Raw genomic sequence first — 144,179 nt, 5'->3', positions numbered from 1 at the left:
AGGGAGATGTGAATGAGAACTAGAGATCAGAGGAGAGGGTAGTTGTTGAATGGACAGAGAGTCTGTCAGGAAGGATACACAGTTGATAGGACAAAGGGATGGGTTAAAGTGTGTCTGTTTCAATGCGAGGAGTGTCAGGAATAAGAGTGATGAACTTAGAGCATGGATCAGTACTTGGAACTACAATGTTGAAGCCCTAACAGAGACATGGATTTCACAGAGACATGGATTTCACAGGGACAGGAATGGTTGCTGGGTATTCCAGGGTTCAGATCTTTGAAAAAGAACAGGGACGGGGTAAAAGAGGAGGGGGAGTAGCACTGTTAATTAGAAAGGGCATTACAACTGCAGAAAAGGAGGTTGTTGAGGAGGGTTTGTTTACTGAGTCAGTGTGGGTGGGAGTCATAACAGGAAAGGAGCAGTCACTTTATTGGGTGCTTTCTATAGATGCCCCAATAGCAGCAGAGAGATGGAAGAACAGATTGGAAGATTGGACAGCAGATCTTGGAAAGGTGCAGATGTCACAGAGTTGTTGTTATGGGTGACTTCAACTTCCCCAATATTGATTGGAACCTCCTCAGTGCAGATGGTCTGGATGGAGGTGATTTTGGCAGGTGTGTCCAGGAGGGATTCCTGACTCAATATGTAGACAGGCTGACGAGGGGGGAGGCCATATTGGATTTGGTGCTAGGCAACCAGCCAGGCCACATGTCAGATCTCTCTTTGGGAGAGCAGTTGGTGACAGTGACTACAACTGCCTCACCTTTACCATAGCCAATGGGAAGGTCAGGAACAGACAGTATTGGAAGGTATTTAATTGGGAAAGGAGGAATTATACTGCTATTAGACAGGAGCTGTGGAGTATAAATTCGGAACAATTATTCTACAGGAAATACACAACAGAAATATGAAGGCTGTTTAAGGAGCACTTGTTGCAAGTGTTGGATAACTTTGTCCCACTGAGACAGGCAAGGAATGGTAAGGTGAAGGAGCCTTGGATGACAAGAGAAGAGGAGCTTCTTGTCAAGAGGAAGAAGGAAGCTTATTTAAGGTTGAGGAAGCAAGGAGCAGGCAGTGTTAGAGGATTACAGGGTAGCTAGGAAAAACTCAAAAATGAACTGAGGAGAGCTAGGATGCTGCATGACAAACACTTGGCAGGAAAGATTAGGGAAAACCCAAAGGCGTCCTACACTTATGTGAGGAATAAGAGAATGATCAGACAGAGGGTAGGGCCGATCAGGGATAGTGCCTGGAGTCTGAAGAGGTAGGGGAAGCCCTAAGTGAGTTTTTTGCTTCAGTATTCATTAGAGAGAGATACCTTGTTGATAGTGAGAACACTGTGGACCAGGTTAACAGGCTTGAACAGATTGATATTAAGGAAGTGGATGTGCTGGATATTCTGTGAAGCATCAAGATAGATAAGTCCCCAGGGCTGGACCAGATACATCCATGGTTACTATTGGAAGCGTGGAATGAGATGACTTGCCACTGGCAATGATCTTGCATCCTCACTCTTTGGGGGAGTAGTACCGGATGATTGGAGGGAGGTGGATATTGTTCCTTTACCCAAGAAAGGGAATAGGGAAATCTCTGGGAATTACAGACCAGTCAGTCTTATGTCTGTGGTAAGCAAGATACTGGAAAGAATTCTGATAGGATTTATGACTATTTGAATAAACATAGTTTGACTAAAGGTAGTCAGCATGGCTTGGCGAGAGGCAGGTCATGCCTCACGAGCCTTATTGAGTTCTTTGAGGGCGTGATGAGACAGGTTGATGAAGGTCGAACAGTGGATGTGATCTATATGGATTTCAGTAAGGCGTTTGATAAGGTTCCTCACAATAGGCTCATTCAGAATATTAGAAGGTATGGGATACAGGGAAATTTGGCTCTCTTGATACAGAATTGGCTAGCCAAAAGAAGATAGCGAGTGATAATGGATGGAAAGTATTCCAGCTAGAGGTCAGTGATCAATGGTGTCCTGCAGGGATCTGTTCTTGAGCCTCTGCTCTTTTATAAATGACTTTGATGAAGAAGTGGAAGGGTGGGTCAGTAAGTTTGCCAATGACACAAAGGTCGGTGGTATTGTAGATAGTACCAAGGGCTGTTGCAGACTACAATAAGATATTGACAGGATGCAGAGCTGGGCTGAGAAGTGGCAGATGGAGTTCAACCTGGATAAATGTGAAGTGATTCATTTTGGAAGGTCGAATTTGAGTGCTGAATACAGGGTTAAAGACAGATTCCTGGCACTGTGGAGGAACAGCGGGATCTTGGGGTCAACGTCCATAGATCCTTCAAAGTTTCCACCAAGTTGATAGGGTTGTTAAGAAGGCATTTGGTGTTTTGGCTTTCATTAATAGGGGAATTGAGTATAAGAGCCATGAGGTTTTGCCGCAGCTCTATAAAACCCTGGTTAGACTACACTTGGAATATTGTGTCCAGTTCTGATTGCCTCATTATAGGAAGGATGTAAATGCTTTACAGAGGGTGCAAAGGAGATTTACCAGGATGCTGTCTGGATTGGAGGACATGTCTTATGAAGAGAGACCAAAGAGAAAATGCTGGAAAATCTCAGCAGGTCTGGCAGCATCTGTAAGGAGAGAAAAGAACTAACGTTTCGAGTCTAACGGACCCTTTGTCAAAGCTGCAGCATCCGCAGTAATTTGCTTTTCTCCAGCATCCGCAGTAATTTGCTTTTATCTTATGAAGAGAGGTTGAGTAAGCTTGGGCTTTTCATACTGGAGAGAGGAAGGTGATTTGATAGAGGTGTATAAGGATATGAGAGGCATAGATAGATAGCCAGAGACTTTTCCCCTGGGCAGAAATGGTTGTTATGAGGGGTCATAATTTTAAGGTGATTGGAGGAAGGTATAGAAGAGATGTCAGAGATAGGTTCTTTACTCAGAGAGTGATGGGTGTGTGGAATGTACTGCCAACGGTGGTAGTAGAGTCAGAGACATTGGGACATTTAAGCGACTGCTGGACAAGCAAATGGACGTCAGTAAATTGAGGGGTGTGTAAGTTAGTTTGATCTTAGATTAAGATAAATGCTCAGCACAACATTGTGGGCCGAAGGGCCTGTACTGTACTATGTTATATGTTCTAATATACTTTTAATTCCAGATATTTGTTGAATTCCAATTCCACCATCTATCACGGCAAGATTAAACCGAGGTCCGCAGAACATTACCTGGTCTCCAGATTAATATTCTCGTGCTATTATTACTAAGCCATCACCTCCCGTGTCTAACTAATCACGTTTGACAAATGCGAATGAGTTTTTTTTAATGAAGTAGAGAAGGTTGATGAAGTGTATAAGGACTTCCATAAGACATTTGATGAAGTGTCACATAACAGGCTTGCCAGTAAAGTTAGAGTGGAATGTGACACTGGTTTCATGGTCATGATTAGACTCTAAATTCCAAAGTTTGAACTGAATCCAAAGCCATCTACCATCGAGGGATCCGAACCTGGATCCCCCCCATCACGGGCCTCTGGATTGCTAATCTAGCAATAATATCATTAGGCCTGGCCCAAAATTAACTCAGGATGTGACATGGTTCAGTCTCACCTCTTGCAATTATCCTTGTTATCTCAAAGAATCCAGACTTCCTACTTCCAGTAATCTCTGCTGTCCCCTGAGCTGAAAGATTGCCAGGCCAGAACCCCTGCATGGAGATTTTTACAGCAATGCTGTGATCAGTGATGTCCATCATTAAGTTTCCTGCCTAGCACCCAGTCCCATTATTCAACACATCCTGCTGTCCTGAAGACAACATGTTTGATTAGATTAGATTAGATTCCCTACAGTATGGAAACAGGCTATTCGGCCCAACAAGTCCACACCGACCCTCCGAAGAGTAACCCACCCAGACCCATTCCCCTACGTTTACCCCTGACTAATGCACCTAACACTATGGGCAATTTAGCATGGCCAATTCACCTTAACCTGCACATCTTTGGACTGTGGGAAGAAATCAGAGCATCCGGAGGAAACCCATGCAGACACTGGGAGACTCCACACAGACAGTCGCCCGAGGTGGGAATTGAACCCAAGTCCCTGGTGCTGTGAGGCAGCAGTGCTAACTACTGAATCCTGGTGTCAATTCTGAAAGTCTAAACCTTTCCAGTGATTGGCCGAACACTAATGAAGGTGAAAATGGGAGACACCCATTACTAATTCTACTTCTCAATCCAGACAGATTAACTGCTGAATATGTTCAGCCAATCACTGGAGACATTTAGACTCCTCCTTTCAGAGTTGACACCATAATCATGCTACAATGGACTGCGATGATGGGACTGGGTTATAGGCAGGAAACTTTATGATGCTCATCACTGATCAAAGTATTGCTGTAAAAATCTGCATGCAGGGTTCTGACCTGGCAATCTTTCAGCTCAGGGGACAGCAGAGATTACTGGGTGAGCAGGAAGTCTGGATGTTTGAAGGTAACGCTGCAGCTAGTTTGCATAGATAAGCAGATATTTGAAAATTGAACCACTATGTTTCTAACCACATCCCCCACAGCGAAAAGGGGAAAAGATGGCAGAAAAGTCCCAGCCTGTTGATTTCAGCATATCCTGGTGTCCCACAGACATCCTGTTTGAAACTCCGATTGTGCAGGGTGGCTCTGCTAATCACTCACGGTTCGATGTGCTAAGAGACACGTCATTTGGACAGGCTGAGTGAGTGGGTAAATGCCTGGCAGGTGAAGTGCAATATGGATAAATGTGAGGTGATCCACTTTGTAGCAAAAGCAGGAGGCAGATTGTTATCAAAATGGTGATAGATTGGGAGAGGGGGAGGTAGAATGATATCTGCGTTTACTGAAGTAAGAATGTAGCTACACGAGGCAGATATCATGTTGACCTTCATAGTGAGAGGATTGGACTACAGGAGCAGGGATGTCTTGCTGCAATTCTACAGGGCCTTGTTGAGACCACACCTGTAGCACTGTATGCAGTTTTGGTCTCCTTTATCTGAAGAAGGATGTTGTCCCTAAGGAGGGAAGGCAGCGAAGGATTAGCAGACTGAAGCCTGGGATAACAGGACTGATGTATGTAGAGGAAATGAAACAATGAGGATTATATTCACTCGGGCTTAGAAGAGTGAGAGTTGATCCCATGGAAACTGAAAGAGTTCCAACAGGGCAAACTCATGAGGCTGTTTCCAGTGGTCGGGGAGTCCAGAACTAGGAATCACAGTTTAAGGATGTAGGGTAAGGCATCTAGGAGTGAGATGAGGAGAAGCATCTTCACCCAAAGAGTGAGGAACCTGTGGAATTTTCTACAGGCGATGGAAGCAAAAACTTACAGTCATAGAGTCACACAGACGTACAGCACGGAAATAGACCCTTTGGTCCAACTCATCCATGCTGACCAGACCATGCTAAATAAATCTACTCCCATTTGCCAGCATTTGGCCCATATCCCTCTAAATCCTTGCTATTCATATACCCATCCAGATGCCTTTTAAATGTTATAACTGTACCAGCCTCCACCACTTCCTCTGGCAGCTCATTCCATACACGCACCACCTGCTGTGTGAAAAAGGTGCCCCTCAGGTCCTTTTTATATCTTTCTCCTCTCACCTTAAACCTATGCCCCTCTAGTTTTGGACTCCCCCACCCTAGGGGAAAGACCTATTTATCCTATCCATGCCCCTCATGATTTTATAACCCTCTATAAGGTCACCCCTCAGCTCCAGTGAAAATTGTCCCATTTTATTCAACCTCACTGTAAAGCTCAAAGCCTCCAACCGTGGCACCGTCCTTGTAAATGTTTTCTGAACCGTTTCAAGCTTCACAACATTAAATGGTTTAAGGAAAGAGTTAAATATAGTTCGTAGGGCTAAATGGATTAAAGGTCATTGGGAGCAAGGGGAAACAGGGTACTGAGTTGGGTGACCAGCCATGAATGGCGGAGCAGATTCAAGGGGCCAAATGGCCTATTCAGTCTCCTATTTTCTTTGTTTCTATGAGGAATGCCTGAATCCTCAAAACAGTGGAAAGCAAAAGTCTAAGCAACTTGCAGCTGGGCTGCTATCCATTTCCCTTGACAATGGGATGAGTTTGGGAGTTTATTGTGGAGTGTCTTGGGAAGTGAGTTGACATGGAGTGTTCCTACATTCACACAAAGACACCAGTGGACTCAACTTCCTGATCACACAACAGGTGAGAGCAGTGCGGAGGGAGGGGAGGAGAGAGGCTGTGATGAGCAGAACCCAGAGAAGATGAAGAGGGGGGGGAACTCTGGAGCAGAACCTCCACACTGCAGGTTCTCAAGAAGCACTTCTCCTACCAATCTCTCAGCCTCAATGTTAGAGGCAAAGCAAATTCAATAGGAAGGGAACTCATTGGGGACAAGAAGCAAAACATCAAGACAGGCAAATTGGAGACTGACACTCTTGATATTCCACTGATAGCCTGACACTCATAGCTACATGGAAATTAGCTGCACCACCATTCAATACGATTATGCAATCTCAGTATCCCATTTCTGCCTTCTCCCCATACCCCTCGATCCCTTTAGCCGTAAGGACCATGTCCAGCTCCCTCTTGAATACATCTAATGAACTGGCTCCTGTGGGAGAGAATTCCACAGGTTCACAACACTCTGAGGTAATAAATTCTTCCGTATCTCAGTCCTGAATGGCTTATCCCTTGTTCTTCGGCTGTGACCCCCTTGGTCTGGACTTTTGCAACATCATCAACTCACCAACTTTAAGAGCATTTAAATAGTCATTGGATAGGCATATGGATAAGAATGGAATAGTGTAGGATAGATGGGCGTCAGATTGGTACCATAGGTCGGCGCAACATCTAGGGCCGAAGGGCTTGTACTGCACTGTAATGTTCTATCAGGAACATCGTATCCAGTCACATCAGGATTTTATGTGCTTCTATGAGATTCCCCTCATTCTTCTAAATCCTAGTGAGTACAAGCCCAGTCGATCCAGTCTTTCCTCATATGTCAGTCCTGCCATCCCGGGAATCAGTCTGGTGAACCTCATTGGACTCCCTCAATAGCAAGAATGTCCTTCCTCAGACTAGGAGACCAAACCTGCATACAATACTCAAGGTGAGGCCTCACCAATGCCCTGTATAACTGCAGAAAGACTTCTTTATTCTGATAGGCGAAAGTGAGGACTACAGATGCTGGAGATTAGAGTCAAGAGTGTGTTGCTGGAAAAGGACAGCAGGTCAGGCAGCATCTGAAGAGCAGGAAAATTGACGTTTTGGGCAAAAGCTTCCTATGAAGGGCTCTTGCCCGAAACGTCAATTTTCCTGCTCCTTGGATGCTGCCTAACCTGCTGTGTTTTTCCAGCACCACATTCTTGACTTCCTTATTCCGACGCTCAAATCCTCTTGCTATGAGGAAGAGCATGCCATTAGCTTTCCTCACTGCCTGTTGTACCTGCATGCCAACCTTCAGCAACTGTTCCACCACGCCACCAAGGTCTCGTTTGCACCTCGCCTTTTCCTAAACTGCCACCATTTAGATAATCATCTGCCTTACACTTGGGTGTTTCCTATCTTCCTGGTGGTGGAAATTTGAATAAAGATTCATGCACCTTGTGTCTTTCACTGTGTCTCACACCTGCACACACACACACCATGGGTGCTGGGGGGGAAAATAAGCACTACCGCAGTTAGACGGAAAAAGAAAAAAGAAAAAGAAAAAAAAGAAAAATAAGAGAAAATAATCTGCCTTCCTGTTTTTGCAACCAAAGTTGATAACCTCACATTAACTCACATTATTTTGCATTTGCCAAGCATTTGCCCACTCAGCCAGCCTGTCCAAGTCACCCTGCAGCCTTTTTAGCATCCCCCTCACAGCATACACTTCCACCCAGCTTAGAGTCGTCTGCAAATTTGGAGATATGGTATTCGATTCCTTCGTTCAAATCATTAATGTATATTGTGAACAGCTGAAGTCCCAGCACTGAACCCTGCGTCACCCCACTTGTCACTACCTCCCACTCTGAAAAGGACCAATTTATTCAACTCTCTGCTTCCTCTCTATCCATGTCAATACATTACCTCCAATAGCATGAGCTTTAATATTCCTTACTAATCTCTTGTGTGAATCTTGTCAAAAACCTTTTGGAAGTTCAGATACACAACATCTACTGATTCACTGTTGTCCACTTTGCTGGTCACATCCTCAATAAATTCCAGACGATTTGAATCCATGCTGACTCGGATTGATTCTGTCACTGCTTTCCAAATACTCAGTTATTATATCCGTAATTAAAAATCACACAACACCAAGTTATAGTCCGACTGGTCTATTTGGAAGCACTAGCTTTCGGAGTGCTGCTCCTTCATCAGGTGGTTGTAGGAGCGTCGCTCCGAAAGCTAGTGCTTCTAATTAAACCTATTGGACTATAACCTGATGTTGTGTGATTTTTAATTTTGTACACCCCAGTCCAACACCAGCACCTCCAAATCATAAATCCTTAACAAGCATTTTCCCCACACTGATGTCAAGCTAACAGGCCTATAATTTCCCATTTTCTCTCTCCCTCCTTTCTTAAAGAGTGGAGTTACATTAGCTACCATCTAGTCCTTTGAAACACTTCCAGAGTCTACAGAATGCTGGAAAATGCACCAGTGCATCTGCTATTTCTAGGACCATTTCCTTAAGTACTCTGGGATGCAGAGTATCGCAATATGCCTCAGGAATGTATTGGATTTTAATCCCAACAAATTCTTGAACATCACTTCCTGACTGATAAGGATGTCCATTCCTCCTTCATGTTTGACCCTCTGACCCCTTGTATTGTCTGAAGATTATTTGCTTCCTCTTTAACGAAGGCTCCTGACAGTCCAGGGAAAGCCTGACATTCCCAAAAGTCCAGGATAGCCCAACACCCATAACTGTCCAGGGATAGCCTGACACTCCTGACAGCAAGGAGAACTGCGGCTTGATTTGCAGTGCATTATCCCAGTGAGAGGTAAAATGATTGAGAGATGGTTGAGTATGGGGTTTGTTGAGCAGTGGGATGGTGCTGGGGGAGTAGATCAGAGATAACCCCATGAAACCCGCTGACGTTGATCACCCATGTGAAGCCACTGAATCTTCTTCTGGCGGTTCTTAAGGCCAGAGACCTTCCCGCTGGCAAAGTCACTCCATGTCGAGGGCATTCTTTGAGGACTCCTGGTTTCCCTGGACAATCATGTTGAACTGCACCTGTGAAGCTAGGAACCGTCTCCCGCCGCCCTGCTTTCTCAGTGCAACAGCTTTCACCTCCTGGTGAAGTTTACCTGGGACAGGGTAAGAGATGGGCTGGAAACATTTGGCTATGTACCACTGCTAATATTCAGACACATTTAATGGGTTGGTATATTTTAAGGAAGCACTGATCAGGAACTAAAAATGTCTTGACTTTTGGGATAACCTATTGCTATGAACAAGGAGACATAGTTCAGATAACGCTTCAGTGGAGGAAATTGAAAGCTGTTTATTTGTATGCCAACTTCAAGTTTCAAAAGTTGCCCTTTTTACTGGGATCAGTACTACACCTCATGTACAATTCTGCAGTCTCAATATCACATGTTCAGAATGGTCTCTTTGAACAGCAGCATGTTGACATTTGAAAGCGTGAGTGGGAATTTAATTTCCCAAATCAAATGGTGCTCCAGGCTGAAGGCAATTGCAATGGGGCACAAGGAGGCTATTTGGCCTATCAACACTCTCTGACCATTTTAACTTCGTAAACAAAGCAGCGAAAGATCACTGAATTGAAACAAAGAACTGCAGATGCTGGAGATCTGAAACAAACAAGAAACACAAATTGTTGGACAAACTCCGCAGGCCTGATAGAGAAAGCAGGGTTAACATTTCAGATCCAGTGATCCTTACTCCAAACATTAACTGTGCTTTTCCTCTCTCCACAGATCGACCAAACCTGCCAAGTTTCTCCAGCATTCTTTGCTTTTGCTTGTGGCAGATCACAGTCGTCAGTGAGTTTTACTCCTGAAAATGAGACTCGGAGGCAGACTGAGATTCAAACAAAGTGCTAAGCGCTTGCACTCGCCCTCTTGCTTTGAGCAAATTATAAAAGGTCACAGTTCCTTTTGTCACAATACCACCTGGAGATGAAGGCAAACGCCAGTAAGAAGCTATTTGACCATCAGGTTATATTAGATTACTTACAGTGTGGAAACAGGCCCTTCAGCCCAACAAGTCCACACCGACCCTCCGAAGAGCAACCCACCCAGACCCATTCCCCTACATTTACCCCTTCACTTAACACTACGGACAATTTAGCATGGCCAATTCACCTGACCTGCACATCTTTGGACTGTGGGAGGAAACCGGAGCATTTGGAGGAAACCCACACAGACACGGGGAGAATGTGCAAACTCCACACAGCCTGAGGCGGGAATTGAACCCAGCTCTCTGGGGCTGTGAGGCAGCAGTGCTAACCACTGTGCTGCCCATAGGTCATGTGAAGTAGCAGGAGGAGACTACTAAATCCATTACATGCTCTGCCATTCGATAAGATCATGGGTGATCTGGTCCCACTGCCACTTTACCATCTTCCAGCCATAACCCCAACCCTTTGCCAAAGCAGATGCTCACTTGAACTCATTCCTACATGCATTTTACAATACTTTTTGCAACGCAGAAAGATCGTAAGACATAGGAGCAGAAATTAGGCCATTCAGCCCATTGAGTCTGCTCCGCCATTCAATCACGGCTAATAAGTTTCTCAACCCCATTCTCCCCGTAACCCTTGATCCCCTTGACAATCAAGAACCTATCTATCTCTGAATTAAAAATTCTCAATGGCCTGGCCTCCATAGCCTTCTGTGACAGTGAATTCCATAGATTCACCACTCTCTGGCTGAAGACATTTCTCCTTATCTCCATTCTAAAAGGTCTTCCATTTAATCTAAGGCTGTGTCTCTCCTACCAATGGTAACGTTGTCCAACATCCACTCTGTCTCGGCTGTTCAGTATTCTGTAAGCTTGAAATAAATCCCCCCTCATCCTTCTGAAGAGGCATCAGGCCCAACCAGTCCACGTGTGTCCAATGGATATTTATGCTCGAGCATTCTAATCCTCGATCTCCTTCATCCTTGTGTTGTGTTATGAAGATGTGGGTGTACTGTACTTTTAAGAAAGTTAAAAGCTAGCAGAACTACTTAACAGCACCAAGAGTTCTCAACAAGATACAATGTAGCATATGATCCAGAAGTTAGTGTAGCTGGTTGCCTGGAGACAAAATCAGATTCGAATTAGGCTAATCAGTTTAAATTATACCCTGAAAAATACCAAATTCCAATTAAATTTGAATCGAGTATATTGACAATCTTAAAAGCCAGTGACACCATCCAATGCTTTGGTGGTATATGACCAGGGAAAATTGAACAGTTGGGAGGAGAACTGTCACACCACCAGCATGTAGACAGTGTCCGAAAATAGCTCTCTTAAAGGTTACTTTATCAATCCATGACCTATGAAGCATAATCCCTAAGAAGAAAAGACGACACAGGAAGATCCCAATAGAAGGTTCGACAGCTGGCTGGTTTTGAAAACTTGAATTTTTGTTAAGTCTTAATCGGGGGGAGTTTTATCAAACTAGTATGATAGACAAAAGATAGGTTAGAGGAAGGAGTTGTAAATAGTTGTTAGTTTATTATTCTCTGTTATACTTTAAGAAATAAAGTGGTTAATTTTTCTTTACCTAGTTCTTGGCCTCTCAAATTTTCACATATTACAGTATGGGATAAATCTTTTCTGTGCTGCTGGTTTAAATTAAGCAGGAGAGTTTAACCCGCATCGCAACAGTAGTTATCAACTTCCCCTGAAACACGGCAATACCATTCACTGCTGCATTGAGATTACCATCATGTCAGCATTTTGACATTGTGCCCATTGTGAACGAGATTGATGTAAAACTGGCCACTTCTAACCAGAATAATTGTTGTAATGTTGATCAGTGCTGTACATCTCTTTGTGTGGAAAATATCTGGCTATATTTACTACTTAAATAACTGCAATTATATTCAGTGACTATTTTATCCTTCTTTAAAAATTTCTCTGTAAACCTGCCCTGGGTCAATACATAAGTACATGCTTGTGCAGCAACTGAAGCACAAATCTAACCAATTTTTTTTTATTCATGGGATGTGAGCATTTCTGACAAGTTCAGGATTTGTTGTCCCTTCCTGAATTGCTCAGGCATTTCAGAAGACAATTAGGATTCAACCACATTGCTGTAGGTCTGGAATTAAATGTAGGCCAGACCATGTGAAAGTGGCAGATTTACTTTACTGAAGGAAGGGGTGTCTTTAAACAAGGTGAAGTGATGCACAGAGATGTAACGTTTAGGGCTCAGCAACTGAAGGCACAGAGAGGGCAGAGTGAATACAGAATGCGATCTGAGTAAGGCCGCAGTGTAGTGAAAGCGGGCAAGTACAATACAGAAGGTGCAATGAGGTGGGGTGAAGGGGCTGTGGGGACTGTGCAGTGAGATGGGACTGTGTTAATGGGTGATGAGAGGTGAGCGGGAAGAGCAGAGGATGCAAATAGGCAGAATGATGGTGCTGTGGGGACTGTGCAGAGAGAGATGGACTGGCATTCAGCAGTCTGAGGACACAGTGACAGTGGTGAAGGTCATTAGCGAAGGCAAAACGTAATGGAGACTGGACAGGCTAAGGAGAAGTTTGGATAGTAGAGTCAGCAGATTGAAGAACAATAGGGGATGGGTTGGATGGTGCAGAATGAAGATGGGTGAAGATGCTCACGATTTAAAAAGCTGTTGGCATAAAGCAGGGGCAGCAGCATGTTAGCAGAATGGGGAATAGACCGGGTAAAGATGAGAGGCAGGGGAGGTGGAATTGGGCAGGAACGGGTGGGGGAAGGGGGTGAACTAGGTAGGTGAACAGGGAATTGTTTGGGAATTGTGGAAGGTGGTGGATTATTGATGAACGCTGAAATATCCAACAAATTATCCTCAGTACAAAATAAACAGTGAAAGATGCAAAGCGCTATTAACTCGAAGATCAAAATAATTATTTACAGAATTATCTACTGAATGAAACTTTGGATGTTTCATTAGATTCTCAACTCAATTATCCACTTAACTATGTAATATTGAAACATCCAAAGAATCATCACTGAATTGTCCACAGAATTAATTGTTGAATTATTCAAATAATTAAGCACTCAATTGTCTCCTTAACTATCTGCTGAACTAAACACTTGGAGAGCCAAAAAATATATTCACTTGCTCTTTTCAGATGCCAGGAATTTTTGAGTTGTTATAGATTTGTATAAAAAGTTGCTTTAGCATGCACATATTGCAGCGATCGTATGAAAATGAACCATCCAATGGGTCAGCAATTCTGCAATTCTGCCAGTCTGGTCGTTTAGAAATTACATGCATTTCAGTGGCACCATTGCTTTCTGGGAATCTCTCAAAGTGAATATTCACTTTTAGAGAGTCAGTTATTGACAATTAAGAGCGATACAAATCAGCTGGCTGCAGTAGAGAATCTCAGAGAACACTGTCCCCTTCAGTGGGACCTGGTTTAGAACACAGAACAGTGCGGTACAGAAAAGGCCATTTGGCCCACGATGTTGAGCCAAACATAACGCCAAATTAAAATGATCCCTTTTGCCTGCCCTGGGTCCATATGCTGGTGGTGTGACAGTTCTCCTCCCAACTGTTCAATTTTCCCCGGTCATATATGTGCATATTCACATGCTTATTTAAAACCCCTTAAACAGTCTTATTGTTTAGATTAGATTAGATTCCCTACAGTGTGGAAGTAGGCCCTTCGGCCCAACCAGTCCACACCGACCCTCTGAAGAGTAACCCACCCAGACCCATTTCCCTCGGACTAAAGCATCTAACACTATGGGCAATTTAGCATGGCCAATTCACCTGACCGTTAGACTGTGGGAGGAAATTGGAGCACCCGGAAACCCGCACAGACACGGGGAGAATGTGCAAACTCCACACAGTTGCCCAAGGCTGGAATCGAACCTAGGACCCTGGTGCTGTGAGGCAGCAGTGCTAACCACTGAGCCACTGTGCCGCCACCTACTCCCTGGCAGAGCATTCCAGATTCTTACTATTCTCTGTGTAAAAAGAAACCCTGTCCCTCACATCTCCTCTGAACTCCCCCAAACCCCGAACCTTAAATGCATCCCCACTATTATGAGACATTTCAACTCCAGGAAAAAAAAGATTGTGAAAGGTTCTGTCAACCCTATCTATGCATCTCACAATTTTGTAGACTCCTATTAAATCTCCCCTCAGCCTCCACCACTCCAGAGAAAACAACCCGAGTTTTTTTTCTAGCCTCTCCTTCCAGCTCATACCCAGACAGCCTCCTGACAAACCTTTTCTACACCATTTCCAAACCTCCTCATCCTTCTCGTACTGTGACGGCCGGAATTGAATGCAGTATTCTAAGTGCAGGGTAACCAAAATCTTATAAAGCTGCAAAATGACATCCTGGCTCTTGCACTCAATGCCCTGACCAATAAACGTAAACATGCCATACACCTTCTTTACCACCTTATCTATTTATATGGCCATTTTCAGGGAGCTGTGGACTTGAACCCCAAGATCCCTCTGTACATCAATGCTGTTCAGGGTCCTGCCACTAACTGTATACTTTTCCTTCACATTTGATCTCACAAAGTGCAGCACTTCACACTTACCCAGATTAAGCTCCATTTATCATCTGCAACTGATCTATATCCCACTGTATCCTTTGACAACCTTCTACATTATCCACAACTCCACCAGTGTTTGTGTCGTCTGTAAATTTACTAACCCACCCATTTACATTTTCATCCAAGTCTTGTATGTATATTACAAACAGCAGAGGTGCCAGTTTCGGTCCCTGCAGAACACCACCAGTCACAAACCTCCACCCTGAAAAATACCCTTCCACCACTACTCTCTGGCCTTCTATTCCAAACCAATTCTGAATCCAAGTGACCAAGTCACTGTGGATCCCATGCACCTTAACCTTCTGAATAAGCCTACCATGAGGGACCTTGTTGAAAGCCTTACTAAAATCCATGTAGACAACATCCACTGCTCTACCTTCATTGATCACCTTTGTCACTTGATTTGAAAATTCAATCGAGTTTAAAAGATAAACTATGAATTATCATCACTGACACTGCAATACTGCTTAAATCAAACATTGGTCTGGTGTGACTTAGAACAATACAGCGCAGTACAGGCCCTTGGGCCCTCGATGTTGCGCCGATCCAAGCCCACCTAAACTACACTAACCCACTATCCTCCATATACCTATCCAATGCCCTCTTAAATGCCCATAAAGAGGGAGAGTCCACCACTGTTACTGGCAGGGCATTCCATGAACTAACGACTCGCTGAGTGAAGAACCTACCCCTAACATCAGTCCTATATCTACCCCCCCTTAATTTAAAGCTATGCCCCCTTGTAATACCCGACTCAATACGCGGGAAAAGGTTCATACTGTCGACCCTATCTAACCCCCTAATCATCTTGTACACCTCAATCAAGTCACCCCTAAACCTTCTTTTCTCTAGTGAAAACAGCCCCAAGTGCCTCAGTCTTTCCTCATACGATTTTCCTTCCATACCAGGCAACATCCTGGTAAACCTCCTCTGCACCCGTTCCAATGCCTCCACATCCTTCCTATAGTATGGCGACCAAAACTGCACACAATATTCCAGATGCGGCCGTACCAGAGTCTTATACAACTGCATCATGACCTCAGGACTCCGGAACTCAATTCCTCTACCAATAAAAGCCAGTACGCCATATGCCTTCCTCACCGCACTATTTACCTGGGTGGCAACTTTCAGAGATCTGTGTACATGGACACCAAGATCCCTCTGCTCATCCACACTACCAAGTATCCGACCATTAGCCCAGTACCCCATCTTTTTGTTATTCTTCCCAAAGTGAATCACCACGCACTTAGCTACATTGAATTCCATCTGCCACCTTTCTGCCCAGCTCTGCAGCTTCTCTATATCCTGCTGTAACCTGCCACATGCTTCCTCACTGTCAACAACTCCTCCGACTTGGACAGATTTGTTCCGGAATGAGATGGTGGAGCACTGGTTTGATAAGAAACCCAGTTGGAAACACTCACGCACAGAGGCTGTAGTCTGCATAATCCACTGCAAACTATTCACCAGCATTCTTCAGCAGCATGATGTAAGACAGCTTCCAAATGCAAGACCGCTACCACCTAGGACGACAACAAAGGGACTGGAGTAGGCTATTCAGCCCATCGAGCCTTTCCTGCCATTCTAGATCATGGCTGATCATCTTCTTAATGCCATTGTCCCACATTATCTCCATATCCTTTCATGTCATTAGTCTCCTGAAACTTAATGACCTTTCTCATGGATGTACTCAATGACTAAGCTTCCACAGTTTTCTGGGTAGACAATTCCAAAGATTCTCAATGAACAAATTCATAGAATCATTAAAAATCCAACGGTGCAGGAAGAGGTTATTTTGGCCCCTGGACCAACCCCCTGAAGAGCATCACATCCTATCCTATAACCCACATTTACCATGGCTAACCCTCCAAGCTTGCACATCCCTGGACACTATGGGCCAATTTACCATGGCCAATCAGCCTACCCACACATAGAGTCATAGAAATGCACAGCAAGGAGAGACACTACTGCCCAACTCGACCAGATATCCCAAAAGGAGAAAACAGGGACATCCGGAGGAAACCCACACTAACGCAGGGAGAACATGCAAAAGCCACACAGTCACCTGAGACTGGAAATGAACCTGGGTTCCTGGTGCTGACAGGCAGCAGTGCTGAGCACTGAACCAGCATACCAGTCTCAGTCTGAAATGGTTTGTCATTATGCCGAGATTATGCCCCTGGTTCCAGAATGACCAGCCAGAGGAAACATCTACTGTCTCATGCACTGTAAGAATTTTGTATGTTTTTAAACGAGATTACCATCATTCTTTGCAACCCTAAAGAATAAAGACCCAGTCTCCTCAGATTAAAAAAAACTAATTGGTGGAGAAACTCAGGAGGTCTGGCAGCATCTGTGAAGAGAGAAATTGAGCTAGCGTCTCAAGCTCCACGAACCTCCTTTGGAGGGTCACAGCTTGTCATCTCGAGATTGACCCATTCCTGATGAGGGGCTTTTGCCCAAAACGTTGATTATCCTGCTCCTCGGATGCTGCCTGACCCACTGTGCTTTTCCAGCACCACTCTGATCTAAACTCTGATATCCAACATCTGCAGTCCTCATTTTTGCCCATTTAAGCATACTCTGTCTACGACACAATCTCTACAGGCACCCTCAATGCCAATGCTCTCAATTTGTTCACTAAGCTCTTGTGTGGGGCATGAGCAAACAGCTTTTGAAAATCAAAACTACACTACATCCACTGGTTCTCCTTTATCTTTGCTTCAAATAATATCCTCTAAGAACGCCAACACGTTTGTCAACATACAATGGAGGCAGGGTGTTTAAAGGGCAAGTATCAGTAGTTTGGCGCACCGACCTCTACACCGCTGAGGCCAAACGCCAGTTCGCAGATACCTCCTCCTACCGTCCCCTTGACCATGACCCCACCCCCCACCACCAAACCATCATCTCCCAGACCATCCATAACCTCATCACCTCAGGGGACCTCCCATCCACCGCCTCCAACCTCATAGTACCACAACCCCGAACCGCCCGTTTCTACCTCCTGCCCAAAATCCACAAACCTGACTGCCCCGGACGACCCATTGTCTCAGCCTGCTCCTGCCCCACCGAACTCATCTCCTCCTACCTCGACACGGTCCTGTCCCCATTAGTCCAAGAACTCCCCACCTACGTCCGTGACACCACCCACGCCCTCCACCTCCTCCAGGATTTCCGCTTCCCCGGTCCCCAACGCCTCATCTTCACCATGGACATCCAGTCCCTTTACACCTCCATCCCCCATCACGAAGGACTCAAAGCACTCCGCTTCTTCCTTTCCCGCCGTACCACCCAGTACCCTTCCACCGACACCCTCCTTCGACTGACTGAACTGGTCCTCACCCTGAACAACTTTTCTTTCCAATCCTCCCACTTTCTCCAAACAAAAGGAGTAGCCATGGGCACCCGCATGGGCCCCAGCTATGCCTGCCTCTTCGTAGGGTATGTGGAACAATCCATCTTCCGCAACTACACTGGCCCCACCCCCCATCTTTTCCTCCCCTACATTGATGACTGTATCGGCGCTACCTCGTGCTCCCACGAGGAGGTTGAACAGTTCATCCACTACACTAACACCTTCCACCCCGACCTCAAATTCACCTGGACAGTCTCGGACTCCTCCCTCCCCTTCCTAGACCTTTCTGTTTCTATCTCAGACGACCGAATCAACACGGACATCTACTACAAACCGACCGACTCCCACAGCTACCTGGACTACACCTCCTCCCACCCCGCCCCCTGTAAAAACGCCATCCCATTCTCCCAATTCCTTCGTCTCCGCCGCATCTGCTCCCAGGAGGACCAGTTCAAAATACGCACAACACAGACGGCCTCCTTCTTCAAGGACCGCAATTTCCCCCCCGACGTGATCGACGATGCCCTCCACCGCATCTCCTCCACTTCCCGCTCCTCCGCCCTTGAGCCCCGCCCCTCCAACCGCCACCAGGACAGAACCCCACTGGTCCTCACCTACCACCCCACCAATCTCCATGTACAGCGCATCATCCGCCGTCACTTCCGCCACTTCCAAACGGACCCCACCACCAAGGATATATTTCCCTTCCCTCCTCTATCAGCTTTCCGTAGAGACCACTCCCTCCGCGACTCCCTTGTCAGATCCACACCCCCCACCGACCCAACCTCCACTCCCGGCACCTTCCCTTGCAACCGCAGGAGGTGCAACACTTGCGCCCACACCTCCCCCCTCACTTCTCTCCAAGGCCCCAAAGGAAACTTCCATATCCGCCACAGATTCACCTGCACCTCCACCCACATTATCTACTGCATCCGCTGCAGCCGGTGTGGCCTCCTCTATATTGGGGAGACAGGCCGCCTACTTGCGGAGGGATTCAGAGAGCACCTCTGGGCCACCCGGACGAACCAACCCAATCACCCTGTAGCACAGCATTTCAACTCCCCCTCCCACTCCACCGAGGATATGCAGGTCATTGGACTCATCCACCGCCAAACCACAACAACGCGACGGTCGGAGGAGGAGCGTCTTATCTTCCGACTGGGAACCCTCCAACCACAGGGGATGAACTTGGACTTCACCAGTTTCTTCATCCCCCCTCCCCCCACCTTGTCTCAGCCGAATCCCTCCAGCCCGGCACCGCCTTCCTGACCTGCAGTCTTCTTCTTGACCTCTCCGCCTCCACCCTACTCCGACCTATCACCCTCACCTTGACCTCTTTCCACCTATCACATTTCCAACGCCCCTCCTCCAAGTCCCTCCTCCCTACCTTTTATCTTCTCCTGCTGAACACTCTCTGCTCATTCCTGAGGAAGGGCATGTGCCCGAAACGTCGAATCTTCTGTTCCCTAGATGCTGCCTGACCTGCTGTGCTGTTCCAGCAATAAAGTTTCAGCTTTGATCTCCAGCGTCTGCAGACCTCACTTTCTCCTCGAAGTATCAGAGTGCGCTCACTCTAATACTTGCCCTTTAAATACCCTTCCTGCTTTGTAAGGTCCAGCTATTTTGTGACTTCAGTTGTGTTTTCAAACAATTGGCATTAACCATATTCTCCCTCTTTTCTCGGTAAAAACAATGACTGCAGATACTGGAAACCAGATTCTGGATTCTAGGTGCTTGAAAAGCACAGCAGTTCAGGCAGCATCCGAGGAGCAGTAAAATCGACATTTCAGGCAAAAGCCCTTCATCAGGAATACAGGCAGAGTGCCTGAAGGATAGAGAGATAAATGAGAGGAGGGTGGGGAGAAAGTAGCGTAGAGTACAATATGGGAGTGGGGGAGGGGATGAAGGTGATAGAGAAAATGAGGTCTGCAGATGCTGGAGATCAGAGATGGAAATGTGTTGCTGGAGAAGCGCAGCAGGTCAGGCAGCATCTAGGGAACAGGAGAATCGACGTTTCGGGCATTAGCCCTTCTTCAGGAAAGGAAGGAGATGTGGCTGTGGTAGCAAGTCTGTTTGAGAATGTGGCTGAAGAGCTTCTGAGCAGAGGAGATGACCTGGGGGGTGCAGTGAGAAAGGGACTCACTGAAACCTTTGTAGAGGGAGAAAGGGAGCTTCTTCAAGGAAGGCATCCTTGTAAGAGGATTCGCAGTGGGTTGAAATCTTTGAAGAGAAAATGAGGTCTACAGATGCTGGAGATCAGAGATGGAAATGTGTTGCTGGAGAAGCGCAGCAGGTCAGGCAGCATCGAGGGAACAGGTGAATCGACGTTTCGGGCATTAGCCCTTCTTCAGGAACCTGAAGAAGGGCTGATGAAGGTGATAGGTCAGGGAGGAGGGTGGACTGGATAGGTGGAAAAGGAGAATAGGCAGGTAGGACAAGTCATGGGACAGGACCTGGTTGAAGAGCTTCAGGGCAGAGGAAATGACCTGGGAGTTGCAGTGGGAGAGGGACTCCCTGAGATTCTTGTAGAGAGAGGAGAAAAACTTCTTCAAGGCAGGCATCCTTGCAAGAGGATTCGCAGTAGGGTTAAAATCAACGAGGTAAAAACAATGACTGCAGATGCTGGAAACCAGATTCTGGATTAGAGGTGCTGGAAAAGCACAGCAGTTCAGGTAGTATCCGAGGAGCAGTAAAATCGACATTTCGGGCAAAAGCTCTTCATCAGGAATACAGACAGAGAGCCTGAAGGGTGGAGGGATAAATGAGAGGAGGGTGGGGGTGGGGAGAATTTTGCCCGAAACGTTGATTTTCCTGCTCCTCGGATGCTGCCTGAACTGCTGTGCTTTTCCAGCACCACTAATCCAGAATCCCTCATGCTATGGTACCCACCCCAAAAAGTGAAAGGTATCAGTGTGACAGGACTCAGCAAGGAACAAATGTTGAGGCTGTACAGGATGTTTTTGAGGCTTCTTCTGGAGTAGTGTCCCCAATTCTGGTCGCCCTGTTTTAGGAAGGATATTATTAAAGCTGGACACGATTCAGAATGTTGCCAGGATTGGAAGGTTTGAGTTATGAGGAGAGGCTTTTTTTCATGAAAGTCATAGATAAGGTGAATGGCAGATGCAGTTTTCCTCTGGTGGGGAATTTTAAGGCTAGTGAGCATGTTTTAAAGATGAGAGGAGAAAGCTTTTTTAAAAAATCATTTCTTATTTAAAAGTGGCTCATGTGTGGAATGAGCTTCCAGAGGAACGGTGGAGGTGTGTAAGTTACAATGTTTAAAAGGCAGTTAGATAAGTACATGCATAAGAAATGTTTAAGAGGAATATAGGACAAACACAGACAGGTGGGATTAGTTTAGCTTGAGATTATGGTTGGTATAGACTGATTGGACCAAAGGGTTTGTTTCTGTGCTGTATGACTCTAATCCCACATCCATACTTCCATCTCTGAAAAAGTAATGGACATAAGCTGAACATCAATTATTTTTTAAAAAGCAGTTGGTGTTACAGGAAAAGTGCTTTTAAAATGTTTTCCTGAATTGTTTCTCGATGGGAGTATGTTTTACAAAGATACATTTAATCATTTTTCGAGGGCTGCATGTGGAAACTTATGTGATTTGGCCTCCAGTAAAAATACCCATCTCAGTAACATATTCCTGGTACCATGATTAATATTACTTGAATATTCTACTGGTACACAAACATTACAATACTGCTTTTCACTGATGCCAGTATTCCCCCGTTTTTCTAATGTTGATTGATGGGTATCAGCCCAGGACACTCTAGGGAGCTGCCCTGCTCTGTTTCACTGTAGTGCCAGGGTATTTTTACATACACTCAAGCAGGTAGATGGAACCCTGGGTTTATTATCTCAACTAAAAAGACAACATCCATGAAAAAGCTGCATCCTCTCAGTTACACATGGACCGTCAGCTTGGGTTTTGTGCGCAAGCCCTGGACGGAGTTGGGAACTTGTGACTTAGAGAACTGTGTGGCATTAAGTTAAACAAATCTCATTGTTATTTAGCATCTAAATGAGGCTTCAACACTGCCAATCTCCTCACCATATAGTTTCCTGGTCAGGAATTCACTTTCCCGGCTAAGATTATAATTAGCACAACAAATTCCACAGCAGTTTTATTTGTGATTGATTAGCAGATTCTAAAAGTACTGCATTCTCCATTGGTCAATAAACGAGCAAATCCAGGATAGGAGCAGCAATGGTCACTCAGCAACATGAACAGGTTCACAATCTGCTTTAACCTCACAACTACGTAAGTTGAATATAGTACAAGTGGGGGAAAAAGAAAGAGGGTTGGCAACACACAATAGAACAAAGAAAATTTACAGCCCAGGAACAGGCCCTTCAGCCCTCCAAGCCTGAGCCAATCCAAATCCACTGTCTAAACCTATCACCCAATTCCTAAGCCAATGTATCCCTCTGCTCCCCACCTACTCATGCATCTGTCCAGAGGCACCTTAAATGAATCTACTGTACCTGCCTCTACTACATCTGCTGGCAACGTGTTCCAGGCACCTTCCACCCTCTGTGTGAAATACTTGCTGTGTATATCACCCTTAAGCTTTTACCTCTCATCTTGAAAGTGTGACCTCTCGTTATTGAATCCCTCACTCTGGAAAAAAGGTTATCTCTATCTACCCTGTCTATACCCTTCATGATTTTGTAGACCTTAATCAATCTCCTTTTCTCTAATGACAACAATCCTAACCTACTCAACCTCTCTTCATAACTAGCACCTTCCATACCAGGCAACATCCATTGGTCTTGATTTTTATGTCCTCGTTGTCTACAGGAGTAGTGCCAGAAGATTGGAGGCTAGCAAATGTGGTTCCCTTGTTCAAGAAGGGGAGTAGGGATAACCCTAGTAACTATAGGCCGGTGAGTCTCACTTCTGTTGTGGGCAAAATCTTAGAGAGAATTGTAAGGGATAGGATTTATGAACATCTGGATAGGAATAATGTGATCAAGGATGGTCAGCATGGTTTTGTGAAGGGCAGGTCGTGCCTCACAAACCTTATTGAATTCTTATTGAAGCGGTGTATAGATGTGGTGTATATGGATTTTAGTAAGGCGTTTGATAAGGTTCCACATATACTGCAAAAAATACAGAGGTATGGCATTGAGGGTGAGTTGGAGGTTTGGATTAGGAGTTGGCTGGCTGGAAAAAGACAGAGAGTAGTAGTTGATGGCAAAGGTTCATCTTGGAGTGCCGTCACTAGCGGTGTTCCGCAAGGATCTGTTTTGGGACCATTGCTGTTTGTCATTTTTATAAATGACCTGGAGGAGGGGCTAGAAGGTTGGGTGAGCAAGTTTGCGGATGATACGAAAGTCGGAGGAGTTGTAGACAATGAGGTTACAGCGGGACATAGATAAGCTGCAGAGCTGGGCAGAAAGGGAGCAAATGGAGTTCAATGTAGCTAAGTGTGAAGTGATTCACTTTGGTAAGAGTAACAAAAAGATGGGGTACAGGGTTAATGGTCGGATACTTGGTAGTGTGGATGAGCAGAGGGATCTTGGTGTCCATGTACACAGATCTTTGAAAGTTGCCACCCAGGTAAATAGTGCGGTGAAGAAGGCATATGGCATACTGGCTTTTATTGGTAGAGGAATTGAGTTCCGGAGTCCTGAGGTCATGTTGCAGTTGTATAAGACTCTGGTGCGGCCACATCTGGAGTATTGTGTGCAGTTTTGGTCGCCATACTATAGGAAGGATGTGGAGGCACTGGAACGGGTGCAGAGGAGGTTTACCAGGATGTTGCCTGGTATGGTAGGAAGATCGTATGAGGAAAGGCTGAGGCACTTGGGGTTGTTTTCATTGGAGAAAAGAAGGTTTAGGGGTGACTTGATCGAGGTGTACAAGTTCATTAGGGGCTGAGATAGGGTCGACAGTGAGAATCTTTTTCCACGTATGGAGTCAGCTATTACAAGGGGGCATAGCTTTAAATTAAGGGTGGGTAGGTATAGGACAGATGTTAGGGGTAGGTTCTTTACTCAGCGAGTCGTGAGTTCATGGAATGCCCTACCAGTAGCAGTGGTGGACTCTCCCTCATTATGGGCATTTAAGCGGGCATTGGATAGGTATATGAAGGATAGTGGGCTAGTGTAGGTTAGGTGGGCTTGGATTGGCGCAACATCGAGGGCTGAAGGGCCTGTACTGCGCAGTATTCTTCTATGTTCTATAAACCTTCTCTGCACTCTCTCCAAAGTGTCCACATCCTTTTGGTAATGTGGCGTCCAGAACTGCACACAGTATTCTAAATGTGGCCGAACCAACGTCTTGTACAATTTTAACATGACCTGCCAGCTCTTATACTTGATACCCCGTCCGACAAAGGCAAGCATACCATATGCCTTCTTGACCATTCTATCCACCTGTGCAGCCACCTTCAGAGAGTACAATGGACCTGAACTCCTAGATATTTCTGCTCAACTTTTCCCAAGGCTCTTCTGTTTACAGCATAGTTTGCTCTAGAATTAGACTTCCCAAAATTCATCACCTCACATTTGCCTGGATTGAACTCCACCCAACACTCCAGTCTATCCATACTCTTCTGTATTCTTTGACAGAACAAAATGAGAACTAATGTTACATTTTTAGTTTGAGAATGAATTGCAGAAAGATTTATATGGTTTGCAGTGGAGCTGGTACAAATGGGATAAATACCTCACCTGCCAACACTAACCCTCACTGCTGACTCTCTCTCAGCTCTGAACCTACCACAGTGCACCACCTCCTTAGCTCTGGCCCTCCTGCAGTGTGCACTCCCTCAGCTCTGACCCGACAGTACAGCACTCCCTCACTGTTTAGAGGAACCTCAACTATCCGAACTTAGGATTATCCGAAGAATATCTCAAGGTCGCACAAAAATGTTACATCAAAGAGGTAAGTGCATTCGATTTACCTGTACTGAAGAACATGTGAAAATGCTGGCAAAAAAAACAAAGAAACATAAGCACCTCAAGCATTAGTGCCTGGATATCTTTTAGGTAAGAGTTGTTACACAGCCCTTTGCAAAAGTGTTTTTGCAAAGGGCTATCACTTTACCAGGCCATTCATGAAAAACATGGCTGAGAATGTAAGTGCATGTGTGAGCAGTACTTCTGTCTTTCCATCGCGACAGAGTTGCCAGAAACTGACAAATGCTCTTGCGATTGTAGAAACTGTTCGGGACCTTGTTTACAGGTAATGCTGTCTTCACCACTCCTTGCCAAATGCTAACTACTGCTGCATTTTAAAAAACGTTTTCTGTGTTATCATTGCTTTATTGTGTTCATCATGTGAAATCTGTGTCCTCTCGCGCTCAATACATTAAAATTATAGACTTAAACAAATTCTCCGGTAGAGCACAGCGATAGATCAGCATGGCTTCCCTTGTTTAAGGTAAAATCCATTATCTGAACGAAACAGTGCCTGCCCATCTTGTTCGGATAATCGAGGTTAATCTGTATTTGAATGCAACATTATCTTTTCAAGGTTCTCCCTGCGCTCAGCCTCTGACGAGATTATGGTTCAGGATCTTTATATTCACCGCTGTGAGAGGTCAGCTGAATCAGAGCCTGTGTCCTTGATAGGGCCTAACCATGGACAGCACACTACCGAAGCTTCCAAATGAATTTACAACACATTGCCTGCCTTTGCTGTCATATCTTTGCACTGGTTGTGTCCTTTTAAAAAGAGCAGCCGGTCAGGCAGCATCCGAGGAGCAGGAGAATCAACGTTTCGGGCAAGAGCCCTTCATCAGAACTGAAGGCAGGGAGCTTCCAGGGTGGAGAGATTAAAAAAAACTCCCTGAAGGTAGGGAGCCTCAGGGCAGGGTGTGATGTTAGGAATCACTCTAGCATTGAGCTGAAGGGGGGTGACCAGAGGAGAAAGTGGTGTCTTACTATGTTAAAGGCAAGCTGACAGTGAATAGCAACAGAAGGCAGATTGAACATTGGGTTTATTGGTGAGTCCAAACACTGTACAAAATAAAATCTCTGAAAAAAATACCATCAGTTGAAGAAACATCATCCTGGCATTGCTATCCCCCGAGTGCCCCAACCCTGACCAACGCCCATTCCTAACCCAATCATCTTGTCCTTTTCTTGACACGTGAGGGCTTAAAGCATGACTGGAGTGGAGTCCCAACCCTGAGTGATAGGTCCATAAAACAGCACTGAGCCTGGGCTCGCCCACCTTCTCCAGTTACTCCACAGTGGTGGTGGGCCAATGACTGTACTTCATTGCCACACGTCCAACAAGCAGCAATCTCCGTATCAGCACTGCAAACCCTCCCCAACTGCCCCAGAGTGGGCAGGCTTTGCATCCCCCACTTGGGGACAGAGTCTAATCCCGTCCTGCTGCAGGGTTGAAGATCTTGGCAAGCAGTGTAACATTCGACTGCGCTTGGCCATGGATCTCAGCTGCCTTGCCAAGCTCGCGGGCCTTTCTCTTGCGGCTGGCAGCCTTGCTGGCCTGAATCTCCATCTCGGTCTCCCGCTGCTTGAAATGCCAGCTCTTCTCTTGCCACTCCTGTCCCTTCTTCCTCTTCATCTCCTGCAGCTTGTGCAGGCCTTTGCTCTTCTCCACATTTTGAAGGAAGAAGTTGGTCTCACGCTTGGCCTGGGACACCTCTGCCCGCATCCTCTGTCGCCTGACCAGCTTTTCGTAAGCGAGGCGCTCACTCAAGTGAATCCACTTGAAACGGTGCAGATACTGTTGGGAACAGAAACACACCCAGGAATAGTGCGGCTGCTGTCAGGAATAGAAACACACACCTAGGAACAGAGCAGATACTGTTGGGAACAGAAACACACCCAGGAATAGTGCGGCTACTGTCAGGAATAGAAACACATACCTAGGAACAGAGCAGATACTGTTGGGAACAGAAACACACCCAGGAATAGTGCGGCTACTGTCAGGAATAGAAACACACACCCAGAAACAGTGCAGATACTGTCAGGAATAGGAAGACACACCCAGGAACCGTGCGGCTACTGTCAGGAACAGAAACACACACCCAGGAGCAGTGCAGATACTATCAGGAACAGAAACACATACCCAGAAACAGTGCAGATACTGTTGGGAACAGAAACACACACTCAGGAATAATGTGGCTACTGTCAGGAACAGAAACACTCACCTAGGAACAGTGCAGCTACTGTCGGGAACAGAGCAGATACTGTCAGGAACAGAAACACACACCCAGAAACAGAGCAGATACTGTCAGGAACAGAAACACACACCCAGGAGCAGTGCAGATACTATCAGGAACAGAAACACATACCCAGAAACAGTGCAGATACTGTTGGGAACAGAAACACACACTCAGGAATAATGTGGCTACTGTCAGGAACAGAAACACACACCCAGAAACAGAGCAGATACTGTCAGGAACAGAAACACACACCCAGGAACAGTGCAGATTCTGTTGGGAACAGAAACACATACCCAGGAACAGTGCAGATTCTGTTGGGAACAGAAACACATACCCAGGAACAGTGCAGATTCTGTTGGGAACAGAAACACACATTCAGGAACAGTGCAGATTCTGTCAGGAACAGAAACACACACCCAGGAACAGTGCAGATACTGTCGGGAACAGAAACACACACACACACATATACACACACATACTCAGGAACAGTGCAGATACTGTTGGGAACAGAAACACACATTCAGGAACAGTGCAGATTCTGTCAGGAACAGAAACACACACCCAGGAGCAGTGCAGATACTGTCGGGAAGAGAAACACACACTCGGAAACAGTGCAGATACTGTGGGAACAGAAACACACACACACACTCAGGAACAGTGCAGATACTGTCGGGAACAGAAACACACACACACACACACACTCGGGAACAGTGCAGATACTGGTCGGGAACAGAAACACACACTCAGGAACAGTGTTGATACTGTCAGGAACAGAAACACACACACACAGGAAAAGTGCAGATACTGTCGGGAACAGAAACACACACACACACACACTCGGGAACAGTGCAGATACTGTCAGGAACAGTGCAGATACTGGTCGGGAACAGTGCAGATACTGGTCGGGAACAGTGCAGATACTGGTCGGGAACAGAAACACACACTCAGGAACAGTGCTGATACTGTCAGGAACAGAAACACACACACACCCAGGAACAGTGCAGGTACTGTCGGGAACAGAAACACACACACACACACACTCAGGAACAGTGCAGATACTGTCAGGAACAGAAATACACATTCAGGAGCAGTGCAGATACTGTCGGGAAGAGAAACACACACTCGGAAACAGTGCAGATACTGTGGGAACAGAAACACACACACACACACACACACTCAGGAACAGTGCAGATACTGTCAGGAAAAGTGCAGATACTGTCGGGAACGGAAACATACACACACACTCGGGAACAGTGCAGATACTGGTCGGGAACAGTGCAGATACTGGTCGGGAACAGAAACACACACTCAGGAACAGTGCTGATACTGTCAGGAACAGAAACACACACACACACCCAGGAACAGTGAAGATACTGTCGGGAACAGAAACACACATTCAGGAGCAGTGCAGATACTGTCGGGAAGAGAAACACACACTCGGAAACAGTGCAGATACTGTGGGAACAGAAACACACACACACACACACACTCAGGAACAGTGCAGATACTGTCAGGAAAAGTGCAGATACTGTCGGGTACAGAAACACACACACATACACACACACACACACACTCGAGAACAGTGCAGATACTGGTCGGGAACAGAAACACACACTCAGGAACAGTGCTGATACTGTCAGGAACAGAAACACACACACACCCAGGAACAGTGCAGATATTGTCGGGAACAGAAACACACATTCAGGAGCAGTGCAGATACTGTCGGGAAGAGAAACACACACTCGAAAACAGTGCAGATACTGTGGGAACAGAAACACACACACACACAGGAACAGTGCAGATACTGTCAGGAAAAGTGCAGATACTGTCGGGAACAGAAACACACACACACACACACTCGGGAACAGTGCAGATACTGTCGGGAACAGTGCAGATACTGGTCGGGAACAGTGCAGATACTGGTCGGGAACAGAAACACACACTCAGGAACAGTGCAGATACTGTCAGGAACAGAAACACACACACACCCAGGAACAGTGCAGATACTGTCGGGAACAGAAACACAGACACACACGCTCAGGAACAATGCTGATACTGTCGGGAACAGAAACACACACACACACACACTCAGGAACAGTGCAGATACTGTCAGGAATAGAAACACACACTCAGCAACAGTGCAGATACTGTCAGGAACAGAAACACACACACAGGAACAGTGCTGATACTGTCGGGAACAGAAACACAGACACACACACTCAGGAACAGTGCAGATACTGTCAGGAACAGAAACACACACACAGGAACAGTGTAGATAGTGTCAGGAACAGAAACACACACACACACACACACACACAGAGGAACAGTGCAGATACTGTCGGGAACAGAAACACAGACACACACACTCAGGAACAGTGCTGATACTGTCAGGAACAGAAACACACACCCAGGAACAGTGCAGCTAATGTCGGGAACAGAAACACACACTCGGGAATAGTGCGGCTACTGTCGGGAACAGAAACACACACCCAGGAGGGATACAGGTAACAATGGATTTGGCCAATAGGAAATAACATTGCTGATGGAATATTATCTGGATAAATGTGACTTTTTCCACTTTAGTAGGAGGCTCTGTTGGAAAGACTATTTCTTAAATGCTTGGAAGTTAAAAAGTGCAGATGTATAAAAGGATTTGGGGTGTACTTGCTGATAACTTTTTGAAGATTAATATATACATCTAGCAACCTATTCGGAAGGTTAATGGAATATCAGCCGTTAACACAAGATGATTTGTGCATGGGTGCACTGAAGTCTTGTTACTGCTGTATAAGAACTTTGTTTATCGTCCCTTACAACTCCATTACAATTCAGTTCTTTGGAAAAACCCAATGGGTTCGTCTTTCCCATAATGGGCTTTGCTTGTAAAGTTAGGCCATTTTTGGAATATTGTGAGATTCTGGTTTCCCTCCTATGTTGTGAAACTTGAAAGGGTTCAGAAAAGATTTACAGGGATGTTGCCAGGGTTGGAGGGCTGCACAGGTGAATATTGGTGGGAGTCACATGAAAACAAAACAAAAACAAAACAAAACCTCACAGTGTTTCTGGTGGTTGGAAAGTCGCTCAGTTGTGCGTAATAGCACTTTGGGGTATAGATAAGGGCAACAAATGGAGCTTGCTTCAACCTACCAGTTTTGGTCTCCCTATCTCAAAGATATTATTGTCATACAGGGAGTGCAACACATGCTCACCAGACCTTTTCCTGGGATAGTGGGACCGTTCTACAGAGACAGATAGGTCAAACTGAGTCTCTACTCTCCAGAATTTCAAAGAACAAGAGATGATCTTACTGAAACTATAAAGTCCTTCAAGAAATAGACAAAGTAAATGCGACGAAAAGGTTTTCTTGGTTGGAGGAAACTAGAATCAGGGATATAATTTAAAAATAAGGGCGTGACATTTCAGACTGAGATGTGGGGAACTGAGTTTTTACTCAGGGGATTGACAAATCTTTAGAATTCTGCATCCCAGACAACCATGGAAGCTCATTTGTTGAGTACAGTTAAAGTAGAAGTTGATAATTTTTTCACAATCAATGGAGTAATGGGTTATAGAGATAATGTGGGGAAATGGCATTGAAAAGTTCAGTCAGTCATGATAATATTGAATGCTGGAGCAAGCTTGAAGGGCTGAATGGCCTCCTTCTGTTCCTATGATAAACGCACCAGAAAAGACAGCAATCCTACCAAGTGCTCCTTACTAATACCTGGGGACCTGTGCCAAAATTGGGAGAACAGTCTCACACATCAGTTAAGCAAAAGTCTTGATATTGTCTGTACAGGATAATTCTGAGAGAACGACTGCCATCTCAGACCCAATCATCTACAGCACTCGGGATAGTTTCTTGAAAGTGGAGTCTCAGGTAGATAGGGCAGTGAAAAAGGCGTTTAGTATGTTTTCCTTTATTGGTCAGAGTAGTAAATATATGAATTGGAAGGTCATGCTGTGGACATTGGTTAGGCTACTTTTGGAATATTGTATGCAGTTCTGGTCTCCCTCCTATAGGAAGGATGTTGTGAAACTTGAAAGGGTTCAGAGAAGACTTACAAGAATGTTACCAGGGTTAGAGGGTTTGAGCCATAGGGAGAGGCTGAAAATGTTGGGGCTGTTTTCCCTGGAGCATAGGAGGCTGAGGGGTGATATTATAAAGATTTATCAAATCATGAGGGGTATGGATACGGTCGGGGACTCCAGAACTAGAAGGCATGAGTTTAGTCTAACAGGGGAAAGGTTTAAAAGTGATCCAAGGGGCAACCCTTTCACACAAAGGGTGGTGCATGTATGGAATGAGCTGCCAGAGGAAGTGGTGGAGGTTGGCACAATTACAACATCTAAAAAGCATCTGGATGTGTACATAAATAGGAAGGGTTTAGAGGGCCATGTGCTGGCAAATGGGACTAAATTAAATTAGGATATCTGGTCAGCATGGACGAGTTTGACCAAAGAGTCTGTATATCTCAATGACTCCATGACCTACTGGTAGGACAGACTCATGAGATGGAGAGACAGAAGTTCAGTGGCCCTGAGAGTTCTCAGCTTTGGCTCCGTACGATCACTCCCAAGATCTGACTCCTGGATGGGATCTGGGCAGTGGTTAAATAATTTCAATCCTGCAATAAACAAAGGACAGTAAATGCTAGAAATCTGAAACAACAAAAGAAATGCAGCAGGTCTGGCAGCACCTGTGGAGAGAGCAAAACAAAGTTAACGTTTCAAGTTCCAGTGACAAAGGGTCACTGAAACTTGCAAAGTTAACTCCGCTTTCTTTCTCCACAGTCGCTGCAAGGCCTGCTGAGTCTCTGCATCGATTTCTGTTTTTGTTTCAGTTCCATTCAGTCCTGTTGGGATTCCAATCATTGAGACAGCAGCAACAGCCCAGTGACCTTTACTTCCTGTATCATGACTGACTTTTAGTGTGCTCTGAGACTGGATCTCTCAATCACTCTCCAAACATTCTGACACACGTGAGTTTTGCTGACTGGGCCATTATCGTCTATTCCTAAACGCCTGGCGAAGGTGGTGGTCAGAGCTACCTTTGTGAATAATCATGTAATTTGCTGTGTCATTTCAGCAGGCATTGCAAAAGACACCCAGATTGCTGTAGGTCTGGGGTCACATGTAGACTAGACCAAGTCCATTTCCAAAAGTTGTGAGTGTACTCAGGTAGGTTTCGGCAACAAACTGAGAATTGCACAGTCACTATCACTGAGGCTAGCTTTGAACTCAGATTTGCTCCAATGAACACAATTTAAATTTGTTCTGGCACAACATGAATTCATCTTTCAAGACATCTATAGGGAGAGGCTGAACAAGCTGGGGCTGTTTTCCCTGGAGCGTCGGAGGCTGAGGGGTGACCTTATAGAGGTTTACAAAATCTTGAGGGACATGGATAGGGTAAATAGACAAAGTCTTTTCCCTGGGGTCGGGGAGTCCGGAACTAGAGGGCATAGGTTTAGGTGAGAGGGGAAAGATATAAAAGAGACCTAAGGGGCAACGTTTTTACGCAGAGGGTGATATGTGTATGGAATGAGCTGCCAGAGGAAGTGGTGGAGGCTGGTGCAATTGCAACATTTAAAAGGCATCTGGATGGATATATGAATAGGAAGGGTTTGGAGGGATATGGGCCGGGTGCTGACAGGTGGGACTGGATTGGATTGGGATATCTAGTTGGCATGGGCAGGTTGGACCGAAGGGTCTGTTTCTGTGCTGTACATCTCCATGACTCCATGGTCTGTACTGGAGTCCAGGATCATAACCAATACTCCCTCTTGAAAGTGCTCACCTTTATATTCCACAAGGAATCACGGAAGCGGCTGCGCTTCCGGGTCCCGATTGGTGTATTATGGAGACTTCTGGCCACTCTCTTGGCGATAGCTTTGTTCTGGAACTCCACCCAACCTTCGGTCTGACCCTTCCATCGGTTCCTGCCCTTTTTCTTCCTCTGGATCTTCCACTGATCTGGAAACAAAAAGAAAGTAAGTCAATCACTTAAGATTGTGCACGCAGCCCTGTGCTTTTCCTGTTTTTACACCCACTCCAATAAAAAAAAACAGAAGACAGGATACCATACAGAGTCGGATGGTTTTGGAGTTCATGGAACAACATGCAAGTGTGCTAGAGGATTGGTGACTTGCAGGAATAAATCAGGACATTGTCCACCGCTCTGTTTGACATACATTTCCCCTTTCACATAGCTACCCCTGGACTGAGGAAGGGCTTTTACCTGAAACGTATATTTTCCTGCTCCGCGGATGCTGCCCCTCCCCCCACACCACCCACCCCCTCCCCCCCCACCTCCCCCCACCCCCACACCCACCTCCTACCCCCACACCACCCACCCCCTCCCCCCCCCACCCCCACCTCCTCCCCCCACCCCCACACCCCACCTCCCCTCCCCACCTCTTCCCTCCCCCCTCTCCCCACCTCCTCTCCACTCCACCTCCCCATCCTCACCCCCCCCCCCCCTCCTCACCCCCCCCCCCCCCCCTCCTCACCCCCCCCCCCCCGCCCTCACCTCTCTCCTGAATGAACACTCTGCCGACCTCCCCGAACACCGACATCATGTTCCGGAGCTGTTTGGGCCCCAGGCCCGGGGGCAGGAAACTCACATACAGCACCCCGGGGACAGGGCACGGGGAACCGGCGGGAGGATCGGGGTCGGGTCCGGCATCGGCGTCAGGGTCAGGATCCAGGGGAGGAACAGGCCCCGAGTCCGCCATCACAGACAGAGCGAGGGGGAACCCGGGACACTGAATACAGGGGAACCCGGGACACTGAATACAGGGGGAACCCGGGAAACTGAATACAGGGGGAACCCGGGAAACTGAATACAGGGGAACCCGGGACACTGAATACAGGGGGAACCCGGGAACCTGAATACAGGGGAACCCGGGAAACTGAATACAGGGGGAACCCGGGAACCTGAATACAGGGGGAACCCGGGAAACTGAATACAGGGGGAACCCGGGAACCTGAATACAGGGGGAACCCGGGAAACTGAATACAGGGGGAACCCGGGAACCTGAATACAGGGGGAACCCGGGAACCTGAATACAGGGGGACCCGGGAACCTGAATACAGGGGGAACCCGGGAACCTGAATACAGGGGGAACCCGGGAACCTGAATACAGGGGGAACCCGGGAACCTGAATACAGGGGGAACCCGGGAACCTGAATACAGGGGGAACCCGGGAACCTGAATACAGGGGGAACCCGGGAACCTGAATACAGGGGAACCCGGGACACTGAATACAGGGGAACCCGGGAACCTGAATACAGGGGAACCCGGGAAACTGAATACAGGGGGAACCCGGGACACTGAATACAGGGGAACCCGGGAAACTGAATACAGGGGGAACCCGGGAACCTGAATACAGGGGAACCCGGGACACTGAATACAGGGGGAACCCGGGAACCTGAATACAGGGGGAACCCGGGAACCTGATAACAGGGGAACCCGGGAACCTGATAACAGGGGAACCCGGGAACCTGAATACAGGGGGAACCCGGGAACCTGAACACAGGGGAACCCGGGACACTGAATACAGGGGAACCCGGGAACCTGAATACAGGGGGAACCCGGGAACCTGAACACAGGGGAACCCGGGACACTGAATACAGGGGAACCCGGGAAACTGAATACAGGGGGAACCCGGGACACTGAATACAGGGGAACCCGGGACACTGAATACAGGGGGAACCCGGGAACCTGAATACAGGGGAACCCGGGACACTGAATACAGGGGGAACCCGGGAACCTGAATACAGGGGAACCCGGGAACCTGAACACAGGGGAACCCGGGACACTGAATACAGGGGAACCCGGGACACTGAATACAGGGGAACCCGGGAAACTGAATACAGGGGAACCCGGGACACTGAATACAGGGGAACCCGGGAACCTGAATACAGGGGAACCCGGGAAACTGAATACAGGGGAACCCGGGACACTGAATACAGGGGGAACCCGGGACACTGAATACAGGGGGAACCCGGGACACTGAATACAGGGGAACCCGGGAAACTGAATACAGGGGGAACCCGGGAACCTGAATACAGGGGAACCCGGGAAACTGAATACAGGGGAACCCGGGAAACTGAATACAGGGGAACCCGGGAAACTGAATACAGGGGGAACCCGGGAACCTGAATACAGGGGAACCCGGGAAACTGAATACAGGGGAACCCGGGAAACTGAATACAGGGGAACCCGGGACACTGAATACAGGGGGAACCCGGGAACCCGAATACAGGGGGAACCCGGGAACCTGAATACAGGGGGACCCGGGAAACTGAATACAGGGGGAACCCGGGAACCTGAATACAGGGGGAACCCGGGACACTGAACACAGGGGAACCCGGGACACTGAATACAGGGGAACCCGGGACACTGAATACAGGGGAACCCGGGACACTGAATACAGGGGGAACCCGGGAACCTGAATACAGGGGAACCCGGGAACCTGAATACAGGGGGAACCCGGGAACCTGAATACAGGGGGAACCCGGGAACCTGAACACAGGGGAACCCGGGACACTGAATACAGGGGAACCCGGGACACTGAATACAGAGGAACCCGGGAAACTGAATACAGGGGAACCCGGGACACTGAATACAGGGGAACCCGGGACACTGAATACAGGGGAACCCGGGAACCTGAATACAGGGGAACCCGGGAACCTGAATACAGGGGAACCCGGGAAACTGAATACAGGGGAACCCGGGAAACTGAATACAGGGGAACCCGGGACACTGAATACAGGGGAACCCGGGAAACTGAATACAGGGGAACCCGGGAAACTGAATACAGGGGGAACCCGGGAACCTGAATACAGGGGAACCCGGGAAACTGAATACAGGGGAACCCGGGAAACTGAATACAGGGGAACCCGGGACACTGAATACAGGGGAACCCGGGAAACTGAATACAGGGGGAACCCGGGAACCCGAATACAGGGGGAACCCGGGAACCTGAATACAGGGGGACCCGGGAACCTGAATACAGGGGGAACCCGGGAACCCGAATACAGGGGGAACCCGGGAACCTGAATACAGGGGGACCCGGGAACCTGAATAGAGGGGAACCGGGAACCTGAATACAGGGGAACCCGGGAAACTGAATACAGGGGGACCCGGGAAACTGAATACAGGGGGACCCGGGACACTGAATACAGGGGAACCCGGGAAACTGAATAGAGGGGAACCCGGGAACCTGAATACAGGGGGAACCCGGGAAACTGAATAGAGGGGAACCCGGGAAACTGAATACAGGGGGACCCGGGAACCTGAATACAGGGGGAACCCGGGAAACTGAATACAGGGGGACCCGGGACACTGAATACAGGGGGAACCCGGGAAACTGAATACAGGGGGAACCCGGGACACTGAATACAGGGGGAACCCGGGACACTGAATACAGGGGGAACCCGGGACACTGAATAGAGGGGGAACCCGGGACACTGAATAGAGGCAGAGCCCGGGAACCTGAATCAGAGGGAGAGGATAGTGGCTGGGTGTACATGAGACGCTGTGGGCCAGCAGCAGCAGCAGCAGCAGCATTGTGTTAGTGTACTCCCCTCTCCTGGGTCACCATCAACCCTGGTTCAATGTAGAGTGTAGGAGCAGCACCCACACACACAGTATGCTTCTGGCAGGTGGTGTGTGTGAATGCATGAGGAAAGATATAATCATCCTCATCTACAAGGGTGAGAGGGTGGAAATTAGTAATTGGTGACTAATTTCACTGCTGAACGCAGGCTACAAAATCCTGTCATCACCAACTGGGTGAAGACTGCTCTGAGGTCAGTGGTTCACCCTGACCAAGCTGTGTTGTACCAGGCAGGACAATGTCTGAGGGCCTTGCAGTCCCCAGGGGTAGGGTTGTGTATGTGCGGGGGGGGGGGGGGGGGGGGATAGACTGCCTCATCAGCCTGGACCAGGAAACGGCCTTAGACAAGGATATCACGCACCCACTTGTGGGACATGCTCTCCAAAGTGGGCTTTGAGGAGGGAATTCGCAAGTGGACCCGACTGCTCCACAACAATATTCTTAGTGTAGTCTCAATCAATGGGTGGTAACCAGAAAGCTTCCCAATCAGACCTAGAGTTGGGTAGAGCTGCACTCTCTCTGCTGCCTTGTTTGTGTATCATATAGAGCTTTTTGCTGACACCATCAGGAATGATGAGAGCCTGACAAGGGTGACTATTCCAGGCAGCGGAGGCCTGCATGTACATGGATTACATCGCATTTTTCTGTTCAGATCAGTGCGCAGACTCGTGAGCATCTGCTATCAATTTGAACTGGCCTTGGGAGCCAAGGTAAATCGAGGCAAGAACGAGGTCATGTTCGTCAGGAACTGAACTGACTGCTCCTTTATCCCCTTCACTGTCAGTATAGATTACCTGAGTGTTCTGGGAATATGGCTTGGAGCGCCTGGGCCATATTGCCATGGTGAAGCAGAAACTGGCATCTGGAGATCTAAAATGAACTGTGTCCACAGGGACACCATGTACAAAACTCTGAATAAGGGAGGGAAAAATGTATCGAACGCCACTCTCTTCCTGATAGCCACCTTTGTGTGCGGCTGCACCAAGCTGTACGTAGATGGTCAGTATACAAATACCAAGTGTCACTACATACTGAGGTTCTATCTGTCCTGTGTTGCGAATGATGGGACTGGCCTCAATGCCACGGAACGCTCCAAGTAGTTGGATCGTTCTACATCACCAGTCCTTCATGAAGAAATTTATAAAGAAAAACACGTTTGACTACAAGTCTATCAGGAAGTGGTCAGCATGTAGTGTCCTTGAGACCCTTCGGGAAAAGGATAGGGTGGGTCCCGTCATGTAGTTTCCTGAACAAATTGTCAAAGTCATTTGGCAGGATGCTGCATCACCAGAACTTTCCAACAAGCACCAAGGCATCACTTGGCTGGTGACGAGAGGGGCATACCTGTGAGATCCTTCATGTATACCTGGTCGGTCTGCACGCTGCCCTTGAAGCAGCTGAGACTGTCACACATCTCCTTTCAGAATGTGCCTTTGCAAAGGATGTCTGGAGGGAGATGCAGTGGTTTTTGTCAAGGTTCATTCCGAGCAGCTTTGGGATGCAGGACTCTGTGCGCTATGGTCTGTTCCCCAAGACGCAGACCAAGACAAACATTGACTGCGCCTGCAGGACCATCAGTTCAGTGAACAACATTCTTTGGTCTACCCGAAACTTGTTAGTTTTCCAGAACAAGGAATTGACTTCGACCAAGTGTCCAAGGTGCGGGACTATATGCTGAGGGACACGCTAAAGCTTGGGAACTGCCACCAAGGCATAGTGGGAAAGAACACTGTCTGGAATGGTGTTGAAGTTTAATAGGGGTCTGTTCAGGAAGTGGGCCCTCCTGCTGCCTCAAATGCATGTAAATATTGCTTTATATAGTTAAGAGATGTCTTTGATTTGTTTGGATTGAGTGCCAATTCTCCAAATTTTTGATACGAGGCTTTACCTCTCATTGGTAGAATGGTAGATATTGGTTGATTATCATTGGTACCAACGTGTCACTCTGCCTTATAACCTTCGTCATCCCTCTCTGCAGCCACTCAGCGACATCCCTGACCTTGGTTCCAGGGAGGAAGCTCACCATCCTGGAGTCACATCTGGCAACACTTGTCTGTTCCCATAACTAATGAGGCCCCTAACACTATCAATCCTGCTTCCTTCTTCTTCCCCTCCTGTACAATGAGGTCAATTGTGGTGCCAGAAATCTAGCACGGAGTGCACTTCCTTGAGGTACCAGTGTTCTCAAGCATTCACTATTCTTCCATTCATTGACTCCATCTGTACTTTCCACTGCCTCCGGAAAGCAACCAACATAATCAAAGACCCCACTCACACTGGTTATACTCTCTATCCATTGACTCCATCCATACTTTCCACTTCTTTGGGAAAGTAACCAATATAATCAAAGACCCCTCCCACACCGTTATACTGTCTTGCACCCTCTTCCATCTGGAGAAGATGTAAAAGTTTGAATACGCGTGAAAAAAGATTCAAGAACACCTTCTTCCCTGCTGTTATCAGACTTTTTAATGGACCTCTCAAATGTTAATGTTGATCTTTCTCTCTTCGCATATTCTCTGTGGCTGTAACACTGCATGTTGCACTCTGTCTTAGAACGTAGAGAATTACAGCGCAGTACAGGCCCTTCAGCCCTCGATGTTGCGCCGACTGTGGAACCAACCTGAAGCCCATCCAATCTACACTATTCCATTCTCGTCCATATAGGAGAAAGTGAGGACTGCAGATGCTGGAGATCAGAGCTGAAAAATGTGTTGCTGGAAAAGCGCAGCAGGTCAGGCAGCATCCAAGGAGCAGGAGAATCGACGTTTCGGGCATAAGCCCTTCTTCAGGAATGAGGAAAGTGTGCCAAGCAGGCTAAGATAAAAGGTAGGGAGGAAGGACTTGGGGGAGGGGCATTGGGAATGAGATTGGTGGACGGAGGTTAAGTGAAGGTGATAGGCCGGAGAGGGGGTGGGGGCGGAGAGGTCGGGAAGAAGATTGCAGGTCAAGAAGGCGGTGCTGAGCCTGAGGTTGGGACTGAGATAAGGTGGGGGGAGGGGAAATGAGGAAGCTGGAGAAATCTGCATTCATCCCTTGTGGTTGGAGGGTTCCTAGGTGGAAGATGAGTCGCTCTTCCTCCAGGCGTTGTGTTGTCATGGTCTGGCGATGGAAGAGGCCAAGGACCTGCATGTCATTGGCGGAGTGGGAGGGGGAGTTAAAGTGTTCAGCCACGGGGCGGTTGGGTTGGTTGGTCCGGGTGTCCCAGAGGTGTTCTCTAAAACGTTCTGCAAGTAGGCGGCCTGTCTCCCCAATGTAGAGGAGGCCACATTGGGTGCAGCGGATGCAGTAAATGATGTGTGTGGAGGTGCAGGTGAATTTGTGATGGATATGGAAGGATCCCTTGGGGCCTTGGAGGGAAGTGAGGGGGGGAGGTGTGGGCGCAAGTTTTGCATTTCTTGCGGTTGCAGGGGAAGGTGCCGGGAGTGGAGGTTAGGTTGGTGTGGGGTGTGGACCTGATGAGGGAGTCGCGGAGGGAGTGGTCTTTACGGAATGCTGATAGGGGAGGGGAGGGAAATATATCCTTGGTGGTGGGGTCTGTTTGGAGGTGGCGGAAATGACGGCGGATGATGCGCTGTACATGGAGATTGGTGGGGTGGTAGGTGAGGACCAGTGGGGTTCTGTCCTGGTGGCAATTGGAGGGTCGGTGTTCAAGGGCGGAGGAGCGGGAAGTGGAGTAGATGCGGTGGAGGGCACCGTCGACCATGTCTGAGGGGAAATTGGGGTTTTTGAAGACGGAGGCCATCTGGGTGGTTCGGTATTGGAACTGGTCCTCCTGGGAGCAGATGCGGCGGAGGCGAAGGAATTGGGAATATGGGATGGTGTTTTTACAGGGGGCAGGGTGGGTGGAGGTGTAATCTAGGGAGCTGTGGGAGTCGGTCGGTTTATAGTAAATGTCTGTCTTGAGTCGGTCGCCCGAGATAGAAACGGAGAGGTCTAGGAAGGGGAGGGAGGAGTCTGAGATGGTCCAGGTAAATTTGAGGTCGGGGTGGAAGGTGTTAGTAAAGTGGATGAACTGTTCAACCTCCTCGTGGGAGCACGAGGTAGCGCCGATACAGTCGTCGATCTTGCGGAAGAAAAGGTGGGGGGTGGTGCCAGTGTAGCTGTGGAAGATGGACTGTTCCACATATCTGACGAAGAGGCAGGCATAGCTGGGGCCCATGCGGGTGCCCATGGCTACTCACTTGGTTTGGAGGAAGTGGGAGGATTGGAAAGAGAAGTTGTTCAGGGTGAGGACCAGTTCAGTCAGTCGAAGGAGGGTGTCAGTGGAAGGGTACTGGTTGGTACGGCAGGAAAGGAAGAAGTGGAGGGCTTTGAGGCCTTCATGATGGGGAATGGAGGTGTATAGGGACTGGATGTCCATGGTGAAGATAAGGCGTTGGGGACCGGGGAAGCGAAAATCATGGAGGAGGTGGAGGGCTTGGGTGGTGTCCCGAACGTAGGTGGGGAGTTCTTGGACAAAGGGGGACAGGACCGTGTTGAGTTATGCAGAGATGAGTTCAGTTGGGCAGGAGCAGGCTGAGACAATGGGCCGGCCGGGGCAGTCAGGTTTGTGGATTTTGGGCAGGAGGTAGAAACGGGCGGTGCGGGGTTGTGGGACAATGAGGTTGGAGGCGGTGGATGGCAGATCCCCCGAGGTGATGAGGTTATGGATGGTCTGGGAGATGATGGTTTGGTGGTGGGAGGTGGGGTCATGGTCAAGGGGGCAGTAGGAGGAGGTATCCGCGAGCTGACGTTTAGCCTCAGCGGTGTAGAGGTCAGTGCGCCAAACTACTACCGCGCCTCCCTTGTCTGCCGGTTTGATAGTGAGGTTGGGGTTGGAGCGGAAGCTGTGGAGGGCTGCACGTTCCGAGGGTAAGAGGTTGGAGTGGGTGAGAGGGGTGGAGAAGTTGAGACGGTTAAAGTCGCGGTGGCAGTTGGCTATGAAGAGATTGAGGGCGGGTAAGAAGCCAGCATGGGGTGTCCAGGTGGATGGGGTGTGTTGGAGCCGGGGGTGAGGGTCGTCAGAGGGTGGGCAAGGATCCTGGTTGAAGAAGTAGGCGCGGAGGCGAAGGCGGCAGAAGAATTGTTCGATGTCACGCCGCGTGTTGAACTCATTAATCTGGGAGCGTAGGGGGATGAAGGTGAGGCCTCTGCTGAGGACTGATCTTTCATCCTCAGAGAGGGGGAGGTCTGGAGGGATCATCCATATGTCTATCCAATGATCATTTAAATGCCCTTAAAGTTGGCGAGTCTACTACTGTTGCAAGCTGTGCGTTCCAGTCCCCTACTACTCTCTGAGTAAAGAAACTATCTCTGACATCTATCCTATATCTATCACCCCTCAATTTAAAGCTATGTCTTGCTACCCTGATGCAGGTTTTATGGTATGATCTGCCTGTATTGCATTAAAAAAAACACTTTTCACTGTATCTCGGTACGTGCGACAACAATAAATCAAAGCAAATCAGTCCTCAGCTTCCAGAACAGAAAACTGATTTGTGAGTGGCTCCTGCCTGACCTGCCTGTTTCTCCTTGACTACCTGGTGGTAACCTCTTCACCTTCATTTCTCCAGACACTTGATCAGTTGTATGACCATCTCTCTAAATGTGCCACCCACATAACTGTCAGCCTTATAAAGTGTCTCCTGTCACATAGCTGCACTTCTTAGAACCATTCACTGAAATATGTTGTTTGTTGTGAGCTAGGAACTATTTTCTGCCATTAATTCTTTCTTTCTTTGACCACATGGTCACTACCTTTGTCTGTCTTCCTCCTTTTTAAAGTGCCATTGTTTTGATCTTTATACCCCCAAAGTTCCAAAACAATACAACAGTATATAAAATTGCTGCTCCTGGATCTCAAGGAAATCACCTCCAATTGCTATAAAATAAAAACCTCAAAAAAAGGAGCAGCTCTTACAGCCACAATTTTTGGTCAGGTCCTAGGGAGTGTTGCTGAACAGAGACCTTGGAGTGCAGGTTCATAATTCCTTGCAAGTGGAGTCACAGGTAGATAGAATAGTGAAGAAGTGTTTGGTATGCTTTCCTTTATTGGACAGAGTATTGATTACAGGAGTTGGGAGGTCATGTTGCGGCTGTACGGGACATTGGTTAGGCCACTGTTGGAATATCGCATGCAATTCTGGTCTCCCTCTTATTAGAAGCTGTTGTGAAACTTGAAAAAGTTTCAGAAAATATTTACAAGGATGTTGCCAGGGTTGGAGGATTTGAACTATAGGGAGAGGCTGAATAGGTTGGGGCTGTTTTCCCTGGAGTGTTGGAGGCTGAGGAATGACCTTATAGAGGTTTATAAAATCATGAGGGGCATGGATAGGGTAAATAGACAAAGTCTAATTCTGGATTCCCCCGCTCCAGGGAAAAGAGGGCATAGGGTTGGGTGAGAGGTGAAAAATTTAAAAGGGACCTAAGGGGCAACTTTTTCATGCAGAAAGTGGTGCATATATGAAATGAGTTGCCAGAGGAAGTAGTGAGGCTGGTACAATTACAACATTTAAAAGGCATTGGATGGGTATACAAATAGGAGGGATTTATAAGGATATGGGCCAAATGCTGGCAAATGGGACTAGATTAGGTTAGGATATCTAGTTGGCATGGATGAGTTGGACCGATTTCAGATAGTCAACATGGTTTCATCAAGGACAGGTCATGTCTCACAAACCTTACTGAGCTTTTTGAGAAGGTGAGCAAACATGTAGATGAGGGTAGGGCAGTTGATGTGGTATACATGGACTTCAGTAAGGCTGTTGGAGCAAATGCAGAGGCATGGGATTGAGGGTGCTTTAGCAGTTTGGATTAGAAACTGGCTTTCTGAAAGAAGGCAGCGAGTGGTGGTTGATGGAAAATATTCAGCCTGGAGTCCGATTACTAGTGGTGTGCCACAAGGATTTGTTTTGGGACCACTGCTGTTTGTCATTTTTATAAATGACTTAGACGCCGGCATAGGTGGATGGATCAGTAAATTTGTACATGACACTAAAGTCGATGGAGTAGTGGACAGTTTGGAAGAATGTTACAGGTTGCAGGGCAACTTGGATAAATTGCAGATTTGGGCTGAGAGGTGGCAAATGGAGTTCAGTGCAGCTAAATGTGAGGTGATTCACTTTGAGAAGAATGACAGGAAGGCAGAGTGCTGGGTCAATGAAAAGATTCTTGGTAGTGTGGATCTGCAGAGGGAGTCCATGTGCATCGATCCCTGAAAGTTGCCACCCAGGTTGATAGTGCTGTTAAGAAGGCATACGATGTGTTAAGTTTCATTGGTAGAGGGATTGAGTTCCGGAGCCGTAATGTCGTGCTGCAACTATACAAAATGCTGGTGCGGCCACACTTGGAATATTGTGTCCAGTTCTGGTCGCCATATTTTGGGAAGGATGTGGAAGCATTGGAAAAGGTGCAAAGGAGATTTACCAGGATGTTGCCTGGTCTGGAGGAAAGGTCTTATTAGGAAAGGCTGAGAGACTTGGGTCTGTTCTCATTGGAAAGAAGAAGGCTAAGAGGGGATTTGATAGAGACATACAAGATGATCAGAGGATTAGAAAGGGTAGACAGTGAAAGTCTTTTCCCTCAGATGATGACGTCAGCTTGTACGAGGGGGCATAACTACAAATTGAGGGGTGATAGATTTAAGACAGATGTCAGAGGCAGGTTCTTTACTCAGAGAGTGGTAAGGGCGTGGAATGTCCTACCTACCAATATTAGGGAGATTTAAACAATCTTTGGATAAGCACATGGATGGTGATGGGATAGTGTAGGGGATGAGATGAGAATAGTTCACGGGTCGGCGCAGCATCGAGGGCCGAAGGGCCTGTTCTGCGCTGTATTGTTCTATGTTCTAAGGGTCTGTTTCTGTGCTATACATCTCTATGATTCTGACTCTATTTGGGCCACATTTGGAGTATAATTTGCAGTTCTGTTAGCTACACTATAGGAGGGGTGTGGAAGTTCTGGAGAGAGTCAAAAAAAAGAGGGTTTACCAAGATGAAAAAAGAAAGCACCACAAATGGTGAAAATCTGAAGGACAAAGAGAAATTGCTGAAAAACCCAACAGTATCTGTAGAGAGAAAATAGAATTAATGTTTCTAGTCTGGTGATCCTTCTTTAGAACTGATTGTGGATAGGAAAAGATAGGAGACATGCTAGAGAAGGAGTCGTGGGAGGGGAAGGAGAAACCAATAGGTGCAATTGGAACCCAGGAAGATAGAAAAACAGTTAGTCAGACAAACGAATGGGTAAAGATCAGCCTGGAAGAATGATTGGCTGCTAATGCGGACGATTAGTAGCTGGCAATGGGTTGGTTGTGGTAGCAGCCAATGTTTTGACAAGGTTGGAGTAAGGACGTGATATAGGTGTTCAGGCCTTCGAATTATTGAACACAATATTGAGTCCAGAAGGCTGCAGGGTCCCCAGGTGCAAAATGAGATGTTGGCCAGGGATCACGGTAGTGTGTTGAGATGGCAGGCAACTGGAAGCTTGGGGTCACTTTTATGAACAGAACGTGAGTGAACTGGTCACCCAGTCTGTGTTTCATCTCCACAGTATAGAGGAGACCACATTGTGAGCAGCGAATACAGTAGACTAGATTGAGTGAAGAGCAGGTAAAGAGCAGTGGCTTCACCTGGAAAGTGTGTCTTGGTCCTTGGCTAGTAAGGGGATAAACAGGCAGGACTTACATTTTCTGCGATTGCATGGGAAGGTGCAGTGGGATGTAGGGAAACATTGGGAATGAAGGAGGAGTTGACCAGGAGAGAAGAGTCTCTGCAGAATGCTGACAAGATAGGGGAGGGGAATATGTGTCTGGGTGGTGGTGGATCCTCCTGGAGGTGACAGAAATTGTGACTTATAATCCTTTGGATGTGAATGCTGGTGGTTTGGAAATTGAGGATCTAGGGAACCAATCACTGTTGTGGGAGGGAAGAGGGTGAAGGTAGAACTGCAGGAGATGGGTTGGTCAGGATAGAGGGCCCTGTCAAACACGGTGGTGGGGAATCTTTGGTTGAGGAAGAAGGTGGAAATTTCAGAGGTCCCCTTGGAGAAGCTTGCATCATTGGAACAGATGTGTCGGAGGTGGAGAATTCCTCTGGGTAGACACCTTGAGCAGGACATCTTTTAACATGAGAATGCTGTTACACATCAGCAGACATGTGATCCACCACAGAGGTAGATCCAGTTCCAGTGGCAAGGAAATCTGATACTGTCCTGAAGGCAGGGTCCTGGCAGGGTCAGCCATGATGATAAAGTCCAAAGGGAGATCCTCAGTCATCAAGATTTCCTTGAACTCAATCTACCTCTGTCAAAGACTGTGCATCTGCTGATGTGTCACACCATTCTCATGTTAAATGCGTCCTGCACATGGTGTCTAATGTAGAGGAATTCAACACTGCTTCTCAAAGACATTCAATATATTGGTCTCAACCATTCCCTGTGGCAGAGAATTCCACACGCTTACCACTCTCTGGGTGAAGAAATTTCTTCTCATGTTCATCCTAAATGGTCTACTTCTGTGACATTCCTCCGGGTACTCATGTTTCCTTCCACAGTCCAAAGTTGTGTACATTAGGTGGATTGGCCGTGCTAAATTGCCCATGGTGTCCAGGGATGCACGGGCTAGGTGGATTAGCCATGGGAAATGTAGGGTTACAGGGAAAGGTGGGGGAGGTGAGTGTATGTGGGTTGTTCTTTGGTGTGGATTTGATGGACTGAATGGCCTGCTTCTTCCTCTAGGGATTTTAAATTCGATGATTAATATCCTTAATCTTTCACCCCTGGTTCTGGACTCCCTGGCCATTGGGAACATCTTTGCTGTTGGTCCTGTTGGAATCTGAAAGGTTTCTATGAGATCCTTTTAATCTCCAATGCATACAGTCCTAACTGATCTAATTTGGCATCATACATCAGTCCTGCCATCCCATGAATCAATCTGGTAAATTTTCGTCACACTCCCTCCATAGCCACATTATCCTTCCTTAGATAAAGGAGGAAAACTGCACACAATGCATCAGGTGTGGTCTCACTAAGACTCTGTTCAATTGCAGCATTACATCCCCACTCTTGTACCCAAATCCCCTTCCTGTCAAGGCCAAAATACAAACATTCTTTTGAAAGTGAGATGAGATGCCAGCCCTTGACATCAAGGCCACATTTGACTGAGTGTGGCATCAAAAAGCCTGAGCAAAAACTAGAATCAATGGGTACGAAGAACAAAGAACATTACAGCACAGGAGCAGGCCCTTCAGCCATCCAAGCCTGCGCCGATCCATATCCTCTATCTAAACCTGTCGCCTTATTTATAAGGTTCTGTATTGCTCACTGCCCATTCATGTATCTGTCTAGATACATCTTATATGACTCTATTGTTCCCGCCCCTTCCACAGTGCTGCGCTCCCTCAGCACTGGCCCTCTGACAGTGCAGCACTTCCTCAGTACTGACCCTCTGACAATGCAGCACTTCCGACTGTCAGTGACCCTCAGTACTGACCCTCCAACAGTGCAATGCTCCCTCAGTACTGACCCTCTGACAGTGCAGCACTTCCTCACCAATGACCCTCCGACAGTGCAGTGCTCCCTCAGTACTGACCCTCCGACAGTGCAGCACTCCCTCAGTACTGACCCTCCGACAGTGCAGCACTCCCTCAGTACTAACCCTCCGACAGTGCAGTACTCCCTCAGTATTGACCCTCTGACAGTGCAGCACTCCCACAGCACTGACCCTCTGACAGTGCAGCACTCCCTCAGTACTGACCCTCTGACAGTGCAGCACTCCCTCAGTACTGACCGTCTGACAGTGCAGCACTCCCACAGTACTGACTCTCCAACAGTGCAGCACTCCCTCAGTGCTGACCTTCTAAAAGTGCAGCATTCTGTCAGCACTGACCCTTATTGACAATGCTGATGTTCTGACCTGGTAGAAACACTCCCTTCACACCTTCTGAAAGGAACGCTGGGGCCGCTCACTTTCTCATGGATTTTAGCCTGGTCTTAGGGAGGTGGATAGAGTGGACAATTGCCTGTGAGAGGCCAGACTATCCCAATTTCGACCACTCTGACAGTTGAAAAACCAGAGGGAATTGGACTGGGATAGAACCTGAGAGCTTGCAGTTAATGACCAAGAGAGACAGGTAAAGGCAGAAGGTATGTTCCACATTTGTTCGGAATGTATCATTTGGATTTATCTGTACTTGGACTGCCCATTGGTTTTCATGAGGTCTGGCATTGTGCCTACACAGTAGAGGTAGAAAGCTCTCAGTTTCCCCTAACAGAGAGAACGAAGAATAAAAAACATTACAGCACAGCAACAGGCCCTTCGGCCCTCCAAGCCTGCGCCGATCCAGATTCTCTATCTAAACCTGTTGCCTATTTTCTACGGATCTGTATCCCTTTGCTCCCCACCCATTCATGTATCTGTCTACATGCATCTTAAATGACACCATCGTTCCCGCCCCTACAACCTCTGCTGGCAACGCATTCCCAGCCCCCACCACCCTCTGCGTAAAGAACTTTCCCCGTATATCTCTCCAAAACTTTTTCCCTCTCAGTTTGAACTCGTGACCCCTCGTAATTGAGTCCCGCACTCTGGGAAAAAGTTTCTTGCTATCCACCTTGTCTATACCGCTCATAATTTTGTAAGCCTCAATCAGGTTCACCCTTCAACCTCCGTCTTTGTAATGAAAATAATCCTAATCTCCTCAACCTGACTTCATAGCTAGTGCCCCTCCATACCAGGCAACATCCTGGTGAACCTCCTCTGCACCCTCTCCAAAGCATCCACATCCTTTTGATAAATGTGACAACCAGAACTATACACAGTATTCCAAATGTGGCCGAACCAAACTCTTATACAACTGTAACATGACCTGCCAACTCTTGTACTCAGTATCCTGTCCGATGAAGGAAAGCATGTCATTTGCCTTCTTGATCACTCTACTGACCTGTATTACCACCTTCAGGCAACAATGGACCCGAACACCCAGATTTTTCTGGACATAATTTTCCCCATCAATTTGCTGTATAGTTTGCTCTGGAATTGCATCTTCCCAAATACATCACCTCACATTTGTCCAGATTGAACTCCATTTGCCATTTCTCTGCCAACTAGAACATTGAACATAGAAAAGTACAGCACAGCACAAGCCCTTTGGCCCACGGTGTTGTGCCGAGGATTATTCCTAATCTAAAATAAAACAACCGAACCTACGCAGCCCTCAATTCAATGCTGTCCATGTGCAATCAGCTCTCCAATATATCTATTTTCTGCTATATTCTCTGACAGTCCCCTTCACTATCTGCTACTCCACCAATCTGAGTGTAATCTGCAAACTTGCTAATCAGACCATCTACACCTTCCTCCAGATCATTTATGTATATCACAAACAACAGTGGTCCCAGCACGGATCCCTGTGGGACACCACTGGTCACAGGTCTCCATTTTGAGAAACTCCCTTCCACTACTACTCTCTGTCTCCTGTTACCCAGCCAGTTCTCTATTCATCTAGCGAGAACACCCTGGACCCTATGCGACGTCACCTTGTTCATCAGCCTACCGTGGGGAACCTTATCAAACATCTTACTGAAGTCCATGTATGTCATTTACATCCCTTCCCTCATCAATCAACTTTGTCACCTCTTCATAGAATTCTATTATGTTTGTAATAGGAGCAAACTCTCCGCTGATTGGAATCATACCTGGCGTATTGGAAGATGGTTGTGGTTATTGGAGGTCAATCATTTCATCTGCCAGAGTTATTCAGAGTAGTGTCCTTGGCCAAACCCTCTTCAGCTGTTTCATCATTAGGTCAGAAGTAGGGATGTTCGTCAATGATTACACAATGTTCAGCACCATGTGCGGCTCCTCAGATGCTAAAGCATGTTCAAATGCAACACGACCTGGACAATTTCCAGGCTTGGGCTGACAAGTGGCAAGTAACATTTGCACCACAAATGACAGGCAATAACTATCCCCAATAAGAGACAATTTAACTACCATCTCTTGATGTTCAATGGTGTTCTTATCACAAAATTCTCCCACTATCAACTCCCAGAGGTTACCATTGACTAGAAACACAACTGAATTCACCACAAACGTCACAGTGGCACAGTGGTTAGCACTGCTGCCTCACAGCGCCAGAGACCCGGGTTCAATTCCCACCTCAGGCGACTGACTGTGTGGAGTTTGCAGATTCTCCTCGTGTCTGCGTGGGTTTCCTCCGGGTGCTCTGGTTTCCTCCCACAGTCCAAAGATGTGCAGGTCAGGTGAACTGGCCATGCTAAATTGCCCGTAGTGTTAGGTGAAGGGGTAAATGTAGGGGTATGGGTGGGTTGCGCTTCGGCAGGTCAGTGTGGACTTGTTGGGCCGAAGGGCCTGTTTCCACACTGTAAGTAATCTAAACTTATAATCACAGTGGCTACAAGAGCAGGACAGAGACCAGAAACGCTACAGTGAGTAACTCACCTCCTGACTCTCCAAACGTCTATTCAACATCTACAAGGTTCAAGTCAGGAGTGTGATGGAATTTTACCCACTTGCTGGAATGCCACACTTGAGAAGCTTGACACCATTCAGGACAAAGCAGCCCGCTTGATTGGTACCACATCCACCAACATCCACTCTCTCCACCATTCGTGCTCATGAGCAGTGTGCACCATCTACAAGATGCACTGCAGAAATTCAGCAAAGCCTTCCAAACTCACAATCACTTCCTTATAGAAGGACAAAAGCAGCAGATACTCTTAATGCTTAACTCAGAACGTTAATAAGGAGTTAGGGCGCTAAAAGGGAGCCGTGAAATGACCTTGGCAAACAGGGTTAAGGAAAATCTCAAGGCTTTTCATACATAAATAAGGAGCAAAATGGTACCTAGGGAAAGGGTAGGTCCACTCAAGGATAAAGCAGGAAATGTGTGTGTTTGGAACATTTGGAAGTGGGGAAGGCCCTTAACGAATACTTTGCAGTGTTATTCACAAAGGAGAAAGACATGGTGGTTGGTGAATCTAAAGAGGGGCATGGTGATATCCTAGGGCATGATGATATGCAAAAGGAAGAGGCACGAGGTGTTTTGAAAAGCATTAAGGTAGACAAGCCTCCAGGACCTAATGAGATCTATCCCAGAATACTGAGAAAGGAGAGGGAGGAAATTGCTTGTGCCTTGTATGAAATCTTTATATCCTCTTTAGTCACAGGAGAGGACTGGAGAATAGCCAATGTTGTTCCTTCCTTTAAGATGGATGAAAGGGATAATCCAGGAAATTAAAAGCCTTGTGTTAATGGTAGGGAAATTATCAGGGAAGATTCACCAGATTTATTCATGATGGAAACATACGGACTCATTAATAGTAAGCAGCATGTCTTTGTGCAAGAGAGGTAGTTGAAGTTTTTGAGGAAGTAATGATGATGATTGATGAGGGTATTGTGGTAGATATTGTCTGTATGGGCTTTAGCAAGGCCTTTGACAAGGTCTGTCACGACAGGCTGATTCAGAAAGTGAAGTCACATGGGATGCGTGGTGTGCTGGGTACAGAACTGGCTTAGTCATAGAAGACAGAGAGTAACAGAGCAGGGCATTTTCTGTCTGGAGATGTGTGACCAGTCGTGTTCTTCAGGGATCGGTGGTGGGACACTTTTGTCTGTAATCCGATTAGTAAATTTGCTGACAGCATAAAGATTGAGAGAGCTGGTGATAGTGAGGATTGCCAGAGGATACAGCAGAATACATGAAGACTTAGGCAGAGAAATTTTAGATGGAAATTTAATCCATCCAAAATGCAAGGTTATGCAACTTTGAAGGTCTGATGCAGGAAGGAAGTACCTCTATATAGGCGGAACCCTCAATAGCATCAAGGTACAGAGGAACGTAAATGTACTGTTGGCAACAGAAGTGAGTAAGGTGATCAAGAAAACGTATGGCATGCTTGCCTGCCTTCATCAGTTGGGGCATAAAGTACAAAAATTTGGCAAGTCGTGTTGCAGCCATAAAGCTCATATTAGTTAGGAGGAAGCGAGGACTGCAGATGCTGGGGATCAGAGTTGAGAGTGTGGTGCTGGAAAAGCGCAGCAGGTCAGGCAGCATCCGAGGAGCAGGAGAATCGATGTTTCGGGCGTAAGCCCTTCACCATTCTCCTGCTCCTCACATTGCTTAGCCTACATTCGGAATATTGTGTAGTTCTGGTCGCCACACCACCAGAGGGATGTGGAGGCTTTAGAGAGGGTACAAAAAATGGTTCAGTACAATGCTACTTGGTTCAGAAGATATTGGCTATGAGAAGAGTTTGGACAAATTTGATTTGTTTTCACAAAGAACAAGGAGCGACCTGATAGATTTTTACAAAACTATGAAAGGCATGGATGGAATGAATCATTGGAATCTTTTTCCCAGGTGGAAATGTCATTTGCTAGGGGACATAGGTTTAAGGTAAAAGGGAGGAAGAGGCAAATTTTTATTTAAAACACAGTGCCTGGAATGTGCTGCCAGAGGTGGCGGTAAAAGCAGAAACAACAGCAAGTTTTAAGAGGTATCTGGACAGATACATTAATAGGCAGGGAACAGAGGGATACAGTCTACATGGAGGCAAAGTATTTTTAATTTAGAAAGACATCATGTGTTGGTGTAGGCTTGGCAGGTAATAGGGCCTGTTCCTGTGCTTTGCTTTGTCTTCTTTGCACATGGGAACACCATGTGCAAGTTCCCCTCCATTCTCCATCCTGACATGGAAATATATCATTGTTCCTTTTACTGTTGTTGGGTCAAAATTCTAAAATTCCCTCCCTAAGAGCATTGTGGGTCTACCTACAGCACAGGGACTGCAGCGGTTCGAGATGGTAGTTTACAACTGCCTTCCCAAGGGTAACTAGGGACAGTCAATGAATACTACCCTAACCAGTGATACCCATGCCTTGCGAGTGAATTGGAAAAATGCCATTTGCCGTCTTCACCACCTGCTGCACCTGCACACTTACTTTCAGCAACTGGTGTACAGGGACACCCAGGTCTTATTGCACCTCCCCCTTTCCCAACCTATTCATGCCCTATATACTCGAGTAATAGTTAAATTTTTTTGACTACTTTTTAAGGTTAAATTTATGCGCTCGACTATTTCATGGATACTACTTTTGAGGGGCTGAAATTCATGCCTGCCAAAATTCATATACCTTATCATTAGCAGAAGCCCAATTAATATCTAAACAAATAAAAGAAACTAAAACACGAACTACGGTAATTCTGAAAACCCAGAGTGGAATAAAACAGTCAGTGGACTGGGAGCAGAGCAGAGCAGAACAACCCAGCAGATTGGAAAGCTGGAGCGGGACAGTACGGCCGGCACACTGACTCAGAAATGCTAATCTGTTATCTGTGAAGTTCTAGGGTCGACCTTTACATGAGATATATGGAAAATTCCAAGTTATTTGGCCAAAAATAAGTGGTCGATCTTTACACGAGATCGACTATTACTCGAGTATATTCAGTACCTGATAATAATCCACCGACCTGTATGTCTACTTTGCTACTAAAATGGATAATCTCACACAGATCCACATTTGCCCACTCACTCAGCCAGTTTAAAATCACACTGAAGCATCTCTGCATCGTCCTCACAGCTCACCCTCCCAACCAGCTTTGTGTCAGCTGCAAACCTAGAGATATTACAGAGAGTGGTTGTAGATGGGAAATATTCTGTCTGGAGGTCAGTGTTGAGTGGGGTCCCACAGGGCTCTGTACTTGTGCCTCTGCTCTTTGTAGTTTTTATAAATGACTTGAATGAGGAGGGTGAGGGATGGGTTAGTAAATTTGCAGATGACACTAAGGTTGGAGATGTCATCGATAGTATAGAGGGCTACTGCAGGCTGCAGCGCGACATAGGCAGGATACAGAGCTGAGCTGAGAAATGGCAGAAGGAGTTCAACCTGGATAAACGCAAAGTGATGGATTTTGGAAGGTCAAACTCAAACGCTGAATACAGGATTAAAGACAGGATTCTTGGCAGTGTGGAGGAACAGAGGGATTTGGGTGTGCAAGTACATAGATCTCTCAAAGTTGCCACCCAAGTGGATAGGGTGTTTTGGCTTTCATTAACAGGGGGATCGAGTTTAAGAGCCGCGATGTTTTGCTGCAGCTCTACAAGTCCCAGGTGAGACCACATTTGGAATATTGTGTCCAGTTCTGGTCGCCCTACTATAGGAAAGATACAAAGGCTTTGGAGAGGGTGCAAAGAAGATTTACCAGGATGCTGCCTGGACTGGAGGGCTTGCCTTATGAAGAAAGGTTGACTAAGCTCAGACTTTTCTCTCTGGAGAGAAGGAGGAAGAGAGGAGACCTGATCGAGGTGTACAAAAATAATGAGAGGAATAGATAGAGTCAATCCTGTCCCCAGGGCAGGATTGACTGGTCGTAGTTTGAAGATATTCGGAGGAAGGTATAAAGGAGACATCAGAGGTAGGTTCTTTACGCAGAGAGTTGTGAATGCATGGAATGCGTTGTCAGCGGTGATGGGGGAAGCGGAGTCATTAGGGACATTTAAGCAACTGCTGGACATGCACGTGGATAGCAGAGAGTTGGGGGTGCTTAAGTTAAATTACATTTTACATTAGGATTAAATCTCGACACAACATCGTGGGCCAAGGGCCGGTTCTGTGCTGTACCTTTCTATGTTCTATGTACTTCCCTCATTCATACATTATAAATGGCTGGAGTCCAAGCACAGATCCCTGCAGTACCCCACTGCCATTCAATAGAAGAAATACACATTGGTCTAGTCAGCAAAGCCCACATCCCATGATACCCTATTCCCCCCACGCAGTTACCAGATCCAGGAACCGATGGCATGGTGGCTCAGTGGTTAGCACTGCTGCCTCATATCACTTGGGGCCTGGGTTCAATTTCAGTTTTGGGCAACTGTATATGCGGAGTTTGCACATTGGGAGGAAACCCAAACGCAGACACACAGTCCAAAGACGTGTGGGTTAAGTAAATTTGCCAAGGTAAATGCAGGGTTCCTGGTGTGGGCTCAATGGCATCTTTCTGCACTGTTAGGGATCCTATGATTTTAAAGAGTTATAGTTCTTAAGCTGAAGAGATCAAAGGGTGTGGAGGAAGAGGGTACGGAGGAAGAGGGTACAGAGTTGAATGTTCAGTCATGATCATATTGAATGGTGAAGCAGGCTAAAAAAGGGTGAATGGCCTACTATTTTCTCATGAAAATTCCAAACCGCAGATAGAGACAACAACAGACCCCAGACAGAGGGAGAATCCTAGACCCTGGCTGGAGAGAAACCCAGACCTTAGGTATGTGTAATTCCAGACACAGGGGTGTAGAAAACCCTGGATAAAGGGAACCCCGAGTTCTGGAAAGAGAGAATCCCAGATCCTTGATGGAGAGAACGTCAAACTCTGGATATCAGAAACTCCAACCTTTGGATTCAGAGAGACCTCAGGCGCTGGGTATAAAGAACCTAGGATATAGGTGTTGGGGTGGGGGGTACAGCTGGCAGTAAATGGGTGAATAGGCAGTTTGCAGCACGTGGGTGGGTGGTACAGTTGGCAGTGAGTGGGTGAGGGGATGGGGATGTTATTGTAGCTCTCAGCTCTATGGCCAGTGGAGTTCAGATGTCTGAGGTTGGGATGTTGGAGTCCAGGGCAGGGGAGAGTGGTGTGGTTGGGTATGTCTGTCTGGGACAGTTAATGGTGAATTGGGAGGAAATGTGGACAGTTTTATATTCACCATGAGTTGCAGACCATGTCACTCGCTGTAGCGTTCCCAAGTTAGTGACCGGAACATTTTATAAATCTCTGACTTTTAACTCTTAGTATCTTTTTCAGAGGGTTTCAGGTGCCAGTCAATTGGTCACTAGAAGTTTTACCATCTTAAGAAATTCCCTTTGGCAGTGCACTGGGACTCCAAGGGTCTGGAAGCCCAGCTTTTAGGGTATGCCTGGTCTCAGAGTACCCAGAAAAAGCACGATCAGGGTCTATGTCCCATGAGTGGTGTTATATTTAATTGTGACAGTATAGAAGAAGAAGAAGATTTAGAAGATACAGATTTCTCCTGTATTCAATTGATCCATATGCAATTTATTCAATAATATTTTTGTAGAAATGGGCTTTTTACAAAGGTGAGTTACAACTCCATTAATGTAACAGTTAATCCTATCCTTCAAAATATTCACTTTGTCAAAATATTTACTTTGTCATAATATTCAGTATCAATCTGAAGAAAATAGAAGATATCTTATATATAACATCTAAACACAGAATACATTGCCTCAATATCAATACATGCAGAGTGCCAACTGCAGACACACGTTGGAGCACATGAATCAGGGAATGAATCCACATCAGCTGGATCTCACCTGAACGGTGCACCACTACCAGGTGCATGTTAAAGACCGACATGTACCAGCTCAGCATGCCAGTTACAGACCGACACGTACCAGCTAAAAGTGCCCATTGCAGAACAACATGTACCAGCTTGGTATGCCCATTACAGACTGGCATGTACCAGCTCAGAGTGCCCATTACAGACCAGTGTGTACCAGCTCAGAGTGCCCATTACAGGCCAGTGTGTACCAGGTCAGTGCCCACTACAGATGGGTATATACCAGCTCAGAGTGCCCATTACAGACCTGCGTATACCAGGTCAGAGTGCATGTTTCTAACCGGCATGTATAAACTTGGAGTGTATGTTACAGACCAGTGTATACTAGCTAGGAGTGCACATTACAGTCCAACGTGCACCAACTCAGATTGCACATTACAGACTATGTGTAACAGCATAATAAGGCGATAGGATGTAGAAGTAGAAGCAGATGCCTGATGTGTCAGCTTGACACTGTACAGTGACAGATGCAACACACATTATTTGGTTACTATTGGATGTGACTGATGATTATTCACACAGCCATTCCAAAATAATTCAATTATTCAAATTCCATTTGAACTTCACTGGATCTAGGCATCCAAATCAAGAACTTCTAAAATATCAAACAGTGTGACAGGTCTAAAGCTGAAAAGCACAAAATCGGAGAGCTTTCTAGTTTGTCAGTAACTTTACTGTGCATCAGTGCAATATTCAAGTGAACAGTCACAAGCCCAGTGAATGGTCGATTTGAGAAGCTGCCTGGTTCTGGAAGAACATGGATTGTCTTTGTAAGCTGACAATTTGGAGCTCAGGCACATTCCTCAGAAAGAAGCGGTGCATTTAAAAACACCGTGGAAACTGTGCCTCCCCTGCCTTCAGCACTGGCACTGTGACATACCTCATACTTTACAGCAATTGTATTATACACAATCCAGCCACACTGCACACTCCAGTAAAGGTGGCCAGTATGGATGAGTTGTATATACTGACTAGGTTGTATGCTTGATCACTGTGCAGTACATTACAGACACACTGAGTCACATTTCCATACATATACTGTGACCAGTACATATAACATGACAGCAGACATCATATGTAATTGTACAAACTGCAGTCAGAGTATGACTGACATTCTGGTGTAACTGCAAGCAGACAGTGTACACTGACACAAAACCATCTATCTTTAAATTGATAGCAGAGGACTAACCACAGTAGATAGACACGAAGAGAAGGGCTGGGCTGAGATAGGGACAGCAGAATGGCAGTGTTTTGGGATCCAGTGCAGTTGTGGTGATGGGTGGGAGCTTGGATGCTAGTGCGAAGTGACCCACTCGCGCCAACAGTCAGACAATAACCAGCAGCTCAGGCTGGAAGATGGCAAACTCAATAAGCAACTTCATCCTTCAGCAATCAGCACAGCAGAGGTCAATATTCGGAAAAGTGTCCGTGCTGTCAGCTGCCAGGTCTCCAGATGATGCAGCGGTGCCTACTCTACGTTGCTCTGAACTCCTACTTTGATTTGAGGGGAGGAGCTGAGCGACAACATAGAGTGTTACACTGGCACTGAGAGATTGTCCATCATGATGGGCTGTGGCTGCCTTTGGATCCAGAGGTCATCAGGGTTTTTCTTCTTGGTCGGGCCTTTTTGCCGCCGACAGCACTTGCAGCAAGTGTCCCGCCCACAACAGCAGCCATAGCAGCAGAGACACACAATGAGAATCAAGAGCAGGATGGGCAGAAGCAGCAGAACCACCAGGCAGATCGAGTTATACAGCCCCTCATTATGCTTCGCACAGATCAGCTCCCACACCGACTCAAAGAACATGCGCACATCCTCCAGCATTGCTATGCTGGCTTGCTCTGTCAGTCGCACAGGTGGAGAGAATACTTGCACACACACACTCACGCAGCGCACAGAGTGAATGCCCACACTCACGCAGCGCACAGAGTGAATGACCACACTCACGCAGCGCACAGAGTGAATGACCACACTCACGCAGCGCACAAGCAGAGAGAATGCTCAATATTTACAAGCTGGATATAAGCAGGGAGGCTGCTGACACACAGAGTACAGGCAGAGGGAGTGGGCTGGCCGACTGAACCGTTAGGCTGGAGAGAGGTCTTCAGGAGTTTCTGCTTTACCTCACCTTCTGTACCACATGGACACTGAGAAGGAAACAGAAAAAACAATGAGGGACAAAATGGAAATGCTCACATCTGACCCCAACCCAAAGAACAGCAGAAACATCCTCCCCACTCCTTCCCGTCCTACCATCACCCCTCTACTCATACATTCCTCTCCCACCGTCCCCCTAGTCTCATCGATCCCCTCCCTACGTTCTCCACTCTCAAAGACTCAAGTTTGCCCAAGCTTCCTCAAACCCATCTGTCATAATTTTCACCCAACACAGGACCAAGTCAAATCCTACAGATAAAATAACCACAAAGTTGAACAGTGAGGGGCAATGGTTCACATCTCCCACTCTGTACGGGAAGTCCAATTTCCAACCCTGATCAAAAAAAAAACATGCTTCGCTTCCTGAAAATCTCTGGGTGATCTTCTGACACAAGACTCTCCTGATAACCGACACATGGAGGTATTCTCAGGGGGCACAATGGGGAGGGTCAGCACAGATAATACTTTTTTTTAAACTGAATGAGCTGCGGTATTCGATAGATAAAGAGGTTAAATGCCCCAAAGCTGCTTTGAAAAGCTGACAAGAACTATCCGGGTTAGAATTAGTAGCCACGTGGAAAAAGGGGAGTTGATTCGAAAGAGTCAGCATGGATTTCTGAATGGGGAAAACCATGTCTAAATAACTTGGAGTGTTTCAAAGAGGTTGATGAGAGTGATGCCTCTGACATGATACACAGGTTTCCAGAAGGCACTGATACAATGCCACATAACAAACTGAAGGAAAGTTATAGGCCATGGTATAAAAGGGACTGCAGCAATGTGGATACACATTGGCTGAGTGATAGGAAACAGAGTAACAGTCAGTGGAGATTTTTTAGGCTAGGGGTTGGTTCTTGGTGGAGTTCCCCAGGGGTCAGCACTGGGACCCTTGCTTTTCCTGATATATATCAAATGTACTAGAACTTGCTGTGCATGGGGACAATTTCAAAGTTTGCAGGTGACACTAACTTCGGAATTGTAAACGGTGAGGAGGACAGCGTGGAAAGGACATTGACAAGTTGGTCAAGGTTCACTGCAGAATTGTGAGAGATTCTTTGTTCAGAAGAATGTTGAAAGAGGATATAAAATGAGGTATTATTCCACAGGGGTGGAGGAGCAGAGAGACCTGGGTATACGTGCGTAGGACACATGGAGAACGCAGTTAATAAAATAGACAGTGTCCTTGGCTTTATTAGTAGGGCCATAGTGTACAAGAGCAATAAGTGAATGTTGAACATGTACAAAACACTTGTTTGACCTCAGCTGGAGTTGTCTGTCTAGTTGTAGGTGTGCCACATTATCAGAAAGATGCAAATGTACTGGTGAGATTGCAGAAGGAATTGGGAAGTTATGTTGAGGTTGTGCTGGGAATCAGTGAAGCCTCCTCTGGAGTATTTTGTTCAGTTCTGGTCACCCTGTTACAGGAAGGATATTAATCTAGAGAGGGTTCAGAAGAGGTTTACCAAGATGCTGCTGGGTATGGAAAGTTTGAATTATAAAGAAAGGCTGGATAGGCTGGGACATTTTCACTGGAGCATAGGAGGCTAAGAGGTGACCTTGTAGAGGTTTATAATAGGGAAAAAGACACGTACCATTTGCCCTTGTATGGGATTTCAAGACTAGGAGCATATTTTTAAGGTGAGAGGAGAGAGATTTTAAAAAGACATGAGGGGTAAATATTTTTACACAGAGGGTGGTTCGCGTGTGGAATGAACTTCCTGAGGAAGTGGTGGTGTAGACACAGTTACAACGTTTAAAAGAAAGATACTTAGATTAGATTCCCTATAGTATGGAAACAGGCCATTTGGCCCAACATGTCCACACCGACTCTCCAAAGAGTAACCCACCCAGACCGACTCCCCTCCCCTATATTTACCCCTGACTAATGCACCTAACACTAAGGGCAATTGAGCATGGCCAATTCACCTGACCTGCACATCTTTGGACTGTGGGAGGAAACCAGAGCACCCGGAGGAAACCCACGCAGACACGGGGAGAATGTGCAAACTCCACACAGTCAGTCGCCCGAGGTGGGAATTGAACCTGGGTCCCTGGTGCTGTGAGGCATCAGTGCTAACCACTGAGCCACCATGCTGCCCCTTAAATAAGTACATGAATAGGAAATGCTTGGAGGGATATGAACCAGGAGCAGGTAGGTGGGACTAGTTAGCTTGGAACAAAAACTGAAAGAAGTGCGGATCCAGTAATTCAGAAAAAAAACCCAAAATTGCTGGAAAAACTCAGCAGGTCTGGCAGCATCCGCGGAAAGAAATCACAGTTAACGTTTTGGGTTATGTGACCCTTCCTCAGAATGGGTCACTCGACCCAAAACATTAACGCTGCTTTCTCTCCACAGATGCTGCCAGACCTACTGAGCACGTCCCAACAATTTTTGTTTTTGTTCTTAGTGCAGTTTGGGATTATGTTCGGCATGGAGACTGGTTGAACCAAAGGGTCTGTTTCCATGCTGTGTGACTACGTAATTTACATGAATGGTTCCAGGAATGAGAAACTTCAGTGACAAGGAGAGATTGAAGAAGTTGAGACTGTTCTTCCTGGAGAGAAGGGAGATTTGACAGGCATTTTCAAAATCAGGAGTCCCACTCAGAAAAGGATGAGGGGGGCATAAATTTAAAAATATGCACAGAAGCTGCCAGAGTAATGTGAGAAAAAGGTTTTAGCATTTAGCAAGACTATCGAGTATACAATGAGTCCTAATCAAGGGTCACTAGACCCAAAATGTTAACTCTGCTTTATCTCCACAGATGCTGCCAGACTTGCTGAGTTTCTCCAGCTATCCGGTCTTTATTTCTGATTTCCAGTTCTTTGGAGATTTTTTTTTGCTAATGGAGTGCACTGCCTGGAAATATGGTGGAGGCAGATTCAACTGAGACATTCAAGAGGGGTGTTGGATGGTTATTTGGATGGTAATGGAGAAAGGCAGAGAAGATGCGCGTCATTGCCATGTGCCAATTTGAAGAGCTGGTGTAAGTACAATGCACTGAATGTCCTCCTCCAGTGTTGTAATAATTCTGTGATTCTGAGAAACGGTGAGTGTATAAGGTGGTAGCTGGGTGAAACAGGTAAATGGGTGAGTCAGGTCAGAAGGAAGGTTGGGTCTAGACAAGTCAGATCAGAAAAGAGTTGGGTTATGGGATAGAGTTGGGAGCTGAGGGGGGGTGGGGGTGAGGTGGTGGCTCAGTGTGAATGACTGGGAGTACCAGTTATATTGTTACTCAGCCTACCATTTCCCCAGTAATTATCCAGGTAAGCTCATTGGAAACTGAGATCTCAGAGACATACAGAGTTTCAAAGGTCCCAGGGAGCAAGGAAAATGTCTTAAGTTCATAATTCTAATATTTGTTTCTAATTTGTTCACAGGAGGACAGTGTCAAAATTTAACCCACATCTCTAATTGCCAGAGGGCAGTAAAAATCCAACTTTATTATTGTGGGGTCTGGAGTTACATGTGGGAAAGACAGGATAAGGATGGCAGATTTCCTTCCCTAAAGGGCATTAGTGAACCAGATGGATTCTTAAAAGATGACAATTGACAGTTGGTATCCATTAGGATGGATTTCTATTCTAGACTTTCATTGAAAAATGTTTACCTAATATGGCCGGTTTTAAACCAATGTCCCAGTACTTTGATCAATACAGAGACTGCTGGAGGAACCCAACGTGTTTGGCAGAGATAATGTTTTGAGTCTGGTACTTAAGACTCTTCTTCGTGAGTCCAGTTATCAGATTTGAATCATTAACTCTTGTTTCTCTCTCCACAGACACAGCCAAATCTGACGAGTTTCTCCAGTATTATCTGTGTGGATTTCAGATTTCTAACACCTACAGTATTTTCCCTTGCCCCAGAACACTGGCCTGAAGATCTGCACGGTTAGTTCAGTGACATTACCACTACATCACTGTCCTCCTCCCATAGCCAAGCTCTGGGGAAATTTAAAATGAAAGGAAAGTGTACTAGGAAATGCAAGAGTCGTGTAAATCCAGAGGAGTGTGAATAACAAAGAAAGACAGAGCTGCAAAAGGGAAACTTCAAAATCATTTTTAGCAATATCAGGATTAACACAGGTTGGTGGAATACTTTGTTTCACAATGGAGAAGAGGGATAATGAAACTGACAACGCTGGGAAATTAGCCATGAACTGAAGACCAGAATTAACTAAAATTAACGCAAATCAATTGTGGGCGGCACGGTGGCACAGTGGTTAGCACTGCTGCCTCACAGCGCCAGAGACCCGGGTTCAATTCCCGCCTCAGGCGACTGACTGTGTGGAGTTTGCACATTCTCCCCGTGTCTGCGTGGGTTTCCTCCGGGTGCTCCGGTTTCCTCCCACAGTCCAAAGATGTGCAGGTCAGGTGAATTGGCCATGCTAAATTGTCCGTAGTGTTAGGTAAGGGGTAAATGTAGGGGTATGGGTGGGTTGCGCTTCGGCGGGGCGGTGTGGACTTGTTGGGCCGAAGGGCCTGTTTCCACACTGTAAGTAATCTAATCTAATCTAATCTAATCAGTAAAGTAGTATGAGATAAATAATACCTCAAGATGGAGAAACTCCAAGGATTTGATCAATTCCAACCCAGGGTTTTGAAGGACGTGAGGAACCTGCAGATACTTTAACCATCTTAGATTGGAAAACCATTCATTAAGGAAGGTGCGAGAGAAATTACAAATTTATTTATTGAACATCTCCTGTAGAGTATCTCATTAAAAATGTAGTGAGTGGGCACTTAAAGACACTTCAACTAATCTGACAGACTTCACATGGATTTATAAAGGTGAAGAGATCTTTTAATGACGTGAGCGTCCTCAAGTGTTTGTGAGAGATTAACCAGAACAGGTCCAGTGATAAGGGGTTTAGTGACACAGTTCAGTTGGAGAAGCTGAGGTTGCTCTCCATGGATCAAGCAGTGTAATGAACTGAAACTCACTGCCCACAAGAGTTGGATTCGATGAATAATTTCAAAAGGCAAGTGGACAGATTCTGGCAGGAGATAATCTTGCAGAGTAACGGGGGAGGAGAGTGGGGAAATGGGACTGATTACTCCACAGGGGACCATCATGGGCGTGAGTGGACTCTTTCTGTGCTATAAGTGAGTAGGAAACAGAAGAATTTCTGAGGTAAACTACTCGGACTGCCAGAAGGCATTCACGGATGTTTGACATAAAACAAAGACTATTAGCTAAAACTATTGAATGAATGGATAATTATTGACAGAGTTAGGAGGTTGGTTAGGTGACAGAGTACAGGGGTAATGGGATTGCACTTATTCAGGAAGGACATGATGAATGTCAGTGCATAAAAATCTATTTTACATGTTTCACTATACTTAACATTCTAACAACTTTAATAAACACATTAGAGAGGCACATGTAAAAACAGTCAAATTCCTCAACTCCAAGACAGTGATAGAAAAAATTATTGCACCATGCGGCTCAACATGGTGAGTGCGACACCACCAACTGAGGACACAGGAGTGAACGGTTCCTGCAAACTGTGACAGCCCAGACACAGATACCTTAAATGGTACGTGTATGGAATGAGCTGCCAGCGGAAGAGGAGGAGGCTGATACAATTACAACATTTAAAAGGCATCTGGATGGGTATATGAATAGGAAGGGTTTACAGGGATACAGCAAATGAGACTAGATTAGTTTAGAATATTTGTTCAGCGCTGTTATGGACTAGGCCAGACCACTCAAAACATCCCTAAGCAGGCAGCCCAGACCATACTTTGCAATTTGTTTCGGTAAGTGCACAGTGAAAATTTCCCGGATTAAGTTAGCGAGGTTGACTATCAGGTTTTAAAACAGGCAAAAAGTTTATTCACAAAATTACACAATGAAACACGAAGAACAGAAAGTGGAGTCGCAGATAGATAGGATAGTGAAGAAAGTTTGGTATGCTTTCCTTTATTGGTCAGAGTATTCAATACAGGAGTTGGGAGATCATGTTGTGGCTGTACAGGACATGGGTTAGGCCACTGTTGGAATATTGCATGCAATTCTGGCCTCCTACGATTCAGAAAAGATTTACAGGGATGTTGCCAGGGTTGGAAGATTTGAGCTATGGGGAGAGGCTGAACAGGCTGGGGCTGTTTTCCCTGGAGCTTCAGAGGCTGAGGGGTGACCTTATAGAGGTTTATAAAATCATGAGGGGCATGGATAGGATAAATAGACAAGGCCTTTTCCCTGGGGTGGGGGAGTCCAGAACGAGAGGGCATAGGTTTAGGGTGAGAGGGGAAAGATATAAAAGAGACCTGAATGGCAACCTTTTCACACAGAGGGTGGTGCGTATGTGGAATGAGCTGCCAGAGGAAGTGGTAGAAACTGGTACAATGACAACATTCAGGAAGAAGGAGGGCTGAAGAAGGGCTAATGCCCGAAACGTCGATTCTCCTGTTCCCTAGATGCTGCCTGACCTGCTGCGCTTTTCCAGCAACACATTTCCATCTCTGATCTCCAGCATCTGCAGACCTCACTTTCTCCTATATGAATAGGAAGGGTTTGGATGGATATGGGCCGGGTGCTGGGAGGTGGGACTAGATTGGGTTGGGATATCTGTCAGCATAGACCAGAGTTGGACCAAAGGATCTGTTTCTGTGCTGTGTCTATGACTGAATAAAGAACCCGTACAGAACGCAGTCTGTCCAAAGTAGACTTAAGTATGCTGTTCCGTATATACGCAACAATCCCAATAAACAAAACCCCTTTAAAGCACACTACAAAAAGGGCCAGATGCTTACAGGTTGAAGTCAGAAGGGCAGAAGAAACAGTTTCCACACAGCTCACTGTTGAACTCCCAACCAGTTCTGGACTGAACTAAACTGCTCAGCTAGACAGCTGACCACTCCCTTTTCATTCTACAGGTCACTTCTAAAACATGACCACTTTGGCCTGAAGTCTCCTCTGTTTACAAATGAACAAAAAGGCTGCTCAAAATCCTTTTCATCTCTGTACCAAACCAGACTGATCGGACCCCGGCCTGGTTTGTTATCCCTCTGAAAAAAAAAATCAAGGATGGAGTCTCCTTGAGCCAACAAACAGCTTTTAGGGGGAAAAAAGGGACTAGCTTTGTGATAGTGTGGACGAGTTGAACCAAAGGATCTGTTTCGATGCTGTGTGACTCTACACTGATCACAAAAACAATGAGAAGGGCATTGGAAATTTTGCCTATATGATTTTGGGGCTAGAATAAAAAAGGGAAAATTTGCTCTGGCTGTACATTCTCCTGGTTCAAGCACATCTGGAACACGGTGATCAGTTTTGTCAGCCACACCTTAGCAATATATTAAATAGGATGTAGTTTAGGCACAACAGATATCACTTGGATGATCAAAAGAGATTCAATAAACAAGGCTTCATTCTCTGCAGTACAAAAGGTTTCCAGTGATTTGATCGAGGCTGTTGGGATTTTGAAAGGAAGAGAAGATATCTATACTGAAGAGGGGACCACAGGAGTGAAACTAAGAAATACCCTATCACAAAGGGTAATGGGGAGTCGGAAACTCTTGCCCACAACAAAGTCCAAGCAATAATTTGAAAGCTGAACTTGCTCATATTCGACAGCATTAAGAGGTTTGGAAACCTGGCAATGAGAATACAGGTCAGCCATGTTCTCACCAATTGGCAGACCATACTCGAGGGACTGAATTATTTCCTTTTGTTCCCATTATCTTAAACCCCTCATCCCCACCTGCTCCCTCGTGGAGGTGGTGGACTGGGGTGGACAAAGTTTTAAAAAATAAAATCACAGGGGTGACCTTATAGAGGTATACAAAATTATGAAGGGCATGGCTAGGATAAATAGACAAAGTCTTTTGCCTGGGTTTGGGGAGTCCAGAACTACAGGGTTTAGGGTGAGACGGGAAAGCTATAAAAGAGACCCTAAGGGGCAACTTTTTCACGCAGAGGGTGTACGCGTATGGAATGAGCTGCCAGAGGAAATGGTGGAGGCTGGTACAATTGCAACATTTAAGAGGCATTTGGATGGGTATATGAATAGGAAGGGTTTGGAGGGATATGGGCCGGGTGCTGGCAGGTGGGACTAGATTGGGTTGGGATATCTGGTCGGCATGGACCGAAGGGTCTGTTTCCATGCTGTACATCTATGACTCTATGACCAGGTTATAGTCCAACAGGTTTATTTGGAAACACTAGCTTTCGGAGCACCACTCCTGATGAAGGAGCGGCACTCCAAAAACTAGTGCTTCCAAATAAACCTTGCATCCCTCATCATAGTTACACTTCATATCCAACAATCCCAACCACCCTCCCCCCAATCCTCTTTTCCACAAATCCACTCATCATGTCTCTCATTCAGCCTTACCCTGCCATGTCCCTCAACCACATTGGCGTCATGTCCATCAAACCCGTGCAACCCTCATCCCTACCTACCTTACATATCCCAGAACCCCAGCTGTACTTCATATCGCTGAAACCTACCTCTCTCTCATATCCTTCAGCCTGGCCTGGACCCCCATAACATACAGACTCGCCTAAATCCCCATAATCTTCAGCCTCAGATATACCCCATCACCTCGCTTAGACCACCATCACCCTCTGCCTCACATAGCCCCTCATTATTCTCACCTACCCTGTCACCCTCAGTCTCACCCCTACCTCCATCACCTTCAGCCTTACCTAACCTCCTCAATCATCTTCTGCCTCACCTACACCAAACACCCTCAGTCCTCACCTATCACCTACAATCGTCCTCAGCCTCACCTACCCCTTGATCATCAGCTACACTGACGCCTCATATCCCTCAAGCCTCCAAACCCCAATTTACTCAAATTCACCTCCTCCACGTACCCCACAATCTGACCAACCCTGCATATCCCTCAATCCTTCCTATCCCAGCTGCCTCCCATATTGCACAATCCTCCCAACACTTCGTATCCTTCAAACCTCTTTCGTATCCCTCAGCCTCACCCCCAAAATCACCCTCAGCCACACCTCAACTAACCAAAATCAGCCTTACCTCTTCACCCACAATTATCCTCAGCCTCACCTACCCACGATCACTCTCACCTAATCTCCATTATCTTCAGCCACACCTAAACTCATTACCCTCACCTACTCCCCCCAAAATCACCCTCAGCCCACCTCATGGCCCCATTACAGTCAGCCGCACCACACCACTCCCTCACCCCCACCCCCCCAATCTCCCTCGGCCTCAGCTACCTCATCCCTCCATCTCCCTCGGCCTCACCTACAACTGCCCCCAATCACCCTCGGCTGCATCTACCCGCTACACCCCTCGAGCTCCCCTACCTCCGCCAATCACCCTCGAGCTCCCCTACATCTCTGTCACCCTTGACCTCAGCTACCTCCCACCATCCCCCTCAGCCTCAGCCCCCATAATCCCCAATCTCACCAAACCCAGAATCACTCTCCGCATTAACCATCCTCCCCAGTCACTCTCAGCCCCCAATCATCTTGAGCCTGACCCACTCCCACCAAACACCCTCAAACTCACTGACCCCTGCCAGTCACCCTCGGCTTCCCCTCCATTCCCATCACCCCTCGGCATCATCTCCATCCCCAATCACTCCAAGCTTCAGCCACCATGATCCTCAGGCTCACCTATATCCCAATCAGTCTTGGCCTCACCTACCTCCCCAATCCCGCTCAGCCTCTATAATCCTCAATCTCACTGAGCCCCCAATCACCCTTGGCCTCACCCAACTCCCCCACCTCCCAAAACACCCTCGGCTCATCTTCCCCCAATCACCCTCGGCCTCAGTCCCCACAATCTCAGTCTTACCTACCCCCTCATCACTTGCGGCCTCACCTACCAACCACCCTCCCCTCCCCCCCCCCTCCCCAACCAAAAGTCACTCACGGCCTCACCCCCCCCCCATCAAAATCACTCGCTGCCTCCCCCACCCCACAAATCACTCGCTGCCTCACCTACCAATTCACTCCCAGCCTCAGCCTACATAATCCTCAGTCTCATCCCCTCCCCCAATTATCCTCAGTCTCATCCCCTCCCCCAATTATCCTCAGCCTCATGTACTCCCATCACCCTCAACTACCCCATCACTCTCAGCCTCACCTGCCCCTAACCGTCGACTAAACCAATGCCTCATATCCCCCAATCCCCCATTTACTCAACTCCACCTCCTCCACATACCCCGCCAACGCACCAACCCTCCATTTCCCTCAATCCTTCCTACCCCAGCTACCTCTCACATCTCGCAATCCCACCTGCACCTCACATCCTGGAGACCTCCCTCAGCCTCACCTTAACCCTCATATCACCACACCCCCCATCACCTTCAGCCACCCCCATCACTCTTAGCCTCACCTATCCAGCATCCACCCACACGAACATGTAGATGTAGACCATTCACTCCTTGAGCTTGCTCCCCAACCCAATTGGATCATGGCTGATCTGTTTGTGTTTCCATCCCCACAATGCCGTCTGCCTCTGATAACCCATAATTCCCTGACCTGAGAAGAATCTATCACTCGCTGCCTTTAAATGATGCCACTTCCACTGCTGTCTGAGGCAGAGACTTGCAAGCTGCACAATCCCCTGAGAAAAAGAAAAGAGAATCTCATCTCAATCCTAATCTTCAAACAGCAGCTCCCTGTTTAAGAGGAAGCATCTGCTCCCCATCCATCTGGTCAAGACCATGCAAGATCTTACAGACTTCAGTCAAATTACTATCCTAAACTCCAGTGAAAACAAGTCCAGCGTGTTCAACACCTTTACATAAAGGAAATTTATATATACAGCAATCTTTTGACTATCTAGCATCTATGGGCTAAGGAGTGTGCCAGTTGATCAAATATTCTGGTTGGTCCAGAGGTCCACACAATCAATGTAAAAACAAATATCAAGTCAGAGATATACTGGCAGTGTACACATCAACTGTTACACTTTATTTGCAGTATAAATTACTAAAATAACGCAACTGTGTTTCAAATAAAACATTGTCAGAGACAAAACAAAACTGCAGATGCTGGAATCCAGACAGGCAGGAGGCTGGAAGAACACAGGCAGCATCAGGAGGTGGGGAAGTCGACATTTCGTGTGTAACCTGTCTTCAAATAAAGCACCTGCAAAAAGCCTTCTCACTCGCACTCAACCGACTTCTCAGATATCATGGAGAGCACGAGAATATGGCAAACGTCTGGTATTTCAGGGATATAATTTTTTCCAGTTCATCGAGAATGCTGGCTCAGAAGGTGCCAGTTAAAACAAAATGTGACGTAAATGCATATTTAAGGCTGAGATACGTCAGTTCTTGATTAGTAGAGGAAATCACGGGTTATGGAGAAAGGGCAGGAATGTGGATGTAAGGAATATTGGATCAGCCACAACAACAGCTTGGGGTCAATGGGCCGAATAGCCCACTCCTGTTCTTATTTCTTATCCAACCCATTCATTCCAGAGATCAATCCAGTAAAACTCCTCTAAACTGCTTCCAATGTATTGACATCATTCCTTAACTAAAGAGAACCAGAATAGTATTTGAGATGTGGTCTCACCAATGCTCTGTGTAACTGAACAGAACATCCTTACTTTCATGTTCAATTCCTCGTAACAATGGCTAACATCCCACTAACCCTCTTGAATTGCGCTGTCCCTGCATACTAATGTATGACTTGTGCACTCAGAATCTGCATCTCAGAATGCTGCAGTTGTTTCCTGCTTAAAATTCTGCTTTTGAAATTTCTGCTGGTGAATATCACATTTTCTCACATTAAATTCTATCTGGCAGACATTTGCCTCCTCACTCGACCTGTCTGCACCATTTTCATTTTTTTTTCCACAGCATCCTTTCGCACCTATCTTTATACTGACTGCAAATTTCGGTCCCATGTCATCATTCCCCTTGTCTAAGTCACCTACATAAAAGCTCAGGGCCCAGAGGAGATGCCAATGGGAAATAATGATCAACTTGCCACGTTGCGCTAACCAGAAAAAGACCTATTTCTGCACACTCTGTTCCTGCCAGCCAGCCAACTCCCTATCCATCCCCTATACCATGAAATCCTATTTTGCACAATAAGCTTCTATATTTCACCTAGTCACAGAGTCACACAACGCAGAAACAGATCTTTCGGCCCAGCTCGTCCATGCCAACTAAGTTTCACTAACTAAACAAGTCCCACATAGTCATACAGCACAGAAACAGACCTCTTGGTCTAACCAATCTACGTGGACCATGTTCACTAATTAAACTTGTCCCACCTGCATGTTTTTGGCCCATATACCTCCAAATCTTTCCTATTCATGAACTTATCCATATGTTGTTTAAGCGCTGTAACTGTACCTGCGTCCAACACTTTCTCTGGCAGCTCATTCCACACACAAACTGCTCTCTGTGTAAAAATGTTCCAAAACCCCCCGCCCCCAACACTGTCCTTTCTAAAACCCTTCTCATTTCACCTTATAAATTCACCTCTTCATTTTGCGCTCTTCCACCGTGCGGGGGGGGGGGGGGGGGGAAGACTTTCGTCATTCACCTTATGATTTTATAAACCTCAATAAAAGGTCATCCCTCAACCTTCTACACTTAAATGAAAAAAAGTCCCGGCTTTTTCAGCTATTATTACTGTACCTCAAACCATCCATTCCCGGAAACATCACGGTAAATCTTTTGTGAACCCCTCCTGTTGAATAATATTCTTCCTAATGACTGGGCAACCAGAACTGCACAGTCAAGTTCCCCATACTCTCCAGCAAGAACATTTACATATTGATAAAGAAAACCTTCTTGAAAACATTTAACAAGTTATTCATAACCCAAACCTTAACACTATGGCAGTCCCAGCCAATGTTTGGAAAATTAAAATACCGTACCCTACCATGACAACATTCTTTACATATATTTGAGATCTCTCTACATATTTGGTTCTGCTTCCTTCTCACTATTGAGGCAGCACGGTGTTACAGTGGTTAGCACTGCTGCCTCACAGCACCAGAGACCTGGGTTCAATTCCTGCCTCAGGCGACTGACTGTGTGGACTTTGCACATTCTTCCCGTGTCTGTGTGGGTTTCCTCCCACAGTCCAAAGAGGTGCAGGTCAGGTGAATTGCCCATGCTTAATTGCCCATAGTGTCAGGTGAAGGGGTAAATGTATGAGTGGGTTGCTCTTCGGAGGGTCGGTGTGGACTCGTTGGGCCGAAGGGCCTGTTTCCACACTGTAAGTAATCTAACCCAATTGAGGGGCCTACAGTACAATCCCATCAAGTTGCTATCTGGAAATCTAAATCCATGGCAAAGTATTTGCCCCCTCCCTAATCTCCAGCACATGATGCTCCTTCAGAGACACCTTCTAAGTTGGTGAACCGTGATTTCCATTCCCCAAAGTCCCCTTAACCTTCAGCTTTCCCCCATAAGGACTGAATTCTAACAACCTCTAACGAGAGTTTCACCCGTTAACCCTCAACCCCACCTTTCCCCCTCAGTGACCTGCCTTCTCTCTCACATTGACACCAGTTGGAGTAGCAGCAGCAGACGGGAGGGAATCATTCCCCCACCCCCCCAGACTCGAACACAGCCAGTTGGGGAAAGTTCGGCGATGAAACGTCAGGCTACAGTCGAAGCTCAGGGAGTGTTGTGTTGTGTCACCCTCTTACCGGGACAGGCCTGGACCTACCTGTGGGAGGCCGCAATCTGGAACACGTTGTCGGAACCCCCAGCACAAGGCTCTGTGCTGCCTGCCCCGGGAGGGAGAGGCTCAGCTCAGCTCAGCCCGGCGTGTGGGGGGAGGCAGGTCCGAACGCACTTCCCTCCTACTCCCAGGTAGTTATCATCTGAGCACTGGCTGGAGGAGCGGGTCTCGCCTCTTTCTCTTTCCGCCGAGTATCAGAGCCCCCACTGTGGTCAGTAAGTTTGATGCCTTCACAACTGACGTCAAAGATCACACAGTGACTAAAACTTCCTGTTTATTTAAGCAATTGCTCGTTAAAGCCAGCCTTGTGGCGAGAGAGAGAGAGAGAGAAAAAAACTTTGTTCAACTCCCTGGACCCGATGAGAAAGTGACTCTCATTCTGCTTGTAATTTCTGACATGGAGGACTATTTTTAGCCAGTCTGTGCTAACTTTAGATACCAAGGGGCTCGGCTTAAACTCACAACACACTCCCAAGAGGCACTGAGTATTTTTAAGACAAGCCAGAACGCCGGTGGTGCTGAGATGACTGCAGTGTGTTGGAATTTACCTCCTGGCTGGGTAGGACCTGGGGAGAAGTGTAAAAGATCTGGTTGAGTTAGTGCAGGCGCGTACTTGTCTCAGAGCAGCAGCCGAGTGATTTGAACAATCTCCCTTTCACACAGCCTGATGGGTGGGTGGAAGGAGGGGGGTCCACAAAGGGACGGGCGAGGTACACGCTGAACACACCTCAGGGGGAAGTTAAAAAAAGAAGCAGGAAGGGAAGAGAGGGATTGGACAGGAGGGGAGAGGCTGCAATAGCAGGGACACAGCGCAGAGCGAGAGGCAGAGACGTGGGAGAGAGAAACACAGCAGGGATGGGGGGAGAGACACACACAGCAGAGATGGGGGAGAGAGAGGCACACAGCAGAGATGGGGGGAGAGGGGCACACAGCAGAGATGGGGGGGGAGAGAGAGACACACAGCAGAGATGGGGGGAGAGACACACACAGCAGAGATGGGGGGAGAGAGAGGCACACAGCAGAGATGGGGGAGAGAGAGGCACACACAGCAGAGATGGGGGAGAGAGAGAGACACACAGCAGAGATGGGGAGAGAGAGACACACACAGCAGAGATGGGGGAGAGAGAGAGACACACAGCAGAGATGGGGGAGAGAGAGAGAGACACACAGCAGAGATGGGGGAGAGAGAGAGACACACAGCAGAGATGGGGGGGAGAGAGAGAGACACACAGAGCAGAGATGGGGGAGAGAGAGAGACACACAGCAGAGATGGGGGAGAGAGAGAGAGACACACAGCAGAGATGGGGGAGAGAGAGAGAGACACACAGCAGAGATGGGGGAGAGAGAGACACACAGCAGAGATGGGGGAGAGAGAGACACACAACAGAGATGGGGGGAGAGAGAGGCACACACAGCAGAGATGGGGAGAGAGAGACACACACAGCAGAGATGGGGGAGAGAGAGACACACACAGCAGAGATGGGGGAGAGAGAGAGACACACAGCAGAGATGGGGGAGAGAGAGAGACACACAGCAGAGATGGGGGAGAGAGAGAGACACACAACAGAGATGGGGGGAGAGAGAGACACACACAACAGAGATGGGGGAGAGAGAGACACACAGCAGAGATGGAGAGAGAGAGACACACAGCAGAGATGGGGGGAGAGAGAGGCACACACAGCAGAGATGGGGGGAGAGAGAGACACACACAGCAGAGATGGGGGGAGAGAGAGACACACACAGCAGAGATGGGGGAGAGAGAGAGACACACAGCAGAGATGGGGGAGAGAGAGAGACACACAGCAGAGATGGGGGAGAGAGAGAGACACACAGCAGAGATGGGGGAGAGAGAGAGACACACAACAGAGATGGGGGGAGAGAGAGGCACACACAGCAGAGATGGGGAGAGAGAGAGACACACACAACAGAGATGGGGGGAGAGAGAGACACACACAACAGAGATGGGGGGAGAGAGAGACACACACAGCAGAGATGGGGGGAGAGAGACACACAGCAGAGATGGGGGAGAGAGAGAGACACACAACAGAGATGGGGGGAGAGAGAGGCACACACAGCAGAGATGGGGGGAGAGAGACACACAGCAGAGATGGGGGAGAGAGAGACACACACAACAGAGATGGGGGGAGAGAGAGACACACAGCAGAGATGGGGGGAGAGAGAGACACACACAGCAGAGATGGGGGAGAGAGAGAGACACACAGCAGAGATGGGGGAGAGAGAGAGACACACAGCAGAGATGGGGGAGAGAGAGAGACACACAGCAGAGATGGGGGAGAGAGAGAGAGACACAACAGATATGGGGGGAGAGAGAGGCACACACAGCAGAGATGGGGAGAGAGAGACACACACAACAGAGATGGGGGGAGAGAGAGACACACACAGCAGAGATGGGGAGAGAGACACACACAACAGAGATGGGGGGAGAGAGAGACACACACAGCAGAGATGGGGGAGAGAGAGAGACACACAGCAGAGATGGGGGAGAGAGAGAGACACACAGCAGAGATGGGGGAGAGAGAGAGACACACAGCAGAGATGGGGGAGAGAGAGAGACACACAGCAGAGATGGGGGAGAGAGAGAGACACACAGCAGAGATGGGGGGAGAGAGAGGCACACACAGCAGAGATGGGGGAGAGAGGCACACAGCAGAGATGGGGGAGAGAGAGACGCAGCAGAGATGGGGGAGAGAGGCACACAGCAGAGATGGGGGGAGAGAGAGACACACACAGCAGAGATGGGGGGGAGAGAGACACACAGCAGAGATGGGGGGGAGAGAGGCACACACAGCAGAGATGGGGGAGAGAGACACACACAGCAGAGATGGGGGGGAGAGAGACACACAGCAGAGATGGGGGAGAGAGAGGCACACACAGCAGAGATGGGGGAGAGAGACACACAGCAGAGATGGGGAGAGAGAGACGCAGCAGAGATGGGGGAGAGAGGCACACAGCAGAGATGGGGGGCGAGAGAGACACACACAGCAGAGATGGGGGGGAGAGAGACACACAGCAGAGATGGGGGGGAGAGAGGCACACACAGCAGAGATGGGGGAGAGAGACACACACAGCAGAGATGGGGGAGAGAGAGACACACACAGCAGAGATGGGGGAGAGAGGCACACAGCAGAGATGGGGGAGAGAGAGGCACACAGCAGAGATGGGGGAGAGAGAGGCACACAGCAGAGATGGGGGAGAGAGACACACACAGCAGAGATGGGGGAGAGAGAGGCACACAGCAGAGATGGGGGGGAGAGAGACACACAGCAGAGATGGGGGAGAGAGAGACACACAGCAGAGATGGGGGAGAGAGAGACACAGCAGAGATGAGGGGAAAGAGGCACACAGCAGAGATGGGGGAGAGAGGCACACAGCAGAGATGGGGGAAGAGAGAGGCACACAGCAGAGATGGGGGAGAGAGAGACACAGCAGAGATGAGGGGAAAGAGGCACACAGCAGAGATGGGGGAGAGAGGCACACAGCAGAGATGGGGGAAGAGAGAGGCACACACAGCAGAGATGGGGGGGAGAGAGACACACACAGCAGAGATGGGGGAAGAGGGAGGCACACAGCAGAGATGGGGGAGAGAGAGAGACACAGCAGAGATGAGGGGAAAGAGGCACACAGCAGAGATGGGGGAGAGAGGCACACAGCAGAGATGGGGGAGAGAGAGAGACACACAGCAGAGATGGGGGAGAGAGGCACACAGCAGAGATGGGGGAGAGAGGCACACAGCAGAGATGGGGGAAGAGAGAGGCACACAGCAGAGATGGGGGAGAGAGAGACACAGCAGAGATGAGGGGAAAGAGGCACACAGCAGAGATGGGGGAGAGAGAGACACAGCAGAGATGAGGGGAAAGAGGCACACAGCAGAGATGGGGGAGAGAGGCACACAGCAGAGATGGGGGAAGAGAGAGGCACACACAGCAGAGATGGGGGGGAGAGAGACACACACAGCAGAGATGGGGGAAGAGGGAGGCACACAGCAGAGATGGGGGAGAGAGAGACACAGCAGAGATGAGGGGAAAGAGGCACACAGCAGAGATGGGGGAGAGAGGCACACACAGCAGAGATGGGGGAGAGAGAGACACACACAGCAGAGATGGGGAGAGAGAGAGACACACAGCAGAGATGGGGGAGAGAGAGGCACACAGCAGAGATGGGGGAGAGAGGCACACAGCAGAGATGGGGGAAGAGAGAGGCACACAGCAGAGATGGGGGGGAGAGAGACACACAGCAGAGATGGGGGAAGAGAGAGGCACACAGCAGAGATGGGGGAGAGAGACACACAGCAGAGATGGGGGAGAGAGACACACAGCAGAGATGGGGGGAGAGAGAGGCACACAGCAGAGATGGGGGAGAGAGAGACACACAGCAGAGATGGGGGAGAGAGAGACACACAGCAGAGATGGGGGAGAGAGAGACACACAGCAGAGATGGGGGAGAGAGACACACACAGCAGAGATGGGGGAGAGGGGCACACAGCAGAGATGGGGGGAAAGAGACACACAGCAGAGATGGGGGGAGAGAGACACACACAGCAGAGATGGGGGAGAGAGAGGCACACACAGCAGAGATGGGGGGAGAGAGAGGCACACAGCAGAGATGGGGGAGAGAGAGAGACACACAGCAGAGATGGGGGGAGAGAGAGGCACACAGCAGAGATGGGGGAGAGAGAGAGGCACACACAGCAGAGATGGGGGAGAGAGAGAGACACACAGCAGAGATGGGGGGAGAGAGAGGCACACAGCAGAGATGGGGGAGAGAGAGAGACACACAGCAGAGATGGGGGGAGAGAGAGGCACACAGCAGAGATGGGGGAGAGAGAGGCACACAGCAGAGATGGGGGAGAGAGAGGCACACAGCAGAGATGGGGGGAGAGAGGCACACAGCAGAGATGGGGGGGAGAGAGAGGCACACAGCAGAGATGGGGGAGAGAGAGGCACACAGCAGAGATGGGGGGAGAGAGAGGCACACAGCAGAGATGGGGGAGAGAGAGGCACACAGCAGAGATGGGGGGAGAGAGACACACACAGCAGAGATGGGGGGAGAGAGAGGCACACAGCAGAGATGGGGGGAGAGAGGCACACAGCAGAGATGGGGGGGAGAGAGAGGCACACAGCAGAGATGGGGGAGAGAGAGGCACACAGCAGAGATGGGGGGAGAGAGAGGCACACAGCAGAGATGGGGGAGAGAGAGGCACACAGCAGAGATGGGGGGAGAGAGACACACACAGCAGAGATGGGGGGAGAGAGAGGCACACAGCAGAGATGGGGGAGAGAGAGGCACACAGCAGAGATGGGGGGAGAGAGGCACACACAGCAGAGATGGGGGGAGAGAGAGGCACACAGCAGAGATGGGGGGAGAGAGAGGCACACAGCAGAGATGGTGGAGAGAGACACACACAGCAGAGATGGGGGAGAGAGACACACACAGCAGAGATGGGGGAAGAGAGAGGCACACAGCAGAGATGGGGGAGAGAGAGGCACACACAGCAGGGATGGGGGAGAGAGACACACACAGCAGAGATGGGGGAGAGAGGCACACAGCAGAGATGGGGGAAGAGAGAGGCACACAGCAGAGATGGGGGAGAGAGAGACACAGCAGAGATGAGGGGAAAGAGGCACACAGCAGAGATGGGGGAGAGAGAGACACAGCAGAGATGAGGGGAAAGAGGCACACAGCAGAGATGGGGGAGAGAGGCACACAGCAGAGATGGGGGAGAGAGAGACACACACAGCAGAGATGGGGAGAGAGAGAGACACACAGCAGAGATGGGGGAGAGAGAGGCACACAGCAGAGATGGGGGAGAGAGGCACACAGCAGAGATGGGGGAAGAGAGAGGCACACAGCAGAGATGGGGGGGAGAGAGACACACAGCAGAGATGGGGGAAGAGAGAGGCACACAGCAGAGATGGGGGAGAGAGACACACAGCAGAGATGGGGGAGAGAGACACACAGCAGAGATGGGGGAGAGAGAGACACACAGCAGAGATGGGGGAGAGAGAGACACACAGCAGAGATGGGGGAGAGAGACACACACAGCAGAGATGGGGGAAAGAGGCACACAGCAGAGATGGGGGGAAAGAGACACACAGCAGAGATGGGGGAGAGAGACACACAGCAGAGATGGGGGAGAGAGAGACACACAGCAGAGATGGGGGAGAGAGAGACACACAGCAGAGATGGGGGAGAGAGACACACACAGCAGAGATGGGGGAGAGGGGCACACAGCAGAGATGGGGGGAGAGAGACACACACAGCAGAGATGGGGGAGAGAGAGGCACACACAGCAGAGATGGGGGGAGAGAGAGGCACACAGCAGAGATGGGGGAGAGAGAGAGACACACAGCAGAGATGGGGGGAGAGAGAGGCACACAGCAGAGATGTGGGAGAGAGAGAGGCACACAGCAGAGATGGGGGAGAGAGAGGCACACAGCAGAGATGGGGGAGAGAGAGGCACACAGCAGAGATGGGGGGGGAGAGAGGCACACAGCAGAGATGGGGGAGAGAGAGGCACACACAGCAGAGATGGGGGGGAGAGAGAGGCACACAGCAGAGATGGGGGAGAGAGAGGCACACACAGCAGGGATGGGGGAGAGAGACACACACAGCAGAGATGGGGGAGAGAGAGACACACAGCAGAGATGGGGGGGAGAGAGAGGCACACACAGCAGAGATGGGGGGGAGAGAGAGGCACACAGCAGAGATGGGGGAGAGAGAGGCACACACAGCAGAGATGGGGGGGAGAGAGAGGCACACACAGCAGAGATGGGGGGGTAGAGAGAGGCACACAGCAGAGATGGGGGGAGAGGCACACACAGCAGAAATGGGGGGGAGAGAGAGGCGCACAGCAGAGATGGGGGAGAGAGACACACAGCAGAGATGGGGGAGAGAGAGAGGCACACAGCAGAGATGGGGGGGAGAGAGAGGCACACACAGCAGAGATGGGGGAGAGAGAGAGACACACAGCAGAGATGGGGAGAGAGAGACACACAGCAGAGATGGGGGGGAGAGAGAGGCACACAGCAGAGATGGGGAGAGAGAGAGACACACAGCAGAGATGGGGGAGAGAGAGGCACACAGCAGAGATGGGGAGAGAGAGAGACACACAGCAGAGATGGGGAGAGAGAGAGACACACAGCAGAGATGGGGGGGGGAGAGAGGCACACAGCAGAGATGGGGGGGGAGAGAGACACACAGCAGAGATGGGGGAGAGAGAGAGACACACAGCAGAGATGGGGGGAGAGACACACAGCAGAGATGGGGGGAGAGAGACACACACAGCAGAGATGGGGGAGAGAGAGGCACACAGCAGAGATGGGGAGAGAGAGAGACACACACAGCAGAGATGGGGAGAGAGAGAGACACACACAGCAGAGATGGGGGGGAGAGACACACAGCAGAGATGGGGAGAGAGAGAGACACACACAGCAGAGATAGGGGAGAGAGACACACACAGCAGAGATGGGGGAGAGAGACACACAGCAGAGATGGGGAGAGAGAGGCACACAGCAGAGATGGGGAGAGAGAGAGACACACAGCAGAGATGGGGGAGAGAGAGGCACAAGGCAGAGATGGGGGGAGAGATACACACACAGCAGAGATGGGGGAGAGAGAGGCACACACAGCAGAGATGGGGGAGAGAGAGGCACACACAGCAGAGATGGGGAGAGAGAGACACACAGCAGAGATGGGGGAGAGAGAGAGAGACACACAGCAGAGATGGGGAGAGAGAGAGACACACAGCAGAGATGGGGAGAGAGAGAGACACACAGCAGAGATGGGGGAGAGAGAGACACACACAGCAGAGATGGGGAGAGAGAGACACACAGCAGAGATGGGGGAGAGAGAGAGAGACACACAGCAGAGATGGGGAGAGAGAGAGACACACAGCAGAGATGGGGAGAGAGAGACACACACAGCAGAGATGGGGGGGGAGAGAGGCACACACAGCAGGGATGGGGGAGAGAGACACACACAGCAGAGATGGGGGAGAGAGAGAGACACACAGCAGAGATGGGGGGGAGAGAGAGGCACACACAGCAGAGATGGGGGGAGAGAGAGACACACAGCAGAGATGGGGGGGGAGAGACACACAGCAGAGATGGGGGGAGAGAGAGACACACACAGCAGAGATGGGGGGAGAGAGAGGCACACAGCAGAGATGGGGGGAGAGAGAGGCACACAGCAGAGATGGGGGGAGAGAGAGACACACACAGCAGAGATGGGGGGATAGAGACACACACAGCAGAGATGGGGGGAGAGAGAGGCACACAGCAGAGATGGGGGAGAGACACACACAGCAGAGATGGGGGGGAGAGAGAGACACACAGCAGAGATGGGGAAAGAGAGAGGCACACAGCAGAGATGGGGGAGAGAGGCACACAGCAGAGATGGGGGGGAGAGAGGCACACAGCAGAGATGGGGAGAGAGAGAGGCACACAGCCGAGATGGGGAGAGAGAGAGGCACACAGCAGAGATGGGGGAGAGAGAGGCACACACAGCAGAGATGGGGGGAGAGAGACACACACAGCAGAGATGGGGAGAGAGAGAGGCACACAGCAGAGATGGGGGGGAGAGAGAGACACAGCAGAGATGGGGGGGGAGGGAGACACACACAGCAGAGATGGGGGAGAGAGAGGCACACAGCAGAGATGGGGGGAGAGAGGCACACACAGCAGAGATGGGGGGAGAGAGAGACACACAGCAGAGATGGGGGGAGAGAGAGACACACAGCAGAGATGGGGGGGGAGGGAGACACACACAGCAGAGATGGGGGAGAGAGAGGCACACAGCAGAGATGGGGAGAGAGAGGGACACACAGCAGAGATGGGGGGGGAGGGAGACACACACAGCAGAGATGGGGGAGAGAGAGGCACACAGCAGAGATGGGGAGAGAGAGGGACACACAGCAGAGATGGGGGGGGAGGAAGACACACACAGCATAGATGGGGGAGAGAGAGGCACACAGCAGAGATGGGGAGAGAGAGGGACACACAGCAGAGATGGGGGGGGAGGGAGACACACACAGCAGAGATGGGGGAGAGAGAGGCACACACAGCAGAGATGGGGGGAGAGAGGCACACACAGCAGAGATGGGGGGAGAGAGAGACACACAGCAGAGATGGGGGGTGAGAGAGACACACAGCAGAGATGGGGGAGAGAGAGGGACACACAGCAGAGATGGGGGGGGGAGAGAGACACACACAGCAGAGATGGGGGAGAGAGGCACACACAGCAGGGATGGGGGGAGAGAGAGGCACACAGAGCAGAGATGGGGGGAGAGAGAGGCACACAGCAGAGATGGGGGGAGAGAGAGACACACAGCCGAGATGGGGAGAGAGAGAGGCACACACAGCAGAGATGGGGGAGAGAGGCACACACAGCAGAGATGGGGGGAGAGAGAGGCACACAGCAGAGATGGGGTAGAGAGAGACACACAGCCGAGATGGGGAGAGAGAGAGGCACACACAGCAGAGATGGGGGGAGAGAGAGACACACAGCAGAGATGGGGGAGAGAGAGACACACAGCAGAGATGGGGGGAGAGAGAGACACACAGCAGAGATGGGGGGAGAGAGAGACACACAGCAGAGATGGGGGGAGAGAGAGGCACACACAGCAGAGATGGGGGGAGAGAGAGAGGCACACACAGCAGAGATGGGGGAGAGAGAGAGGCACACACAGCAGAGATGGGGGGTGAGAGACACACACAGCAGAGATGGGGGAAGAGAGAGGCACACACAGCAGAGATGGGGGAGAGAGAGGCACACAGCAGAGATGGGGGAAGAGAGAGGCACACACAGCAGAGATGGGGGGAGAGAGAGAGGCACACACAGCAGAGATGGGGGGGAGAGGGGCACACACAGCAGAGATGGGGGAGAGAGAGGCACACAGCAGAGATGGGGGAAGAGAGAGGCACACACAGCAGAGATGGGGGGAGAGAGAGAGACACACACAGCAGAGATGGGGGAGAGAGGCACACAGCAGAGATGGGGGAAGAGAGACACACACAGCAGAGATGGGGGGAGAGAGAGAGACACACACAGCAGAGATGGGGGAGAGAGGCACACAGCAGAGATGGGGGAAGAGAGAGGCACACACAGCAGAGATGGGGGAGAGAGAGGCACACAGCAGAGATGGGGGAAGAGAGACACACACAGCAGAGATGGGGGGAGAGAGAGAGACACACACAGCAGAGATGGGGGAGAGAGGCACACAGCAGAGATGGGGGAAGAGAGAGGCACACACAGCAGAGATGGGGGGGAGAGAGACACACACAGCAGAGATGGGGGAAGAGGGAGGCACACAGCAGAGATGGGGGAGAGAGAGACACAGCAGAGATGAGGGGAAAGAGGCACACAGCAGAGATGGGGGAGAGAGGCACACAGCAGAGATGGGGGAGAGAGAGAGACACACAGCAGAGATGGGGAGAGAGAGAGACACACAGCAGAGATGGGGGAGAGAGAGGCACACAGCAGAGATGGGGGAGAGAGGCACACAGCAGAGATGGGGGAAGAGAGAGGCACACAGCAGAGATGGGGGGGAGAGAGACACACAGCAGAGATGGGGGAAGAGAGAGGCACACAGCAGAGATGGGGGAGAGAGACACACAGCAGAGATGGGGGAGAGAGACACACAGCAGAGATGGGGGAGAGAGAGACACACAGCAGAGATGGGGGAGAGAGACACACACAGCAGAGATGGGGGAGAGAGACACACAGCAGAGATGGGGGGAAAGAGACACACAGCAGAGATGGGGGGAGAGAGACACACAGCAGAGATGGGGGAGAGAGACACACACAGCAGAGATGGGGGAAGAGAGAGGCACACAGCAGAGATGGGGGGAGAGAGAGGCACACACAGCAGAGATGGGGGAGAGAGACACACACAGCAAAGATGGGGGAAGAGAGAGGCACACACAGCAGAGATGGGGGAAGAGAGAGACACACAGCAGAGATGGGGGGAGAGAGAGAGGCACACAGCAGAGATGGGGGGAGAGAGAGAGGCACACACAGCAGAGATGGGGGAGAGAGAGACACACACAGCAGAGATGGGGGGAGAGAGAGACACACAGCAGAGATGGGGGGTAGAGAGAGACACACAGCAGAGATGGGGGAGAGAGACACACAGCAGAGATGGGGGAGAGAGACACACAGCAGAGATGGGGGAGAGAGAGGCACACACAGCAGAGATGGGGGGAGAGAGAGACACACACAGCAGAGATGGGGGGGAGAGAGAGACACACACAGCAGAGATGGGGGAGAGAGAGACAAACACAGCAGAGATGGGGGGAGAGAGAGACACACAGCAGAGATGGGGGGTAGAGAGAGACACACAGCAGAGATGGGGGAGAGAGACACACAGCAGAGATGGGGGAGAGAGACACACAGCAGAGATGGGGGAGAGAGAGGCACACACAGCAGAGATGGGGGGAGAGAGAGACACACACAGCAGAGATGGGGGGGAGAGAGAGACACACAGCAGAGATGGGGGGTAGAGAGAGACACACAGCAGAGATGGGGGAGAGAGACACACACAGCAGAGATGGGGGAGAGAGAGACACACAGCAGAGATGGGGGGTAGAGAGAGACACAGAGCAGGGATGGGGGGAGAGAGACACACACAGCAGAGATGGGGGAGAGAGAGACACACAGTAGGGATGGGGGGAGAGAGACACACACAGCAGAGATGGGGGGGAGAGAGACACACACAGCAGAGATGGGGGAGAGGGGCACACACAGCAGAGATGGGGGAGAGGGGCACACACAGCAGAGATGGGGGAGAGAGAGGCACACAGCAGAGATGGGGGAGAGGGGCACACACAGCAGAGATGGGGGAGAGAGGCACACAGCAGAGATGGGGGAGAGAGGCACACACAGCAGAGATGGGGGAGAGAGACACACAGCAGAGATGGGGGGGAGAGGCACACACAGCAGAGATGGGGGAGAGAGACACACAGCAGAGATGGGGGAGAGAGACACACAGCAGATATGGGGGGGAGAGAGACACACAGCAGAGATGGGGGAGAGAGAGACACACAGCAGAGATGGGGGAGAGAGAGACACACAGCAGATATGGGGGGGAGAGAGACACACAGCAGAGATGGGGGAGAGAGAGACACACAGCAGAGATGGGGGGAGAGGGGCACACACAGCAGAGATGGGGGGAGAGGGGCACACACAGCAGAGATGGGGGAGAGGGGCAGACGCAGCAGAGATGGGGGAGAGAGGCACACAGCAGAGATGGGGGAGAGAGACACACACAGCAGAAATGGGGGAGAGGGGCACACAGCAGAGATGGGGGGGAGAGAGACACACAGCAGAGATGGGGGAGAGAGACACACACAGCAGAGATGGGGGAGAGAGAGACACACAGTAGGGATGAGGGAGAGAGAGAGACACACACAGCAGAGATGGGGGGGAGAGGCACACACAGCAGGGATGGGGGGAGAGAGACACACACAGCAGAGATGGGGGAGAGAGAGACACACAGTAGGGATGGGGGGAGAGAGACACACACAGCAGAGATGGGGGGGAGAGAGACACACAGCAGAGATGGGGGAGAGAGACACACAGCAGAGATGAGGGAGAGAGGCACACAGCAGAGATGAGGGAGAGAGGCACACAGCAGAGATGGGGGGGAGAGAGACACACACAGCAGAGATGGGGGGGAGAGAGACGCACAGCAGAGATGGGGAAGAAAGAGACACACAGCAGAGATGGGGGGAGAGAGACGCACAGCAGAGATGGGGAAGAAAGACACACACAGCAGAGATGAGGGAGAGAGGCACACAGCAGAGATGGGGGAGAGAGACACACAGCAGAGATGAGGGAGAGAGGCACACAGCAGAGATGGGGGGGAAGAGAGACACATAGCAGAGATGAGGGAGAGAGGCACACAGCAGAGATGAGGGAGAGAGGCACACAGCAGAGATGGGGGAGAGGGGCACACAGCAGAGATGAGGGAGAGAGGCACACAGCAGAGATGGGGGAGAGGGGCACACAGCAGAGATGAGGGAGAGAGGCACATAGCAGAGATGGGGGAGAGAGACACACAGCAGAGATGAGGGAGAGAGGCACACAGCAGAGATGGGGGAGAGAGAGACACACAGTAGGGATGGGGGGAGAGAGACACACACAGCAGAGATGGGGGGGAGAGAGACACACACAGCAGAGATGGGGGGAGAGAGAGGCACACACAGCAGAGATGGGGGGAGAGAGAGGCACACACAGCAGAGATGGGGGGAGAGAGACACACAGCAGAGATGGGGGAGAGAGACACACAGCAGAGATGAGGGAGAGAGGCACACAGCAGAGATGAGGGAGAGAGGCACACACAGCAGAGATGGGGGGGAGAGAGACACACACAGCAGAGATGGGGGGGAGAGAGACGCACAGCAGAGATGGGGAAGAAAGAGACACACAGCAGAGATGGGGGGAGAGAGACACACAGCAGAGATGGGGGAGAGAGACACACAGCAGAGATGAGGGAGAGAGGCACACAGCAGAGATGAGGGAGAGAGGCACACACAGCAGAGATGGGGGGGAGAGAGACACACACAGCAGAGATGGGGGGGAGAGAGACGCACAGCAGAGATGGGGAAGAAAGACACACACAGCAGAGATGAGGGAGAGAGGCACACAGCAGAGATGGGGGAGAGAGACACACAGCAGAGATGAGGGAGAGAGGCACACAGCAGAGATGAGGGAGAGAGGCACACAGCAGAGATGGGGGGGAGAGAGACACACAGCAGAGATGAGGGAGAGAGGCACACAGCAGAGATGAGGGAGAGAGGCACACAGCAGAGATGGGGGAGAGGGGCACACAGCAGAGATGAGGGAGAGAGGCACACAGCAGAGATGAGGGAGAGAGGCACACAGCAGAGATGAGGGAGAGAGGCACACAGCAGAGATGGGGGAGAGAGGCACACAGCAGAGATGGGGGAGAGAGACACACAGCAGAGATGGGGGAGAGAGAGGGACACAGCAGAGATGGGGGAGAGAGGCACACAGCAGAGATGGGGGAGAGAGACACACAGCAGAGATGGGGGAGAGAGAGGGACACAGCAGAGATGGGGGAGAGAGGCACACAGCAGAGATGAGGGAGAGAGGCACACAGCAGAGATGGGGGAGAGAGACACACAGCAGAGATGGGGGAGAGAGAGGGACACAGCAGAGATGGGGGAGAGAGGCACACAGCAGAGATGAGGGAGAGAGGCACACAGCAGAGATGGGGGAGAGAGACACACAGCAGAGATGAGGGAGAGAGGCACACAGCAGAGATGAGGGAGAGAGGCACACAGCAGAGATGGGGGGGAGAGAGACACACAGCAGAGATGAGGGAGAGAGGCACACAGCAGAGATGAGGGAGAGAGGCACACAGCAGAGATGGGGGAGAGGGGCACACAGCAGAGATGAGGGAGAGAGGCACACAGCAGAGATGGGGGAGAGAGACACACAGCAGAGATGGGGGAGAGAGAGGGACACAGCAGAGATGGGGGAGAGAGGCACACAGCAGAGATGGGGGGAGAGAGGCACACAGCAGAGATGGGGGAGAGAGACACACAGCAGAGATGGGGGAGAGAGGCACACAGCAGAGATGAGGGAGAGAGGCACACAGCAGAGATGGGGGAGAGAGGCACACAGCAGAGATGAGGGAGAGAGGCACACAGCAGAGATGAGGGAGAGAGGCACACAGCAGAGATGAGGGAGAGAGGCACACAGCAGAGATGGGGGGGAGAGAGACACACAGCAGAGATGGGGGAGAGAGAGACACAGCAGAGATGGGGGAGAGAGACACACAGCAGAGATGGGGGAGAGGGGCACACAGCAGAGATGGGGGAGAGAGACACACAGCAGAGATGGGGGAGAGAGACACACAGCAGAGATGGGGGAGAGAGACACACAGCAGAGATGGGGGAGAGGGGCACACACAGCAGAGATGGGGGAGAGAGACACACAGCAGAGATGGGGGGAGAGAGGGACACACAGCAGAGATGGGGTAGAGAGAGACACACACAGCAGAGATGGGGGAGAGAGACACACAGCAGAGATGGGGTAGAGAGAGACACACACAGCAGAGATGGGGGAGAGAGACACACAGCAGAGATGGGGGAGAGAGACACACAGCAGAGATGGGGGAGAGAGAGGGACACAGCAGAGATGGGGGGAGAGAGAGACACACACAGCAGAGATGGGGGAGAGAGAGACACACACAGCAGAGATGGGGGAGAGAGAGACACACAGTAGGGATGGGGGAGAGAGAGGGACACAGCAGAGATGGGGGGAGAGAGAGACACACACAGCAGAGATGGGGGGGAGAGAGGCACACAGCAGAGATGGGGGAGAGGGGCACACAGCAGAGATGGGGGAGAGAGACACACAGTAGGGATGGGGGGAGAGAGGCACACACAGCAGAGATGGGGGAGAGAGAGGCACACAGCAGGGATGGGGGAGAGAGAGAGAGACACACAGCAGAGATGGGGAAGAAAGAGACACACACAGCAGAGATGGGGGAGAGAGAGACACACAGCAGAGATGGGGGGAGAGAGAGGCACAGCAGAGATGGGGGGAGAGAGACGCACAGCAGAGATGGGGGGAGAGAGACGCACAGCAGAGATGGGGGGGGAGAGGCACACAGCAGAGATGGGGGGAGAGAGGCACACAGCAGAGATGGGGGAGAGAGACACACACAGCAGAGATGGGGGGGAGAGAGAGACACACAGCAGAGATGGGGGGAGAGAGAGACACACACAGCAGAGATGGGGGGAGAGAGACACACAGCAGAGATGGGGGGAGAGAGACGCACAGCAGAGATGGGGGGAGAGAGACACACAGCAGAGATGGGGGAGAGAGAGGCACACACAGCAGAGATGGGGGGAGAGAGACACACAGCAGAGATGGGGGGGGAGAGGCACACAGCAGAGATGGGGGGGGAGAGGCACACAGCAGAGATGGGGGGAGAGAGGCACACAGCAGAGATGGGGGGAGAGAGGCACACAGCAGAGATGGGGGGAGAGAGGCACACAGCAGAGATGGGGGAGAGAGAGGCACACAGCAGAGATGGGGGGGAGAGGGGCACACAGCAGAGATGGGGGGAGAGAGGCACACAGCAGAGATGGGGGGAGAGAGGCACACAGCAGAGATGGGGGGGAGAGGGGCACACAGCAGAGATGGGGGGGAGAGGGGCACACAGCAGAGATGGGGGGGAGAGGGGCACACAGCAGAGATGGGGGGAGAGAGGCACACAGCAGAGATGGGGGGAGAGAGGCACACAGCAGAGATGGGGGGGAGAGGGGCACACAGCAGAGATGGGGGAGAGAGAGACACACAGCAGAGATGGGGGGGGGAGAGACGCACAGCAGAGATGGGGGGAGAGAGACACACAGCAGAGATGGGGGGAGAGAGGCACACAGCAGAGATGGGGGGGAGAGGGGCACACAGCAGAGATGGGGGGAGAGAGAGACACACAGCAGAGATGGGGGGGGGAGAGAGACACACAGCAGAGATGGGGGGAGAGAGAGAGGCACACACAGCAGAGATGGGGGGAGAGGGGCACACAGCAGAGATGGGGGGAGAGAGAGGCACACACAGCAGAGATGGGGGGAGAGAGAGACACACAGCAGAGATGGGGGGGGGAGAGAGACACACAGCAGAGATGGGGGAGAGGGGCACACACAGCAGAGATGGGGGGAGAGAGAGACACACAGCAGAGATGGGGGGTAGAGAGAGACACACAGCAGAGATGGGGGAGAGAGACACACAGCAGAGATGGGGGAGAGAGACACACAGCAGAGATGGGGGTAGAGAGAGACACACACAGCAGAGATGGGGGGGAGAGAGACACACAGCAGAGAAGGGGGGTAGAGAGAGACACACAGCAGGGATGGGGGGAGAGAGACACACACAGCAGAGATGGGGGAGAGAGAGACACACAGTAGGAATGGGGGGAGAGAGACACACACAGCAGAGATGGGGGGGAGAGAGACACACACAGCAGAGATGGGGGGGAGAGGCACACACAGCAGAGATGGGGGGAGAGAGAGGCACACACAGCAGAGATGGGGGGAGAGGCACACACAGCAGAGATGGGGGAGAGAGACACACACAGCAGAGATGGGGGAGAGAGAGACACACAGCAGAGATGAGGGAGAGAGAGACACACAGTAGGGATGGGGGGAGAGAGACACACACAGCAGAGATGGGGGGGAGAGAGACACACAGCAGAGATGGGGGGAGAGGGGCACACACAGCAGAGATGGGGGAGAGGGGCACACACAGCAGAGATGGGGGAGAGAGAGGCACACAGCAGAGATGGGGGAGAGGGGCACACACAGCAGAGATGGGGGAGAGGGGCACACACAGCAGAGATGGGGGAGAGGGGCACACACAGCAGAGATGGGGGAGAGGGGCACACACAGCAGAGATGGGGGAGAGAGAGGCACACAGCAGAGATGGGGGAGAGGGGCACACACAGCAGAGATGGGGGAGAGGGGCACACACAGCAGAGATGGGGGAGAGGGGCACACACAGCAGAGATGGGGGAGAGGGGCACACAGCAGAGATGGGGGGTAGAGAGAGGCACACAGCAGAGATGGGGGAGAGAGACACACAGCAGAGATGGGGGAGAGAGACACACAGCAGAGATGGGGGGAGAGAGAGACACACAGCAGAGATGGGGGGAGAGAGAGACACACAGCAGAGATGGGGGAGAGAGAGACACAGCAGAGATGGGGGAGAGGGGCACACACAGCAGAGATGGGGGGAGAGAGAGACACACAGCAGAGATGGGGGGAGAGAGAGACACACAGCAGAGATGGGGGAGAGAGAGACACACAGCAGATATGGGGGGGAGAGAGACACACAGCAGAGATGGGGGAGAGAGAGACACACAGCAGAGATGGGGGGAGAGGGGCACACACAGCAGAGATGGGGGAGAGGGGCAGACGCAGCAGAGATGGGGGAGAGGGGCACACATAGCAGAGATGGGGGAGAGGGGCAGACGCAGCAGAGATGGGGGAGAGAGGCACACAGCAGAGATGGGGGAGAGAGACACACACAGCAGAAATGGGGGAGAGGGGCACACAGCAGAGATGGGGGAGAGAGACACACACAGCAGAGATGGGGGAGAGAGACACACAGCAGAGATGGGGGGAGAGAGAGACACGCAGTAGGGATGAGGGGGAGAGAGAGACACACACAGCAGAGATGGGGGAGAGAGAGACACACAGTAGGGATGAGGGGGAGAGAGAGACACACACAGCAGAGATGGGGGGGAGAGAGACACACACAGCAGGGATGGGGGGAGAGAGACACACAGTAGGGATGGGGGGAGAGAGACACACACAGCAGAGATGGGGGGAGAGAGAGGCACAGCAGAGATGGGGAAGAAAGAGACACACAGCAGAGATGGGGGGAGAGAGACACACACAGCAGGAATGGGGGGAGAGAGACGCACACAGCAGAGATGGGGGGGAGAGAGACGCACAGCAGAGATGGGGAAGAAAGAGACACACAGCAGAGATGAGGGAGAGAGACACACAGCAGAGATGAGGGAGAGAGACACACAGCAGAGATGAGGGAGAGAGGCACACAGCAGAGATGAGGGAGAGAGGCACACAGCAGAGATGGGGAAGAAAGAGACACACAGCAGAGATGAGGGAGAGAGACACACAGCAGAGATGGGGGAGAGAGACACACAGCAGAGATGAGGGAGAGAGGCACACAGCAGAGATGAGGGAGAGAGGCACACAGCAGAGATGGGGGAGAGAGGCACACAGCAGAGATGAGGGAGAGAGGCACACAGCAGAGATGAGGGAGAGAGGCACACAGCAGAGATGGGGGGGAGAGAGACACACAGCAGAGATGAGGGAGAGAGGCACACAGCAGAGATGAGGGAGAGAGGCACACAGCAGAGATGGGGGGGAGAGAGACACACAGCAGAGATGAGGGAGAGAGGCACACAGCAGAGATGGGGGAGAGAGACACACAGCAGAGATGAGGGAGAGAGGCACACAGCAGAGATGAGGGAGAGAGGCACACAGCAGAGATGGGGGAGAGAGACACACAGCAGAGATGGGGGAGAGAGAGGGACACAGCAGAGATGGGGGAGAGAGGCACACAGCAGAGATGAGGGAGAGAGGCACACAGCAGAGATGGGGGAGAGAGACACACAGCAGAGATGAGTGAGAGAGGCACACAGCAGAGATGAGGGAGAGAGGCACACAGCAGAGATGGGGGAGAGAGGCACACAGCAGAGATGAGGGAGAGAGGCACACAGCAGAGATGAGGGAGAGAGGCACACAGCAGAGATGAGGGAGAGAGGCACACAGCAGAGATGAGGGAGAGAGGCACACAGCAGAGATGAGTGAGAGAGGCACACAGCAGAGATGAGGGAGAGAGGCACACAGCAGAGATGGGGGAGAGGGGCACACACAGCAGAGATGGGGGAGAGAGACACACAGCAGAGATGGGGGAGAGAGACACACAGCAGAGATGGGGGGAGAGAGACACACACAGCAGAGATGGGGGAGAGAGAGACACACAGTAGGGATGGGGGGAGAGAGACACACACAGCAGAGATGGGGGGGAGAGAGACACACACAGCAGAGATGGGGGGAGAGAGAGGCACACACAGCAGAGATGGGGGGAGAGAGAGGCACACAGCAGAGATGGGGAAGAAAGAGACACACACAGCAGAGATGGGGGGGAGAGGCACACACAGCAGAGATGGGGGAGAGAGAGACACACAGTAGGGATGGGGGGAGAGAGACACACACAGCAGAGATGGGGGGGAGAGAGACACACACAGCAGAGATGGGGGGAGAGAGAGGCACACACAGCAGAGATGGGGGGAGAGAGAGGCACACAGCAGAGATGGGGAAGAAAGAGACACACACAGCAGAGATGGGGGAGAGAGAGACACACAGTAGGGATGGGGGGAGAGAGACACACACAGCAGAGATGGGGGGGAGAGAGGGACACAGCAGAGATGGGGGAGAGGGGCACACAGCAGAGATGGGGGAGAGAGACACACAGTAGGGATGGGGGGAGAGAGACACACACAGCAGAGATGGGGGAGAGAGAGGCACAGCAGAGATGGGGAAGAAAGAGACACACACAGGAGAGATGGGGGGAGAGAGAGACACACAGTAGGGATGGGGGGAGAGAGACACACACAGCAGAGATGGGGGGAGAGAGAGACACACAGCAGAGATGGGGGAGAGAGAGACACACAGTAGGGATGGGGGGAGAGAGAGACACACAGCAGAGATGGGGGGGAGAGAGACACACAGCAGAGATGGGGGGGAGAGGCACACACAGCAGAGATGGGGGGAGAGAGAGACACACAGCAGAGGTGGGGGGGGGGAGAGGCACACACAGCAGAATGGGGGGAGAGAGAGACACACACAGCAGGGATGGGGGGAGAGAGAGGCACAGCAGAGATGGGGAAGAAAGAGACACACAGCAGAGATGGGGGGGAGAGGCACACACAGCAGAATGGGGGGAGAGAGACACACACAGCAGAGATGGGGGGGGAGAGGCACACAGCAGAGATGGGGGGAGAGAGACACACAGCAGAGATGGGGGGAGAGAGGCACACAGCAGAGATGGGGGAGGGAGAGACACACAGCAGAGATGGGGGGGAGAGGGGCACACAGCAGAGATGGGGGAGAGAGACACACAGCAGAGATGGGGGGAGAGAGACACACAGCAGAGATGGGGGGGAGAGGCACACACAGCAGAGATGGGGGAGAGAGAGAGGCACACAGCAGAGATGGGGGAGAGAGAGGTACACACAGCAGGGATGGGGGGAGAGAGAGACACACAGCAGAGATGGGGGGGAGAGAGAGGCACACACAGCAGAGATGGGGGAGAGAGGCACACACAGCAGAGATGGGGGAGAGAGAGAGGCACACAGCAGAGATGGGGGAGAGAGAGGTACACACAGCAGAGATGGGGGGGAGAGAGAGGCACACAGCAGAGATGGGGGGAGAGAGAGACACACAGCAGAGATGGGGGGGAGAGAGAGACACACAGCAGAGATGGGGGAGAGAGGCACACACAGCAGAGATGGGGGAGAGAGAGAGGCACACAGCAGAGATGGGGGAGAGAGAGGTACACACAGCAGAGATGGGGGGGAGAGGCACACAGCAGAGATGGGGGGAGAGAGAGGCACACACAGCAGAGATGGGGGAGAGAGACACACACAGCAGAGATGGGGGAGAGAGAGACACACACAGCAGAGATGGGAGAGAGAGACACACACAGCAGAGATGGGGGGGAGAGAGACACACAGCAGAGATGGGGGAGAGAGACACACACAGCAGAGATGGGGGGGAGGGACACACAGCAGAGATGGGGGAGAGAGAGGCACAGCAGAGATGGGGGGAGAGAGAGGGACACACAGCAGAGATGGGGGGGAGAGAGGCACAGCAGAGATGGGGGAGAGAGACACATACAGCAGAGATGGGGGGAGAGAGAGGGACACACAGCAGAGATGGGGGGAGAGAGAGGGACACACAGCAGAGATGGGGGAGAGAGAGACACACAGCAGAGATGGGGGGGAGAGAGGCACACACAGCAGAGATGGGGAGAGAGAGAGGCACAGCAGAGATGGGGGGAGAGAGAGGGACACACAGCAGAGATGGGGGGAGAGAGACACACAGCAGAGATGGGGGGAGAGAGAGGCACACAGCAGAGATGGGGGGAGAGAGAGGGACACACAGCAGAGATGGGGGGAGAGAGAGGCACACAGCAGAGATGGGGAGAGAGAGACACACAGCAGAGATGGGGGGGAGAGAGGCACACAGCAGAGATGGGGGGGAGAGAGACACACACAGCAGAGATGGGGAGAGAGAGAGGCACACAGCAGAGATGGGGGGAGAGAGACACACAGCAGAGATGGGGGAGAGAGAGAGGCACACAGCAGAGATGGGGGGAGAGAGAGGGACACACAGCAGAGATGGGGGGGAGAGAGGCACACACAGCAGAGATGGGGGAGAGAGACACACAGCAGAGATGGGGGGGAGAGAGGCACACAGCAGAATGGGGGGAGAGAGAGGCACAGCAGAGATGGGGGGAGAGAGAGGGACACACAGCAGAGATGGGGGGGAGAGAGGCACACAGCAGAGATGGGGGGAGAGAGAGGCACAGCAGAGATGGGGGGTAGAGAGAGACACACAGCAGAGATGGGGAGAGGGAGACACTGCAGAGATGGGGGGAGAGAGAGGGACACACAGCAGAGATGGGGGGGAGAGAGGCACACAGCAGAGATGGGGGGAGAGAGAGGCACAGCAGAGATGGGGGGAGAGAGAGGGACACACAGCAGAGATGGGGGGGAGAGGCACACAGCAGAGATGGGGGGTAGAGAGACACACACAGCAGAGATGGGGGGTGAGAGACACACACAGCAGAGATGGGGGAGAGAGACACACACAGCAGAGCTGGGGGGAGAGAGAGAGGCACACACAGCAGAGATGGTGGAGAGAGAGACACACAGCAGGGATGGGGGGTAGAGAGAGACACACAGCAGAGATGGGGGAGAGAGAGGCACACAGCAGGGATGAGGGGAGAGAGGCACACAGCAGAGATGGGGGAGAGAGACACACACAGCAGAGCTGGGGGGAGAGAGAGAGGCACACAGCAGGGATGGGGAGAGGGAGACACTGCAGAGATGGGGGGTAGAGAGACACACACAGCAGAGATGGGGGAGAGAGACACACAGCAGAGATGGGGGAGAGAGAGAGACACACACAGCAGAGATGGGGGAGAGAGGCACACAGCAGGGATAGGGGGGAGAGAGAGACACACACAGCAGAGATGGGGGAGAGAGGCACACAGCAGAGATGGGGGGAGAGAGACACACAGCAGAGATAGGGGGGAGAGAGACACACACAGCAGGGATAGGGGGGAGAGAGACACACACAGCAGAGATGGGGGGAGAGAGACACACAGCAGAGATAGGGGAGAGAGGCACACACAGCAGAGATGGGGGAGAGAGAGAGACACACACAGCAGAGATGGGGGAGAGAGGCACACAGCAGGGATAGGGGGGAGAGAGACACACACAGCAGAGATGGGGGAGAGAGAGGCACACAGCAGGGATGAGGGGAAAGAGAGGCACACACAGCAGAGATGGGGGGAGATAGAGGCACACAGCAGAGATGGGGGGAGAGAGAGAGACACATACAGCAGAGATGGGGGGGGAGAGAGAGACACATACAGCAGAGATGGGAGAGAGAGAGACACATACAGCAGAGATGGGAGAGAGAGAGACACATACAGCAGAGATGGGAGAGAGAGAGACACATACAGCAGAGATGGGGGGAGAGAGAGACACATACAGCAGAGATGGGGGGAGAGAAACACACAGCAGAGATGGGGGGAGAGAGAGACACACAGCAGAGATGGGGGGAGAGAGACACACAGCAGAGATGGGGGGAGAGAGACACACAGCAGAGATGGGGGGAGAGAGACACACAGCAGAGATGGGGGGAGAGAGAGACACACAGCAGAGATGGGGGAGAGAGAGACACACAGCAGAGATGGGGGGAGAGAGAGACACAGCAGAGATGGGGGGAGAGAGAGAGACACACAGCAGAGATGGGGGGAGAGAGAGGCACACACAGCAGAGATGGGGGAGAGAGAGACACACAGCAGAGATGGGGGGAGAGAGACACATACAGCAGAGATGGGGGAGAGAGAGGCACACACAGCAGGGATGGGGGGAGAGAGACACATACAGCAGAGATGGGGGGAGAGAGACACATACAGCAGAGATGGGAGAGAGAGACACACACAGCAGAGATGGGGGGAGAGAGACACATACAGCAGAGATGGGGGGAGAGAGACACACAGCAGAGATGGGGGAGAGAGAGAGGCACACACAGCAGAGATGGGGGGAGAGAGACACACACAGCAGAGATGGGGGAGAGAGAGAGGCACACACAGCAGAGATGGGGGGAGAGAGACGCACACAGCAGAGATGGGGGAGAGAGAGAGGCACACACAGCAGAGATGGGGGGGAGAGAGAGACACACACAGCAGAGATGGGGGGAGAGAGAGAGGCACACACAGCAGAGATGGGGGGAGAGAGACGCACACAGCAGAGATGGGGAAGAGAGAGACACACAGCAGAGATGGGGGGTAGAGAGAGACACACACAGCAGAGATGGGGGGAGAGAGACGCACACAGCAGAGATGGGGGGAGAGAGACACACAGCAGAGATGGGGGTAGAGAGAGACACACACAGCAGAGATGGGGGGAGAGAGACGCACACAGCAGAGATGGGGGGAGAGAGACACACAGCAGAGATGGGGGGAGAGTGAGGCACACACAGCAGAGATGGGGGGAGAGAGACGCACACAGCAGAGATGGGGGGAGAGAGACACACAGCAGAGATGGGGGGAGAGAGAGAGGCACACACAGCAGAGATGGGGGGAGAGAGACACATACAGCAGAGATGGGGGAGAGAGAGAGGCACAAACAGCAGAGATGGGGGGAGAGAGACGCACAGCAGGGTTGGGGGGAGAAAGGCACACAGCAGAGATGGGGGGAGAGAGAGACACACACAGCAGAGATGGGGGGAGAGTGAGGCACACAAAGCAGAGATGGGGGGAGAGAGACACACACAGCAGAGATGGGGGAGAGAGAGGCACACACAGCAGAGATGGGGGGAGAGAGACGCACACAGCAGAGATGGGGGAGAGAGAGAGGCACACACAGCAGAGATGGGGGGGAGAGAGAGGCACACAGCAGAGATGGGGGGAGAGAGAGGCACACAGCAGAGATGGGGGGGAGAGAGAGGCACACAGCAGAGATGGGGGGAGAGAGAGAGACACAGCAGAGATGGGGGGGAGAGAGAGGCACACAGCAGAGATGGGGGGGAGAGAGAGGCACACAGCAGAGATGGGGGGAGAGAGAGAGACACAGCAGAGATGGGGGGGAGAGAGAGGCACACAGCAGAGATGGGGGGAGAGAGAGAGACACATACAGCAGAGATGGGGGGGGAGAGAGAGACACATACAGCAGAGATGGGAGAGAGAGAGACACATACAGCAGAGATGGGAGAGAGAGAGACACATACAGCAGAGATGGGGGGAGAGAGACACACAGCAGAGATGGGGGGAGAGAGAGACACACAGCAGAGATGGGGGGAGAGAGACACACAGCAGAGATGGGGGGAGAGAGACACACAGCAGAGATGGGGGGAGAGAGAGACACACAGCAGAGATGGGGGAGAGAGAGACACACAGCAGAGATGGGGGGAGAGAGAGACATACAGCAGAGATGGGGGAGAGAGAGACACACAGCAGAGATGGGGGGAGAGAGACACACAGCAGAGATGGGGGGAGAGAGACACATACAGCAGAGATGGGGGAGAGAGAGGCACACACAGCAGGGATGGGGGGAGAGAGACACATACAGCAGAGATGGGGGAGAGAGAGAGGCACACACAGCAGGGATGGGGGGAGAGAGACACATACAGCAGAGATGGGGGAGAGAGAGAGGCACACACAGCAGAGATGGGGGGAGAGAGACACATACAGCAGAGATGGGAGAGAGAGACACACACAGCAGAGATGGGGGGAGAGAGACACATACAGCAGAGATGGGGGGAGAGAGACACACAGCAGAGATGGGGGAGAGAGAGAGGCACACACAGCAGAGATGGGGGGAGAGAGACGCACACAGCAGAGATGGGGGAGAGAGAGAGGCACACACAGCAGAGATGGGGGGAGAGAGACGCACACAGCAGAGATGGGGGAGAGAGAGAGGCACACACAGCAGAGATGGGGGGGAGAGAGAGACACACACAGCAGAGATGGGGGGAGAGAGAGAGGCACACACAGCAGAGATGGGGGGAGAGAGACGCACACAGCAGAGATGGGGAAGAGAGAGACACACAGCAGAGATGGGGGGTAGAGAGAGACACACACAGCAGAGATGGGGGGAGAGAGACGCACACAGCAGAGATGGGGGGAGAGAGACACACAGCAGAGATGGGGGTAGAGAGAGACACACACAGCAGAGATGGGGGGAAAGAGACGCACACAGCAGAGATGGGGGGAGAGAGACACACAGCAGAGATGGGGGGAGAGTGAGGCACACACAGCAGAGATGGGGGGAGAGAGACGCACACAGCAGAGATGGGGGGAGAGAGACACACACAGCAGAGATGGGGGAGAGAGAGGCACACACAGCAGAGATGGGGGGAGAGAGAGGGACACAGCAGAAATGGGGGAGAGAGAGAGAGGCACACACAGCAGAGATGGGGGAGTGAGAGGCACACACAGCAGAGATGGGGGGAGAGAGACACACAGCAGAGATGGGGGGAGAGAGACACATACAGCAGAGATGGGGGAGAGAGAGAGGCACAAACAGCAGAGATGGGGGGAGAGAGACGCACAGCAGGGTTGGGGGGAGAAAGGCACACAGCAGAGATGGGGGGAGAGAGAGACACACACAGCAGAGATGGGGGGAGAGTGAGGCACACAAAGCAGAGATGGGGGGAGAGAGACACACACAGCAGAGATGGGGGAGAGAGAGGCACACACAGCAGAGATGGGGGGAGAGAGAGGGACACAGCAGAAATGGGGGAGAGAGAGAGAGGCACACACAGCAGAGATGGGGGAGTGAGAGGCACACACAGCAGAGATGGGGGAGAGAGAGGCACACACAGCAGAGATGGGGGGAGAGAGACACACAGCAGAGATGGGGGGAGAGAGAGAGGCACACAGCAGAGATGGGGGAGAGAGACACACACAGCAGAGATGGGGGAGAGAGAGAGGCACACAGCAGAGATGGGGGAGAGAGAGGCACACACAGCAGAGATGGGGGGAGAGAGACACATACAGCAGAGATGGGGGAGAGAGAGAGGCACAAACAGCAGAGATGGGGGGAGAGAGACGCACAGCAGGGTTGGGGGGAGAAAGGCACACAGCAGAGATGGGGGGAGAGAGAGACACACACAGCAGAGATGGGGGGAGAGTGAGGCACACAAAGCAGAGATGGGGGGAGAGAGAGGCACACACAGCAGAGATGGGGGGATAGAGACACACACAGCAGAGATGGGGGGAGAGAGAGGGACACACAGCAGAGATGGGGGAGAGAGAGAGGCACACAGCAGAGATGGGGGGAGAGAGACGCACATAGCAGAGATGGGGAAGAGAGAGACACACAGCAGAGATGGGGGGTAGGGAGAGACACACACAGCAGAGATGGGGGGAGAGAGAGGGACACAGCAGAAATGGGGGAGAGAGAGAGGCACACACCGCACAGATGGGGGGAGAGAGACACACAGCAGAGATGGGGGGAGAGAGACACACACAGCAGAGATGGGGGGAGAGAGACACACAGCAGAGATGGGGGAGGGAGAGACACACAGCAGAGATGGGGGGGAGAGGCACACACAGCAGAGATGGGGGGAGAGAGGCACACACAGCAGAGATGGGGGAGGGAGAGACACACAGCAGAGATGGGGGAGGGAGAGACACACAGCAGAGATGGGGGGGAGAGGCACACACAGCAGAGATGGGGGGAGAGAGACACACAGCAGAGATGGGGGGGAGAGAGACACACAGCAGAGATGGGGGAGGGAGAGACACACAGCAGAGATGGGGGGGAGAGGCACACACAGCAGAGATGGGGGAGAGAGAGGCACACACAGCAGAGATGGGGGAGGGAGAGACACACAGCAGAGATGGGGGGAGAGAGGCACACAGCAGAGATGGGGGAGAGAGAGGCACACACAGCAGAGATGGGGGAGGGAGAGACACACAGCAGAGATGGGGGGAGAGAGAGACACACAGCAGAGATGGGGGGAGAGAGGCACACAGCAGAGATGGGGGAGGGAGAGGCACACACAGCAGGGATGGGGGGAGAGAGAGGCACACAGCAGAGATGGGGGAGAGAGACGCACACAGCAGAGATGGTGTTTTTTTTTTCTCTCTTTTACAGAAAGAGCGGGAGCAGCAGGGGGAAGTGACGAAGACCGGAGGGGCAGGCGGGTAGGTTTTTTTTTCCCTTTAAAAGCGAGCAGGAGAAGAACCCGAGGCACTACGGACGTAGTGCCTCCCTCCCGCCCTCCTCCTCTAACCTAAATAATAAGACCCGTTGTGGTAAGTAGGTAAGTACTGCATTTTGCTTGTTGTATTCTTTAGACCCAGTTTTTTTTTATATAAAAGGTTACTTTCAGAGGGATGGCAGTGAAGGCAGTGCAATGTTCCTCTTGCAACATGTTTGAGGTGAGGGATTACACTTGCAGGAAGTGCACCCATCTCCAGCTCCTCCAAGACCGCCTTAGGGAACTGGAGCTGGAGTTGGATGAACTTAGGATCATTCAGGAGGCAGAGGGGGTCATAGATCGGAGCTTTAGGGAAGTAGTAACTCCAAAGATGGCAGATAGATAGGTGACAGTGAGGGGGACTGGGAGGAAGCAGCCAGTGCAGGGACCCCCTGCGGACGTTCCCCTCAAGAACAAGTATACCGTTTTGGATACTTGTGGGGGGGACGACTTACCAGGGGCAAGTAACGGGGCTCAGGCCTCTGGCACGGAGCCTGTCCCCGTTACTCAGAAGGGAAGGGTGAAGAAGAGCAGAGCAGTAGTAATTGGGGACTCGATAGTTCGGGGCACAGATCGGCAGTTTTGTGGGAACGAGAGAGACTCACGTTTGGTATGTTGCCTCCCAGGTGCAAGGGTACGTGATGTCTCTGATCGTGTTTTCCGGGTCCTTAAGGGGGAGGGGGAGCAGCCCGAAGTCGTGGTCCACATTGGCACCAATGACATAGGTAGGAGGAGCGCTGAGGATGTTCGGCAGGCTTTCAGGGAGCGAGGTTGGAAGCTCAGAGTTAGAACGAACAGAGTTGTTGTCTCTGGTTTGTTACCCGTGCCACGTGATAGAGAGTCGAGGAATAGGGAGAGAGAACAGTTAAATGCGTGGCTACAGGGATGGTGCAGGAGGGAGGGATTCCGGTATTTGGATAACTGGGGTTCTTTCTGGGGAAGGTGGGACCTCTATAAACAGGATGGTCTGCACCTGAACCAGAGGGGCACCAGTATCCTTGGTGGGAGGTTTGCTAGTGCTCTTGGGGGGGGGGGTTTAAACTAACTCTGCAGGGGCATGGGAACCCAGACTGTAGCTTTAGGGTGCAGGACCTGGAGTGTAGGGAGGTTAGGAACATGGCATCATTTTCAAAGGAGGGTGCCTGTAAACAGGGAAGTGACTTGAAGTGTGTATACTTCAATGCAAGAAGTATACGAAATAAGGTAGGTGAACTTGCAGCGTGGGTTGGTACCTGGGACTTCGATGTTGTGGCTATTACGGAGACATGGGTAGAACAGGGACAGGATTGGCTGTTGCAAGTTCCAGGGTTTAAATGTTTTAGTAGGGTCAGAGGTGGGGGCAAAAGAGGGGGAGGTGTGGCATTGCTTGTCAAAGAGAGTATTACAGCTGTGGAAAGGACGATGGATGAAGACTCGCCATCAGAGGTAGTTTGGGCTGAGGTTAGGAATAGGAAAGGTGAGGTCACCCTGTTAGGAGTTTTTTACAGGCCCCCTAATAGTCCTAGAAACGTAGAAGAAAGGATTGCGAGGATGATTCAAGAGAAGAGTGAAAGTAACAGGGTGGTTGTTATGGGGGACTTTAACTTTCCTGATATTGATTGGGAAAGCTATAGCTCAAGTTCGTTAGATGGGTCAGTGTTTGTCCAATGTGTGCAGGAGGGTTTCCTGACACAATATGTAGATAGGCCAACAAGAGGTGAGGCCATACTGGATTTGGTTCTGGGTAATGAATCAGGCCAGGTGTTAGAATTAGAGGTAGGTGAGCACTTTGGGGACAGTGACCACAATTCGGTGACTTTTACTCTAGTGATGGAGAGGGATAAGAGTGCACTACAGGGCAAGAGTTATAGCTGGGGGCAGGGAAATTCTGATGCGGTGAGGCATGACTTAGGATGTGTGGCCTGGAAAAGTAAGCTTCAAGGCAAGGGTGTAATTGATATGTGGAGCTTGTTCAAGGAGCAACTATTGAGTGTCCTTGATAAGTATGTACCCGTCAGGCAGGGAGGAAAGGGTCGTGTGAGGGAGCCGTGGTTTAATAAGGAATTGGAATCCCTTGTTAAATGGAAGAGGGCGGCCTATGTAAAGATGAGACGTGGAGGTTCAATTGGGGCGATTGAGAGTTATAAGGTAGCCAGGAAGGACCTGAAGAGAGAGCGAAGAGCAGCAAGGAGGGGACATGAAAGGTCCTTAGTTGGTAGGATTAGGGAAAACCCTAAGGCTTTCTATAGGTATGTCAGGAATAAAAGAATGACTAGGGCAGGAATAGGTCCAGTCAAGGATAGTAGTGGGAAGTTGCGTGTGGAGGCTGAAGAGATTGGGGAGACACTGAATGAATACTTTTCGTCAGTATTCCATCAGTAACAGGACATTGTTGTCGATGTGAGTACTGAGTCACAATTAAGTAGAATGGATGGCTTTGAGGTATGTAGAGAAGAGGTGTTGGAAATTCTGGAAAGGGTGAAAATAGATAAGTCCCCTGGGCCTGATGGCATTTATCCTAGGATTCTCTGGGAAGCAAGGGAGGAGATTGCAGAGCCATTGGCCTTGATTTTTATGTCCTCGTTGTCTACAGGAGTAGTGCCAGAAGATTGGAGGCTAGCAAATGTGGTTCCCTTGTTTAAGAAGGGGAGTAGGGATAACCCTAGTAACTATAGGCCGGTGAGTCTCACTTCTGTTGTGGGTAAAATCTTAGAGAGAATTGTAAGGGAAAGGATTTATGAACATCTGGATAGGAATAATGTGATCAAGGAGAGTCAGCATGGTTTTGTGAAGGGCAGGTCGTGCCTCACAAACCTTATTGAATTCTTTGAGAAGGTGACTAAGGAGGTGGACGAGGGGAAAGCAGTAGATGTGGTGTATATGGATTTTAGTAAGGCGTTTGATAAGGTTCCCCATGGTAGACTACTACAAAAAATACGGAGGTATGGCATTGAGGGTGAGTTGGAGGTTTGGATTAGGAGTTGGCTGGCTGGAAGAAGACAGAGGGTAGTAGTTGATGGCAAAGGTTCATCTTGGAGTGCTGTCACTAGCGGTGTTCCGCAAGGATCTGTTTTGGGACCATTGCTGTTTGTCATTTTTATAAATGACCTGGAGGAGGGGTTAGAAGGTTGGGTGAGCAAGTTTGTGGATGATACGAAATTCGGAGGAGTGGTAGACAGTGAGGAAGGATGTGGCAGGTTACAGCGGGATATTGATAAGCTGCAGAACTGGGCAGAAAGGTGGCAAATGGAGTTCAATGTAGCTAAGTGTGAGGTGATTCATTTTGGTAAGAGTAATAAAAAGATGGGGTACTGGGCTAACGGTTGGATACTTGGTAGTGTGGATGAGCAGAAAGATCTTGGTGTCCATGTACACAAATCTTTGAAAGTTGCCACTCAGGTAAATAGTGCGGTGAAGAAGGCATATGGCGTACTGGCTTTTATTGGTAGAGGAATTGAGTTCCGGAGTACTGAGGTCATGTTGCAGTTGTATAAGACTCTGGTGCGGCCGCATCTGGAGTATTGTGTGCAGTTTTGGTCCCCATACTCTAGGAAGGATGTGGAGGCACTGGAACGGGTGCAGAGGAGGTTTACCAGGATGTTGCCTGGTATGGTAGGAAGATCGTATGAGGAAAGGCTGAGGCACTTGGGGCTGTTTTCATTGGAGAAAAGAAGGTTTAGGGGTGACTTGATAGAGGTGTATAAGATGATTAGGGGTTTAGATAGGGTCGACAGTGAGAATCTTTTTCCACGTATGGAGTCAGCTATTACAAGGGGGCATAGCTTTAAATTAAGGGGGGGTATGTATAGGACAGATGTTAGGGGTAGGTTCTTTACTCAGCGAGTCGTGAGTTCATGGAATGCCCTGCCAGTAGCAGTGGTGGACTCTCCTTCATTATGGGCATTTAAACGGGCATTGGATAGGCATATGGAGGATAGTGGGCTAGTGTAGGTTAGGTGGGCTTGGATCGGCGCAACATCGAGGGCCGAAGGGCCTGTACTGCGCTGTATTCTTCTATGTTCTATGTTCTATGGGGGGAGAGAGACGCACACAGCAGAGATGGGGGGAGAGAGACGCACACAGCAGAGATGGGGGAGTGAGAGGCACACAGCAGGGATGGGGGAGAGAGAGAGGCACACAGCAGAGATGGGGGGAGAGAGACGCACACAGCAGAGATGGGGGAGTGAGAGGCACACAGCAGGGATGGGGGAGAGAGAGAGACACACAGCAGAGATGGGGGGGAGAGAGAGGCACACACAGCAGAGATGGGGGGGAGAGTGACACAGAGCAGACATGGGGGGGGAGAGAGACACACACAGCAGAGATGGGGGAGAGAGAGACACACAGCAGAGATGGGAGAGAGAGACACACACAACAGAGATGGGGGGGAGAGCGAGGCACACACAGCAGAGTTGGGGGGGAGAGAGAGGCACACACAGCAGAGATGGGGGGAGAGAGAGGCACACACAGCAGAGATGGGGGGGAGAGAGAGGCACACACAGCAGAGATGGTGGGAGAGAGAGGCACACACAGCAGAGATGGGGGGGAGAGCGAGGCACACAGCAGAGATTGGGGGGAGAGAGAGACACAGCAGAGATGGGGGGTAGAGAGAAGCACACAGCAGAGATGAGGGAGAGAGGCACACAGCAGAGATGGGGGGAGAGAGAGGCACACACAGCAGAGATGGTGGGAGAGAGAGGCACACAGCAGAGATGAGGGAGAGAGGCACACAGCAGAGATGAGGGAGAGAGAGGCACACACAGCAGAGTTGGGGGAGAGAGAGAGGCACACACAGCAGAGATGGTGGGAGAGAGAGGCACACACAGCAGAGATGGGGGGGAGAGCGAGGCACACAGCAGAGATTGGGGGGAGAGAGAGACACAGCAGAGATGGGGGGTAGAGAGAAGCACACAGCAGAGATGAGGGAGAGAGGCACACAGCAGAGATGGGGGGAGAGAGAGGCACACACAGCAGAGATGGGGGGAGAGAGACACACACAGCAGAGTTGGGGGAGAGAGAGAGGCACACACAGCAGAGATGGTGGGAGAGAGAGGCACACACAGCAGAGATGGGGGGGAGAGAGAGGCACACAGCAGAGATGGGGGGAGAGAGAGGCACACACAGCAGAGTTGGGGGAGAGAGAGAGGCACACACAGCAGAGATGGTGGGAGAGAGAGGCACACACAGCAGAGATGGGGGGGAGAGAGAGGCACACAGCAGAGATGGGGGGAGAGAGAGGCACACACAGCAGAGATGAGGGAGAGAGAGGCACACACAGCAGAGTTGGGGGAGAGAGAGAGGCACACACAGCAGAGATGGTGGGAGAGAGAGGCACACACAGCAGAGATGGGGGGGAGAGCGAGGCACACAGCAGAGATTGGGGGGAGAGAGAGACACAGCAGAGATGGGGGGTAGAGAGAAGCACACAGCAGAGATGAGGGAGAGAGGCACACAGCAGAGATGGGGGGAGAGAGAGGCACACACAGCAGAGATTGGGGGGAGAGAGAGACACAGCAGACATGGGGGGTAGAGAGAGACACACACAGCAGAGATGGGGGGAGAGAGACACACAGCAGAGATGGGGGGGGAGAGAGACACACACAGCAGGGATGGGGGGGGAGAGAGACACACACAGCAGAGATGGGGAGAGAGAGAGGCTCACACAGCAGAGATGGGGGGAGAGAGACACATACAGCAGAGATGGGGGAGAGAGAGACACACACAGCAGAGATGGGGGGGGGAGAGAGGCACACACAGCAGAGATGGGGGGGGGAGAGAGGCACACACAGCAGAGATGGGGGGGGGAGAGAGGCACACACAGCAGAGATGGGGGGAGAGAGACACACAGCAGAGATGGGGGAGAGAGAGGCACACACAGCAGAGATGGGGGAGAGAGGCACACACAGCAGAGATGGGGGAGAGAGAGGCACACACAGCAGAGATGGGGGGAGAGAGAGACACACAGCAGAGATGGGGGAGAGAGAGGCACACACAGCAGTGATGGGGGAGAGAGAGACACACAGCAGAGATGGGGGAGAGAGAGACACACACAGCAGAGATGGGGGAGAGAGAGGCACACAGCAGAGATGGGGGAGAGAGAGGCACACAGCAGAGATGGGGGGTGAGAGAGGCACACACAACAGAGATGGGGGGAGAGAGACACTCACAGCAGAGATGGGGGAGAGAGAGGCACACAGCAGAGATGGGGGGAGAGAGAGGCACACACAACAGAGATGGGGGGAGAGAGACACACAGCAGAGATGGGGGGAGAGAGGCACACACAGCAGAGATGGGGGAGAGAGAGACACACACAGCAGAGATGGGGGGAGAGAGACACACAGCAGAGATGGGGGGAGAGAGACACACAGCAGGGATGGGGGAGAGAGACACACAGCAGAGATGGGGGGGAGAGAGACACACAGCAGAGATGGGGGAGAGAGAGGCACACACAGCAGAGATGGGGGAGAGACAGGCACACACAGCAGAGATGGGGGAGAGAGAGGCACACAGCAGTGATGGGGGAGAGAGACACACAGCAGAGATGGGGGAGAGAGACACACACAGCAGGGATGGGGGGAGAGAGAGAGGGACACACAGCAGAGATGGGGGGGAGAGGCACACAGCAGGGATGGGGGGAGAGAGAGAGGGACACACAGCAGAGATGGGGGAGAGAGAGGCACACACAGCAGGGATGGGGGGAGAGAGACACACAGCAGGGATGGGGGGGAGAGGCACACAGCAGAGATGGGGGGAGAGAGGCACACAGCAGAGATGGGGGGGAGAGATACACACAGCAGAGATGGGGGGGGAGAGAGGCACACAGCAGAGATGGGGGGAGAGAGAGGCACACAGCAGAGATGCGGGGGAGAGAGAGGCACACACAGCAGAGATGGGGGAGAGGGGCACACAGCAGAGATGGAGGGAGAGAGACACAGCAGAGATGGGGGGGAGAGAGAGGGACACACAGCAGGGATGGGGGGGAGAGGCACACAGCAGAGATGGAGGGAGAGAGACACAGCAGAGATGGGGGGAGAGAGACACACAGCAGAGATGTGGGAGAGAGAGGCACACACAGCAGAGATGGGGGGAGAGAGGCACACACAGCAGAGATGGGGGAGAGAGAGGCACACAGCAGAGATGGGGGAGAGAGAGGCACACAGCAGGGATGGGGGAGAGAGAGGCACACAGCAGAGATGGGGGGAGAGAGGCACACACAGCAGAGATGGGGGAGAGAGAGGCACACACAGCAGAGATGGGGGAGAGAGAGGCACACAGCAGAGATGGGGGAGAGAGAGGCACACAGCAGAGATGGGGGAGAGAGAGACACACAGCAGAGATGGGGGAGAGAGAGGCACACAGCAGAGATGGGGGAGAGAGACACACACAGCAGAGATGGGGGGAGAGAGAGACACACAGCAGAGATGTGGGAGAGAGAGGCACACACAGCAGAGATGGGGGAGAGAGAGGCACACACAGCAGAGATGGGGGAGAGAGAGGCACACAGCAGAGATGGGGGAGAGAGAGGCACACACAGCAGAGATGGGGGAGAGAGAGGCACACACAGCAGAGATGGGGGAGAGAGAGGCACACAGCAGAGATGGGGGAGAGAGAGGCACACAGCAGAGATGGGGGGAGAGAGGCACACACAGCAGAGATGGGGGAGAGAGAGGCACACACAGCAGAGATGGGGGAGAGAGAGGCACACAGCAGAGATGGGGGAGAGAGAGACACACAGCAGAGATGGGGGAGAGAGAGGCACACAGCAGAGATGGGGGAGAGAGACACACACTGCAGAGATGGGGGGAGAGAGAGACACACAGCAGAGATGTGGGAGAGAGAGGCACACACAGCAGAGATGGGGGAGAGAGAGGCACACACAGCAGAGATGGGGGGAGAGAGGCACACACAGCAGAGATGGGGGAGAGAGAGGCACACAGCAGAGATGGGGGAGAGAGAGGCACACACAGCAGAGATGTGGGAGAGAGAGGCACACACAGCAGGGATGGGGGAGAGAGAGGCACACAGCAGAGATGGGGGGAGAGAGGCACACACAGCAGAGATGGGGGAGAGAGAGGCACACACAGCAGAGATGGGGGAGAGAGAGGCACACAGCAGAGATGGGGGAGAGAGACACACACAGCAGAGATGGGGGGAGAGAGAGACACACAGCAGAGATGTGGGAGAGAGAGGCACACACAGCAGAGATGGGGGAGAGAGAGGCACACACAGCAGAGATGGGGGGAGAAGGGCACACACAGCAGAGATGGGGGAGAGAGAGGCACACAGCAGAGATGGGGGAGAGAGAGGCACACACAGCAGAGATGGGGGGAGAGAGACACACAGCAGAGATGGGGGAGAGAGAGGCACACACAGCAGAGATGGGGGAGAGAGAGGCACACAGCAGAGATGGGGGGAGAGAGGCACACAGCAGAGATGGGGGGAGAGAGAGGCACACACAGCAGAGATGGGGGAGAGAGAGGCACACACAGCAGAGATGGGGGAGAGAGAGGCACACAGCAGAGATGGGGGGAGAGAGAGGCACACACAGCAGAGATGGGGGAGAGAGAGGCACACAGCAGAGATGGGGGGAGAGAGAGGCACACAGCAGAGATGGGGGGAGAGAGAGGCACACACAGCAGAGATGGGGGGAGAGAGGCACACACAGCAGAGATGGGGGAGAGAGAGGCACACAGCAGAGATGGGGGGAGAGAGAGGCACACACAGCAGAGATGGGGGAGAGAGAGGCACACACAGCAGAGATGGGGGAAGAGAGAGGCACACACAGCAGAGATGGGGGGGGGAGAGACACATACAGCAGAGATGGGGGGAGAGAGAGGCACACACAGCAGAGATGGGGAGAGAGAGAGGCTCACACAGCAGAGATGGGGGGAGAGAGACACATACAGCAGAGATGGGGGAGAGAGAGACACACACAGCAGAGATGGGGGGGGGAGAGAGGCACACACAGCAGAGATGGGGGGGGGAGAGAGGCACACACAGCAGAGATGGGGGGGGGAGAGAGGCACACACAGCAGAGATGGGGGGAGAGAGACACACAGCAGAGATGGGGGAGAGAGAGGCACACACAGCAGAGATGGGGGAGAGAGGCACACACAGCAGAGATGGGGGAGAGAGAGGCACACACAGCAGAGATGGGGGGAGAGAGAGACACACAGCAGAGATGGGGGAGAGAGAGGCACACACAGCAGTGATGGGGGAGAGAGAGACACACAGCAGAGATGGGGGAGAGAGAGACACACACAGCAGAGATGGGGGAGAGAGAGGCACACAGCAGAGATGGGGGAGAGAGAGGCACACAGCAGAGATGGGGGGTGAGAGAGGCACACACAACAGAGATGGGGGGAGAGAGACACTCACAGCAGAGATGGGGGAGAGAGAGGCACACAGCAGAGATGGGGGGAGAGAGAGGCACACACAACAGAGATGGGGGGAGAGAGACACACAGCAGAGATGGGGGGAGAGAGGCACACACAGCAGAGATGGGGGAGAGAGAGACACACACAGCAGAGATGGGGGGAGAGAGACACACAGCAGAGATGGGGGGAGAGAGACACACAGCAGGGATGGGGGAGAGAGACACACAGCAGAGATGGGGGGGAGAGAGACACACAGCAGAGATGGGGGAGAGAGAGGCACACACAGCAGAGATGGGGGAGAGACAGGCACACACAGCAGAGATGGGGGAGAGAGAGGCACACAGCAGTGATGGGGGAGAGAGACACACAGCAGAGATGGGGGAGAGAGACACACACAGCAGGGATGGGGGGAGAGAGAGAGGGACACACAGCAGAGATGGGGGGGAGAGGCACACAGCAGGGATGGGGGGAGAGAGAGAGGGACACACAGCAGAGATGGGGGAGAGAGAGGCACACACAGCAGGGATGGGGGGAGAGAGACACACAGCAGGGATGGGGGGGAGAGGCACACAGCAGAGATGGGGGGAGAGAGGCACACAGCAGAGATGGGGGGGAGAGATACACACAGCAGAGATGGGGGGGGAGAGAGGCACACAGCAGAGATGGGGGGAGAGAGAGGCACACAGCAGAGATGCGGGGGAGAGAGAGGCACACACAGCAGAGATGGGGGAGAGGGGCACACAGCAGAGATGGAGGGAGAGAGACACAGCAGAGATGGGGGGGAGAGAGAGGGACACACAGCAGGGATGGGGGGGAGAGGCACACAGCAGAGATGGAGGGAGAGAGACACAGCAGAGATGGGGGGAGAGAGACACACAGCAGAGATGTGGGAGAGAGAGGCACACACAGCAGAGATGGGGGGAGAGAGGCACACACAGCAGAGATGGGGGAGAGAGAGGCACACAGCAGAGATGGGGGAGAGAGAGGCACACAGCAGGGATGGGGGAGAGAGAGGCACACAGCAGAGATGGGGGGAGAGAGGCACACACAGCAGAGATGGGGGAGAGAGAGGCACACACAGCAGAGATGGGGGAGAGAGAGGCACACAGCAGAGATGGGGGAGAGAGAGGCACACAGCAGAGATGGGGGAGAGAGAGACACACAGCAGAGATGGGGGAGAGAGAGGCACACAGCAGAGATGGGGGAGAGAGACACACACAGCAGAGATGGGGGGAGAGAGAGACACACAGCAGAGATGTGGGAGAGAGAGGCACACACAGCAGAGATGGGGGAGAGAGAGGCACACAGCAGAGATGGGGGAGAGAGAGGCACACACAGCAGAGATGGGGGAGAGAGAGGCACACACAGCAGAGATGGGGGAGAGAGAGGCACACAGCAGAGATGGGGGAGAGAGAGGCACACAGCAGAGATGGGGGGAGAGAGGCACACACAGCAGAGATGGGGGAGAGAGAGGCACACACAGCAGAGATGGGGGAGAGAGAGGCACACAGCAGAGATGGGGGAGAGAGAGACACACAGCAGAGATGGGGGAGAGAGAGGCACACAGCAGAGATGGGGGAGAGAGACACACACAGCAGAGATGGGGGGAGAGAGAGACACACAGCAGAGATGTGGGAGAGAGAGGCACACACAGCAGAGATGGGGGAGAGAGAGGCACACACAGCAGAGATGGGGGGAGAGAGGCACACACAGCAGAGATGGGGGAGAGAGAGGCACACAGCAGAGATGGGGGAGAGAGAGGCACACACAGCAGAGATGTGGGAGAGAGAGGCACACACAGCAGGGATGGGGGAGAGAGAGGCACACAGCAGAGATGGGGGGAGAGAGGCACACACAGCAGAGATGGGGGAGAGAGAGGCACACACAGCAGAGATGGGGGAGAGAGAGGCACACAGCAGAGATGGGGGAGAGAGACACACACAGCAGAGATGGGGGGAGAGAGAGACACACAGCAGAGATGTGGGAGAGAGAGGCACACACAGCAGAGATGGGGGAGAGAGAGGCACACACAGCAGAGATGGGGGGAGAAGGGCACACACAGCAGAGATGGGGGAGAGAGAGGCACACAGCAGAGATGGGGGAGAGAGAGGCACACACAGCAGAGATGGGGGGAGAGAGACACACAGCAGAGATGGGGGAGAGAGAGGCACACACAGCAGAGATGGGGGAGAGAGAGGCACACAGCAGAGATGGGGGGAGAGAGGCACACACAGCAGAGATGGGGGGAGAGAGGCACACACAGCAGAGATGGGGGAGAGAGAGGCACACAGCAGAGATGGGGGGAGAGAGAGGCACACACAGCAGAGATGGGGGAGAGAGAGGCACACACAGCAGAGATGGGGGAGAGAGAGGCACACAGCAGAGATGGGGGGAGAGAGAGGCACACACAGCAGAGATGGGGGAGAGAGAGGCACACAGCAGAGATGGGGGGAGAGAGAGGCACACAGCAGAGATGGGGGGAGAGAGAGGCACACACAGCAGAGATGGGGGGAGAGAGGCACACACAGCAGAGATGGGGGAGAGAGAGGCACACAGCAGAGATGGGGGGAGAGAGAGGCACACACAGCAGAGATGGGGGAGAGAGAGGCACACACAGCAGAGATGGGGGGAGAGAGGCACACACAGCAGAGATGGGGGAGAGAGAGGCACACACAGCAGAGATGGGGGAGAGAGAGGCACACACAGCAGAGATGGGGGGAGAGAGAGGCACACAGCAGAGATGGGGGGAGAGAGAGGCACACACAGCAGAGATGGGGGAGAGAGAGGCACACAGCAGAGATGGGGGGAGAGAGAGGCACACACAGCAGAGATGGGGGGGAGAGGGGCACACAGCAGAGATGGGGGAGAGAGACACACAGAAGAGATGGGGGGAGAGAGAGGCACACAGCAGAGATGGGGGGGAGAGAGACACACACAGCAGAGATGGGGGAGAGAGACACACAGCAGAGATGGGGGAGAGAGACACACAGCAGAGATGGGGGAGAGAGACACACAGCAGAGATGGGGGGAGAGAGAGGCACACAGCAGAGATGGGGGGGAGAGAGACACACACAGCAGAGATGGGGGAGAGAGACACACAGCAGAGATGGGGGGAGAGAGGCACACACAGCAGAGATGGGGGGAGAGAGAGGCACACAGCAGAGATGGGGGGGAGAGAGACACACACAGCAGAGATGGGGGAGAGAGACACACAGCAGAGATGGGGGAGAGAGACACACACAGCAGAGATGGGGTAGAGAGACACACAGCAGAGATGGGGGGAGAGAGAGGGGCACACACAGCAGAGATGGGGGAGAGAGAGGCACACACAGCAGAAATGGGGGAGAGAGAGGGGCACACAGCAGAGATGGGGGGGAGAGAGACACACACAGCAGAGATGGGGGGAGAGAGAGAGGCACACACAGCAGAGATGGGGGAGAGAGAGGGACACAGCAGAGATGGGGGGAGAGAGAGGGGCACACACAGCAGAGATGGGGGAGAGAGAGGCACACAGCAGAGATGGGGGGAGAGAGGCACACAGCAGAGATGGGGGAGGGAGAGACACACACAGCAGAGATGGGGGGAGAGAGAGAGGCACACACAGCAGAGATGGGGGAGAGAGAGGGACACAGCAGAGATGGGGGGAGAGAGAGGGGCACACACAGCAGAGATGGGGGAGAGAGAGACACACACAGCAGAAATGGGGGAGAGAGAGGGGCACACAGCAGAGATGGGGGAGAGAGAGGGACACAGCAGAGATGGGGGGAGAGAGAGGGGCACACACAGCAGAGATGGGGGAGAGAGAGACACACACAGCAGAAATGGGGGAGAGAGAGGGGCACACAGCAGAGATGGGGGAGAGAGAGGCACACACAGCAGAGATGGGGGGAGAGAGGCACACACAGCAGAGATGGGGGGAGAGAGACACAGCAGAGATGGGGGAGAGAGAGACACACAGCAGAGATGGGGGAGAGACACACACAGCAGAGATGGGGGAGAGAGAGAGGCACACAGCAGAGATGGGGGAGAGAGAGGCACACACAGCAGAGATGGGGGGAGAGAGAGGGACACAGCAGAAATGGGGGAGAGAGAGAGGCTCACACAGCAGAGATGGGGGGAGAGAGACACACAGCAGAGATGGGGGAGAGAGAGGCACACACAGCAGAGATGGGGGAGAGAGAGGCACACAGCAGGGATGGGGGGGAGAGAGACACACAGCAGAGATGGGGGGAGAGAGAGGCACACACAGCAGAGATGGGGGGAGAAAGAGGGACACACAGCAGAGATGGGGGAGAGAGAGGCACGCACAGCAGAGATGGGGGGGAGAGAGGCACACACAGCAGAGATGGGGGGGAGAGAGGCACACAGCAGAGATGGGGGGGAGAGAGGCACACACAGCAGAGATGGGGGGGAGTGAGGCACACAGCAGAGATGGGGGGGAGAGAGGCACACACAGCAGAGATGGGGGGGGAGGGAGGCACGCACAGCAGAGATGGGGGGGAGAGAGGCACACAGCAGAGATGGGGGGGGAGAGAGGCACGCACAGCAGAGATGGGGGAGAGAGAGAGGGACACAGCAGAAATGGGGGAGAGAGAGAGGCACACAGCAGAGATGGGGGGAGAGAGACACACAGCAGGGATGGGGGGGAGAGAGAGGCACACACAGCAGAGATGGGGGGAGAGAGATACACACAGCAGAGATGGGGGGAGAGAGATACACACAGCAGAGATGGGGGGGGAGAGGCACACAGCAGAGATGGGGGGAGAGAGAGGCACACACAGCAGAGATGGGGGGGGAGAGAGGCACACACAGCAGAGATGGGGGGGGGAGAGAGGCACACAGCAGAGATGGGGGCGAGAGAGACACACACAGCAGAGATGGGGGGAGAGAGAGACACACAGCAGAGATGGGGGGAGAGAGATACACACAGCAGAGATGGGGGGTAGAGAGAGACACACAGCAGAGATGGGGGGAGAGAGAGACACACAGCAGAGATGGGGGGAGAGAGAGGCACACACAGCAGAGATGGGGGGAGAAAGAGGGACACACAGCAGAGATGGGGGAGAGAGAGGCACGCACAGCAGAGATGGGGGGGAGAGAGGCACACACAGCAGAGATGGGGGGGAGAGAGGCACACAGCAGAGATGGGGGGGAGAGAGGCACACACAGCAGAGATGGGGGGGAGTGAGGCACACAGCAGAGATGGGGGGGAGAGAGGCACACACAGCAGAGATGGGGGGGGAGGGAGGCACGCACAGCAGAGATGGGGGGGAGAGAGGCACACAGCAGAGATGGGGGGGGAGAGAGGCACGCACAGCAGAGATGGGGGAGAGAGAGAGGGACACAGCAGAAATGGGGGAGAGAGAGAGGCACACAGCAGAGATGGGGGGAGAGAGACACACAGCAGGGATGGGGGGGAGAGAGAGGCACACACAGCAGAGATGGGGGGAGAGAGATACACACAGCAGAGATGGGGGGAGAGAGATACACACAGCAGAGATGGGGGGGGAGAGGCACACAGCAGAGATGGGGGGAGAGAGAGGCACACACAGCAGAGATGGGGGGGGAGAGAGGCACACAGCAGAGATGGGGGGGGGAGAGAGGCACACAGCAGAGATGGGGGCGAGAGAGACACACACAGCAGAGATGGGGGGAGAGAGAGACACACAGCAGAGATGGGGGGAGAGAGATACACACAGCAGAGATGGGGGGTAGAGAGAGACACACAGCAGAGATGGGGGGAGAGAGAGACACACAGCAGAGATGAGGGAGAGAGGCACACAGCAGAGATGGGGGGAGAGAGAGGCACACACAGCAGAGATGGGGGGAGAGAGAGGCACACACAGCAGAGATGGGGGGGGAGAGAGGCACACAGCAGAGATGGGGGCGAGAGAGACACACACAGCAGAGATGGGGGGAGAGAGATACACAGCAGAGATGGGGGGTAGAGAGAGACACACAGCAGAGATGGGGGAGAGAGAGACACACACAGCAGAGATGGGGGGAGAGAGATACACACAGCAGAGATGGGGGGTAGAGAGAGACACACAGCAGAGATGAGGGAGAGAGGCACACACAGCAGAGATGGGGGAGAGAGATACACACAGCAGAGATGGGGGAGAGAGAGACACACACAGCAGAGATGGGGGGAGAGAGATACACACAGCAGAGATGGGGGGGAGAGAGAGGCACAGCAGAGATGGGGGAGAGAGAGACACACACAGCAGAGATGGGGGGGAGAGAGACACACACAGCAGAGATGGGGGGAGAGAGATACACACAGCAGAGATGGGGGGAGAGTGAGGCACACAGCAGAGATGGGGGGAGAGAGATACACACAGCAGAGATGGGGGGGGGAGAGGCACACACAGCAGAGATGGGGGGGGAGAGAGGCACACACAGCAGAGATGGGGGGGGGAGAGGCACACAGCAGAGATGGGGGGAGAGAGAGGCACACACAGCAGAGATGGGGGGAGAGAGAGGCACACACAGCAGAGATGGGGGGAGAGAGAGGCACACACAGCAGAGATGGGGGCGAGAGAGACACACACAGCAGAGATGAGGGAGAGAGGCACACAGCAGAGATGAGGGAGAGAGGCACACAGCAGAGATGGGGGGAGAGAGACACACAGCAGGGATGGGGGAGAGAGAGGCACACAGCAGAGATGGGGGAGAGAGAGGCACACAGCAGGGATGGGGGGGAGAGAGACACACACAGCAGAGATGGGGGAGAGAGAGGCACACAGCAGAGATGGGGGAGAGAGAGGCACACAGCAGGGATGGGGGGGAGAGAGACACACACAGCAGAGATGGGGGAGAGAGAGGCACACAGCAGAGATGGGGGGAGAGAGACGCACAGCAGAGATGGGGGAGAGAGAGACACACAGCAGAGATGGGGGGGGGAGAGAGGCACACAGCAGAGATGGGGGGGAGAGAGACACACACAGCAGAGATGGGGGGAGAGAGACGCACAGCAGAGATGGGGGAGAGAGAGACACACAGCAGAGATGGGGGGGGGAGAGAGGCACACAGCAGAGATGGGGGGGAGAGAGACACACACAGCAGAGATGGGGGGAGAGAGAGGCACACAGCAGAGATGGGGGGGAGAGAGGCACACACAGCAGGGTTGGGGGGAGAGAGACACACACAGCAGAGATGGGGGGGAGAGAGGCACACAGCAGAGATGGGGGGGAGAGAGGCACACAGCAGAGATGGGGGGGGAGAGAGGCACACAGCAGAGATGGGGGGGGAGAGAGGCACACAGCAGAGATGGGGGGGAGAGAGGCACACACAGCAGAGATGGGGGGGGAGAGAGGCACACAGCAGAGATGGGGGGGGAGAGAGGCACACAGCAGAGATGGGGGGGAGAGAGGCACACAGCAGAGATGGTGGGGAGAGAGGCACACAGCAGAGATGGGGGGGAGAGAGGCACACAGCAGAGATGGGGGGGAGAGAGGCACACAGCAGAGATGGGGGGTAGAGAGGCACACACAGCAGAGATGGGGGGAGAGAGAGGCACACAGCAGAGATGGGGGGGGGAGAGAGGCACGCACAGCAGAGATGGGGGGGAGAGAGGCACGCACAGCAGAGATGGGGGGGGAGAGAGGCACGCACAGCAGAGATGGGGGGTAAAGAGGCACACAGCAGAGATGGGGGGGAGAGAGGCACACAGCAGAGATGGGGGGGGAGAGAGGCACGCACAGCAGAGATGGGGGGGAGAGAGGCACACAGCAGAGATGGGGGGGAGAGAGGCACACAGCAGAGATGGGGGGGGAGAGAGGCACACAGCAGAGATGGGGGGGAGAGAGGCACACAGCAGAGATGGGGGGGAGAGAGGCACACACAGCAGAGATGGGGGGGAGGGAGGCACACACAGCAGAGATGGGGGGGGAGAGAGGCACGCACAGCAGAGATTGGGGGGAGAGAGGCACACAGCAGAGATGGGGGGGGAGAGAGGCACGCACAGCAGAGATGGGGGAGAGAGAGAGGCACACACAGCAGAGATGGGGGAGAGAGAGAGGGACACAGCAGAAATGGGGGGGGAGAGAGGCACGCACAGCAGAGATGGGGGAGAGAGAGAGGCACACACAGCAGAGATGGGGGAGAGAGAGAGGGACACAGCAGAAATGGGGGAGAGAGAGAGGCACACACAGCAGAGATGGGGGAGAGAGAGAGGCACACAGCAGAGATGTGGGAGAGAGAGGGACACAGCAGAGATTGGGGGAGAGTGAGGCACACAGCAGAAATGGGGGAGAGAGAGAGGCTCACACAGCACAGATGGGGGGAGAGAGACACATACAGCAGAGATGGGGGAGAGAGAGGCACGCACAGCAGAGATGGGGGAGAGAGAGAGGCACACAGCAGGGATGGGGGGAGAGAGACACACAGCAGGGATGGGGGGGAGAGAGAGGGACACAGCAGAAATGGGGGAGAGAGAGAGGCACACACAGCAGAGATGGGGGAGAGAGAGGGGCACACAGCAGAGATGGGGGAGAGAGAGGGACATAGCAGAAATGGGGGAGAGAGAGAGGCACACAGCAGAGATGGGGGAGAGAGAGAGGCACACAGCAGAGATGTGGGAGAGAGAGGGACACAGCAGAAATGGGGGAGAGAGAGAGGCACACACAGCACAGATGGGGGGAGAGAGACACACACAGCAGAGATGGGGAGAGAGGCACACACAGCAGAGATGGGGGGAGAGAGAGACAGACGCAGCAGAGATGGGGGGAGAGAGAGGCACACAGCAGAAATGGGGGAGAGAGAGAGGCTCACACAGCACAGATGGGGGGAGAGAGACACATACAGCAGAGATGGGGGAGAGAGAGGCACGCACAGCAGAGATGGGGGAGAGAGAGAGGCACACAGCAGAGATGGGGGAGAGAGGGACACAGCAGAAATGGGGGAGAGAGAGAGGCACACACAGCACAGATGGGGGGAGAGAGACGCACACAGCAGAGATGGGGGAGAGAGAGACACACACAGCAGAGATGGGGGGGGGGAGTGAGGCACACAGTAGGGAAGGGGGGAGAGGGGCACACACAGTAGGGATGGGGGGTGAGAGGCACACACAGCAGAGATAGGGGGGAGAGAGACACACAGCAGAGATGGGGGAGAGAGAGGCACACACAGCAGAGATGGGGGGAGAGAGAGGCACACACAGCAGAGATGGGGGGGAGAGAGGCACACAGCAGAGATGGGGGGGGAGAGAGGGACACACAGCAGAGATGGGGGGGAGAGAGGGACACAGCAGAAATGGGGGAGAGAGAGAGGCACACACAGCAGAGATGGGGGAGAGAGAGGCACGCACAGCAGAGATGGGGGAGAGAGAGAGGCACACAGCGGAGATGGGGGAGAGAGAGGGACATAGCAGAAATGGGGGAGAGAGAGAGGCACACACAGCAGAGATGGGGGAGAGAGAGGCACACAGCAGAGATGGGGGGGGAGAGAGGGACACAGCAGAAATGGGGGAGAGAGAGAGGCACACACAGCAGAGATGGGGGAGAGAGAGGCACGCACAGCAGAGATGGGGGAGAGAGAGAGACACACAGCAGAGATGGGGGAGAGAGAGGGACATAGCAGAAATGGGGGAGAGAGAGAGGCACACACAGCAGAGATGGGGGAGAGAGAGAGGCACACAGCAGAGATGGGGGGGGAGAGAGGCATACAGCAGAGATGGGGGGAGAGAAACACACACAGCAGAGATGGGGGGAGAGAGAGGCACACACAGCAGAGATGGGGGGGGAGAGAGGCACGCACAGCAGAGATGGGGGGGAGAGAGGCACACAGCAGAGATGGGGGGGAGAGAGGCACGCACAGCAGAGATGGGGGAGAGAGAGAGGCACACACAGCAGAGATGGGGAGAGAGAGAGACACACAGCAGAAATGGGGGAGAGAGAGAGGCACACAGCAGAGATGGGGGGAGAGAGACACACAGCAGGGATGGGGGGGAGAGAGAGGGACACAGCAGAAATGGGGGAGAGAGAGAGGCGCACACAGCAGAGATGGGGGGAGAGAGAGACACACAGCAGAGATGGGGGGAGAGAGATACACACAGCAGAGATGGGGGGGTGGAGAGGCACACAGCAGAGATGGGGGGAGAGAGAGGCACACAGCAGAGATGGGGGGAGAGAGAGGCACACACAGCAGAGATGGGGGAGAGAGATACACACAGCAGAGATGGGGGAGAGAGACACACACAGCAGAGATGGGGGGAGAGAGAGAGACACACAGCAGAGATGGGGGGGAGAGAGAGACACACAGCAGAGATGGGGGTAGAGAGAGATACACAGCAGAGATGGGGGGAGAGAGAGACACACAGCAGAGATGGGGGGAGAGAGATACACACAGCAGAGATGGGGGGAGAGAGACACACACAGCAGGGATGGGGGAGAGAGAGGCACACAGCAGAGATGAGGGAGAGAGGCACACAGCAGAGATGGGGGAGAGAGAGGCACACACAGCAGAGATGGGGGGGAGAGGGGCACACACAGCAGAGATTGGGGAGAGGGGCACACACAGCAGAGATGGGGAAAGAGAGAGGCTCACACAGCAGAGATGAGGGAGAGAGGCACACAGCAGAGATGGGGAAGAGAGGCACACACAGCAGAGATGGGGGGGAGAGGGGCACACACAGCAGAGCTTGGGGAGAGGGGCACACACAGCAGAGATGGGGGAGAGAGACACACACAGCAGAGATGGGGGGAGAGAGAGACACACAGCAGAGATGTGGGAGTGGGGCACACACAACAGAGATGGGGGGAGAGAGAGACACACAACAGAGATGGGGGGGAGAGGGACACACACAGCAGAGATTGGGGAGAGGGGCACACACAGCAGAGATGGGGAAAGAGAGAGGCTCACACAGCAGAGATGGGGGAGAGAGGGAGACACACACAGCAGAGATGGGGGGAGAGGGACACACACACAGCAGAGATGGGGGGGGGAGGTTGGGAAAGAGAGATACACAGCAAGGAAAACAGAGAGAGAGACTGCACAGAGGAGAGATAGAGACAGGAAGAAGACATATCAAGACAGCAGAGATGAGGGGGAGAAAGAGAGAGAGAGAGAGCGCACTGGGGAAAGAAAAAGAAGAGAGATACAGAGACAGCAGACATGAGAGTGAAAGAGAGCTGAGACATGGCCAAAATGAAAGACAGCAGAAAAGAGGGAGAGAGATTAAAAAAAAAGACAGGAAGAGTCAGATACAAAAACAGCAGAGATGAGGGACAGAGAGATAGTTGAGATGGGGCAAGAAAGAAAGATAGCAAAGTGGTGCAGAAATTGCAGGGAGAAAGCTGGGTGGGAGGGTGAGGTGTAAGGAGGATGCAGAGATGTCTCAGTGTGTTTTAGACAGGCTGAGTGAATAGGAAAATGCATGTCATCTCCTGGAGATTGTGAACAGTACTAAAATAGGTTAACAGCGGTGCACATTTATAAAGAAACAAGTCACAGATTCAAGGTAGCACATTGTACTTTCCCTACTGTCTCCAGCTGTTTTAGGGCTTTTTCCAGATGGGAATACACCAATCTTTTAAAGGCTACAGCAACTCCGGGAACAGACTTTGGGACCTTCAGGTACATTGATAATATTCTGCTTTGTTCCTGGCTATCCTGATGAACTGCCTGTATGTCCACTTGTACATTCACATCAGGCATTGGAAAGCCTGAGGTATTGGGGATGCACTGGTGCCGTGGAAATGTCAGTGGACTCATAATCCAAAACGCCAGAATATTACTCTGAGGACATGGCTTCAAATCCCAGCATAGCAGATGATGAAACTTGAATTTGATTAAAAGTCTCGATTAAAAGCTAGCCCAGTGGTGATTGACTGCCATAATGCCCCATTTGGTTCACTCATTCCTTTTGGGGGGGGGGATATGTTTGACTCCTCACTCACAGCAATGTGATTGATTCTAGGGACAGGCAATAAATGCTGGCTTAGCCATTAACACCCACATCCCGTTATTGAAACTGTTTTTCTTAAAATAAACTCAAGTGCAAAGGGTTAAATGTTAATATGCAGGATGCCTTCAATATCAATTAAAGGCAAAATCCCAGCCTGTTTCACCTCAGGATATGTCAGCATTGTTTGTCTGTCTCCCTCCATCGGTCCCAGAGGTCCTTTATCTGAATTATTTCAATCTGTTTACTACTGTTTTTTTCTATCTCTCTCCCCTTCTGTTTCTTTCCCCAGTCTTTCTCCTTGTATTCTCCAGCCCTCCCTCTCTATCTCTCCCTCTTCTTCTCTCTCTCTGTCTCTCCATGTCTTTCTCTCTCTCTCTGTGTTTCTGTCTCTCTTTCTCTCTCCCTTTTTCTCTATCTGTCTCTCTCCGTCTCTGTTTCTCTCTCTCTCTCAATGAAAAGTTGGTTTCGCGCATTATTTGCATCGACCAGCAGTCAAAACACAGTGTGTTTGCTTCAGATTCTTGCTATTCCCCAAATCAGGTAGTGAGCTGTGATTGGAGGCTGATTGAACGATGAGAGATCAGTCTGGTTTAACCACTCTCCAAGAAAGTTTGTTTTGGCGAACAGCTGCAGCAAGTCAGGGTCAAGGAATGTACTGAATAAATTCTACAAATATGGAAAAGAATAGTGTGTATCGCAATTCACAGTTCTCTGCCTCGAGTCTGTCAGATGCTGGGTGACCACTGACAAAATTGTTGCGGTACAGGCTGACAAGATACAGGTTAACGATTGAGACAATACAGGCGAGACAAGATGCAGGCTGATCACTGACAGGATACGGACCCTGACAAGACACCCACAACCTGGCTTTGTCTGTCAGATTACAGGCTGACAACCCAACCCCACAGCCTGAGTCTGCCTGACAAGATACAGGCTTATACTCTCCATCACACTCACTCTCCTTCACAGTCAGTCATGCTGTCTCTCTCTCACTCTCCCGCACTCTCTTTATCTCTCACTCTCTTTTCTCACTCACTCATGCACTCTCTCAAAAAAAGCTCTTTAGCTCACACTCTGACATTCTCCATTATATTCTCATTCTTTTACACACACTGTTGCACAAAGTTACTCTCTCATACACTCCCTCCCACCCACCCACACACTCACACATAATTTACACACACTCTGTCATATAAACAGATTCCCTCTCACACAACACTCTTCTCTCACACTCACTCACACACCCCCCACCCAATAACTGATGTGCAATGGCTTTCTCAAAATCTCTCCCTCAGATTCTATCTCATGAGCACTCACAAACACTCTGTATCAGATGCTCACATTGTAACCTCAAACACTTGCACAACCTCCTGCTCTCTCTGACACACACACACACCCACATCTTCACCATTATGTTTACTCTCTTTCACACATGCTTCCCCACTCACCCTCTCTCAGGCACAAATCCTCTCTCACATGTTTTGACAGTGTAACTCTCCCTCAGTGCTGACCCAACCACAGTGCAGCACTCCCTCAGTACTGACCCAACCACAGTGCAGCACTCCCTCAGTACTGACCCAACGACAGTTCAGCACTCCCTCAGTACTGACTCTCTGAAAGTGAGGCACTCCCTCAGAACTGACCCTCTGACAGTGCAGCAATCCATTAGCACTGACCGTCTGAAAGTGCAGCACTCCCTCAGCACTGATCCTCTGACAGTGCAGCACTCCCTCAGAACTGACACTCTGACAGTGCAGCACTCCCTCAGAACTGACCCTTTGACAGTGCAGCACTCCCTCAGTACTGACCCTCTGACAGGGCGGCACTCCCTCAGTACTGACCCTCCGACAGTGCAGCACTCCCTCAGAACTGACACTCTGACAGTGCAGCACTCCCTCAGAACTGACTCTCTGACAGTGCAGCACTCCCTCAGTACTGACCCTCCGACAGTGCAGCACTCCCTCAGCACTGACCCTCTGACAGTGCAACACTCCCTCAGCACTGACCCTCTGACAGTGCAACACTCCCTCAGAACTGACTCTCTGACAGTGCAGCACTCCCTCAGTACTGACCCTCTGACAGTGCAGCACTCCCTCAGTACTGACCCTCTGACAGTGCAACACTCCCTCAGTACTGACTCTCCGACAGTGCAGCACTCCCTCAGAACTGACCCTCTGACAGTGCAGCACTCCCTCAGTACTGACCCTCCGACAGTGCAGCACTCCCTCAGCACTGACTCTCTGACAGTGCGGCACTCCCTCAGAACTGACCCTCTGACAGTGCAGCACTCCCTCAGTACTGACCCTCGGATAGTGCAGCACTCCCTCAGCACTGACCCTCTGACCGTACGGCACTCCCTCAGTACTGACCCTCTGACAGGGCGGCACTCCCTCAGTACTGACCCTCCGACAGTGCAGCACTCCCTCAGAACTGACACTCTGACAGTGCAGCACTCCCTCAGTACTGACCCTCCGACAGTGCAGCACTCCCTCAGCACTGACCCTCTGACAGTGCAACACTCCCTCAGCACTGACCCTCTGACAGTGCAACACTCCCTCAGAACTGACTCTCTGACAGTGCAGCACTCCCTCAGAACTGACCCTCTGACAGTGCAGCACTCCCTCAACACCGACCCTCTGACAGTGCAGCACTCCCTTAGTACTGACCCTCTGACAGTGCAACACTCCCTCAGAACTGACCCTCTGATAGTGCAGCACTCCTTCAGTACTGATCCTCTGATAGTGCAGCACTCACTCAGTACTGACCCTCTGACAGTGCAGCACTCCCTCAGCACTGACCCTCTGACAGTGCAGCACTCCCTCAACACCGACCCTCTGACAGTGCAGCACTCCCTTAGTACTGACCCTCTGACAGTGCAACACTCCCTCAGAACTGACCCTCTGATAGTGCAGCACTCCTTCAGTACTGATCCTCTGATAGTGCAGCACTCCCTCAGTACTGACCCTCTGACAGTGCAGCACTCCCTCAACACCGACCCTCTGACAGTGCAGCACTCCATTAGTACTGACCCTCTGACAGTGCAACACTCCCTTAGTACTGACCCTCTGATAGTGCAGCACTCCTTCAGTATTGATCCTCTGATAGTGCAGCACTCCCTCAGTACTGACCCTCTGACAGTGCAGCACTCCCTTAGTACTGACCCTCTGATAGTGCAGCACTCCTTCAGTACTGACCCTCTGATAGTGCAGCACTCCTTCAGTACTGACCCTCTGACAGTGCAGCGCTCCCTCAGTACTGATCCTATAATAATACAGCATTCCCTCCATACTGAACCTCCAATAGTACAGCACGCTCTCAGCTCTGACCCTCCAATGGTTCAGCGTTCCCTCTGTACTAACCCTTGATATTGACAGTAGCAGTGATGAAGAGCGATTAGACATGGGCATGTCTTCCTCAGAACAGAGGAGATTGAGAGGGGACTTGATTGAGATGTACAAAACTATGAAGGATGGAGGATATATATGAAGAAACGTTTCCCTTTGATTACAGTGATAATGTCCAGGCTGCCCAATGTATTGAGGATCCCTTCCCCTCAGTCCCAGTCTCTCTCAGTGTTTGTTGTATCTCTGTCTCACTGACCACGACCACCTGAGCTGGTTTCACAAACCAGATCTCAACACTTTCATCAAATTACTCCATCACCAGTCATCCTGCCTCAGTGATCCTCCATTTCCTGTACCTGTGTCTCCACGTGGAGAGGGACCTATTCAATCTGCACCTTTTGCACCCAACTGCACATAATGCCCCAACTTAGCTCTTACAGGCCCCAACCACCCTCAGGTTCATAACACATCCCCACCCTCATGGTTCAGTCACTCGTCCCACCCTGGGATTCAGTCACCCCCTCACCATCCCAGGTTCAGTCACTCTCCCCTACCCCCTCTCCCCCACCCCAGGTTCAGTTACTTTCCCCTTCTCCCCATGTCCAGTTATCTCATTCCTGACCACCCATCTCCTCCAATCATCGCTGCTTTCAAAAATCACCTTCCCTTCACTGGAATGTCCACCCAGCTCCAAATGCCAGTCAATGCGTTGTCATCTCCCACATCATGGTTAGTTACATTGATTGTAACGAGATCAGCCTCATAAAGTATGAGTCCTCTGATTGGGGCTGCGAGCCTAGTCCAAACAGAGCCCTGGCTGACATCCTGTTCACTCTGAGAGCTGGGTCAATGTTGAGGGACTCTCCATGTTTAAATAAAGTGTGACTTGGTGACAGGATACCAGCCTCTGTGGAGTTATTTCAATCGTCCTCTCTCCAGTGTGTCTTTCCCTCAACCCTTCCATCCTCTCTCCTCCTTTAGACCATCCTCACCTTTTCTCTGTTGAAGTCTGAATATCGCTTCTATCATTTCTCTGGCTCCAGTGTCAGTACTTGTCTGACTTACCTTCCCTCGATCTCTTCAGATGACTTTTCTTTCCTATCTGCAAAGAAACACGGGTAAAGTTAGCTGTTGCTGCTTAGCTTGCAGTTTTGTCCTGTTTCTAAATCCCTGTAGATTTCCATCCCTTTCATAACTCTGGAATCTCCTCCCACCCCATAGGCTTCAGGATTTCTGCCCCTTTCATTCTGGCCTCCCGGGCCTGTCCGTTGTAACCCTTTCGGCAGGTTGGTCACTCAGAGCCTCTGAAGCACTCACCTCTGTCATTTCCTCCCTCCTCCTGACCCCCTCTTTACCTCAATGTGCTTCTTTAAGGTGTACCAACCTATTTCAACTAGCGTGTGCTCATCGCTTTGATGGTGTCAAATTTAAATATGTTCCCATGAGGCACTTTGTGATATTACACTGGAAAGGTGCCACATGAATGCAAGTTGCCTCACTCTGCCATCCTGTTGCTATTTTCTTCATTTAATCCTTAAAGCTATTTCTCACTATTCCTGGCCTCATCAACTGTCTGGAAACAATTTAAAACATTTCCGTCATTTACTTGGCAATTATTGTAAATATCTATTTAGGAACACAGTGATCAGTGGGAATATTGTCTTCATTTACCTTTCAGAATGTCTCATATCTTGCTACGCTTTGGCTTTGTAGCTTATCTTGATGTCTCCTATTAGTTTTCTCTCTCTGTCTCTTTCTTTTTGTCTTTCGGTATAGGGTGCAGGAAATCCCCTGCTTTCTGTAGAGTCCCTTGTGACTCACTGCAATGGGCCCTCAGCCAGAAACTCCATCTGGGTTCATTGCCAGGAATTAACTCCACTGACACACCCCAAAACCCTGTACACACCTCGTGATGTGACATTGCACACAGTTTAAGCACAGCACGCAGGCACCTTCTGAGTGGGAACAGGGAGCAATCGAAAGAGAGAGAGATGAACAGTACGGAAGGACACTGTGATGGGGAGCATAGAAAGTTCTGATTATTCCTGAGGTCAATAACATTCTCTGTGGTCACTACTGAGAATTCGGAAGTGTGTGTTGCCTACAAGATACCAGGAATATCCCTGCTATTGTGTTTGGGTGGAGAAATCTCATTGACATGCTGAAACCAATGAAATAAACACAAGGAAAGGCCTGATGTCCTGATGTCCTTAGGGAGGGACATCAGGACAGATAGGTGCAGCTCCGGACACACTCAAGAAGTCTCACCCCTCGCCATCTGATTGGCGTTCCATCAATCACCTTCACCGCTCTCTCCTTCCGTAGCAGCAGTGTGTACTATCGACAAGGTGCACTGTAGAAATTCACCAAGGCTCCTTAGACAGCACCCTCCAAACTTGCAATCACTTCCATTTCGAAGGACAAGGGCAGCAGATACACGGGGACACCACCCTCTGCAGGTTCCCCACCAAGCCACTCCCCATCCTAACTTGGAAATATATTGCCATTCCTTCACTGTGGCTGGGTCAACATTCTGGAATTCCCTCCTTGAATGGCCTTATGGATCAACCCACAGTGTGTGGATTGCAGTGGTTCAGAAAGGCAGCTCACCACCACCCTCTCGAGGGCAACAAATGCTGGTCCACATCAGCAATCCTAGAAATGACAAATTTTCTGATAGTGAGATTAAATTCCCTCCAGTATGGAAACAGGCCCTTTGGCCCAACAAGTCCACACCGACCCTCCGAAGAGTAACCCACCCAGACTCGTTCCCCTACCCTACATTTATCCCCGACTAATGCACCTAATACTATGGGCGATTAAGCATGGCCAATTCACCTAACCTGCACATCCTTGGACTGTGGGAGGAAACCCATGCAGACACAGGGAGAATGTGCAAACTCCACACAGATGCTCATCCGAGGCCAGAATTGAACCCAGGTTCCTGGTGCTGTGAGGCAGCAGTGCTAACCACTGGGTGCGAGGAGGTAAATTTGAGGGGGAGTGAGAGTGATGCTTGGAAAGCAAAGGCAGGTAAAGATAGTGCAGATATTCCAGGAACGGAAACTGTTTTATCCGTAAAAGCAAAATTTAATATACAGTACATACAATGGGCGTAGAGAAAATTTGAATGATGTTACACTGGTAACATTAGCAGTTTTGTGAGCGACAGTTTTGAGTGAAAGATGGACCTAGAGGGTGGGCTTTACATTAGCATAGTGAGCACTGGAAATTCACCCATCTGAGAAGAGCAGGTTCAGATGAAAGGATGGATTGAAAGAAACCTGGCTCCAGACAGGAATGGAAAATAAATATTCCAGGTTTCAGGAAACTTGGAAAAGGGCTGGATTAATGATATTGATAGAATTGAAGGAGCGTTGGAACAGGTAGTGGAAAGAGGATGACTCAGAAGTTTGAATAGTAATGACTGTTCAACCGGAGGAGTCAGTCTGCCCATCTCCTGGCAGCAGTGTAAAGGGGTGTGTCTGCTCAGACATCAAAGAAACTGCTTAAACTCCCACAAAAACAACTTCCAGGCCAATTTCACAGCACCCCATCAATGTAGCCTCTGTCTTTGGAAATAAAACCCCCATTGTTTAATCTCTCCTCATTGTTTTGCCCCACAATCCAGGAATCTTTCTGGTAAATCGTCACTGTATTTTGCACAAGTCCGTCTCAGTGGAGAGGAGACAAGGTGACAGGGAGCATTTGTTTGAAGTTTCAGGAGATTCAGGATGAGAAGGGATGGAATGGATCAGGAGGTACCTGTTCACATCCTGTTAGGGTCAAAGGATGCAGGTGGACTAACTCAGTTTAGTTCAATGTTTACTCAGGAAAAGTTAGAGGATTCAGAACATACACTAGATGCTGAGGTACTCAAACCCTGACTCACCCTGACCTCCCACACTACATTCAAGCCCCCAAACCCCGATCCTCCACCACACCCCACAGTCTAACCATCCCCCAAGCCCAGCCCTGATCATCTCCCACTTTCCCCACACCCTGACCCTCCCCTACCTCCCCCACACGCGGCCCCTTCCCCTCCATCCCCCCAACAACCTGACCCTCCCCCAACTACACACACTGACCTCTCACACACCACATTCAACACCTCCACACAGCGAGCCTCTCCCACCCTCACCTCCACCACCTAACCCACCCCCACACTCAGTGCCCACCCCCGACCCTCCCCCTCCCTTGCTGCCCCACCCGACCCTCTCCCTCCTGCACCCTTGACCTTGCCCCTCCACCAAACCCCTACAATCCGACCCTCTCCCACCCTCACATCCTCACTCCCTGGTACTCACCCGAATTCCCCACACAGCACCTGACCTAAACGCTCATCCACTTAATTGGCACCCTAATGCCCCACTGAACTGGCACCTTTACTCCCTCATTCATTGATACCTCACCCACCCAGCACAGAATCTACCTACCACCTCACCCACGTGGCATTCTATCTCTCACTCACCAGCACCCAAACTCCATACTTAGACTCATAGGGATGTACAGCATGGAAACAGACTCTTCAGTCCAACCCGTCCATGCCGCCCAGACATCCCAACCCAACCTAGTCCCACCTGCCAGCACCCAGCCCGTATCCCTCCAAACCCTTCCTATTCATATACCTATCCAGATGCCTCTTAAGTCTTGCAATTGTACCAGCCTCCACCACTTCCTCTGGCAGCTCATTCCATACCCGTACCACCCTCTGTGTGAAAAAGTTGCCCCTTAGGTCTCTTTTATATCTTTCCCCTCTCACCCTAAACCTATGCCCTCTAATTCTGGACTCCCGGACCCCAGGGAAAAGACTTTGTCTATTTATCTTACCCATGCCCCTCATGATTTTGTAAACCTCTATAAGGTCACCCCTCAGCCTCCAACACTCCAGGGAAAACAGCCCCAGGCTACTCAACCTCTCCCTATAGGTCAAATCCTCCAACCTGGGCAACATCCTTGTAAATCTTTTCTGAACCCTTTCAAGTTTCACAACATCCTTGGATACAAAGGAAACCAGAATTGCATGTAATATTCCAACAGTGCCAATGTCCTGTACAGCTGCAACATGATCTCCCAATTCCTGTACTCAATACTCTGACCAATAAAAGAAAGCATACTAAACGCCTTCTTCACTATCCTATCTACCTGCGACTCCACTTTCAAGGAGCTATGAACCTGCACTCCAAGGTCCCTTTGTTCAGCAACACTCCCTAGGACCTCACCATTATGTGTATAAGTCCTGCTAAGATTTGCTTTCCCAAAATGCAGCACCTCGCATTTATCTGAATTAAACTCCATCTGCCACTTCTCAGCCCATTGGCCCATCTGGTCCAGATCCTGTTGTAATCTGAGGTAAGTCTCTTCGCTGTCCACTACACCTTCAATTTTGGTGTCATCTGCAAACTTACTAACTGTACTTCTTATGCTCGCATCCAAATCATTTATATAAATGACAAAAAGTAGAGGGCCTAGCACCAATCCTTGTGGCACTCCACTGGTAACAGGCCTCCAGTCTGAAAAACAACCCTCCACCACCACCTCTGTCTTCTACCTTTGAGCCAGTTCTGTGTCCAAATGGCTAGTTCTCCCTGTATTCTGTGAGATCTAACCTTGCTAATCAGTCTTCCATAGGAACCTTGTCGAACGCCTTACTGAAGTCCATATAGATCACGTCAACCGCTCTGCCCTCATCAATCCTCTTTGTTACATCTTCAAAAAAGTCAATCAAGTTTGTGAGACATAATTTCCCACGCACAAAGCCATGTTGACTATCCCTAATCAGTCTTTGCCTTTCCGAATACATGTACACCCTGTCCCTCAGGATTCCCTCCAACAATTTGCCCACCACCGATGTCAGGCTCACTGGTCTATAGTTTGCTGGCTTATCCTTACCACCCTTATTACAAAGTGGCACCACTTTTGCCAACCTCCAGTCTTCCGGTACCTCACCTGTGACTATCGATGATACAAATATCTCAGCAAGAGGCCCAGCAATCACTTCCCTAGCTTCCCACAGAGTTCTAGGGTACACCTGATCAGGTCTTTGGGATTTATACCATTAAGGGTAGCACGGTGGCACGGTGGTTAGCACTACTGCCAGAGACCCGGGTTCAATTCCCGCCTCAGGCAACTGTCTGTGTGGAGTTTGCACATTTTCCCCGTGTCTGCGTGGGTTTCCTCCGGGTGCTCCGGTTTCCTCCCACAGTCCAAAGATGTGCAGATCAGGTGAATTGGACATGCTAAATTGCCCGTAGTGTTAGGTGTAGGGGTAAATGTAGGGGTATGGGTCTAGATGGGTTGCTCTTCGGAGGGTGGGTGTGGACTTGTTGGGCTGAAGGGCCGGTTTCCTCACTGTAAGTAATCTAATCATCTACCGAGGAGCTGTTAGAGTATCTGTCTGTGCTGGTCAATGTGTAAATCTTAGAACTGAGCTACTGACTGCGGTTAAAGGTGGCATGATTCCAACAATGATACTCTCCGCTGTTGGAAGTGAGAATTCCTGGACTAGTTTCCTCACGGATGGAAGAGGAGGCTACTGTCCAGGAAAATGCCCGGAATTTTGTCTGTAAACAACGAGCACAGTTGATTCCCACTGAACACAAACAAGGAACCTGGACATATGGTGGAAAGTCAAAATATTTAATTTGACACAAATTACTTATATTAATAATATTCCAAAACTGTACTCTTGAAAGAATGATAATACTTCCTTTTCTTACACAGTGAGATGTCAGCAGTGGGGGATACAAAGCAGCTGGATCTCTTACTCAGTCTGCACCTTCCTGATGTCCTTTGAGGTTTGGAGCTGGTGAGAGACGGTGCAAATACGTGCCACCTTCACCTGTACAGGGTCAGACTCCACGATCAGAAAATAAAACTATTTCAGGTGGTGAGGTGAAAACAGGTGAGAAGTGGAATTGCAATGAGCAAAATTTGCATTTTCATATCTGCAGCAACATTTAGAATTTAGAATTAGAACATTACAGCACAGTACAGGCCCTTCGGCCCTCGATGTTGCGTTGACCTGTGGAACCAATCTGAAGCCCATCTAGCCTACACTATTCCTTTCTCATCCATATGACTATCCAATGACGATTTAAATGCCCTTAAAGTTGGCGAATCGACTACTGCTGCAGGCAGTGCGTTCCATGCCCTACTACTCTCTGAGTAAAGAAACTATCTCTGACATCTGTCCTATATTTATTACCCCTCAATTTCAAACCACATCCCCTCATTCTAGCTATCACCATCCAGGGAAAAAAGCTCTCACTGTCCATCCTATCTAACCTTCTGATTATGTTATATGTCCCAATTAAGTCATCTCTCAATCTTCTTCCCTCTAACAAAAACAGCCTCAAGTCCCTCAGCCTTTCCCCAGAAGACCTTTGCTCCATGCCAGGTAACATCCTGGTAAATCTCCCCTGCACCCTTTCTAAAGCTTCCACATCCTTCCTATAATGCAGTGACCAGACTGTACGCCAAATGGGGCAACACCAGAGCTTTAATCTGGAAAAATTACAGTATGAGTGGTTTCCTTAAAACGTTTATGGCATCTTGAAAAATACTTGAAAAGAGCTTCTAAGATTTTGCGTCAATTGTAAACGGATCAGCTGTAAATTTCTGGTACAGTAATATTTACCTGTCCATGTCAGGTGGTATCCCTTGACCTGGCTGTAGTACCAACTGAAGGAAGTTAAGATGAATAAGTGTATAGCTGGAGGCAGAAGGAAATTAATACACAGAAGTAGAGGATTGCAAGACAATTCAACTCTTACAATGCTTAGCAGTAGGTGGAGGTCTCCATAAAATATTCAATGGATGGCAGTGAGAGGAAACACAGAATTCTAGAAGCTTTGGGGGAGCTGATATATGATCGAACAAAAAGACACTGAACCAGAGTGTTGCCTGGTTTGGAGGATGTTAGCGATGAGGAGAAATAGGACAAACTTGGTTTGACCGTTGAAGGATGATTTGGGGTGGGGGGGGTGGGGTGCGGTGGGGTGTTGGCGACCTGTAAGAAGTTTACAAAGTTATGATATGCATGGGTAGAATGGATAGTCAAAGTCTTTTCTCCCTAGGGTAGAAATGTCAATTACTGTAGGACATAGATTGAAGGTGAAAGGGGGTAAACTTCAAGGAGATGTGAGAGGCATGTTTTTACATACAGGGTGGTAAATGCCTGGAATGAGCTGCCAGAGGAGGTGGTAGCAGCTTATGCAATAGCAACGCTTAAGAGACATCTTGACAGATACATGAATATGCAGACAGTATATGGATACAGACTGCGTCGAGACCAAAGGTTTTTAGTCTAGAAAGGTGTCATTTGTCGACCAGGCTTCGTGGGCCTGTTACTGTACTGTTCTTTATTCTTTGAATCCGAAACATGGTGAATAGCTGATGCATGTTGAAGAGCTACGAGTTGGTATGAGAGGAACAGCTGGCTGGCTGGGTATAGTTGGTCAGTTAATTATAGAGGCGTTGGAAAGATGGGAGGGGGAGTTGCATTTTTGATTAAGGTGAGTATCACAGCAGAAATCAGAGATGAAATAACTGGAGGGTCATCCAATGAGGTAGAGCTAAGAAATAAAAAGGGGATGGTGATGTCATTGGGGTTGTCCTATAGGCCCCTAAATAGTCAACAGGAATTAGAGGAACAAATGTTTAGGGAGACTGGGGAGACTTGCAGGTGGGAATTTTACTTTTCCTCACATAGGCTGGGACTGCCATAGCATTAAGGGCTTAAATTTGTTAAGTGTAGCCAGGTAAGTTTCCTCAACCTCATAGAGGGGCCTACTCAGGAAGGGGCAAAACTCAACCTACTCTTGGGAAATAGTGCAGGCCAGGTGACTGAGGTGAGAGTGAGGGTGCACTTTGGGACCAATGACCATAGTTATATTAATTTTAAAACTGTTATGGTTAGGGACAAAACTGGTCCACAGGTTCAAGTTCTAAACTGGGGCAAGGCGAATTTTGATGGATTTGAACAGGTGCTTGCAGGGGTAGTTTGGAGTAGTTTGTTTGCAGGCAAAGGGACCGCTGGCAAGTGGGAGGCCTTTAAAAGTGAGATATCTAGATTTCAAGTGTGAGGGTGAGGGTGAAGGGGAAGGTTAGCAGGAATAGGGAATGTTAGATGACAAGAGATATTGAGGCTTTGATCAGAGAAAAGAAGGAGGCATGGCTCAGGTACAGGGAGCTGGGATCAAGGGAATCCCTGGGGGTAGAGAGGGGATACAGGAGTTTACTGAAGAAGGAAATCAGGAGGGCGAAAAGTGGCAATGAGACAGCTTTAGCTGAGAAGGCTAGGGTGAATCCAAAGAGGATTTTTAAGTATATTAAAGGAAAAAGAATAACTAGAGAGAGAACAGTACCCTCAAGGACCAAAGTGGAGACGTATGTGTGGAACTGCAGGAGATGGGCGAGATCCTCGATGAATATTTCTCCTCTGTGGAAAAAGACATGAAAGACTTGGGAACTTGGGGAAGTCAGTGATGATATCTTGTGGACAGTCCATGTCAGGGTAGAGGAGGTGTTGGATGTATTAGAATGTATGAAAGTGGAGAAATCTCCTGGTCCTGACCAGATATATCCAAGAACCCTGCAAGAGGCAAGAGAAGAAATTGCAGAGGCCCTGGCTGATATTTTTGCATCATCATTAGCCATGGCTGAGGCCCTGGAAGGCTGGAGGGTAGCAAATGTTGTGCCCTTATTCAAGAAGGCTGCAAAGAAAAACCAGGGAACTACAGGCCAGTAAACGTAACATCTGTGTTAGGCAAGTCACTTGAGAAGATTCTGAGATAAGATACACATGCATTTGGAAAGACAGGGTTTGATTAGGAGTAGTCAGCATAGCTTTGTGAGTGGGAGATCATGCTTCACAAATTTGTTAGAGTTCTTTGATGAAGTGACCAGGAAGATTGCTGAGAGCAGGGATGTATGGATTATATGGATTTCAGTAAGACATTTGACAAGGTTCCACATGGTAGGCTGCTCTGGAAGGTTAGATCACATGGAATCCATTCAGAGCTGGCAAATTGGATACATAATTGGCTTTATGGTAGGAAACAGAGGGTAATAGTGGAAGGATGTTTGTCAGAGTGGAGGTCTGTGACTAGTGGTGTACCTCAGGGGTCGGTGCTGGGCCTTATGCTGTTTGTTACCTATATCAATGATTTGGATGAAATTGTACAAGGCATGATTAGTCAATTTGCAGATGACACTAAAATAGGTGGTATCGTGGCCGTGAGGAAGGTTATCAGAAATTGCAGCAGGACCTTGAACAGCTGGGGAAGTGGGCCGAGCAATGGCAAATAGAATTTAATATAGATAAGTGTGAGGTCTTGCATTTTTGAAAGTCAAATCAAAGTGAGGTGAATGGTAAGGCCTTAAGGAGTGTAGTGGAACAGAGCGACCTTGGAGTTCAGGTGCACAGTTCTCTGAAAGTGGAGTCACAGGTAGACAGGGCAGTGAAGGAGGCTTTTGACACACTGGTCTTCATCAGACAGGGCATTGAATATAGAAGTTGGGAAGTTATGTTGCAGTTATGCAGGATGTTGGTGAGGCTGCACTTGGAATATTGTGTTCAGTTTTGGTCACCTTGCTATAGAAAGGATGTTATTAAACGGAAAGAGTGCAGAAGAAATATGAGTTAGAGGAAGAGATTGGCCGAGCTAAGATTTTTTTCTTTAGAGCGTAGGAGACTGAGGGGGGATGTTATAAAAGTGTATAAGATCATAAGAGGAATGGATAGGGTGAATGCACTCAGTCTTTTCTCCCAGAGTTGGGGAATCGAGGACTAGAGGGCATCACGTTAAGATTACAAGGGAAAGAATAAAAGGGAACCTGAGGGGCAATGTTTTTACGCAGAGGGTGGTACGTATATGAAATGAGCTGCCAGCAGACGTAGTTGAGGAGGGTGTATTAACAACATTTAAAAGGCAGTTGGACAAATACATGGATAGAAAAGGTATAGAAGGTTGATGAAAGGTTCCAACGTGAGGTCATGTTGCGGCTGTACAGGACATGGGTTAGGACACTGTTGGAATATTGTGTGCAATTCTGGTCTCCTTCCTATCTGAAGGATGTTCTGAAACTTGAAAGGGTTCAGAAAAGATTTACAAGGATGTTGCTAGGGTTGGAGGATGTAAGCTATAGAGAGAGGTTGAATAGGCTGGGGCTGTTTTCCTGGAGCGTTGGAGGCTGAGGGGTGACCTTATAGAGGTTTACAAAATTATGAGGGGCATGGATAGGATAAAAAGGCAAAGTCCTGGGGTGGGGGAGTCCAGAACTAGAGGGCATAGGTTTAGGGTGAGAGGCGAAAGATATAAAAGAGACCTAAGGGGCAATTTTTTCACACAGAGGGTGGTACGTGTATGGAATGAGCTGCCAGAGGAAGTGGTGGAGGCTGGTACAATTGCAACATTTAAAAGGCAGTTGGATGGGTATATGAATAGGAAGGGTTTGGAGGGATATGGGCCGGGTGCTGGCAGGTGGGACTAGATTGGGTTGGGATATCTGGTCAGTATGGACGGGTTGGACTGAAGAGTCTGTTTCCATGCTGTACATCTCTGTGACTCTATGATTCTATGAAACGTTAACTCCCCCTTTCCTCTGATGCTGTTTGACTCGCTGTGCTTTTTCCAGCTCCACTCTTTATTGACTGACTTTCCAGCATTTGGAGCGCTCATTATCTCCTTCGAAGGATGTGGGCCGTGTGCAGGGAAATGGGGATGGCGTGCATCTATGTTTTGGTCAGCATGGACCGATTTGGGCCGAAGTGCCTGCCTCTTCCTGGAAGTCAATTCCTGGAATGGCGGGATTACCTTACACTGAAAGACTGGAGCGACTGGGCTTGTATACCCTTGAGTTTAGAAGACTGAGAGGGGATCGATTGAGACATATAAGATTATTATTATTGGACAGTCTGGAGGCAGGAAACATGTTTCTGCTGATGGGTGAGTGCCGAACCTGAAGACACAGCTTAAAAATACGGGGTAAACCATTTAGGACAGAGATGAGGAGAAACTTTTTCACCCAGAGACTGGTGGCTGTGTGGAATGCTCTGCCCCAGAGGGCAGTGGAGTCCCAGTCTCTGGATTCATTTAAGAAAGAGTTGGATAGAGCTCTCAAGGATAGTGGAATCAAGGGTTATGGAGATAAGGCAGGAACAGGATACTGATTAAGGATGATCAGCCATGATCATATTGAATGGTGGTGCAGGCTCGATGGGCAGAATGGCCTACTCCTGCACCTATTGTCTATTGTCTATTGTCTCTGTGCTGTAGGACAATATGATTGTATAAAGGAAATCCAGACAACAATGCTGTCAGAACTGATGGGATCCAAATGTTCAACCTGTGTTTTGCCGTTCTGAACCGTGTCCAATAATTACTGATGAAATACAGCTGCTAAACAAACAGGGCCCAAGTGGGCAAGAGTGTGGAGAAGAGTGTGTGTGTGTGTATGTCTGTGTGTCTGCTTGTGTGTTGTGTGTGTGTCTGCTTGTGTGTGTTTGCTTGTGTGTGTGTCTGTGTGTGTGCGGTCAAAGTTTGTTTCTTCAATTACAAGAGGTTTTCTAGGTTTAGTTGCTTTAGTTTAACAGAGGAAGTACTCCCCCTTTCAGCACGGTGCTCTGGGCTGATCTATGAGAGACACTTTCCAAACGGACAGACCACTCCCTGCAACTGTGAGGTCTCTGCTTCCTCAATGGAGGGTCCACGATGCTTGGGGCTGAACTTCCACACTGCAGAGATTGAAGAAGATGAGGAGGATGTGGCGGTGAAGACAGAGAGTGAGGATGGGGTGCTACACTGCAACGACAACTCTCCTGACCTCGTTACATCAGTAAACCACTTCCTGCACTCAGGATCCCAGAACTCACTTGCACTGACACACGATTTGCAGCAGTTTCTAGCCATTGCTGTTCCCAGTAGCTGTCTACAGTAAGCCCTGAGCACGGTCTTTGAAACCAGTCCGTCAAGACCTGTTCATGCACTCCACCCAAAACCACGCAGTCAGCCTCCTCCTGCATTTCCCCCACCCCACCCTGTTCAGTCACCCTCAGCAACAGCAGTAGAAGCTTTCAGGCACCAGAATAAAGAGACAAAATGCTGAGGAGACCCAGCACAGAGGGAGATGCAGTTAATAGTACAGGTTTGTGGATCGAGCTGTTCCTAATTCGTTTAAACAAGAGGTAAATAGCAAGTCAAGCTCCCTTGACAATGTCCCCATCAAACACACCCAGAACATTGCAAGCATGAGGTTAGATACAGAGTAAAGCACTCTTTACACTGTCCCCCATCAAACACTCCCAGGACAGATACAGCATGAGGTTAGAGATAGAGTAAATCTCTCTCTACACTGTCCCCATCAAACACTCCCAGGACAGGGACAGCTCGGGTATTAGGTACAGAGTAAAGATCCCTCTACACTGTCCCCCATCAAACACTCCCAGGACAGGGGCAGCACGGGGTTATATACAGAGTAAAGCTCTCTCTACACTGTCCCCATCAAACACTCCCAGGACAGGGACAGCACGGGTGTTAGATACAGAGTAAAGCTCTCTCTACATTGTCCCCCATTAAACACTGCCAGGACAGGGACAGCATGGGGTTAGATGCAGAGTAAAGCTTTCTCTAACACCATCCCGATCAAACACTCCCAGGGCAAGGGCAACAAGGTGTTAAAATATAGAGTTAGATCTGTTCCCATCATGTTGGGAAATGTTCTCTCTCGTTCCTCTCTGCACCCATACAGTATCAAGTAACTGCAGCCTGGCCTCTTCTTCGAGACTCACAGCTTCATGGTCACGATGAGGACAATAAACAGAACCAGCTGAAACTGGCCACTCCCAGTTATTCCACAATCTCTATCCAGGTTGTTGCGGCTTTCCCCTCCCCATGATGAAGGAGCAGCACTCCGAAAGCTTGTAATTTCAAATAAACCTATTGGACTACGACCTGGTGTTGTGTGACTTTGCATGCCTTGACATCACAAGTGTACATCCAAATATTGTTCTGAGGGCCTCTGCTCCTACTACCATTACAGGCAGCGAGTTCTAGGCTCCCACAAGCCTCTGGGTGAAAACATTTTTCTTTACATCCCCTCTAAACGTCCTGCCTTTTACCTTAAATCCATGCCCCCCAATCCCTCCATCCCTCCACTCCTTAACTTAAATCGATGCCCCCTAGTCAAAGGTAGAAGACAGAGGATGGTGGTGGAGGGTTGTTTTTCAGACTGGAGGCCTGTTACCAGTGGAATGCCACAAGGATTGGTACTGGGTCCTCTACTTTTTGTCATTTACGTAAATGATTTGGATGCGAGCATAAGAGGTACAGTTAGTAAGTTTGCAGATGACACCAAAATTGGAGATGTACTGGACAACGAAGAGGGTTACCTCAGATTACAATAGGATCTGGACCAGTTGGGCCAATGGGCTGAGAAATGGCAGATTGAGTTTAATTCAGATAAATGCGAGGTGCTGCATTTTGGGAAAGCAAATCTTAGCAGGACTTATACACTTAATGGTAAAGTCCTAGGGAATGTTGCTGAACAAAGAGACCTTGGAGTGCAGGTTCATAGCTCCTTGAAAGTGGAGTCGCAGGTAGATAGAATAGTGAAGAAGGCGTTTGGTATGCTTTCCTTTATTGGTCAGAGTATTGAGTACAGGGGTTGGGAGGTCATGTTGCGGCTGTACAGGACATTGGTTAGGCCACTGTTGGAATTGTGTGAAATTCTGGCCTCCTTCCTATCGGAAAGCTGTTGTGAAACTTGAAAGGGTTCAGAAAAGATTTACAAGGATGTTGCCAGGGTTGGAAGATTTGAGCTATATGGAGAGGCTGAACAGGCTGGGGCTGTTTTCCCCGGAGCGTCGGAGGCTGAGTGTTGACCTTATAGAGGTTTACAAAATTATGAGGGGCATGGATAGGATAAATAGACAAAGTCTTTTCCCTGGGATCAGGGAGTCCAGAACTCGCAGGCATAGGTTTAGGGTGCGAGCGGAAAGATATAAAAGAGACCTAAGGAGCAACTTTTTCACGCAGAGGGTGGTACATGTATGGAATGAGCTGCCAGAGGATGTGGTGGAGGCTGGTACAATTGCAACATTTATGAGGCATTTGGATGGGTATATGAATAGGAAGTGTTTGGAGGGATATGGGGCGGGTGCTGGCAGGTGGGACTAGATTGGGTTGGGATATCTGGTCGGCGTGGACAGGTTGGACTGGAGAGTCTGTTTCCATGCTGTACATCTCTATGACTCTATGACTCTATGGTCATTGACGGAGAGAAAACGTTTCTTCCTGTTCAACCTGTCTATACCCCTCATAATTTTATACATTGTTTATGAAGGGAATTGATAGGATGGGCAGGAAGATACTTTTTCTCTCGATCAATGACCAGGGGGCATTGATTTAAGTTAAGGGGTGGAGGTTTAAAGGAGATGTGAGGAAAAATGCATCTTTTGCACATCGATAACATATATATCTGCCTGTCAGCACCGGGCAACGTGGTTCCCAACCAATGAGAGAGCAGGCTGCACTGGATCCAATGGTGGATGGCGAATCAGAATGCGTTAAACGTTTGACAGCGCCAATGATCCGAGGCTTGAGGGATGAAGAACCCTGATTTCAGTCAGCAAGGCTTAGAGGCAGGGAGAACCACTGTGACCCCCCACCCCACAGTCAATGAGAATGGTTTGGAAGCTTTTGAACTTGTGCATACTGTGAGCAGGGATGACCTCGACTCAGAGAGCTCAGGAGCTGCGGTTTGCAACAAAACTAAGAGAGAGCATCAAGCTGACAGGAAGTGTTTACAAAATGCAAAGCTCAGGTGGAAACGTAAAGGCTTCTCGCTGCAGATGTGTCGAGTCTTGGTTAAAACTTATCTCGAGAGTTTGCACTGGTTTGGTTTGCTTATCTCAGGCAAGATCTGTTTGCCGTAGAAGGAGTGAAATGGCGATTCACCAGATCAATCCCTGGGACTGCTCTGTGGAGAGAGATTGGGCCTGTATTCTGCAGGCAGTCTCCAAGAATGAGAGGTGATTTCATTGAAACTCACCAAATAACTTAAAGGGATAAGCAATTAAGGCAGGATTTGGGGGTTTGAAGTAGTGGGATCTGGAATCAGGCAATATAATCTCAGGGCAAAGGGACTTGATGAGCATGAATTCTTTTCACATAGAGGGTGGGGAATCTTGAGAAATCTCTGTCCCAGAGGGCTTTGGAGGCTCAAACATTGAACAAGCTTAAAAGAGAACTCAGGAGGTTTCAAAATCATACTGACAGCGGGGGATATGTGCATAGCACAGGAAAGCGGTGTTCAGAGTCGAGACTGTGGTGCTGGGAAAGCACAGCAGGTCAGGCAACATTCAAGGAGCAGGAGAATTGACGTTTTGGGCATAAGCCCTTCATCACGAATATATATATATAGAGAGAGAGAGGAGACTGTCTTCAAGTTGGGTGGCATGGTGGCTCAGTGGTTAGCACTGCTGTCTCACAGCGCCAGGGACCCAGGTTCGATTCCGGTCTGTGGGGAGTTAGCAAATTCTCCCCGTGTCTGCGTGGGTTTCCTCTGGGTGCTCCGGTTTCCTCCCACAGTCCAAAGATGTGCAGGTTAGGTGAATTGGCCATGCTAAATTGCACATAGTGTTCAGGGATGTGTTAGTTAGGGGTGAATATAGAGTAATTGGTTAGGGGAATGGGTTTGGCTGGGATACTCTTCAGAGTATCTTCAGCGTGGAGTTGTTGGGCCGAAGGGCCTGTTCCAACACTGTAGGGATTCTACATTTCAAGGTAGGTGTCCTTGGAAGAGGCTTCGCAATGGGTTGAAATCAATTTGGAGTAAATAAGGACTGGAGATCAGAGTCGAGAGCTTATCTAGTCTGGCCTACATGTAACTTCAGCAATGTGCTCTGATCAATTAGGGATGGGCAGTAAATGCTGGCCGAGTCAACAACACTCTCACCCTATGAATAAAAAAAATCCCAGGATGAATAGTGAACAATTGACATAAACTTGTTCAACAAGGTGGTGCTCACATCCCACAGGTGAATGGAAGATGGCAGACACAAATGTGTCATTAAGCTCCATCAGGTCTACCCCACTATTCAATATGAAAATGGCTGATAGAGTCACAGCTCAATAGGATAGTGAAGAAGGCGTTTGGTATGCTTTCCTTTATTAGTCAGAGTATTGAGTACAGGAGTTGGGAGGTCATGTTGTGACTGTACAGGACATTGGTTAGACCATTTGGAATCTTGCATGCAGCTCTTGTCTCCTTCCTATCGGAGGATGTTGTGAAACTTGAAAGGGTTCAGAAAAGATTTACAAGGATGTTGCCAGGGTTGGAGGTTGAACAGGCTTGGGCTGTTTTCCCTGGAGGCTGAGTGTTGACCTTATAGAGGTTTACAAAATTATGAGGTGCATGGATAGGATAAATAGACAAAGTTTTTTCCCTGGGGTCGGGGAGTCCAGAACTAGAGGGCATAGGTTTAGGGTGAGAGGGGAAAGTTAGAAAAGAAACCTAAGGGGCAACGTTTTTCACGCAGAGGGTGGTACGTGTATGGAATAAGCTGCCAGAGGAAGTGGTGGAGGCTGGTGCAATTACAACATTTATGAGGCATTTGGATGGGTATATGAATTGGAAGGGTTTGGAGGGATATGGGCCGGGTGCTGGCAGGTGGGACTAGATTGTGTTGGGATATCTGGTCGGCATGGATGGGTTGGACCGAAGGGTCTGTTTCCATGCTGTACATCTCTATGACTCTATGACTAAGTGCTGGCAGGCGGGACTAGATTGGGTTAGGGTACTTGGTCGTCATGGACAAGTTGGACCGAAGGGTCTGTTTCTGTGCTGTACATCTCTATGACTCTGTAAAACAAAGACCTGAGGATGCTGGAGATCTGAAGCAAAAATTGAAATTTCTGGAGAAACGCAGCAGGACTGACAGCATTGGAGGAGAGAAAAACAGAGTTAACATTTCGAGTCCAGTGATCCTTCTTCAGAACTGATAGCAGCTTGGAAAAGGTATTATTTATGCTGAAGACAGGTTTGGGTGGTGAGATGGGAAAAGGTGTGAGTGTTGGGTGGACAGAGAATCCAGAGAGTGAGATAGTTAGACAGATAAAAGGCTGGTGGATAATAAGTTGAAACTTTATTGCTGGAACAGCACAGCAGGTCAGGCAGCATCCAGGGAACAGGAGATTCGACGTTTCGGGCACAGGCCCTTCTTCAGGACTGTGCCCGAAACGTCGAATCTCCTGTTCCCTGGATGCTGCCTGACCTGCTGTGCTGTTCCAGCAATAAAGTTTCAACTTTGATCTCCAGCATCTGCAGACCTCACTTTCTCCTGGTGGATAATAAGCCAAGGAGAAAGAAAAGCTGATATTGGGGACAAAAAGTGGGTAAATCTAGGTTGGCTGTGCTGAAAGCAACCCATGTGATGACAGAGCCTGGGGTTTACGGATGTGTAATAGATATGGAAGGAGGAGTTCAGGCCCTCAAATTATTGAACACGATACTGAGTCCTGAAGGCTGCAGGGTCCCCAAGTGGAAAATGAGATGTTGTTCTTCCAGCTTACACTGAGTTTCACTGAAGCGCTGCATTGGCCTGAGACAGAGATTGTCAGCCAGGGAGCAGGGTGGTGTGTTGAAGTAGCAGGTAGCCGGAAGCTCAGGGTCATTTTTACAGGCAGAATGTAGGTGTTCCACAAAGCAGTCATCCAGGCTGCGTTTCCTCTTCCCAGTGTAGAGGAGGCCACATTGTGAGCAGTGATTCAGTACACTCGATTGAGTGAAGTGCAGGTAAATCACTTCACCTAGAAAGTATGCCTGCAACCTTGGATTGTGAGGAGGTAAACAGGCAGGAGATCCATGTTCTGCTGTTGCATGGCAAAGTACCATGGAAGCGAGCGCATGAAGTGTTGAGAGAGAAAGAGGAATGGACCAGGGTGTCCCAGAGGGAATGATCTGGGTGGTGGTGGAAACGGCTCCTTTCGATGTGGAGGCTGGTGAGTTGGAAGTTGATGACCAGGGGGATCCTGACTGTGTTGTGGGAGGACAAGAGAGGGTGAGTCCAGAAATGCAGGAAATGGGTCGAACACGGCTGAAAGTCCTGTCAACTATGGGCATGGGGAATACTCAGGTGAGGAAAAAGGTGGACATTTCTGAGGCCCCACTTCTAAAGGACAGAGATGGAGAAACTGGGAGAAGGGGATGGAGTCTTTCCAGGAAGCAAGGTATAAGATGTAAAGTCCAGGGAACTGTGGGAGTCAGGGGTTTGTACTTAACTTGTCTAAACCTGTATTCCCTTGTGTTTGGAAAGTTGAGGATATACCTTGAAGAAAGTAAGAAAGAATGACTGGCATTTGTAAAGATTTTTCAGGGGACCTCAAGAAAATCCCAAAGACCAAGGATGTGAAATGTAGTCACTGACGTAATGTGGGGTACAGAATTTAATCAAGTGCTTAAAATAGAGGC

At 50.8% G+C, this 144,179-nt stretch overlaps 2 protein-coding genes and 1 long non-coding RNA gene across 6 annotated transcripts; 1 reads left to right on the top strand and 2 right to left on the bottom strand.

Annotated features, from left to right (window-relative positions):
• Nucleotides 1–26,007: 26,007 nt before the first annotated feature.
• Nucleotides 26,008–33,979, bottom strand: abt1 (activator of basal transcription 1). The gene is made up of 3 exons (XM_087990945.1): nt 33,755–33,979; nt 33,023–33,198; nt 26,008–26,780 (listed from the first exon to the last, which is right to left on the bottom strand). Exons 1-3 carry the CDS (start codon nt 33,957–33,959, stop codon nt 26,412–26,414), a joined length of 750 nt encoding a protein of 249 aa, XP_087847071.1. The 5' UTR covers nt 33,960–33,979; the 3' UTR covers nt 26,008–26,411.
• Nucleotides 33,980–55,882: 21,903 nt separating this feature from the next.
• Nucleotides 55,883–58,318, bottom strand: kiaa0040 (KIAA0040 ortholog). Its single transcript, XM_087990944.1, has 2 exons — nt 58,196–58,318; nt 55,883–58,105 (listed from the first exon to the last, which is right to left on the bottom strand). The coding sequence occupies exon 2, from the start codon at nt 58,030–58,032 to the stop codon at nt 57,742–57,744; it is 291 nt and encodes a 96-aa protein (XP_087847070.1). The 5' UTR covers nt 58,033–58,105; nt 58,196–58,318; the 3' UTR covers nt 55,883–57,741.
• Nucleotides 58,319–72,008: 13,690 nt separating this feature from the next.
• Nucleotides 72,009–138,660, top strand: LOC148149216 (uncharacterized). 4 transcript variants are annotated; one of them, XR_015758229.1, is made up of 5 exons: nt 72,009–72,144; nt 99,996–100,156; nt 120,948–121,031; nt 131,430–131,610; nt 137,326–138,660. It is a non-coding gene; the product is annotated as an uncharacterized LOC148149216 (long non-coding RNA). The 4 variants fall into 4 exon arrangements; XR_015758228.1 differs by having other exon boundaries at nt 99,996–100,164; XR_015758230.1 differs by lacking the exon at nt 72,009–72,144 and adding an exon at nt 72,232–72,572 and having other exon boundaries at nt 99,996–100,164.
• Nucleotides 138,661–144,179: the final 5,519 nt, after the last annotated feature.

Source organism: Chiloscyllium plagiosum, unplaced genomic scaffold, assembly GCF_037043375.1.
Source record: "Chiloscyllium plagiosum isolate Xiang-an unplaced genomic scaffold, Cpla_swu_hap1 HiC_scaffold_9, whole genome shotgun sequence".
Lineage (NCBI taxonomy): Eukaryota > Metazoa > Chordata > Chondrichthyes > Orectolobiformes > Hemiscylliidae > Chiloscyllium > Chiloscyllium plagiosum.
The sequence above is the reverse complement of the archived record's forward strand: the minus strand, read 5'-3'. Positions and strand labels throughout refer to the sequence as shown.

What these genes read in the sequence shown, in the direction of transcription:
- abt1 (XM_087990945.1), bottom strand. Translation starts at nt 33,959, where the DNA reads ATGGCGGACTCGGGGCCTGTTCCTCCCCTGGATCCTGACCCTGACGCC. An exon ending in AGTGTTCATTCAGGAGAGAG is followed by an intron (nt 33,199 to 33,754) that starts GTGAGGGCGGGG and finishes TTTTGTTTCCAG; the next exon opens with ATCAGTGGAAGATCCAGAGG. An exon ending in ATTCCTTGTGGAATATAAAG is followed by an intron (nt 26,781 to 33,022) that starts GTGAGCACTTTC and finishes TGTTCCCAACAG; the next exon opens with TATCTGCACCGTTTCAAGTG.
- kiaa0040 (XM_087990944.1), bottom strand. Translation starts at nt 58,032, where the DNA reads ATGCTGGAGGATGTGCGCATGTTCTTTGAGTCGGTGTGGGAGCTGATC.